Here is a 144,179-nt window from a genome sequence, read left to right as displayed (position 1 = left end):
TAGACGACCCTTTTCATAACAAAAACCGTCATCTTTACATATAATAGACGACTCTTTTAAAAAAAAAACTGTCATCTTTACTTATAATAGACGGCAGTTCTTTAAAAAAAACCGTCATCTTTACATATAATAGACGACAGTTCTTTCAAAACAACCATGTCTTTACCAAAAAAAGGACACTTGATTTTTAAAACACGACGCTTGTCATACCTGCTGTCGTTGTTTTTTGGTCAGATTTTAACTCTGAAGAAAACCTTTTTAATAAGACGACGCTTTTTTATTTGTGTGCGTCGTTATAAAAAAAAATTCAACAGTACCTCCGTTTTTTAGTTGTTTAAGTCACTTATCCACAGCGGTTTTTTGTTACCGTCGTCTTTTTTAAAACAACGACGGTTTTTTGTTCTACCGTCGTCTTTTTCACTTTTTGTATATTGTGAGAATTGCTTTCGTGGAGCTGCCTGCTCGATCTTGGTTGTAAATGTTGAGGTGTTCACTTGGTCCATCTCCTTGCGCAGAGCATCTTCGAAATCTCCTCCAATCTTCAAGTCTTGAAGTCGGCCACTCATTAGCTTCTCGACATATTCTGCCCGCATGTTCTGCGGTTCACATCGATGTCCTCCATGATGTGGGCGTCGTTGGTTTACCTTCTCATTGTCTCTTCAAAGTAGATCTCCTCGATTGTCCTGCATGTGCGGCGTGTTGGTGGACTGAGCTTGCGAGTTACCCTATGCAATATGTTGTCGTGAGTTGGCTCCTCCGGACCGAGCAGGTGAGTGTCTTTCTTCTCGTACTTCATGGCAATGACCGCGAGGCTGATCTCCTTGGGGGCCTAGTCTCACGTGAACGCTTCTATGCGGGCCCAAGTAGGCGTGAACATCGGATCGTGGGCCTAACCTCTCGTGCACGTTGGTCCTTGGACTTAATCTCGATCGGAGACTCGATGGGGCTTGCGGATGCTTGTAACATGCCAACGTGCTGAGCACGCTCTCATCCTTCTCCTTGTTTGCTTGCTCCTGCTCAACTTGTATGGGACCTCTCGAATTGCCGTGAGTGGCTAAGGCACCGTGGATGGCGGAGGAGTGCGCCATTGCATCGCCATGGTGGACATCGTCGGATTTGGCAATGAAGGTTTGTGGCAGCAAGGTTGTCCCAGCCATGAGGTGGACCCGGCCATGGTGGCGTGCAGCAGCTGCGAGGTGGATCCGGCCATGGGGCCATACGGTTGCGATGTGGATCCAGCCATGGTGGCGTGTTGCGGCTCATCGGTTCCAGTCGCGAAGCTTTGCGGCTGAGGTGCAGTTCCAACCATGGAGCCATGAGGAGGAGAGCTTGGATTCATCGTGGATTGCGTCATCGCGACGCCCTTGCTCCTCGTACGCTTGTTTCCAACCTTGGTTGTTTGGAAGGCTTTGGCTGAGTGATTAAAGCGAGGAAACAAATTCCTTTTATTTAAGAGCACACTTTGTGAATAACTAGTGCTCTCATTGAAAGCACCAATTTGTTTATGTAAATTTCCACATGGGGAATATTTGTGGGTTGATTCCTTGACCTTCGATCTTCATTCTCTCTCTTCCTCAATCCATGCGAAATAAATAAAAGTAAATTTACCACACCTGGGGGTTGTTGGCCAAAGTCCCTCCGATGCCTAAGTTAGTTCAATTGGATCTTTGAAAAACTATACGGCAATAGCTAAAATTGATGGAGTTTTCTCTCACGGGGAGTGCCAGGTGGCCGTGGAGAGAGAGAGAGAGAGAGAGAGAGAACTGGCATTTATCTAGGTTTTTGGAATTACCTCAAATGTCTTGTGTGGCTATGTATTTATAGCCTCCTTGTGTGCTAGGGTTTTGGGAGAATAATCCTTATTTGATTAAGATTATTCTTCCCAGAAAGATGATAGGAATTACTCCAAGAGATTTGGTGGAGATTGGTTCCCTGATTTAAGGAGATATTCATATCTTAAATCAAAGATATTTCCCTAATTAAATAGGAATTAATTAGGGTAATTAGTTTGCCCTAAGGAATATTCCTTTTTCATGTGTCGTCTTCTTATTGGCTAGTGAAATATATGTTCCCATAGCTCTGATACCAATTGCATGATTTAAATTTTTGTTTAAGAAGTTCATTTGAATATTAAACATGCATTAAATCAAATTAATCGCAGCGGAAGTCTATGGTGGTTGTTCAAATTAAAAAATAAAAGTTCTTCCAAGTATCTTACGCCATGAACATTGATATTTTTTCATAAATGGAAATTCAAGAGAAAATGATAAGATCTAATTACCCTTGAAGTTATTATATAAACCAATTTGTGTTTGGTCTTCTATTGATGATTTCCTCTTTGTACTCCTCTTTGATCTTCGATCTTTGCTCCTTGATCTTTCTCCTCTATGTGAACCACAAACGTGTATGGTCTCTAAGTCTCCACATCAATGGAACCTTGAGATGAGAGGAAGTATCTTGAGAATACAAGCATGCTAGTGCAAGATTCTCAAGATTAGTTTCAATCTAAACCCTTTGAAAGATGAAAGTGTTTCTCTCTTGAAAATTCTATTTTATCTCTCTTTAATCTCCCAAACCTATTTGCTTGATATTGGATTGTGTTTATGTGTCAATTAGTATATGGAAACAATTTCCATACAATTACTTAAGCATTTTCAGCCAAACCCCAGTTTATGGAAACAATCTCATAATATTTAGGTGTCTTAAGCCCTTGGGCTTCCCGTTAACTATTATCGAAGCCCAAATACGTTTTTACACATAGTAAATCATCTACATCAAATCAATCAAATTGTAGGCGTCAATCCTTGCTTGTTCCAAATCCTCCAACTCTTGACACATAGCCTATTTATAATCCTTTTTGCTTTGGCTGCACTGCTCGGTCACGCGAAGTGACCGAATATTCATTTCCATCGATAGAAGGGTATCGTGACCATAAGTCAAAGCGTATAGTGATGTGCCCGTGGCCTAGCTTTTTGAAGTATGATAAGGCCACAACTTTTCTAGCAAGAGGTCGTGGCAAGCCTTGGGTTTACTGTTGATAATTTTTTTTAGGATGCCTTTGACTGTTTTCTTGCTTGCCTCGGCCTGACCACTAGACTGGGGATAGTACGGCATTGAATGAACCAATTTAATCCCTAAATTTTCAGTATACCTTTGATCGTGGCCGAGATACAAACAGGGCCATTATTAACCGTGACAGTCTCCGGAATCCCAAACCTATGAACAATGTAATGCTCGAAAAAGTCAATGACATGAGCTTTAGAGATTGACTCATAAGACTTCACTTCGACCCACTTGGTGAAATAATCAATGGCCACAAGGATCCAAGCATGCTTGTTAGATGAAGGGGGATGAATTTTGCCAATAATGTCTACGGCCCACCCTCGAAAAGGACATGGCTCGGTGATAGGATGAAAAGCTTCGGCTGATACTCTATGTATATTTGACACTTGATGCATCCCGTTGCAAATTCAATGTAATCTTTCCAAATTGTTGGCCAATAATAGTTGTGTCTTCTGATTAACCACCTCATTTTTATGTCGGACTGATGAGCCCCACAAATCCCTTTGTGATATTCTCCCACAACCGTGCAGCATCTTTGGCACTGAGACAAAATAGTAGCAAGCCATCAGACCCCTTCTGATAGAGGTCATTTTGATAAATTAAGTACCATCGAGCCTAAAATCGTATAGTCTTCTAATGGCAACCTGAAGGATTTTGAAGATATTTGACAATAGGGTATCGCCAGTGGGATGTTGCGTCGATTCAGCTGCACCAAAATGGATCACCTGCATCCTCAACTTGTGATACTCGCAAGTGCACAATTGGTGATTGAATAATCCAATTCAGTTTTCCTACACAAAATAGAAAAACAAGAAAGAAAATAAATAAAACAAGAAAGAAAGAAAAGAAAATAACTCAAGCAGATAAGTTCCCAAGTTCAATTAGATTAACGGATTGATTCTAGCTAAAGTATGATTAAGCCATGGTGTCTGGTCCTAACCTTGTATTCCTAATTCCCTAATTTGATCATCTGTTGTCTAACCTAAACTAAGCATTAGGAATCCATTAAGCATAGAAGAACATTTTAAACAACCAAGTATGTATCTAATCCCTGTTGTCGAATGTCCATACATACTCTTCCTATTCATAGTTCAATTCGAATTAAAGCATGGTGTCTACTCTTAATTCAAACCAAGATAGCTAACATGCAAGCCTAAATGGTGATCAATCATTCAAACTAGCATATTAACTTATAAGCATAATGAATAAGAACAAAAACCATAATTGAAACTTGGAAACTAATTAAACTTGAAACTAAAGAAAAGAATTTACATTACAAAGAAAAATAAATTACAACTAAGAAGCAAAAGGAAAGCTAGAATTGAAAACTAGAAAGAGAAACTAAGAGAATTTGAGGGAGAGAAGGGAGGGGAGCTCTAGAGAAGTGTTTGAGAGCTCCCCCCTTTGGGGGTGTGTTTTGAAGCTTGAAGACTTCTCTATTTATAGGACTAAGAGGGAGGAACATCATGATGAATTCCAACACCACCATTCCTCTTTTAATACAACCCATAACTCTCACTTCATCTTGTCTATGTTAGTGTGGTTGGAATCAATTCCATCCCATACTTCTTTTGCTGCTCTTGAAGCTTTCTTCACATGGGTTTTCAAAGGTGTTCAATTGTGGCTGCCTTTTGCTGCCAACCCATGTGGTTTTTCTTTTGGTTGCTGGAAAAACAAGATTCTTCTGAACCAGGCTTGGTGTAGGAAGGTCTGAGGTTTCAATATGTATCAAATGGGACTCAAATTTGGATATATTATAATAGACACCCATTGGAACAACTTTTATGAAGAATGTATTCCCATCTGAGCAATACAAGTGTACATTTTGGGCCTTGCAAGTTGACTGCCGAAAATAGACTGGAATTGACTTCATTGCAATCAGCTTGTGGGCTTGTTTTGGGCTTGATCTTCCCTCCTACAAAATCTGGAAAAATCTGTATCTTGAAGCTCTTTGAATTATATTTCCAAGCATATGTAGCCCAGCTCAAGGCAAAATCGGAAAGCCCTTCAAATGTGATATTTGGCCCAGTAACGAAGATGCTTCCGAATTTGACCATAAATTGCCAAAACTTGTATAACTTTCTCTAGAAGACTCGGAATCATGAACCGTAAAATTCTCCAGAAACTAGACTTCTGTTCCAATGATGTATGGCTCATTATCTGGTTCTTCTTGACCAAGTACAGTCCAATCCGTGAAGTTGACTGATCTGCAGACACCGTTTTGAGCTAACTTGTCTCCAAAATGCATTTAATGAGTCTCAAGCTTATTACACTGAAACAAACAGAAAATTTATTAAAAGCACAAGTTTAAGTCAAAAACATAATCAAATCATAAGTTAGAAGGGTACAAAATGATATATAAATATGCACCGATCATGGGATTCCCCACTTAGCCACGGTAGGTAGAGTCCTTTTCTCAATTTTGATGACTTAGCTATATTCTCCCTCTGGAAGATTCACGCCGGATGCTATTTAAGCCATTTCATTAGCTTTGTGATTTTCGACACGCGGGACATGCTCAAAGGAGATCCTAGAAAAATCTTCAGCCGCATTAAGGGCCGTGACATAATATGTGGTTAACATATCACTTGTGCAATTATATTCCCATGTTAATTGATTTATGACTAACTGAGAATCATCGTACACCAAAACTCTTATGGCTTTCTTTCAAAATCATCTGATCGATGATTAGTGCCTCATATTTGGCCTGATTGTTGGTAAATCTGAAATTGAGTTGCTAAGTGAATTGCCACCTTTGACCTTGCAGAGACTCGATACTCATGCCCCAGACATAACCTTGGTACTTGATCCATCAAAATATGTGGTCCAATAATTCTTCTCCATGTGCACCATGTCGATCTGGACCTCTTCTTCTTCAGTCATTTCTTGGTATGGGTGGTGAGCTAAAAATTCAGCAAGAGCTTGCCTCTTTATCGATTTCTTAGCCACGTGATGAAATGTAAACTCAGATAAAGCCATGGTCCAATTCCCAATTCGGTCACGGATGATTGTCCATGTAAGCATGTATTTGATCAAATTGGCCTTGGAAATGATCTGGATGATCGAGGGCAGCATGTAGTAGCATAGCTTTGTAGCTGCAAATAAAGCGCCAAGCAGAGTTTCTCTGTTTGGGAATATTTAATCTCAGCCGTATTGAGGATTCACATCGACTTGACAACAACATCGTTAATGTAAACTTCAATTGTTCGGCCAATTAAATCATGAAAAATAAGATTCATCGCTCGTTGGTACATTGCCTCGACATTTTTAAGGCCAAATGGTGTTACTACTCATTCATAAGTTCCAATAGCTCCCAGACATCTAAGGGCTATTTTTTGAACATCCTCTTTGGCGATAATGATTTGATTCTACTTGGCATGGCGTCCATAAAAGATAGGAGCTCATGTGTTGCCGCTCCATCTACCAATAAATCGGACATCGGTATTGAGTATTCATCCTTGGGAGTTGCAAGATTCAAATTCCAATAATCTATGCAAATCCTTAAAGCTCTGGACTTTTTCAAAACTGGTATGATATTGGCGAGCCAATCAACGTATCGAGCAATGCAAATAAAGCCGGCTTTAAGAATCCATTCAATTTCTTCCTTAATCTCTAATTGTACATCGCCGAAAAATCATCATGGTGGTTGTTGGAAGGGTTTGAATCCTTCTTTGATTCTCAACTCATGTTCCACCAAATCCATTGGTAACCCATGCATTTCATGGTAGTCCCAAGCGAAGCAATCTTTATATTCATTGAGCATGCTTACATTTTTGGTGCTCAATTTAGGACTCAAAAGTTTACTAATAAACAAGGGTCGTGGTTCAGCCTCAATCCTTACATTGATCTCCAACAAGTGGTCTTGAACCTCGAGATGGCTGTCCTACATCTTGGCCGATGCCGGATCAAGGTCGTCAATAGTCAAGACATCACCGTCTTTGGTCTCTTGTAAGAACTCGATCAAATTGATTGGTGATTTCGGCAATAATGATTCTTTGGGCCAATGTTCCAATAGTAGCTTCATTAAGTCGGCCACTGCTACTGGCCCTTCATCCTTTGTGGTGGTGTCAGACATTAATAAAAATTGGTTAAGTCGACCAACACATGTCATGCTGAGTCCTTACGGCCATTCTCGACACCTAACTCTAAGATCTCTTTGGCTGATGTTCTCGTTGGTCAGCCATTTGAGTTGTGACCACTTAGGACGACCCAACCAATGTCATCATCATAGATCCTTGCCTGCACGGAATGTGCTTCAATGGCTTTTCTTCAGCCGGATGAATCGATACTTTTTAACCATCCCAAAAGCAAAGCACCCGGAAAAGTGAAGACGGTATGCAACTGGTTTGGTGAATCCAGTCTTGGCTAACCAATATGTTGTAGTCAACACCTGATTCCACAACATAGAAGGCCACTATGCGTATTTGATAGGCCACAGTTATTTTTAAAGGCAATTCTCCGATATCAGTTTTGGATTTGTCACCGACGAAACTGCTCATGACAACGTCGCTCGGTATGAGGTTCTTCTTGGTTTTGTTAAGCTTTTTCATTAATGATAAAGGGAGGACATTGACCGTGGCTCCGCAATCAACAAAAATCCTAAAAATTGGCATGCCTTCCACATGCGCCATGATATACAAGGGCTTGAGGTGACGGTACCTATTAAGCTTGTCCTTGGGGATGATCTCATGGAAGGCTGCTGCCAATAGTTCTTCTCGTGATCTCAGCCTGAAATCTGGACTGTCCTCATGAACATCGCAATCAAAGTGGTTGCCTTGCCGTTCCACAACCAGAAATTTCGACGGTAGGATTAGGGCCATGCTCATGTTCATCACATCAGGCACCGATGGATCCTCTTTGTTAGCCTCATCCTCCTCATCAACATATCTCTCTTGCTCGGTTTGTCTGAAATCTCGGCCAAATTTGCCATCGAACAGATCTATAGTCGGCTCGTCTTCGGTAGGTTCTTTGGTTGGATCTTCCTTGCCATCAACATATCTCTCTTGCTCGGTTTGATGCTCCTCGACCGTGAAGGTTTTCATGGCTGAGACTTTGTTGGTTGACACCTTGACTTTCCCTTTCTGCTTCAGAAGTTGCTTAGCTTCAGTTAGGGAATCCCAAGCCATAAGGTATTCATCCAACCTACTAATTCGAATATTCTCTTCAAAACTCTGACCAAATAAAACATCAGCCAGTGTTACTGAAAAGTACTGGCGCAGGAATGCGAGGTCGTCCTAAGTGAATGAGGCCTTAGCTTCCAACTTCTCCATGTTGGGTTGGTAAGATGGCAACTAGCTAGGTAAAGGGCCTTGGTCGTCGGATTAGAACTTTTAGTAATTAAGATTTTCTCGGCCATTGGAATAGTGAGGGCCAAATCAATGATCTTTTGGCATTCTAGGACCATGCGTAAAGATTAATAGCCGAGTATCTCTTGTGAAATTCCTTGAGGAACGACAACCAAGTAACTGAAAAGGGAGGATCCATTTCATGGTAGACATCGATCGAGTCGTCTTCTAGAGCCTTCTGGACTTGCACCTTCAACTCCTCCTGGTTAATGATGACTCAGTAGGGATTGAGTTGTCTTCTAGAGCTTGGAGTCTTCGGCTCTAGAACTTCAAGTCGAAGTTCTCCTTCCAGTTGATGCCTCGGTAGGGGTCGAGGGTTTCCTAGTCCAAGTCGTTTCCCTCTTGTGTCATTTGGATCTCTCGGCTTGCGCGGATTCGGATCTAGCTTGTTGGACCTACTTTTGCATCCTTCTCAGTTAGGTCTTCGTTAACGATTTTTGGCCTTGCCCCCAACTTTTGTTTTGTACTAGCAGTCATCCTAGACGATTGGTGGCTTGAAAGTTTTGGCTTATCACGGCTCGGCATTCTTTTTCCTACTTAGCCCCTCATCTCCTAGTGGTCGTCATGCCCCCAGCCAATTACTATTGTCAGCCCTGATAAGCTCTTTACATGTGAATAGCTTATCGATGTTGACCTCGGCTACGCTGATCTCTATCTCAGCTTCGTTGACGGCGTTCCGGTCACCCATTTCAGCATATTTCATGACCAAATTCTTGTAATATGTCTCTTTTGTGGTCGTCTTCTTCTGCATTTCTTCTTTCAAAAGGGACTCATACTTACCGACTTTGTCGGTCAAGTCATGCATATCAAGGAACTCAATACCTTGAAATTTCTTGTGGTATTCAAACTCCAAACCTTCTTCCGCCATTTTTTATGAATTCACTTTCATCCAAATTGGTTCGGTATCATTTCCTATTTACTTTGAATCGGTGTAAAAAGTCTTGAGGAGCTTTGTTTGGCAGTTGACTCATTCTTACGAGTTCGGCTACAATGATCTCGCAGTTGGTTTGATAGAAATGCTCATGGAAATTCTTTCCATGTCGGTCACATCCTTGATCGAATTCGACAGAGGGTTAATGAACCATGAAAACGTCGAACCAGTTGAAGAATGGACGAACAGATGGAGTCTTTGGGCGTTAGAATCTATGTCACCGCATTAAGCTATGAAACAACTGATATGCTCGATCGATGAAGTATGACTGTCATTAGAGAATAATGTGAACTTGGGAAAATGGAAATTCCGAGGGAGTGGTGCATGGTCAATCTCAGGCGGATACAGCCTGGTATATCTTGGCTCTTCTGGCAGCCTTTGGGCTAGGCTATCTTTGATCATACGTCGTACATCTTGCAAGCGAAGCCCTGCGGAAGTGGCTTGAGTGTTGCGGGTGGAGGTTGCTGAAGCTGCTCAATCTGCGGTGTTGTCTACTGTGGCATGGGTCCACTAGTTTGGCCGGCTTGTAAGTGTTACTTGGCTGCAAGAATTAGATTGAGCTGTGATTGCGATAAGGCGGTATGGATCGAGTCAAATTGCCATTGCGATCCAGTTGTATGAACCGAGCCGAGTTGCAATTACGGTACGGTCGCATGAACTGGGTGGAGTTGCAATTGTGGTACAATCGTATGGCCTGGGCTAGGCTGCGACTGCGATATGGTCGTATGAACTGGGCCGAGCTGAGGGTACACCCTAGCCGCCAAGTTTGTTGAGCTTGCCCCCAATTGTGGAACATCGATTGGGAATATTGACTGAAGCCTGAATTCGAGGTTTGGTGAACAACACCATGACTGCTACTTTTGCCGTACGAATGCTTGATAACCTTCCCAGTATCTTACTTATGTTGTTCGGTCGGGAAAATTGATGGATATGCTCAGGAAACCTCTCTTGGAGAATACTACATGAGTCGGTGGATATCCTTTCCATTGCGGCCATAAAGGATGCTCTATTTGTTGGTTTGGTTATCCATCAATTCTTCCATCGGTACGACAGAAGATTGAGAGATGAACCTATCCGTTTAGCTGAGAATAACAGGGCCTCTTTGCTCAAATACCGGCGAATACATCACCCTAGAAAATCCCCCTTAGAAAGGCGGGTTGTGACCTTAAAAACTCGGTTGTAGTAGTTGAAATTTCTGAAACGACGGCCGTACTGCTATCAACAGCTTCGGCTTCAAAAGTCACGACTAGTGGAGACTGTTCAGGAATCTCTGGAGGAGGCATGTCACTCATTTTGTTTTTAATTCTCGCTTGAGACCATGTTTCCATAAATCTTGACAACTGTCCCATTGGGCATGCTAAAAATGTTGGCGGTGCAAAATCTCTCCGACCAAGTGTCACCGAGCTAAGCGGATTCACCGAACACTAGGCGTCCTGCTTTGGTTGTGTGTGTGCATGGGCGCGCCATCACGGATTGGCCGTGCAAATGATGATGATGTGGATGGATGGATGGATGGATTGCGCTTGTGTGATCTGACTTCTTCACAAACGATTGTGGCCGAGAAAGGAACAAAATGGTAGAAATGTGCCCTAAGAGACAATACATTTGATGTAATATCCTTAGAATACATTTTCATATATGATATATAAAGGGCAAACTTATTTTGTTATCTTTTATATCGTGTAAAGAAACAAATGCCCACGGTATGCTAAATAAGAGATAAAGTAATCTAAAGAAGATTATATTTGGGAGACCTTTAATCTCTAACTGTAATATCCCAAAATGTTCCTAATCATAGGTTTATCAAATGGGCATTGATAAACCAACACGATTAGCACATATTATGTATGCTCAATAAGGATGATGGTTAGTCTCAAACCATTTGGGTAGTTCACACTAATACAAGTATGTGGGTGCTCATTAGTGAATGAGTACACTGAACGCGATCAACCGTAGTTCTCGTATGGAGTATTTATCTACATGTCAAATGAGAACTCATAGTTGCAATAATGCAAATTAGTCTTTAGACCTGAGGGATCATGGTTGTCCTGTGATACGTTATTGATCTTTGAAGCTCTCAAAGGCAAGCCGTAAAAGATTTGTCTTAAGTGTTATTGGGGTCTCTTAATTCATCATAGGGGCATGTGAATGTTCAATAAGGAATCTCTACCTTCAATAAAGAAGGCGAATGTTTCAAGATGTGATTCAGCAAATCTTTGGCCAAAGTATTTTGAGCTTGGTTTAGAATGTTATTCTTAATCATGTTCTTTTGAATCACATGAGGTTATAAATCATATTAGGGGTTTGACATAGTTAATCCATACCCTAATAATATGATTTGAAACATTGTATAAGAGAAGGATCGTATTGCATTGCAATTCCAACTGAATAGGTTTTTCATCTATTCTGGTTAGCTTGGGTAGCCTTGATATATTGCTATATGTCACTCTTGGCTCGTGGAAGTTCTAGGATTGATTGTGATCTATCCATATAAAGGAAGAATTAAAAAGGGGTTTTAATTATAGTTGATTAGAAAGAGTTCTAATATTTTCCAACCGCCTTGCTAATTAGAACCTAATGAATCGCACACCTTAAACGGTTAACTTTGAGTAATACAAATGAGAATGAGGAAATCAATTTGATTGATTTGATGTGGATGATTTATTACGTGTAAAAACGTATTTGGGCCTTGGTAATAGTTAATAGGAAGCCCAAATGGTTAGATATCAAGCCCAAGGGCTTAAGACACCTAAATATTATGATTTAAGTATCACAAGGCCCAATTGTGGAAGCCCAATGGGGTTTGGCCGAAAATGCTTAAGTAAATGTTTATGGGAATTGGTTCCATAAGCTAATTAACATACAAACACAATCCAACATCAACCAAATAGGTTTGGGAGATCAAAGAGAGATAAAAGAGAGTTTTCAAGAGTGAAACACTTTCATCTTTCAAAGGGTTTAGATTGAAACCAACTTGAGAATCTTGCACTAGCATCCTTGTATTCTCAATATACTTCCTCTCATCTCAAGGTTCCATTGGTGTGGAGACTTAAGAGGCCATATACTTTTGTGGCTCACATGGAGGAGAAAGACCAAAGATCAAAGAGAAGATCAACAAAGAGGAAATCATCAAGAGAAGACCAAACACAAATTGGTTCATATAATTGCTTCAAGGGTAATTAGATCTTATCATTTCTCTTAAATTTTCCATTTATGAAAACATATCAATGTTCGTGGCTTAAGATACTTGGAAGAGGTTTTGTTTTTTAATTTAAACCACAACCATAGACTTTCGCTGCGATTAATTTGATTAAATGCATGTTTAATATTCAAATGAACTTCTTAAAAATGTTTTGAAATCCTACACAAACATCGGCCGTCAAGTTCACGGCCTAAACTACAAGACCATTGGTGATGGTGAAGACGGTCGTTGTGATGGTGCCGAATCTGGTTATTCAACGGCTTGTGGTGCTGAACATGTGATTGGCGATTGGTAGATGATGGGGTCGCCAAATTGGGTAATTTGACGATGGCTGCACCAAACTTGGTCGTTAATTGGGTTTAGACTTCTCCTGAAACGTGATTATCTGGAGAAATTTGGATGCAAAGGGTGGTGCTCAAGATAATCTTTGCAAGAAACAAGAAAAATGTTGTTCATACTTTGATGAATGGATAGGAATGGGGAATGCCCACTTAGGCGGAAGGGATTTTCTAACAATAGTTATCCCATTCCTAAGAAAACATTTTAAGATATTGAAAATACATTACAGGAAAAAGATAAGTTGCTTGTTAGAGGTTTTGTTTGGTGCTGGACCTTCATTCTGTTGTTGGGAGTCTTGTATTTATAGAAGGAGAGCGAGGTAAAGGCAAGGCAGAGAATTCTTGCCATCTCTTTCGATCTTGGGTCATATGGCCCCATGGACTGGTCTTAATGAATGCGCCTTGTCGCACCCTTAAAAGTTACTGATTAGGGCGCTTCCCAAGGTAATGGACACGTTCTTTTGACAACGACGGGCACTTGGAGTTTGACCACAGCTAGAAGTAACCACGACCTTGACCAAGTATTCGGTCTACGGCTGGCTCTGATTGGAGGATGATTTTGAGCTCAGGTAGAAGCCAAGGTAACCACTTCTTTCATTATTGTTTGTCATGGGTCTCACGGACTGATCTTCATAAATGCGCCTTGTCACGATGCACAAAGTCTTCACCATTTTCCTAAAATCCCGTTCCCATAATTCCTTAGTGCGCCACCTGCACATCTCCCAAGATAATGGACACGTCATGACAACAACCTATACTCCTTACTCGACCGTGGCTCAAAATACTATGGTCGTGACCTAAGACCGAACCTTTGGTCTATTGTCATCCTCGATACGTTCTCGCGATTAGGCTGACCTTTCAAATATTGGGCCGATCCTTCATCCATGGGCCGAGGACGGCCGTGGCTGAAGGGGTTCGACCACTGCCCTTTATGGTCTTGGGTTTGGGCCTTCTATATTGGGCCGAAGTCTAGCCAATGGGCTAGCAACATGTCAACAATACTTTTAGGGTCGTGGGCCAAAAATTTCAGGTATAAACAGTGGCGCGACATGTGTGCACCAGGTGAAGGCGAGTGCCTTGAATTTATTTGGCAAGGTAAGTATCAATCAGTAGTTATGGCCTTCCGAATTACAAGTGGTCTCCTGCGTGATGCCGACCTTCATACTTTGGCGACGTGGGACTGTTGTGTTAGGTTACTCTTCCTACTTGGTCTTCGGCAAGTGGTGGTTTTGCTTCATCGTCTGCGGAATGTGCTCAGCCATATATGGTAAAAACAATGTCAATTTGGTTTTCCTCCGATCAAGGAAAGACCTAATCCTAACAAAGGTAGTACTAGTAACAGTCCAAGTCCAATAATAAGAACCTACCATATAATAGAATACTAGGTTCGCCGATTACATGGTTACTAGCCCACATAATCTTTTCCATTGGTATATAGTGGACTTATGAGTCGCACACAAGCCCATATAATAATGATGGAGTCCGAGAGCTGTTACATAGTGAACAACATTATCCAACCATGAATACATTATTTATGTCTATGTTAGTGATACTGTAAACTTGATGCAACAATCAGGGTTCGTGGGAAGGGGGAAGGAAAGGACATATAAACGAGTGAAGGAACTTGCTAGTTCTGTTAATTGGCAGCTACATTGATAAAGACATAAAATATTGTAAGATTTGTCTATGAATTATGATGGAGGCCAATTAGTTTGAGATGAGCAGTAGTTGAGCGTTACGTAATTAGGAAGCTTGATAAATTGATCAGTGAATCAGTGATCGCATATGTAACTTAGAGTGAGAGTCAAAGGTAGAGTTGGCGAGGGAAGGAAATAAATAAAAGCAAAGTCAAAAGGAGTCCCCAAATCTACAGTAGCAGAGAGATATATATATATATATATATATATATATATATATATATATCTATATGAGAGAGTGGTGGTGGGTCAGACAGGACAGGAGAGAGGGAACGACGAGATACAGCTAGCAGACCGTTTGGCGACGTGACCGCCTGATTCCACATGTGCCCAGTTGTTTATATTCACTTCAGTTTTTTCTTTCATTATTATATGGAAAATGATTAGAGGGATCAACTTTGGGCACTAACTTGAGCACCAACTCTCTAATAGAGTTTGGGACCCGTTGTATTGGAGGGCTCCACCTCTATTAGAGAATTGGTGACCAAATTGGTGCCTAAAGTTGGTGCCTCTAGCACCACTCTTATTATATATAACTATTAATTACTTTCACAAGAATTGATAAACTATTGGTCAACATTTTTTAATAATTCAACGTTTCTTGTTTATTGCTCTGGTTTTACTTTTTTTTTTTTCCTTTGTGTAAGTAAATTAATAAAGAAATAGATAAAAGAGAAACAACAATGAAGAAGGTTGTTGAGTTGTGGTTGATATTTTTTTAATCAGAATTAGGAACAGCCATTGGTTAGATCGATGGTTCCAATCTTTACATATTCAGAAGTTCGGATATCCGTAGATCCTCAATCCAGCTCGCGTATTTTCGTCTTTAATGGTGATCTTTTTCTGTCTTGTTTTTTTTTATCCCGCCGTCAGTTTTCTTCTTCTGTCCAATTATTTACAGTTACAGCAGCCAGGAAGATCCCTGAAGGAATCGCTGATTGGCTCAGAGTAAATATGACGTAAGCAGTTTTCTGTGTTATCTAATTAACGGCAAGCAAGCAAGCAAAGAGTTGAGTTTTTAAGCGAGGAGTTGACGCGAGAGAATCGTTACCGTTAGAGAATAGTGTACGAGTTGTGAGTAATAATGACGCAGAAGCAGCAGTTGTGTCGGCGGAGATATTGATAAGACTTTTTTTAATAAGAGGGAAAATTAAGGATGAGAGAGAGAATGTTATTAATTAACTCAGGAACAATAAGAGAGAGAAGAGAGTTTTCACTACTAGAAGAACTAGAGTGAGTGACTGAGTTCTGACTTGACTTGTTCTGAGTTGGGGTTAGTTGGTAATTAGGTTTAAGTTAATTTATTAATTATTTTTTATCTGAATTCTGATGTGAGAGAGTGAGTTGAGTTAAAAAGGAAACAGATGGCTTGTACTTGATCATCTGTGAGCTGATCGGCGTATATTATTATGTTTTGGTAACAAAAACAAAAATTACCGAGCAAGGGAAGTTAAACGAATTGAGCGAGATAAGTGAGAAGCAAAGAATGATAAGAGCGAGAAAAGCCAGAAGAGGAGGTGGAGGAGGAGGAGCAGCAGCAAATCTTCCTTGATATTTCCAAACTGAGTGTGAGAGAGAGAGAGAGCTAAAGAAATTGTAGCAACGCTGTCGGTGGGCATAGTTGCAGATGTGGGAGTAGCTAGCAGCTACAATAAATAAGGATAAGACGGGAGATCGATCTCTAGCTGTCTGAATTCTGAAATGGAGGCGAGTGCTGGTTTAGTTGCCGGCTCTCACAACCGGAATGAGCTTGTCGTCATCCGCCGTGAACGTGATGGGGAATCTGCTGTAATGCTCATTAATTTGCTAACTCTTCATTGCTTTCTTAATTATCTATGTTTACATTTTGGTTGGTAATTTGTGGCTGCTGCTGCTGCCCTTTGTGTTGTTAATTAGTTAATTAATATAGACTGTGTATCAATTGTGAATGAATGAATGAATGAATGAATGAATGAATGAATCTAGTGTAACTGTTGATGTGTTGGTTTTGTAGCCGAAAGCATTACAGGGGCAGATTTGCCAGATTTGTGGAGATGATGTAGGCCTGACTGCAGACGGGGAGCTGTTCGTGGCCTGTAACGAGTGTGCCTTTCCCATTTGCCGCACTTGCTATGAGTATGAGCGCTGCGAGGGAAGCCAAGTCTGTCCTCAGTGCAAGACCCGCTTCAAACGTCTTAAGGGTAACCACTCCAACTAATTATACCAATTTTCTCCTACTACTGCTACTATCTCATAGTTGTTGTAAATTTTAATACTACTACTGAATATATAATTGAATATTTCATATCAGTTAATAATGTTGGAGTTTTTATGGGTGCCAGGGTGTGCCAGGGTGCAGGGTGATGAAGAAGAAGATGGTGTGGATGACTTGGAGCACGAATTCAGTTTTGATGCAACAAGGAGCAGACATGGTATGCAGCAGGCGCTTGCTGCAGACACAATGCTTCACGGCCACATGACCTATGGCCGTGCCTCTGACTCTGATTTCCCTCAAGTCCTTCATCCCATCCCCCAACATCCCCTCCTTACAAATGGTCAAATGGTACTCTCACATTCAATTCAATTCTCACTCAATTGAACAAGATTGCTTTCCTAACTCATCGTTTCCATACTTTCCTTCTTCCATGCGTTGCTTGTTGCTTTAATAATGCTTGTGAGTTGTTGGCGCAGGTTGATGATATCCCTCCTGAACAACATGCTTTGGTCCCTTCTTTCATGGGAACTACTGCCGGAGGCAAAAGGATCCACCCTCTTCCTTTCTCAGATCCTGCCTTTCCAGGTAACCATCTCACTCAGCAGTCTTGCCTTCCTTCACATACTCCAAATCCAATTCTTCTTGGCTACCTGCCCTCTTTATGTTAACTTGAATTTTTGGCATCTATCCTTTTTGCAGTACAAGCCAGATCCATGGATCCTTCCAAAGACCTCGCTGCTTATGGCTATGGTAGTGTTGCTTGGAAGGAAAGGATGGAGAGTTGGAAGCAAAAGCAAGAGAAATTACAGATGATGAAACATGAAAATGGTGGCAAAGATTGGGACTATGATGGGGATGGGAATGGCCCTGATCTACCACTGTAAGTGCTCCTCTGCAGTTTTGCTCCTTTTTTCTGAGGTTGTGAATTGTGTTTAGTCATTGTAGGGCAATTTCTCTACATAGGCCCCTAATGAATGCATATTCAAATACAGAGTGAGAGCTAATATGATTTAAATTTAAAATTAGCCCAATTTCTCTCCTCTAAAGTTAGTTATTAATATTCCCATTTCCTATACCATAATGCTTGAAATATGCAAGGATTGCTGATCACTGGAAATTATTTGTGTCACTCATGGGTCAGAATGGATGAGGCAAGACAGCCCTTGTCAAGAAAATTGCCAATTCCATCGAGCCAAATCAATCCTTACCGAATGATCATCATGATTCGACTTGTTGCTCTTGGATTCTTCTTTCATTATCGGGTCATGCATCCTGTGAATGATGCATATGCACTGTGGCTCATCTCAGTAATTTGTGAGATTTGGTTTGCTGTTTCATGGATTCTTGATCAGTTCCCAAAGTGGCTTCCCATTGACAGGGAAACTTATCTGGACAGATTGTCCCTGAGGCAAGTAATCTGAATACGACTTTCCTTTTGGTCTGCATTTGAGCGCATTTACAGTTCATGCTAATTCTCCATTTTTCAGGTATGAGAAAGAAGGCCAGCCTTCACAACTTTGCCCTGTTGATATTTATGTCAGTACAGTTGATCCGTTGAAGGAGCCTCCTTTGGTGACTGCAAACACTGTTCTTTCCATTCTTGCAGTGGACTACCCTGTCGACAAGGTCTCATGTTATGTTTCAGATGATGGTGCTGCTATGCTGACATTTGAGGCACTGTCTGAAACATCTGAGTTTGCTAAAAAGTGGGTCCCTTTCTGTAAGAAGTTTAGCATAGAACCACGGGCACCTGAATGGTATTTTGCACAAAAGATAGATTATCTTAAAGATAAGGTGCTTCCATCATTTGTGAAGGAACGGAGAGCAATGAAGGTTGGGAGGGTTACTACCAGTTGATACTTCCTTCTTACTCATTGCAGAAAATATTAGTAAATATTCCACTTACTATTGTTTCAGAGAGAATATGAAGAGTTTAAAGTTCGAATCAATGCTTTGGTTGCTAAAGCTCAGAAGGTTCCAGAAGAAGGATGGACGATGCAAGATGGAACTCCGTGGCCTGGAAATAATGTTCGTGATCATCCTGGGATGATTCAGGTTTGTGACATGAGAATTTGATATTGTATTGTACACATATAGTTCCCGTGCATTTTGGCATAAACCAGTTTAGATGCACCTTCTTAGGTTTTTCTTGGCCAAAGTGGAGGACATGACACAGATGGGAAAGAATTACCACGCCTGGTATATGTTTCTAGAGAAAAGAGACCTGGGTTTAACCACCACAAAAAGGCTGGAGCAATGAATGCTTTGGTAGGTTAAATTGAAAAAGAGAGAGAGAGTTCTTTGGAAGTCCATATTCTTAGCAGTCGATAAAATTTTGTGTATTTGTTGTCTCTCTCTTCTTTTTCCTTTGGGAGTCACATTTTCTTGTCATCTTGTATGTCAAACAGGTGAGAGTCTCAGCTGTTCTTACGAATGCACCTTACTTGTTGAACTTGGATTGTGATCACTATATCAATAATAGTAAAGCTCTTAGAGAGTCAATGTGTTTCATGATGGATCCGTTGGTAGGAAAGAGAGTGTGCTATGTCCAGTTCCCACAGAGATTTGATGGTATCGACAGGCATGACCGATATGCCAACCGAAATACGGTGTTCTTCGATGTATGCTTCTATATCCAGTGAGACATCTTTGTTTCTTTTTGCATTCGTTTGTGTTCTATTTCAGATTTAACATGTAAGTCATCATCAATAACAGATTAACATGAAAGGCTTGGATGGAATCCAAGGGCCTATCTACGTCGGGACTGGATGTGTCTTCAGAAGGCAGGCTCTCTATGGTTATGATGCTCCAAAAACAAAGAAGCCACCAACCAGGACATGCAACTGCTTGCCAAAATGGTGCTGTTGTGGATGCTTTTGTTCTGGAAAGAGGAAGAAGGCCAACAAACCTAAGACTGATATGAAGAAAAGGAATTCCAGGAAGGGAGATACAGAGGCTCTGGCACCTGTCTGTGCTCTGGAGGGTATCGAAGAGGGCATTGAAGGTAAACCCTTGCCTTCCATAAAATTGGTCTCAATCTAGCAGCCCTAACTTATGCCAGGCAGGTGATAGAGGTGTAGATGTATGTTTGCTACCTTTGTAGAGATAGGTCTTTTTATAAATGGTAAATACACCAAATTGTTCCTTGTTTCGCAGCAAACTTGTTTGCCTTTTGACTTCAGAAGTCCTTGTCAGGTGTTGAAGTTAAAAATTTGACTCTGATGTCTGAGGAGAAGTTGGAAAAGAAGTTTGGGCAGTCTTCTGTGTTTGTGGCATCCACCTTGCTAGAGGATGGAGGGACACTGAAAAGCACCAGCCCAGCATCTCTGCTTAAAGAAGCCATCCATGTCATTAGCTGTGGCTATGAAGATAAAACAGAATGGGGAAAGGAGGTAAGATGGTGATCCCATTTCTGTGCTTATATCTTGGTATAATTTGTTTGCTTGCTCAATTAAACTTTCCTTCCAATCCAGGTTGGCTGGATATATGGTTCAGTTACAGAGGATATCCTAACAGGCTTTAAAATGCATTGCCATGGGTGGCGATCCATATATTGTATCCCTGCAAGGCCTGCATTTAAAGGGTCTGCTCCCATTAATCTGTCTGATCGTTTGCACCAAGTCCTTCGGTGGGCCCTTGGATCAATCGAAATATTCTTGAGTAGGCATTGCCCTCTTTGGTACGGGTATGGAGGGGGTCTGAAGTGGTTGGAACGTCTGTCTTACATAAATGCTACTGTATATCCATGGACATCCATTCCACTTCTTGCTTATTGCACTCTACCTGCTGTATGTCTGCTAACAGGCAAATTTATCACTCCAGAGGTACATAAAATTTGATGGAGAGTAGTGACTTGCTCTACTTTATGACTCACTTAGCACATGATAGGTATCTAAGATTATTTTTCAAACATTAATTTATATTTTTTACTGCAGCTGAGCAATGTTGCTAGCTTGTGGTTTCTGTCTCTTTTCGTCTGCATCTTTACAACGAGCATATTGGAAATGAGATGGAGTGGCGTTGGCATTGATGAGTGGTGGAGAAATGAGCAGTTTTGGGTGATTGGAGGGGTGTCAGCGCATTTGTTTGCTGTGTTTCAAGGGATTTTAAAGGTTTTAGCTGGTGTTGATACAAACTTTACTGTGACATCAAAAGCAGGGGACGACGCAGATTTCTCGGAGCTTTATGCATTTAAGTGGACGACATTGCTCATCCCACCAACCACACTGCTCATAATAAACTTGATAGGCGTAGTCGCTGGAGTCTCCAATGCTATAAACAATGGGTATGAGTCATGGGGGCCTCTGTTTGGTAAGCTCTTCTTTGCCTTCTGGGTTATTGTTCACCTCTATCCTTTCCTCAAGGGTCTGCTTGGTAGGCAGAACAGAACTCCTACAATCATTATTGTGTGGTCAATACTGCTGGCTTCCATCTTCTCCCTTTTATGGGTTCGGGTTGATCCATTCTTGGCCAAGTCGGATGGCCCAGTCCTGGAGGAATGTGGATTGGACTGCCATTAACACCACATATTGTGTGCCATTCATATACAATCCTTGTGCAACTGGCTGGCGTATGATACAAACAAATTATAAAGTTTTGTTATGTGCCTTTGAGTGAATGTGATCAGTGTTCAGTGTTCAGTGACAGACGGGTCTGCAAGTTGTAGATTAAATACATGCATGGCACGGCACGGCACGGGTCTCTTTTCGAACAGCTCCTTCCCTTCTCGTGTTCGGTTATTGGTTTTGGTTTGGGAAATTCTAAATATCAAGTCCAACTCTGATCCGAGCTGTTGCCTGGCTGGCTGCTGTCTGTAACTACTTCTTTGAGCGCTTTGTCGCGTCGTTATCGGATTGTATATAGAGCTCTTGCTACGGCTCTAGCTTTGGTGCTTGCACCAATACTGTCCACTCCCTTGATATCGATCCTTTGGTATATACCATGCTGGTGTTGTGATTGGTTGCTGTTTTCTTCTTAGTGCACAAGTGGACTCAGGTGTGAAGTGGAAAGTGACTCTTGGAGGAATGTTCTTGTGCTGATGTGCTTCTATTTTTTTGGGAAATTTTGTTCTTGACATAAGATCGGTGGGTCTCTATGTGCAACTATGCTAACTTATGTGGAGGATGTGAATCCCCTCCTTTGTGGCCATATTGGTGCGGTAGGTGTGTTCTCCGGTCCCTTTGTGGCGACGGTGGCTCGGTTTTGTATTTTGTTTTGATTTTGTATGGGGAAGATTTGTTATACTAGGTTGTTCTGGTTCTTAGTTTAATCTTCCCTGTGCTTGTGGTACTTTGTTTCTGCATTGGCATTTTTGGCCTTGTATTCTCTGTTTGTTTCCTTTCCATTTTTGGGGTTTTAATAAACTTTGATTGACCAAAAAAATATATATATACCTTAGATTTAGTGACTTATCCAATCTAATTCAATCCTAGGCACCAAACTGGGCCTTACATCTCTGCCTTCGCATTAATTCTCTACATTTACATCTCCCACGAAGACATCAAATTGATTTTAATTAGTTAACCTAATCCAATTATGACTATGTTTATGGATTTCCTTTTTATGACTCAACTAAACTAACAAGCAAACAAAGAACGATTAAACAAGCAAAGCAAAGTATAAAAAAGGGGGTGGTGGGGGTGGCATATGCCTTAATGGTTTTCAATTGGTCCAAGGGCGGAACCAGAAATTTTTTAACGGGTAGACTCAACGATAGACTAGCTAAAGTTATTAGTTTAAAATTTAATGATTATTTTTTTGGTACTTACAATTTCTATAATCGTTCTAGAAATAAAAGTAAACATTAAATTATATAAACCATGTTAGTTCATAGCTCCATAGACTAATTTTCAATAAGCTTTAACATAAACCAAATATGGTTTAACACCATAGCGGCTCTGTACTTGTTTATGTTCCTCTTATCAATAAAATACTATCACTCTTTATCAAAAATAAAAAATAAATACATATTAAATGCAAATGAAAAACACATATGATCAAAATGAAAATATGTTCAATAACATAACTGAAAGTGAACCTATTTTAATGTGTATTTTTATTGCTGCCCTCCAACTAAATTTATAAATAAATAAAAAAATTGGACTTTTTTGGGCTTTATAAATAAGTTAATATATACTGGGCTAATATTGAAACCAAGTTAAATATATAGGTTTTATATTTTTTTTCCTTAAAAAACCACACTAGGTTGTAGCCCTTAGTGTGGTTCCGCCCATGAATTGGTCTAATTTTTTTCTTGGGAGGAAGATTTATGAATGAAGACTTAAAAAATAGATTGTTTAAATCTTCGAAATAAAATTCATAGTATACAAGGTGCCCCTCAAATAAAATAGTTGTGTTTATGCTATTCCCATTGTAGCTGTGCACAACCCCCTCAAATAATTTATAAAAAACAAAAGGTTGGCAAATAAAATCAAAATAAATGTAATTACAGTGATTTATGATGAACCAGGATTTGAAGAAGAGTCCCAAGGCGTTTGGAGTTACAAGGTGCCCCTAAACCTTGAGAAATTATAGAGTAGTACGGTATCACTACATCAGCTAGTGATACTTCCACTCAAAATATGTCATGTGTTATTTTAGAAAGTAAATAATTATTCTTTTTATAGCTGGACTTTATTTATATATCCACTGAAATAAAATTAGGCAAAAAAGAAAAGAAAAGAAAATGTCCCACCAACCCAACACAACCCAACGCCTACCCCGAACGCCACCCCTATGTCTTCTTCTTTCTCTGCTTGCCATGAACCGTCATTGGTCACAAGTAAGCCAAATCCCCATAGCCCAATAAATTTCCTACTGGTCAATTTTAGCTTTTTTTTGTGACACACCCACCTCTCATTCAAGGGCCGAATCATGAATTTTTCAATGGGTGGGCTAGTTAAAGTTATTACCTTAAAATCTTACAAATCTTTTTTTTACTTCCCGTTTCTATAGTCTTTTTAGAAATAAAAGTATACATTAAATTATAAAAATCACGCTAGTTCATAATTTCATTGACTAATTTTCATTACATTTTTTTTCCTTTTATACAAGCGATATGTGTGGAGAGGGGAATTGGACCTAGGACCTCGAGTGCATGGCTAAATGCTAATTTCCAATAAGGTTTAATATAAAACAAATACATATTAATGAAACCAAACATCATATATTATAAGATGAAAAATATGTTCGACAACATATTGAAAGGGTAACTATTTTAATGTGTATTTTTATTGATGTCTTGCAACTAAACTCATAATAAATCGGACTTGTTTTGACTAGTAATAGTTTAATCCATATTGGGAAATGTTTAAAACAAGTCAAATATATAGGTTTGATTTTTTTATTCCCCAAAACTCCCCCTAGGCTACTGTAGGAGCAAATTTCGTCCCATGAGAATATTCGTTTGAGATTCCTCTTCCTTCGTCACCATCTCCTTCTCCCTGCAAAATAGATCGGAGGGCCTTTGGCCAACACCCCCTGGGTGTGGTCCTTTTACTCCGATCTATTTTGCAGGGAGAAGGAGACAGTGACGAAGGAAGAGGAATCTCAAACGAATATTCTCGTGGGACGAAATTTGCTCATACAAATTGGTGCTCTCAATGAAAGCACCAATTTGTAGGACCAAATTTCCTTCCACGAGAATATTCGATTGAGATTCCTCTTCCTTTGTTGCCGTCTCCTTCTCCCTGCAAAATAGATCGAAGTAAAAGGACCACACCCGGGGGGTGTTGGGCAAAGGCCCTCCGATGCCTAAGTTAGGTTGAGTATTTCAAGGAAAACCGGGTGGCCGGAGCCGTGTGTGGTGGCCGGAGCCTTGTGTAAGGGAGAGAAAGAATATGGTGGCTAGGGTGTGGTCCTTTTACTCCGATCTATTTTGCAGGAGAAGGAGACGGCGACGAAGGAAGAGGAATCTCAATCGAATATTCTCATGGGAGGAAATTTGCTCCCACAGCTACAACCTACCTTAGTAATTAAGGTAGTTCCGCCCATGCTCTTATTACAACCTTCTTCACATCTGATGATAATATATAATTTAGAAGTCAACAAACCAGTGAGACATTCATTAACTAGAAAATAACACTGAAAGGTTGAGAAGGAAATCTGGCTATGATTTAGCAGAGAGAGAGAGAGAGAGAGAGAGGACCAGGGCAGGCAGCACGGGAGTAAGCGACTGAGTTGGGGTGGGCAATTGCTCGTCTCTTGTTATTTTTATTTTGTTATTTTCATAATTTTATTTTACATGGTAAAAATTAGGTTCCAATTCCATCTGTAAAATAAAGTGTGAGTTGTTTAAAAATATGCCACATGACATATTTTTAATAGAAGTATCACTAGCTGACATACTATTTTATAATTTTCCTTAGTGATAAGATTTGCTTACTTAATTCAAATTTGTGGGCCGATTTGTTTGGAAAACATATCAGAGCATAGGCTAGTTGTAAAAGAAAAAAAAGAGTGGGGGTAGGATAAGAAAAATATGAATAAAACCTCCTCAAAAAAATTAGAGATAATTAGGTGGAGTGGCCGAGTGGGTATTGGCAGTTGCAAAAAAAAAAAAAAAAAAAAAAAAAAAAACCAGTTGAGAGTGGAAAGTAGAAAGAAAGAATGTCGAACGCAGTGGCGAATGGGCTGGCAGGAGCTGGCGGTGGCATGATTGCCCAGATTATCACTTATCCCCTCCAAACAGTACTTCTCCTCCTCCATATCTCTCTCTCTCACTCTTAATTACGAGCAATTTTAAAACCAAACCACAGTTGGTTCGTACGCTCTAGTCCCTTTTTGGTCAATTGCAGGTCAATACGCGCCAACAAACCGAGAGAGTTGCCAAGAAATCCTTAGCTAACTCCAAACGCCTTGGGACTCTTGTTCAAATCCTCCAGGTTCATCATAAATCGCTGTAATTACATTTTATTTGTCAACCTTGTTTTTATTTTTATTTTTATTTTTTGTAATGATATTTAGGTAATACGAAGCGACGGTTGGGGAGGACTATACAGCGGCCTTAAGCCTTCTCTGCTTGGGACTGCTGCTTCACAGGTTATTCTTCTTTCTTTTCATTATATCTTTTTTTTTTTCCTCGAAATGATTTGGATAAAGTAAGGGCTATTTGGATTTGGATTTCAACTGTAAGAATTTGAAATTTAGATATATGAAGTCTGCATATTTGAAATTTCCTTATTTGGGTAACATTTTTTAATACAGGAATGTCTTTTCGTTTTTTTTGGTAAAGTTTTTAATGCAGGAATTTCAATTAAGGATTTCAATGAAAACTACATTAATTGGGGGAAAAAAAAAAAAACCATTACAACACTCATTCCATCAATATTGCCATTATCAAAATTTGTTTACTCAAATCCTTGATTCCAAACGGGTTCTAATAGAATCAGAAATATGCCACACTATAGAGGATAATGAATGTTAGTGATAGTTCTTTACATCATTCTGGCAGGGCATCTATTACTATTTTTATCAGGTTTTCAAAAACAAGGCTGAGGCCATTGCAGTTGCCCGGAAAGCAAAAGGACATGGGGATGGTACTGTTGGGATGTTTTCTTGGCTTCTTGTGGCGGCTTTAGCTGGGTAAAACAAAAACAAAACAAAAATTCCTCTCTTGTGCCATTAAAATAGAAAAAAACTATTTGTTTTTCTTCTTTCATAACGACCATTCTTGAAGAAGTTTGGAAGTCTGGGTAAGAGCGTAATTGAGCCAATTTTTTCAATTTTTTATTTATCGTTATGCCTAGCTGGCTTGGCTATCAAATATTTGATTGTTGAACTGGAATTTAGTTTTGAAGGATATAGGTAGGTGACTTATTTCCACTTGGTGGTTTGATAAGTTTCTTTCAAATATTTTACCTTGCAGTTCCCTGAACGTGTTGCTGACAAATCCTATATGGGTTCTTGTGACTCGTATGCAGGTTTGTTTGCATTTTCAATACATGTATGCTAATGTTTTTTAACCACCTTGTTTGCAGTTTTAACTGATTTTGGTTAGACACATGTTGGAATTTGCATTTATGTATACAAAAATCCCACTCAATTGTACTTGAAGAACTCAATGTAGTGTAGAACAAGTAACAAGAATTCAGAAGACAGAAAGAACTAGATAGAACTAGGAGAATCCAGAAGAATAAGATAGAGGATTAGAAATCGGTACTAGAAGAGAAGACACAGAAAAAGATACTCGAGGAGAAAATCTGTTTAATCAATCATTCAAGTCTGCTTCTACTGAATTACAAAGCACATCTCTATAATAACTTAATCTTGCTACAAACAGGAAAGTAATCCTAACCCTACTAGAAGTAAAAAAATGATAAGAACAAGAAAATAACGTAAAATTGGAAACTAAAATAAAATATTGCTAATTTATTATTATATATCACAATGATTTCCTAAAAGAATTTTATATGCGACGTGACATATGTATCTTTAATGTCAGTTTACATATCAAAGATTATAGAAAGAAATCTGTTTGCATTGCATCTGCATTTTGTAATGTATTAGGCCTGTAAAGGGATCAGATATGGGCGGGACTAGCCTATATCTGGTAAACTCCAATAACAAAAAAAAATTGATGGATTATTGTTAATCAAATCCATATCTGGTTTGCTATCGAATACTCAATCTGACAATCTCGAATTCTGTTGACATATTTATTACTAGCTAACCATTATAGCACTTGTTTTTACCAATTGCATGCTTTAATGGTTATCTAAGAAGTTGAGGAATTATTTGATTGTTTGGCTTAGTTTTTTTAATTATTTAATTTGACTTGTAAAATTTTTACGTAAATTAAAAAAAATTAAAAAAAATTAAAAGTTCAAATTATATATACACAAATCTATATAACATATAAAAATCAATTATAGACTATGTCAATTGGGATCAGATTTGCTCTAATTTGTATTTAAGTTGTAAAGTTAATGGTTTGTCGAATTTGGATCATAAATCGGATTGAAAATGCAAATCCATATACTATTAATTGTATTGGATTGGAATCAGATTTGGATTAAAATCCAATGCATTTACAGGTTGATGTAGTTCATCCAGGAAGGGCCTTCTTTGTGGTGGTGTGTGCTGGTTTATGAATAAAGAAACTTCTAGTGCAAAACAATATTTATGTGTCCTACCTCTGTTAGATTTACACGACTTATACCCACTGGCATCTGCATATGTTTTGCTGCAAAACTCAAATAAAAGAAGGGAAAAGTGAGATATTTTGTGAGTAGCTCATGTTATTTGTCATGATAATGCAGGTTTCCCTGGATGTTTAGACTAAAAGACCCACCCTCTTTTTGCTGTTTTTATTTCTCCTATTCTTGTGCATGTGTGTAAATTCTGAACAACCTTTTGCACAATTAAACTGTTTCATGGAATTTTCCCTCCATCACAAATATATCAACGTTACCTTCAGAGCATATGAGGACAATATCTGCCAATTTACATCAAATTCTAATTAGATTGGAATACCTTCACAATATTTGAATGCATTAATAATTATAATGGGATTTTATTTCCAATGTAAGCATATAACTTTGTTTTGCATTTCATCTTTGAAAGAATGACTTTTTTTTTTTTTTTTTTGAAGACACATACGCAAGCTGAGAGAAAAATTATGGAGGAAAGAAAGGAAGCACTCTTAAAGGAAGCTTCTGAAAACTGTTTGACAGGTTCAGAATTGCAAGTTAAATTGGCTGAACTTGATTCAATAAAACCTCATCCCTATGGAACTTGGCAAGCGGTTGGTAAATTCAACTTCTTTTGTCCGGAATATATTTTTCAATAACAAATGACATGTGATTTTTGGTTAGTATTCAGTCAATATCCTTTGCTTTTTGATGCTCGAGTATTTATGTTACGCCCCAAACTGTATAGGTTAAAGGTGTTATTTCTTCTAAGAAATATGTAAACGTTAAAGGTTTATGCGTAATTATCAAGTATGTGAAATTGAAGTTCTCAAACATACAACTTAATAAAAGAGTGGGAAAAAATGCCATAAACTTCAAACAAAAGTCAATAACTTAGCTTAGTCTGGTCAAGCCCTCCTGATTGAGTACACAACAATGCTTTTAGGGCTAACCAACCAAATAACAACCTATGGGTACATATTGACCAAGGATGTTGCCTCCCTAATCCACTTTAGCAGTGATTCTCGTTTACATTACATAGAAACTCATTAAACTAATAATGAACATAAAAGTTAGTAAGCAATTAGAGTATGCTTCAAATTGTTTTTATGTTTCTAATTCTTAGTTATGTCCTTAAGTATTTTTACAAGCTGGGCATGATTATCATTGTATGTTTCTACACATGGTAGCTAAAATAAAATCAAGGCCTAAGAATGTAATTATAAAATCCTAGTCATTCTTATGACCAAGCACTGCCTAAGAAGCTAAGTCTAGGTGTTGCAATGTTCATATTTCACCAATTGTTACAAAAATTGCCAAAGTTCTTTAAGAAATGATTGTTATCAAGCATTAACTTTCAAAAATACATGCCATCATGTTACATTATGTTTTCAGTGGTGCTATACATTTGTTTGCGTACTATTTGTTCCAATGTGCATGACATTGAACGTGCATTATGCTATATTTTGAATGAAATGGAACTAGAGCTTTGACATCGAAACATGCCGTATTCCTTCATAAGTAGTGGGTTTTCGGTGCCACATAATACTTCTGTGAAACATGGGTGAGGGGATGGAGCCTGGTGAGAAACTCTTCTGCTGCGTTATGCTTGACATGGCCGTAACTCGAGGCAATGGTGACAGTTGACATTGATAATGTGTACTAGAAAACAAAATGGTTAACCTAATTGTTTTTCTCTTGTTTTTCTTGTTGCTTCCTGTGTATGCATATGTTTTGGTTAGGTACACGAGGTTTATTCTGAAGCCAAGATTACCGGATTTTGGAAAGGGATTGTCCCAACACTTATAATGGTTAGGTTTTCAATAGTTGAATAAATTCTAGCTGCACAAAGAGTCACTTTCAAACTAATGAGTGATTCGGTTGGTAGGTTTGCAACCCAGCAATACAGTTCATGATTTATGAAAGCTCCTTGAAGCATCTTAGGGCAAAACGTGCTGACAGAAAGCAGGGATCAAAAAATATAACTGCTTTGGAGGTATAAGATCTACTTGGACTGAGTTTTGAAAGCATGGCTTTTCATTTTCTCTAAAAGGTGCTAATAACCTAGCATTGCTAGTCCATATGAAGGGTGCCATTCTTAGGAATATCCAGAATATTGGCCTTACACTATCTTCTCTCTCTCTCTCTACATTATTTTTTGGACAGGTCTTCTTGTTAGGGGCCTTGGCAAAACTAGGCGCAACTATCTCAACCTACCCGTTGTTAGTTGTCAAGGTGAAGTATACTCTGTGCACTTTATAATCCTAAAGACGTTGTGGGAAAAATTAGTTCAACAGTACTGCTAAATCCCACTTCATGTCAGTGAAGTTCATATGGTTATTCATTCGCATTGTGACAAGTCCATGAACACTGTTTCTACTTCTTTATCTCACTCAATAAATGTGCATTAATCTGCGTTTGACCATATGTGAGATTTATCCATCCTAGTCTGCTTTAAATGTCCAATAATCTGTGTCACCTTGAGCCTATGCAGTCAAGGCTGCAAGCAAAGCAGGAGATTGGCAGAAATATTTCACTAAGATACTCAGGTTCGCATTTTATTGATATATCAGACATATCAATCTTTGTTTTGAATTGATTCATTATTTTGAAGATTATGATTATATCTTTCTCATGTCACTTTTCCTTTCTGTGATGAATTTCTGATCTGCATATCCAGCATATATGAGATAAAAGTATGATCATCCTATTGAATGGATAACTGAACGGATGAGAGTTTCACTTGTGTTTTCTCTATTTTGCATGTCAAATATCAATCAATTTTTCAGTACAGAACTATATATGGGTTCTTGGTACCGCAGGTACTGTTGATGCTATAAGGAAGATGATCCAGTATGAAGGATTGCCTGGGTTTTACAAAGGGATGAGCACAAAGATAGCACAGAGTGTTTTTGCAGCTTCTGTACTTTTTATGGTTAAAGAGGAACTCCTCAAGATTTATACGTTGCTGGCAGATAAGTGCAATAAAGTTCTGCTTAGTTCAGCAAAATAAATACTTCAGTGCGAGATGAAATTGTGTCCTTGATCGAAATGTGCATTATTTATAAACCGATGTGCAATATTTACTTTTCAACACACACACACACACGTGTATGCACATTTTATGCATGCATCTTTGTGAATCTATTTTCTGAGAGAGACAAAATATGCTTAGAGTATTAGACTTGTTTCTTACCATTTCCTTTCTAATCTTGTACTTAATTATCGTAATGTTCATCAACCTACGGGGAGATATGGATCTAGAGCCTTATTTATTGTAATGTTCATAAACCTATGGGGGATATGCAGCTTCAGTATTCAAATTATGCATTTCTACAATTTCATTATTCAAGTTTTTATGAAACTTCAATATGTTTTCGTTGTGATTTTCTTACAACTTTATTATGTGTCTATTTAAGTATTTATGCAACTTCATTATTCAGGCTTTAAGAGGTTAATAACAAAGTGTTTATATAGAATTGTATAAACACTATTTTATATTTAGAAATTAATAACAATTATATTTTATTTGGTATGTTATTAATCTTATGTAGCTTCAGAAACAAAATATATGTCAAAATATTTAAAAGAATGGTTAATTACATAAAACCCTCCAAACCATGGGGTCATTTTGAAGTTAATACACATTTCGTAAGACATTTACAACTCCATACTCAAACTCCCAAAAACCCTACAAATTATCCATGTTAGTCAATTTGTTAGTATATGTGTTAAAAGATTATGTGGCAATATAGGCCCCATTTTTTACAGACGTGGACTCCAAATGGACAACACAATTAATAAACAATTCTTGTTATAAACATAAGGAATGTGGATGAACATCATAACATCCATAACACCCGCTATAAGAATAGCTTGCGTATGCACTAATTGTTATGAGCTTGTAATTTATGAGTTGTAAATGTATTTATATAATTGTAAGCTTATAAATAAGAGGTCTTACCAATATGAAACAAACAAGTTTTGATAGAGCAAAATTCTATTGCCATTCTTTTCTTTTCTCTCTATAATTTCCCTCTAATTTTATAACAATTCTTTATTTTTTCAAATTAAAAAAATTATTATAATTAAATCAATTCAAAACAAAAAAATCTCTTGCTGTCTCTCCTCCCATGCCCCCTCAACCCGAGGTACTGAGCAAACAACTACGATGGATGCCCAAATCCTACCGACACTGTCACTTCCATTCAACAATTTCTCAGACCACCTCGGCCCTCCACGTCTCCCTCCCTCACAACTACCCTGACTGCACAAAACAACCAACCCACCCAAACCACTACATGAGTTGCCCAAACTACCACACTTTGGTCCCCCCACAGCGCACCCATGGATCTTGGGAATTGGAGGAGTGGCGTCGTCTTGACTGGAAGTGAAAATGAAATTGTTATTAGCAACCCCACCCAAGTATTCTAATCGGAAAACTGGAAAACTGAGCCGAATTGAGCCTAAGAAAAAGGGCAAAAATCAAGTTGACCAAAAATTAGAGGTGTCGAACGGGACGGATCGGCCCAGCACGGCACAAGCCCAGTCCGTTTAAATGAGGCACGGTACGGCACGAGCACGAATATTAATGGGCCGTGCTCGGCACGGCACGAATACTTGGGCCGGGCCGGGATCAAAAAATAGGTCCAATGGACCGGGCCGGCCCATAGCCCGACATGGGCCGGGCTTGGCCCGAGCCCGCTTCAAGCACGGCACGAGCCCAAGCACGAGCCCAAGCACGGCCCAAGCACGGTCCATTTAGCATTTTTTTTTGGATTAACTACACTTTAGTATTCGAAGGTTTAGTGTCAGTATCGAAATGGGCTCCGAAGTATCAATTTCATTAATTTACACCCTAATGTTTTCAAACTTGTCTAATTTTATCCTTCCGTTAAGTTGACCGTGTGGTCAACTGTTAAATGGTGCATGTGGGGGCCACTTTTTTGTTTAATTGAAATATAATATTATTTAAAAACTATAATTAAATTTAAATAATTAATTATTAAATATTAAAAAACCGAAAAAATCCAGCAACACTCAATCGCTCAGATCTGGAAAAATCTCAACACCTCGCAGCCGCACCTCGCTGTCCCATCTTCTTCTCCTCTCTGTCAGTGTCTCGCCGAACACCGAACCAAACCACACTGAGAAATCGACGCTCCGATCACATCGGTTTCAAGAGCTTCAGTCCAATGTGCGCTCTCAGAAATTGACAAATCGTGGCCTTGGGTTCAATGCTCGGTTGAGGCTCAACGCGGAACCAAACCAGAGCAAGTCCAGGCCTAGTTCAAATGCAGGTCCTTCCTGGGTTTCAGAACACTGCCTCACGAATTTATTGTAATAAATCTCTTTGTGTGACTGAGATTGCACTAGACACATTCATTTTAGTACTTTTTGGTAATTAATTGCATGCAGATGCAGTCCTCAAATTCGGTGGTCGTCGTCGAGGAGAGTGAGGAGTGTGGTGGCCGCTGGCTAGAGCTAGCTAGCCCTCCCGATCTGTTTCAATGGCCTCTTCAGACTCAGTGTAAGAGAGAAGGGTGGATTTGGGCAGTGGCCATGGCGAATCTAGGCATGGTGGAGGAGCTGGGCAGTGTCGTGGGGAGGGGGGAGGAGCTGGGCAGTGTCGCGGGGAGGGGGGAGGAGCTGGGCAGTGAGCTTGGAGAAGGGGAGAGAGAGAGAGAGAGAGAGAGAGAGAAGGCCAGATTCAGATGAATTTGATTACCCTTGTTACCAGAATTTGATTACCTTGAACTTGAAGCTGGAGCAAAATTCCTCAATGTTTGAGCGATTGAGTTTTCCCATAGAGGGAGAAAGCGAGAGAGCGATCGTTTTTTTGTTGTTGGATTTTTTCAGTTTTTTAATATTTAATAATTATTTATTTAAATTTAATTATAGTTTTTAAATAATATTCTACTTTAATTAAACAAAAAAGCGGCCCCCACATGCACCATGTCAGCATTTAACGGTTGATCACACGGTCAAATTTAACGGAAGTATAAAATTGGACAAGTTTGAAAACATTGGGGTGTAAATTGATGAAATTGATACTTTGGAGCCCATTTCGATACTGACACTAAACCTCCGAGTACTAAAATGTAGTTAATCCTTTTTTTTTTCTTCTAAAAAAGTCAAAATGCAATAATTTGACATCTAATGTCATTGTTTATATGTGTTTTTTTTTTAATCATAAACATATATTTGATGTCTTTCATTTTAGGAAAATTACTTGGGTCCTTAATTAATTAAACATTTCAACTACAAATTAATTAAACAACATTGGACTTGATATCTAATCAATATATATGACATATACACTTATCTTATAATCAAAGCAAGACATTTCTTCACATATAAAATAATAAGTTGTTTAAAGATGAAAAGTTCAAGTAGACTTTGTGGAGTTGGACACTTTTTCCCCTCCGCCCCTTCATATTGTTTGGATATTTGATTGATTAATGTTTTCAAATAGTTCATCATTTCTTGCCTCTAATTATATTTTTCATGTTTATAATTTGAATTATCTAGTGGAAAAAAAAAATCAAGTGAAAAAAATTCAAATTAAATGGATTGGTTCTTGGGCCCGAGTATGGCACGAGCACGAGTACGGGCACGGGCACGGCACGAGCCCGGCCCGGCCCGTTTCAATATGGACATGGGCTTTGGGCCGGGCCGGGATCAATGATTTTATTAAATGGGCGGGAACGGCACGGCCCGATAAATTAAATGGGCCGGCCAAGCCCGGCACAAAAATATTAAAAGCACGAATTTAAATGGGACGGGCCGGCCCGGCACGGCCCGTTTGACACCTCTACCAAAAATCACCGAATTGGTTTGGTCCGGTTCTAGTTTTAGTTCTTGTAGTGAAAAAAGGAAACCGGGTGCATATTTTGTAATTTCTAAGCCCATAACTAATCTTTCTCCAAGTCCAACTCCAAATCATCTCTCTTTTCTAGGCCAAATAACCTCCCTTTGCATGAAATTGGGCTATTTATGAGTTTTTATGCCTCAAAATTAAAATTTTAGTTTGGTTTTGTAAAAAAAAAATTTCAAAAACTAAAAAAGAAGAAGAAAGATTCATGTTGAAAATTGGAAACCGAACCGGCTTATGGGCAAATCGGACCATATTGGACTGGATAATTTTTTTTCAAAATAGGATCAAACCAAATCGTGCCCACCTCTCTCTCTCTCTCTCTCTCTCTCTCTCCAGATACAAGCGATAATCTACTTTAAACTATTCTAAAGTACAAGTAGAGGGATTGGAACAACGGTCTCGAGTGGGGAGAACATCAATCCACTCTAGCCAACTTGGCTAAGCTTATGTCTACCCCCGCCCATCTCGTTTGTCTTGGTGCGGAGAGTGGTTATTCTGACTAGCGATGGTTGAAATTGGCGACAATGGTTTTTCTAGACTAGATGTCTAACCAAATGATCTAGATCTGCATGGGATGGAGGCTCTTAGATATGAAACTACGCCACCTCTCTCTCTCTCTCTCTCTCTCTCTCTCTCTCATGTGGGTTGTTCTTTGAGGATTTGGGGATGGCGCTAGGATAGGATGACCTAAGAGTTTCCGGCGGGTGCTGTGGGGAAGATGTTGGCTGTGGGAAGAGGTGGCGCGAACTGGGCTATTATTTTATTATTATTATTATTTTTAATTTTATTGTTTTGTGTTATATTCCACATCAACAAAAAAATGGCCCCTATAAATGCCACATGGGAAATTAATGTATATACTAACAGTTTGTCCAACGATGGGGGTGATTTGTAGGGTTTCTAGGGGTTTGTGTAATAACCCAATCCTAAATTAATACTTAATTATTAATCAAGAAAAAGACAATTTTACCCCCGGGAATATTTTAATAGGTTAAAAAGTTGACTTTTGTTTGGGAAAGAATTTGGAGATTTGAGTACTACCGTTGCGTAGAGCACATCGAGATGAGTCTGTAGACACGTAGTGGGCTCAAATTGGAGTTGTAATGAAGAAGTTACGATAAAAAATAGTCTAGTGGCAAAATCGCAATTTTTCGAAAGGGGATTTAAAAAAAAACCTAATTTCTTCTCTCTCTCTCTCTCTCTCTCTCCCCTGTCATGAGCCCCCTCCCCTTCGAATTTTCTGCACAGCCGATGGCTCCAAGAGCTGCCACCGCCGCCACACGTCGCCATACTTGGCGGCACCGTTCCCAAAAGTACCGCCTCCTCTCCCTCTTCCAGTCCCACCCAATCTCTGCCGCCAACCACCTAATTCTACAAAAATACAGTCGAAATTTACCCATTTTTCCTTCTACTATTTCCGACGTTTTCAGCGACCAAATTTTGCTATTTAGGTATCCTTTCTCATCCTTTCAATGTATTCTAGTTGCTGGTTGTGGTATTTAGGAGAAATTTATGCTTTTTGGTAGTCAAATAAGCGATGGAAGTTTTGGCCGGTTTCGGCCCTTGATTCCAGCCACTTCCGTCGACTTTTTAGGGTAAGTCCAAGAACAAAAGTTGCTCCACTCTATGTGCTCTTTGTGTAGGTATAAGTCTTGACCGGCAGTTTGGAGGTTTTTCAATCGTCGGAAATTATTTTGGGCACCCACGCCCTGCCGATGCGTGGGCCACCTTTTGGTTGGTCTTAGAGTCCTAAATTGATCCTCATGTCGTTCCGAGCACGACGGTATGCTTGGATATGAATTTAGTTATTGTTTGATCGTCGATCGGATATCGCATATTAGGCGTTATCCGAATTTGATATGTTCGGACCATTGGATCGACTTCATTTCCAAATATGTTGATCTAGGCACTTCTAGGATCGTATAGGAATTAGCGGATCAAGAATCGGAGTCCCAGCTCCGATTCAATAATTCAAAGTTTAGGTAAACGATAACCATCCGATCATGAGCAATCTGGCCGTTTGATTCAGACCAAACTTACAGAACAGGTATAGTAAACCTTGTTGAACCCTTAGGAACTCTCGGATCGGAAATGGGAGGTCGTGGTCCCTGCAGGCCTGGTTGACCCAATTTAGAAAGTTTGACCCTTGGTTGACTGTGAGACTTCCAAGATAGTTTCACCTTTGAGAAGTGCTAGACGATCGTATAAACGAGGCTTGACTGTTGTGAATTATTTTGATTATGGTTGGATTTTGAGATTATATGATAGTATTTTATGGTATTCCTGGATGTCGTTCCTAATATTCGAAGATTTTTGCATCATTGGAAGTATGGGATCTCTAGGGGTTATTTACTTTTTATTTATTTATTTATTTATTTATTATTATGATTATTAAAGTATCTGACTGATTGTTATTGAATGATTTAATATTTATGAATCACTATGTAATCGGATTTCGACGTGAATAAATTAATTAAACATCTAAGAACATATATATATATATATATATATATATATATATATGTATTTATTTATTATTATGATTATTAAAGTATCTGACTGAGTGTTATTGAATGATTTAATATTTATGAATCACTATGTAATCGGATTTCGACGTGAATAAATTAATTAAACATCTAAGAACATATATATATACTTTGTGGTTTGAAAGTGACGAATTATGGACACTAGTTCTTAACAGTATGTGGTGTAAATTCGAAGGTAGTTGAGAAACGAATTTTGGAAAGTTGAGAAAAGAATTGATATATGGATTTGTGGAGTATGGGAAATTTTATGATAAGTTTCGTAATTTAGTTTTCAAACCCACCGCGGGAGTACCCCACCCCCCCCAATTGTCTTTGAGACAGTTCTGTCATCTACAACAATGCCCCACGAGTTTCGGGGACGTCTGAACTGTGTGGTGCGAGGAATGTGGCTCAGGTTGACTTTGTGTCTCTGAGGCCTGTGAGGAATGCTGCTCGGGTTGACTTTGTGTTTTCGAGGCCTGCGAGGATGTGTCACATTATGTGACACAAGGAATTGACGATCCATTATTGGAATTGACGGAAAATTGGTGGTATTGACGGATCACGAATGGGGGTACGCCTAGGTGAAGAGTATCTAAGTTTTTAGATGTTTTAAACTATAATTGAGGATATTACATTGGTATTTATGGGCAAAGGTTTTAATATATGATTTCTTGCTTAAGAGACAAGGATTAAGAGTCTTCTAAGTTTTAAGGATTTTGTATAATTAACGATTATTTTCTTAAGTGAAGTTTTTTTGTACTATGTCGTTACTTGACTTTATATCCCCGTTCTTTTCCTCTTTATATTTCTTTCCAATTAGAAAGTTATTTTCCTATCATTATTTTCTTTTCCTTTTCAATTTCTTTTCACATTTGATTTTGCAAAACAGGAGGTAAATTTAAAGTTGAATATGTAACTTGTCAATAAAACAAAAAGGAAGAAGTACGTATTGTAAGATCCCATATCGACCAACGGAGAGGGGGTGATGTGCCTTATATGTACATGCCCGCCTCCATCTAGCACGAGGCCTTTTGGGAGCTCACTGGCTTCGGAGTCATGAGAACTTCGAAGTTAAGCGAGTTGGGGTTAGAACAATCCTAGGATGGGTGATCCACTGGGAAGTTGCTCGTGAGTTCCTAAAAACAAAACCGTGATGGCAGAGAGGGGGGCCCAAAGTGGATAATATCGTGCTACGACGGAGCCGATCCTGGGATGTGACACGTTGGCTTGATCCCTTAGTAAGGGCACATAGGTAGCCTAGGGTTTAACCTAGGTGCAGCCGCAAGATAAACTGTTTGAACAATATTCATATTGTTGTAAGAGTGGAAGTGAATTTTTGGAAGGAGAAAGATTAAACATTACAGCAGCTATCAGAAGATATTGTTACTGGGAGAATGAGACTTCTTTTTCTTTTCTATTTACCTAACTAGAGCTTTTTGGCTTGACTATCAACGTGGTTGTGCCTTCTCTCAACTTCAGAGGTAATTATGGATCATCATGGACTTGTGTCAACGTCCAAGTGCTTCATTTTTCTTACTCATTATTTCTGGCCAATTCCTTAGTCTTCAAGCAACCCTTTTGGAGATTTAAATAAAAATATCCAATTTTACTCTAAATTTGGTTACATTTTCTGTCCACAATTTGACTCTGTGTTTGGTCTCAGAATTTACATTTTGGTAGTGACCTAAAGGAACAAAAGGTAGAGGGGACCAAGGATTTTTTATTCCAAATGAAACAACCTAGAAGGTTCTTGATTGAGGTATATTACATCCAAGTTGAGTAGAGTCATTAATGGTTGTTGACGCCAAAAAGTGGTTTCCTGACTTTGAGGGTCAACTTCGTAAATTTGTGTCTTCGGTAGACTTGATACTTCGGTAGTCTGTGCGATCTGCAATAAAGGCAAATGCACGGTAAGTCCTAGGGCACCGGTGTGGTACCGGCCGAAGGCTCTCCGATGCTTAAGTAAGTTCGGGAATAGAAAGTTTAACTGACAGATCAATAGGCTTGTATGCCGTAAGTTCTGATTACCTCTACTTTGGGATAGTTGGCCTCCTTTTATAGGCCTTGGGAGGTGTGCATTTTGTTGATAATTTCGATGTGGGACTGTGGGCGTCGCTAGGGAGCGCGCCACGTGTCCCTGGAGAGGGCGTTGCCCTAATGGAGAGATCGGTAGGTGGGGTGCCGAGGGTACCTCTGACCAAGTCCAATTTCCTCCACGTGTCTTGCCCTCATTGGTCGTTTATTTTGGGTGTAAACAGGAGTCCCCCAAGTTCTCGAGCGAGATTTCTCGGTTGGGGACTTGTATGTCCTTCGGTAGCTATTCGGTTAGTTTACCGTTCGGTAGTCTGTCAGGGAGGCGCGCTGGGGCCTTGTCCTGGTGCCGATCGACTTCAAAGTTTTATCCGGAAGCTCAAGGGTCGCCACCTCAGGGGTTACCGTTCGGCAGGTCTTAGTATGTTAAAAAGGTTCCGAGGGATGCTTGCCGATGTTTTGTTAACTTGGGCGAGTTTGATTTTCTCATGCGTCTCACGCACAGTGAAGGGTAATGATGGGACAGAATGACGCTTCGTCTTCTGCACCCAGCGTGCTGTCAGAAGTTCCACCCAGCGCACGACACGTGGCGTGTCTAATCATGCGGAGCGGTGCCATTAATGCGCCATTTGGTCTTTCGAGGCGTACCGTTGCGACCTTCGCCCTATAAATAGAGGGAGTCTCTGAGCAAAAGCTCACTTTGCGTTTGTGAGTGAGGCGAGAGCTCTGTCTAGGCGATTTCCGACGAAGGCGAACGGTAACACAGGCGATTTCCGGCGTGAGCAGACGGCAATACAGGCGATTTCCGGCGAAGCAAACGGTACTAGAAGCAATTTGAGCCTGTTACTTCCAACGCACAAGGTACCGTTCGGTAACTTTGCAATTTTCATTTCTTCTTTTCATTGTGCATACGTCCTTCCATGGTTTGAACTAGACTAGAACTTTATGCAAGTGGGATGTGGTTCGGTAGTCTAGTTGCCATAGGTAGAGACGTAGGCATCGGTAGGATAGCTCCATGCATGGCCCTTAGTTTCCTTCCGTTGCTTTTGTAGATGTCTGATAGCGAGTCAGGATTCGATAGCGAGCCCAACGCGTTCGAGAACGAGTCTCCAGATAGGAGAGGGGCTACCGACAGTGAGGAGTCGGGATTTGATACCGATAGCGATAGTGGTTCTGAGGTGGAAGTAGTTGGCGAGAGGGTTAGACCTGCGCCCACCCATGGAATCGGTAAGGGGCTCATGACCAGTCAGCCCCTGCCGTTGGCTGTTGTTTACAGTGATGGTCGGCAGGCTGGGTTGAGCCAGCGTCCCGAACCTCAAGCGGAAGATGCTCGGGTGCCGGAGGCATCTTCCAGTCACCGTGAAGAGGCTTCTACTTCTGGGCGTGAGGAGACTTCCGAGCCAGTTACCCTACCGAGGGTGACAATAGTGAGCAGAGGGAACCAAAGGATACCGATGGGGGTACCGAGGGAGCAGCTCTTTGACGTAGATTACCTACCGCCCAATAAGTTGACCTACCGAGAGCTGGAGAGGATTAGGGCGGAGTATAGGATTCCCAATTCGGTAGGGATGAGGATCCCGAGCCCTACCGAATCCCTGAGCAACCCTGAGGACGGTGAGGTTGCGTTCTTCACCGACGTCCTTCAGCAGGGCGTCAGGCTGCCGTTGCAGCCTCCAGTTCAACGGATCCTGGCCCAGATTGGGTATGCTCCAGGTCAGTTCAATCCGAACTTCTGGGCCGTTCTGATGGGGGTTGTAACGGCATTCGGTCTTGCCGATGAGGAGGGGCCTTCATACGAGCAGTTCTCCCACCTGTACAGTATTACCAAGTCCAAGAGTGCCGACCATGGTGGCTGGGTTCAGGCGAACTGTCTCAAGGCCTCCGAAAGGGGCCACTTTTTGAATGCCGTGCCGACTTCTCAGAAGTCGTGGAGGAATCGGCGAGTGCTGCTTTCCGGCGATTGGGAATCGCCCTCTGGAGTGCCCGTGCGCTTTCACATTCCCACCACCTTTCAGATTGCCGGTAGGTCGCCACCATGCCGATAGGGAGGTCACTCTCTTTCTTTTTGTTGTTCAGAAGACTAACTCATTTTGTTATTTCTGCAGGCAAACTAAAGCAGCCAACGGCAACCCAGTCAGAGCTTCGGCAAATTGATACGGTGAGGCTGAGAGTTCCTGCCGGTGACAGGGAGTACCCACAGTTCCTCTTCACCGAGAACCTTATCAGAGCCGGTCTTGCTAACCCTGCCGAGAGTAAGTGCACTTGAGTTTTCCTTTTTCTCCCTTGTTGTTGTTGTTTTTTTTTGTTTTTTGTTTTGCTAACTCCACCGTTCCTGCAGTGTCAGAGGCCAGGAAGACTGCCGAGGCTAAGAAGCTCTCCGAGACTTCTAAGCAACGCCTCCTGGTGGTTGCCAAGGGGAAGAAACAGAAACGGCAGCCAGAGGCCTCTGCCGAGAGGGTCGCGGAGGCAGTTCCTGAGGAGCAGCCCCGAGGCGAACGGCAAAGGCAACGCCCTGCCGAGCCTACGAGCCGAAGGACGCCTGTCAACGAGCCGGCACCTGCTCCGAACCAGGGTGCCGATGCTACTTCGTCCAAGGCGTCCGGGAAACGGCCCGTGACGGTGGACCTGGATGCCGCTTCGACTCCTAAGCCGGTGCGGCTTGCCGATTCCCAGAGGGCCGTCTTTGCCGCTGAGGAGGAAGGGGGGCCTACCGAGGTAGTCACGCTGGCTTGTCCTTCGAAGACGGTCCAGTTTGCGAACCACATGATCGTGGGTTCGCAGATGGACCTTGCTGAGATCGACGAGCTGCCGAAGAGGGCTCTTCGGGAGGAGGCTGGGCGCGCCTTCCGTCTGCAGGCCACGGTAACCTTCGAACTCCAATCGTGCCTTTGTCAACAGTTTTCTTCCGTTTGATACTGACTTGTGGCTTTGTTTCTCAGGCGTCGATGGACATGTGGCTGTGCATGAGGAGGGCGATTAATGCTGCCGAGCGCGCCAAACGGCTATACGAGGATGGCCGTTCCAAGGTTGCCGACGCAGCCAAGGCCCTCCAGGACCACGCCAACCTCGTGCAGGACATGCACGCTGTCGAACGGCAGATTCAGGCGCACGAGGCGAAGCTTGCCGAGATGCGCGAGGTTCTGGATGGCGCTGAGCAGGCAGCCAGGGATGCCGAAAGAGCGAAGGCGGCGGCGCAGACGGCACTGGAGGCTTCCGAGCGGTCAAAGGCAGCGGAGATAGAGGCTGCCGTTAACGAAGCCATCAGGGGATACCGTTCCTCCTCTGAGTTCACCTCTTTGGTGGATACTGAAGTGGCTTCGGAGATGGGCGGACCTCATCTACCGTTTCAAGCGGTTTAATCCGGGCCAGAAGCTGAACCTGAACTTCGCTGCCGATCCCCCTCCCCTACCGGAAGGCCTCACAGAAGAGATGATTGAGGAATACGAGGGGGAAGATGCCCCTGAGGATGCCGAGGGTCCGGATGCCGAGGATGCCCCTGATGCCACTGTCGACGCCGTGGTTGCGGATACCGAAGACCAGGGAGGTCGTGCTGCCGAGGCTTGAGCTGGGTTTTTGTAATAGTAATTTTTTTTGTATTGTAATTGCCGTTGGCAAAAATTCCGAACATATTAATGCCGAGGGCATTTTTAATTTTTAAAGTAATTTGTCTTTTCAAACTTGTATTTTTGTTGATTTATGCTTGAATTCGTATCCATGCTTGCTACTGCCGTAGGCTAATAACTGTAGGAGTTAGTTTGCTTTGGATTTAACCAAAGTGTCCTTACCTTCGGTATCCAAACCAAAGTAGCGATACTGCCGTTGGCTCAGAACCCAAGTATTACGCGCATTGGTACGAACAAGGTCCAATAGCCTTTCGTCCATAGAGATGCCGTGGGCACGTCTATGATACCGTATAGTTTGTAGTCTGTTCGATGAGAATGCCGTAGGTAATTCTTGGGCATTGTACTGCCGTAGGTTTGTACACTGCATTAACTTGGAAAAAATTGACAAGCTAAGTTGGAATCGGTAGTAAGCGTGTAGTGGTGTAATTCGAATTGCCGTAGGCAACGTTACTGTGGCTCATTTCAGTGAGCCCTACCGAAACAATTTTTCGAACGGATACCGTTAGGGTGTTACGTTCTGAATGTATGGGACTGGATAATCTCGTTTTATTTATATATGCCGTAGGCAAAAATACAAACTCCTCCCTGCCGTTGGCTAGGGGGCTTTATTTAAAATAACTCTTGAGATGGTCCACATTCCACGGCTGACCGAGGGTCTTCCCATCTGTGCCTCTGAGCCTGTAGGTGCCGGATCGAAGGATGCCGATGATTTCATAGGGTCCTTCCCAGGAAGGTCCGAGGGTTCCTTCCGTTGGGTTCTTGGTTGCGAGCGAGACTTTGCGCATAACCCAGTCCCCGATTCTGAAAGAGCGCGGTTTGACCCTTGAGTCGTAGTACCTAGAAACGCGCTGTTTGTATGCTTCATTCCGAAGGTTGGCTACCGCTCGGCGCTCCTCCACCAAATCCAGGCTTAATGTGAGTGCCGCCTCATTGGCCTTCGGTTCGAAGTTTTCCGTTCGGTAAGTAGACTCACCGATCTCAACTGGGACTACGGCCTCTGAGCCGAATGCAAGGCTGAAGGGAGTTTCCCCCGTGGAGGTTCGGTAGGACGTTCGTATGGCCCACAGAGCTTCAGGAAGCTTCTCCGGCCAGGCGCCCTTGGCATGGTTGAGTTGTCGTTTCAAGAGCTTCTTGATGATTTTGTTTACGGCCTCAACCGGGCCGTTCGATTGAGGATGAGCTGGCGAGGCAAAAAACAGGTTGATTTTGAGGCGAGTGCAGAACTGCCTGAAGAGTTCCGAATCGAACTGCTTGCCGTTGTCAGTGATGATGGCGTAGGGAATGCCGAAGCGGCAGCAGATGTTGGTCCAGACAAATTCTTCGACTCTTGCTGCCGTTATGGTAGCTAAGGCCTCGGCCTCAACCCATTTCGTGAAGTAGTCCACGGCAACGATCGCGTACTTGACCTGTCCTTTGCCCTGTGGCATTGGACCGATCAGGTCGAGCCCCCATTGGGCGAACGGCCATGGACTTACGATCGGTGTGAGGGGTTCGGCAGGTAGGTGGGGAATATTGCCGAACCGTTGGCATTTATCGCATTTCTTTACCATTGCTATTGCATCCCGATGCATCGACGGCCAATAGTATCCCTGTCGGAAGGCCTTGTGGGCCAAGGATTTAGAGCCGGAATGATCGCCGCAGACACCACTGTGGATCTCCCGAAGGACATATTCGCCCTGCTCTTCGGTGATACATTTCATGTAGGGGGTCGAGTAGCCACGTTTGTACAGAATGTTGTTGATGACAATATACCTTGTCGATCGGTAACGCAGCTGTCTGGCCTTGGCCTTATCTGCAGGGAGGATACCGTTCGTTAGGTAAGCATGAATAGGCGACATCCATGTGTCGTTGTACTCTATCGCGCAGATCTCGGCAGTGGCTGTGCTCGGAAGTGTCAGTATCTCGACGGGGATCTTTCGACCCACTTTGTCGTTGATTGCCGAAGCCAGCCTAGCGAGGGCGTCGGCATGACTGTTCTCGTTTCTTGGTATCTGCCGAATCTCATATGCCTGGAACTTGTTTAGCAGTTGGTGTGCTGCCGTAAGGTATGCCGTCATGGACGCGTCTTTAGCCGCGAAGTCGGCAGTCACCTGGTTTACTATCAGCTGCGAGTCGCTGTAGATGCTGACCTGAATTGCCCCCATGCTTCTGGCGAGCCGTAGGCCAGCCAAAAGTGCCTCATATTCGGCTTCGTTGTTGGACGTTCGGAAGCCAAACCTGATGGCATATTCAATTTTGGCTCCATCGGGAGCGGTGAGTACCAGACCTGCTCCGCATCCTTGTTGATTTGCCGAACCATCAACATGCAGGATCCAGGAAGGAGTTGTCTGGTCGAGACGACTACCGTTCGGTAGGCCTTCCTGTGGAGGGGTTTTTTCAGTTTCTGAAGTCTCCGAAGGTGTCAGATCAGCGATGAAGTCTGCTACGGCCTGTCCCTTTTCGGCAGGCCTATGTTTGAACTGCACGTCAAATTCTCCCAACTCGATCGCCCATTTTACCAGCCTACCGGATGTTTCTGGTTTTTGAAAAACCTGCCGAAGGGGTTGGTTGGTTAGAACGATGATGGTGTGGGCCTGAAAGTAAGGCCTTAACCGCCGGGCAGAAACGACCAGAGCTAGAGCCAGCTGCTCGAGTGGGGGGTACCGAGACTCTGCCCCTTGAAGGGCCTTACTGACGTAGAAGATCGGCAGCTCTGCTTTCTTTGGGATCTGTATCAGTACTGAGCTGACGGCAGTGCTTGATACGGAGAGATATAGAGAGAGTGTTTCTCCAGGGAGAGGTTTTGATAGTAGCGGCGCTCGGCCCATGTAGTCCTTCAAGTCTTGAAACGCCTTATCGCATTCGGCAGTCCACTGTATATGGTGTTTGCCCCCTTTCAAGGCTTTGAAGAACGGTGCACATTTGTCTGTAGCTTTGGAGATGAAGCGAGTGAGGGCTGCCACTCGTCCGGTAAGGCTCTGGATGTCCTTATGTGTCTTCGGCACCTCCATGTCGATTATGGCCTTGATTTTATCGGGGTTTGCCTCAATACCCCTCTGGCTGATCATGAAACCGAGGAATCTCCTTGAAGATACGCCGAAGTCGCACTTCGTCGGGTTGAGTCTCATTCGGTAATCCTTCAAGATGCCGAACATGAGCGATAGGTTTTCCAGATGCTCCCCTGCCGTTCGGCTCTTTACTAGCATGTCATCCACGTAGACCTCCATGGTGTTGCCGATCTGCTCAGCGAAGATTCGGTTGACCAGTCTCTGATAGGTTGCCCCTGCATTCTTCAAGCCGAACGGCATGACGTTATAGCAATATAGGCCTTTGTCAGTTATGAACGCCGTGTGTTCGCTATCGGTAGGGTTCATGAAGATCTGGTTATATCCGGAGTATGCGTCCATGAAGCTGAGCAGCTCATGACCGGCAGTGGCGTCAACCAGCTGATCGATGCGCGGCAACGGGAAGCTATCCTTCGGACATGCCTTATTGAGGTCGGTGTAGTCTTGGCACATTCGCCATCCGCCCTTTGCCTTCCGAACCATGACTGAGTTCGCCAGCCATTCCGGATATATGGCCTCTCGTATGAAGCCGATGGTCATGAGTTTGTCCACCTCGTTCTTCATGGCTTCATACCGTTCGGTATCGTAGGATCGGCGCTTTTGCCTGATAGGTTTGAATGCCGGCGAGATGCTCAGCTTGTGGCTGATGATGTCAGGTGATATGCCCGGCATGTCGTTGTAGGACCAAGCAAAGACTTCTGAGTTCTGCCGAAGGAACTGGATGAATTCGGCACGGAGGGTGGCATTCAGCATGGTACTGATCCTTACACACCGGTCCGGTTGATTCTCGTCCAGCGCCACCGTTTCGAGATCTTCGGCAGGTTGTGCCGCTGGAGTGGGCGTTTCCTCCCTTGGATCGTCCACTGGTTCATTGCCGTTCGGCAAGTCTGCGACCGTGAAGGTTTCCTTCTGCTTGCGGGGAGCTGCCGATTTCAACGCCGTGGCGTAGCAGTTCCGAGCGCTTAGTTGATTGCCCCTAATTGCCCCCGTGCCGTAGCAGGTTGGGAACTTCAGGAGTAGCATGTGGGGGGATAGGTGGGCCTTTATCGCTGTGAGCGTCGTTCGGCCGATAATAACGTTGTACGCTGTAGGACAGTCTACCACAAGGAACTGGTCGTAGACCATGGTCCTTCGTGGTGCTGTGCCGAAGGTGATTGGCAAGCTGACACTGCCGATTGGCTGGACCAGGTCTCCCGAGAAGCTAAGGAGAGGTGAGAGTTGCCGATTGACTTGGTTGTCATCTATTCCGAGTTCTTTGAACGCGTCGGCGAAGATGACGTTTACCGAACTCCCACTGTCGATTAGGATTCGGCCGACATCGAATTCGGCAATCTCGGCTCGAATGATCATAGGGTCGTTGTGTGGGTAGATGATCCCTTCCTCTTCTTCTTTGGAGAAGGTGATGGGTTCCCACCTGACCTTCGGCATCTTTGTATGCCGGCTGCTTTCAATTCCGAGGACTTGGGGGTACTGTGCCGCCCTGACATACTGCTTTATCGAACGGTTAGATGTTCCAGCGAGGGTTAATCCTCCGATGATCGTGCTGATCATGTTGATCTGCCGATTAGCGTTCGGGACTGGCGCCTGCTGAGGCCTGGCTATGTACTGATCCAGTTTGCCTTCCCGAATTAACCGCTCAACGATTTTTCTCAGGCTTATGCAGTCCTCGGTATTGTGGCTGTTCTGCTGGTGGTATCGACAAAACTTCCCTGTATCCCTACCGTCTTGCCGACTGGGCTTTCGGAATGCTGGCTTCGGGATTATCTCGTTTTCGTTCATGAGCACTGCTTCGTAGGAGGTATTGAGCAGGGTAAACACCTCCGTCCCCTGGTTATGCGCCGTTAGTGGAGCTCGGTAGTTGTCCCTGCCGTACCTACTCTTATTCTTCTTGGAATGCCCCTTTTGGGAGCTCCCGGCGTCTTTGCGTTTGTGGCTTTCGAGGTACCCAGCAGTTTGCGCAGCTGGCGCGAATGGCGATGCCTGTGCCGTTGGCAGATGCTGCATTGATTCGCCTTGCCGAGCCGTGGGCTCGGCCCTCGAGTTAAAATATTCGGCTTTGGCGTGGATTGCCGCTTGTTTCATGAGTTCATCATACGTACGCCAATTGCTGCTGTGCACCAGGTACCGGAAGTGTGAGGACCGTAGGCCACTTTTGAAGGCGCCGTAGGCTGCCCTGTCATCGGTATCTGGACATCTCGAGTATTCATGACTGAATCGTGCGGCATACTCACGTAACGGTTCGTCATCTCTCTGTCGGATGGTATACAGGTCATCGGCAGAGTACAGTCTGTCCGTCTGAATCATGAAGTGGTTCAGGAAGATTTGCTTCAGCCCGTCGAAAGAATCGACCGTCCCCGGTTCCAAACGGTAGAACCAGTTCAGAGCTGCTTCCGTGAGTGAGGAAGGGAACAGGAGGCAAAGGCCTTCATCGGTTAGCCCTCGGCACCCCACTGCCGATTGGAAAGAATGAAGGTGCGTCAGTGGATCCTCCACCCCCGTGTAAGGTGTTATGCGGAGGGGCTGTACGTCCCTATCTTGCCGCGAGTGCCGTATGCGCTCGGTGAAGGGTCCTGGCCGAAGCCTTCCCCAGTCTGGCTCCTGTGAACGAGTTCGATCGTCCTCCATCTTCTGTACCCTTTGAAGGAGGAGGCGAATGACGGGGTCCCTGTCCGGTATGTCCTCGGCCGTCTGGTGTGCCGATCGCTGCTGGGATCTAACAGGATTGGCCTTAGAGAACTTCGTCGGGGTTGCCGAACGGTAGGATGATGACCGGTTTGCGGAAGGGACGTACTCGCGGTCAGACTCTGCCGTGGATTCCAGGACCGGTATCCTTCGTATCGGAGACTTCCTCCCCATGTTCCTCAGTCGGGGATCGTCCAGGCGGGCGTTGATCCTGATCGGCGATTCCTGCCGTTCGGACTGTCGTTCGACTTCTCGTTCCAACAGCCTGTGTCGGCAATCGGAATAGACCTTCTTCGGCACATGGGGCTTATTTTTGGGTGCCGGGACTACCAATTGTTTAGACGGCGCAGGCGTTGCCTTTGCCACCTTCTTGCCCTTCCTCTGCCGACGGGGAGTCTGCAGGCTTTCGGAGGAGATTGTTGTGTTTGTTGCTGGTTCAACAGCAGTTGTGTTTCTTCCACTCTGGTCGAGAGGAGATTGTTGTGTTCTTGCATCCTAGCCATGTCCTGCCGAAGGGACACGACTTGGGCTAAGAGCTCTGCGTTCTCGGCAGCTTGGATCGCAGGGGGATTGGTTGCCGGTGTGTGGGGGGCTGGCGCAGGGCTCACCCCGCTTGGCATGCCGAACGGCATCCCCTCTCGCGGTACGAACGTAGTTTTTTCAGTGGTCCCCATATGTTCGGGATAAAGGGTCGATTTGATCGTTTCCCACAGACGGCGCCAAACTGTTGACGCCAAAAAGTGGTTTCCTGACTTTGAGGGTCAACTTCGTAAATTTGTGTCTTCGGTAGACTTGATACTTCGGTAGTCTGTGCGATCTGCAATAAAGGCAAATGCACGGTAAGTCCTAGGGCACCGGTGTGGTACCGGCCGAAGGCTCTCCGATGCTTAAGTAAGTTCGGGAATAGAAAGTTTAACTGACAGATCAATAGGCTTGTATGCCGTAAGTTCTGATTACCTCTACTTTGGGATAGTTGGCCTCCTTTTATAGGCCTTGGGAGGTGTGCATTTTGTTGATAATTTCGATGTGGGACTGTGGGCGTCGCTAGGGAGCGCGCCACGTGTCCCTGGAGAGGGCGTTGCCCTAATGGAGAGATCGGTAGGTGGGGTGCCGAGGGTACCTCTGACCAAGTCCAATTTCCTCCACGTGTCTTGCCCTCATTGGTCGTTTATTTTGGGTGTAAACAATGGTTAAGTAGTAGTTAAATGGGCCGAAAGATGAAACCTTTTACTTTATTTCAGAAAGAGAATTAGAGGGTTTCATATTGAATCAATTGCCCGTTAATTGTAGAGTCTTTGATGCTGAATTTTGGTGGTATTTAATTATATACTTATAGGTTGAAAGTCTTTGGGGAATGTTCGTTTTACAGGGGAGATTCGGCAGAAGTCAAAATTAAAGTTAATTTTGGTTTTTGTTAGAAGGGCAATTTGGTCAAGAGTGTTCGGCACCTGCCAGGTGTCGGACACACATAGGATTCGGCGTAGATTCCAAGGTGGAATTTGGGTCGGGTCCTGTCAATTTGAGTATGGAGTTGTAAATGTCTTACAAAATGTGTATGAACTTGAAAATGACTCCATGATTTGGAGGGTTTTATGTAATTAACCGTTAAAAGAATCTAATATCAAATGGATGAGCAACAGTTAAGGTTGTCTATTGCCTCTGTTGCTTCAAGTGTAACAACCCGATCCTTAAATAATATTTAACTAATAATTTAATGGAGGAAAAGACTCAGTTACCCTTGGATTATTTTATTAGGTTTTAAGTTGGCTTTTTGACCAAGAAGGAATTTTGGAAATCCACTTGTACCTTTGCGTAGAGCGCGACGAAACGAGTCCGTAGACACGTAATGGACTCGAATCGGACTTGTAACGAGCAAATTACGAGCAAATTACGAAAAAGGGCAAAATAATAATTTTGGGAAAAATCATATTTTTAAATCTGATTCTTCCCTTTCTCTCTCCTCACTCTCTCTTCCTCGCGACACACCCCCCCCCCCCCTCTCTGGTTTTCCAACCGACGCAACCCCTCCTCCCAGCCACCACCATTGACGCCGGCCAGCCCAGATCGGACCGGCGACTCCCCAGCCACCCAACCCGACGTCTTTCCCGACCAGCCGCTGCCCTGGTTTCGTCGGAAAAACCAGAAAATCCTGCCGGTTTTGACAGAATTTCGTCGGCTCCGTTCGTCGTCATCCGGCCACCAAATCGGATGAATTAGGTATGGTTTTTCGACTGATTTTCATGCTCTAGCTGTTGGTTGGGTAGGTTTTCAGAGATTTTGAAGTTTTACTGGTTGATTTACGAGTTGAGTTACTGCCGGTTTTGCGTCCAAAAACAAAAGTGGTTCCAAATAGGGTGTATTACCTAGGCTAGGAGTTTGGGCCGACGGTTTGGAGATTTTCCGGCCACCGGAATTTACTATGCACACCCACGCGCTGCCGGCGCGTGGGCGGTGCGTGGGTCAGGTAACAGGAGCCACTCTTGATCCTAGAATAATCCTCGTGTCCTCACGAGCGCGTAGGATTTCGCGGATCTCAATTCGGATAACGTTTGAACCCCGAACGGATCTCGCATAGTGTGCGATTTCCGGGTTCAATATGTTCGGACCGTTGGATCATAGCCAAACTGGAGTATGTTTATCTAGGTATTTTAAGGATTGTGTAGGATTAAACGGATCATAAATCGGAGTCCCAGATGCTCCGGAAAAGCCAACCCTAGGGCTAGGTTTTTGGAAAATCGTTCGTCAGTCCGATCGGGCGATCGTGAGCAATCCGACCATCCGATCGAGACCAAACTCTCGGGACATGTGTCCTAGGCTTATCGGAACCTCTAGGAACAATCGGATCGAAATTCTGAGGTCGTGGACCCCACGGGGTCCCGAGTTGGCTTTTGGGGACTTTATCGCTTTTGAGTCCTGAGTTATTTCTAAGTCATGCCCTTTGAGAGGGAAGTTAATATGGGCATAGGAATGACCTTTAAAGTGAGGCACGTACTTTTAGGAGCCGGGGGTCAGGGTTTTTAATTTAATATTATATTACTGAGCAGAGTTTTTAATAAAATATTATGATGGTTATACAGGTACCCGGGGACCAAGTGACCCGCAGGAGGGACCTTCAAAGGGTCCAGCTAGCTCAAAGTATCTGTGAGTGGACTTTTTGTTTTATAAATGGTTTATACAATTTATTTTCATTATTTGATCTTGAATAAGTTTTATTCAACTATTAGAGCTACATAGTTTTAACTTCCGCTTTTAAATACTTTAACTCATTTGCTGCCGAGTGGGATATCCTTAAAGGATATAGGAAAAAGGAAATTCTAATTAAATATCAGGATAAATGACGGCAGAGTTTTAAGTTAAACAAGAATTCTTATATTTATTAAATCTTTTTAGAATTTCATATATATTTATATTTTTAGAAACCACCATAGATACCCAAGAGTAATTAAGGTTGCCTTCGATAAACATGTTGCCTTCGGATTTAAATGGTTGCCTTCAGTTATAACGTTGTCTACGGACATCCAGTTGCCTTCGGTTATAATGATGTCGACGGACATCCAGTTGCCTTCGGGTAGGTCAGCATGCTTGACACAGCCCCACGAGTCTCGGGGACGCTCGAACCGTGTGGTGCTAGGAGTGCAGATTAGGTGGGCCCAGTGTTCCCTGAGTCTAGCTAGGATTGCGGACCAGGCCGACCAAGTGTCCCCTGAATTCTGCTAGGATTGCGGCTCGGGTGACTTTGTGTTTCTCGAGGTCTACTAGGACGTGTCACTCTGGTGGCACGAGGATGGAATTGACGGAAACTAAAGGAATTGACGGCAATTAAAGGAATTGACGGATTATAAGGAATTGACGGAATAATAAATGGATACACCTAGGTGGTAGATTTAAAGTTGATTTCAATGCTTTCAAGGATTTAATGTTTTAATCAAGTGTGTTATTGTTTATATATATATATATATATATATATATATATATATATACGTATATTTATATCAGACTTAATGTTTGATTACGTGTATGATTGACTCTATATTTATAGATATAAATATGAATGCATTGATTCTAGTACGAGTATATATTTAAGATATGATTTAGTTTTATTACAGTTTTTACAGAGGGGTTAGTATGTTCATATGCTATTTTCTAAACTTTGTTTTTGGTCCACTCACCCTTTTAATGTTTTGCGCCCCCAGGCAGTAGTTGTGCGTCAGTGCGCCACCACCGGGCCGAGTCCAGCTTCTGACACATCCCTTGATAACGTAGGGCCTTGTATAACTATTTTATACCTGTAATCTAATCTGTATAGAGCTCTGATATTGCCCTAGAACACTTGTCTAACTGTTAGTATGTAAATCTTTTGTATGCTGGCAGTTGGTGTATATTTTTATATGCATGTTTGACAGGTGTAATCTTGGGATTGGTCCATTTCAGGGGAGACTCTGCTGAGTTTTTCGGCAAAAGTCAAACCCCAGTTGTTGTTGAATTTTGACTAGATGGGCAATTAGGTCATTTGTGCTCGGCACTTGCCAGGTGTCGGACACGAACAGGGTTTGGCTCGGATTCCAAAGTGGAATTTGGGTCGGGTCCTGTCATCAAGCCCCACCACAGTTGAATTCCCCTTGACCCGAGGCAAACAAGCAGCTTCGATTTTCGTTCGAAAGGTTAGGGGTTGGACAAACGAAAAGGGCAAAAAATCACTTTTGGTGCTTGTAGTTTGCTACTTTTACTACTTTGTTCCCTGTCGTTTTAATTTGGTCAATTTGGTCAATTTGGTTTTAATTTGAAGCGATTCAAGGACATACCTCAATTTCTGTCAAATTTTTATAACTTCCCTTACTTGTGGAGGGGCAATTCCTTCCATAATTGTTAAAAAATTCATTTAAAAAAAAATAACCAATACAAATATAAGCCCTCCCAAATCAGATGTCCCCATTCACAAATCAGTCATGGGACTCCGACAGCCTCCGATTCAAGTTCACCCTCGGTGGGTCCACACCCTCCCCGTGGGAGGACATTCCAGGGAAGTCGTTGGGTGAAATTTCATCTCAATTAATCCATCATTCCTCTCTCATTCCTCTCTTTCTCTTTCCCCAAACAATAATAACCCTCCCTCCCCACTCTCTCCATTTTCTCGGGAAAAAAAAATAGAAAAGATGCTGGGCATTAGGTATATATTTTTAATATTTAATTCTTAGATTTTTCAAAATTTCAAATTCTTTTTGTTTGATTTTAGAGTTGAGAAGTTTGATAGTATTGTACTTTGAAAATGCAAAACAACATATTTACTACAATTCGTAGTTTGAAGATCATGGATGGGTGTAAAGGAACTCAAGTTTTCGCCATTAATCCTTCGGGAACCACCATCACCACCACCAACAATGGCGGCAGTGATGGTGGTGTAGGGGTTTGGGTGGGCTTGGGTGGTTGGGGTGGTGGTTGGGTTACACACAGGTGGTGGTGTGGGAGCAAATTTCCTCCCACGAGAATATTCGCCTAAAGATTCCTTCGTCTTCTCCGCCTCTCTTTCTCCCTGCAAAACAAATAGCAATACGAGGACCACACCCGGGGGGTGTTGGCCAAAGGCCCTCCGATGCCTAAATTAGTTCAAGAGTTTTGTAAAGAAAACACTAGCTAATTAGGGTACGGAGTTATGTGTGTTTTTCTTGGGATAAACCGGGCGGCCGGAGCCTTATGTAAAAGAGGGAGAGAAAGGAGGTGGCTAGGGTTTCTGAGAGATAATTTCTGCAGAGTTTCAGTAGGAGTTTAGACATACCTCAACCCTTGTGTGTGGCCATCCTTTTATAGAGGTCTCGGGAGCTAGGGTTTCAGAGGAATAATTCCGTAGATGGAAGGGAATTATTCCTCCCCAATTTGGCGAGATTTGGCTAATTAGGGATTTGATTTATTTGATTTAAATCAAATCCCTAATCAGGATAGCAATCAAATCAATACCTAATTTAATTAGGTAACTTCTCCATTAATTGAGAATATTCGTAGGAATCAAATCAATCCTCAACCTAATTAGGTCATATTCTATTTAATTGGGTAACCCCCAATTAAATTGAATAATTCCTAATTAGGTCAAATAATCCCCAAATGGAGGGAATTATTTGACCTAGGTTTACAAATTAATTAGGTTCCCACAAATGCCCCCCAGCTTCTGCATGGCGCGTGGTGGCATGTAGGAGATGTAAATCATCTGTTGGGCTGTCCAGCTGTAACTGGGCTTTCTGCGTGGACCTGGGCTCCTGAGTAGAGGAGGTGTTTGACTTGCCAATTTTATGAACTCCAATTTTGGGAAGGATTTGCGATTCCTTGTAGGTCAAGGAATTTTTTATCCTTATAAATGTAGGGCTCCTCCAATTTATCCTTCATATCAGAAATCCATCCCTTCAACTTCGTTAGTGAGAGAGAGATAGCCTTGAGGAATTATTCCAGCATACTTGAGTCCTTGTCCTCGTTGCATATCCAAGGTAATTAGCATGGAAAATTTTTTGTGTCTTTGACTTCTGGAAGCTTGGACCGTGCCTTAATGGAGCTGCAAGGGGTGCGTGATTGGCTTGGAGGGTGGCACGAGGCTGCTTGGAGGTTTGGAAGGAGCGTGGAAGGGCTGGCTGGTACAAGCCTGCGTGCGCTAGGCTTGAAGTGGAGGCAGGAGGGCGCCAGGCCTGGTGTGCGAGGTGGGCTCGAGTTGGGGCGATAAGGCGCTGGGCCTTGCGCTGAAGTTGGCGCGCGCTGGGCCTTCGCATGCGGAGCGGGCCTTGCTGGACACGCGTTGGGCTGGAGGTGCAAGGTGGGCCGCGACGACTGCTGGGCTGCATGCTGGAGCGCCTTGGGCCTGCGCTGGAGAACTTGAGGGGCTGCACCCTTTCAGCTTGGGCTGGTCCAAGCAGCCTGAATTATTATATTATTTTTTTATTTGCTGCTGCTGCTGTTTTTTTGTATTCTAACTTGTAGAATTTTCTTTTCTTCTTGCAGTTGCCCGTTGATCATGTCTTCTGGAGATGATGGCAAAGTTCCAAGCTCTGAAGCGCCTCTGTATTTGTGGGGAGGCTCCTTAGTGCACAACAAGAGGTTTGTGGCTAACCTGCACCGTGTGACGACTGAAGCTCAGTTCCAAAAGTGGCGGGCTGCTTACGCTTCTGCCATTCCAGATGACGTGCAGGTCAAACTAGTGAAGTCTCGGGCTGACAACACGCCTCGTGCGGATGCGAGCGACCCAACTGCTAGGATCATCACCTTCCGTCCTTTTTATTTTTCCTTGGGCTTCACCTTCCCATTGTCAAGGCTTTTCAAGGAGGTGTTCTGCGCCATGGAGTGTGCTCCAAGTCAGTGTACCCCGAATGTCTACCGGGCGATAAAGTGTTTCGAGAACCTGAGTCGTTTCTTCACGCTGGAGCTGACAGTGCGGGAATTCTTCTATTTTTTTCAAGTGAGGCGTTTCGAGGACTATGCCCAAGTTCGCATCTACAAGGCCAAGCTGTTCGACAGTCTGAGTCAGGGAGATCATGCGTGGCATGATGATGTGTTGGAAGTCAGCGGACGGTGGGAGGGCGATGTCGGTGACAGCCCACTTGTCCCCATCACCTACTGCAACGGTATGCCCTTTTGTGATTCTTGATCTGCTCTTTATTTGAGTTTCTTGAAGTATGGCTGACTAACTCCTGTCTTCTGCTTGTAGCGAGTAGCATCAGCAAGCAACTGAAGCTTGGACCTGACATGGCTAAGGTTCGTTGTGCTTTGAGCATTCCCCCCAAGTTTCGTGAGTGGCGCTGGCTGTTGAGCGAGTACCGGGAGGAAGACGGTGGGCTGCCCCCTGCCAAGGATGTCGAGAGATGGAAAGAGAGCGGTCCTGACCCTGATGATCTGCTTGTCGGACAAGAAGAGTGCTCTGCCGAATCCCTTTCAAAAAGGAAGGTTGCTGCTACGTCCTCAAGACATGAAGCTACTTCTTTACGGGCGAAGGATGATGCGTCTCTTTTGAGGAAGAAGCCAAGGCTCCCTTCTGCTGAGAAGACTCAAGCAAGGTCTGCTCCATCGTCATCCACCAGGGCCACACATCCCGCGAGCGCAGATGGTAGGAAAGTTGGTGAAAATCATGATCTGCTTCGTGAGGTAGTTCGTGCCCGATCCCGTTCTACCGAGCGTCAGAGTGATGCAGATATCCCTCTTCGAAGTTCAAGTCGTCCGCATCAGTCGAAGGATGGGGATCGAAGCGGGAGATCTGATCGTGACCCAGTTGTTCAAGTCGTCTACATCATTGACCTCTTTGCAGGCGAGGTTGGCGGAGGCTAAGAAGATGAGAGAGTCGTATGCCCGGGCCAAAGGTTCTTCTTCAGTATCGGCAGTTGATCTCAAGGTGAACAAGTCTAGTCCTGCAAGGGATGCACGTGTGTCTGATCTGCTCAAGACGAACTTCTTGTCAAACCCGTCCTCCTGTGCTGAGTTGGTTGATCATATCCGTCAGGCTGGTGATCTAGGCATCTTTTCGAGTCTTTCCTTGGAAAATCAGAGGGGAGCGGCATTTCACCTAATTCAAAAGGGACTGATTTTTGCTGCTCAGACTGTTCGGAACTCATCTGATGTTTCCCCCTCTTCTGTCCAGCTCAGCGAGCTGGAGAAGAAGAATGTTGAACTTGCCAGTAAGCTTTCTGCCGAGCAGGCCCGTTGTGAGAAGAAGTCGTCTGACTTGAGGGCGATGATATCGGAGTTGAAAAGCTCTCTTGCTGAGAAGGTTTCCGAGACGTCTGATTTGAGGGCGACGATATCGGAGCTGAAATGCTCTCTTGCTGAGAAGGATTCCGAGCTCAGCTCTTCTACTGCTGATTTGGTTAGCCGAAAAGATGCCTTCTTTCGTCTTGAGCGCAAGAATGCAGACATCTCCCATAGCTATGAAAAGCTCATGGCTAGGTGTTGTGTTGATACAGCTGCATCAAAATGGATTCAGTTGCATCCTCAACTTGTGATACTCGCAAGTGCACGAACCGTTGGTAGTTTAGCGTATGTAAGTGCGAGGTCGATTCCACAGGGATTGGTGATTGAATGATCCAATTTAGTTTCCCTACACAAAACAGAAATGAAAAAGAAAGGAAATAAATAAAACAAGGAAGAAAGAAATAACTAACTCAAGCAGATAAGTTCCCAAGTTCAATTAGATTAACGGATTGATTCTAGCTAAAGTATGATTAAGCCATGGTGTTTGGTCATAACCTTGTGTTCCTAATTCCCTAATTTGATCATTTGTTGTCTAACCTAAAATTAAGCATTAGGAACCCATTAAGCATAGAAGAACAATTTAAACAACCAAGTATGTATCTAATCCCTGTTGTCGAATGTCCATACATACTCTTCCTATTCATAGTTCAATTCGAATTAAAGCATGGTGTATACTCTTAATTCAAACCAAGATAGCTAACATGCAAGCCTAAATGGTGATCAATCATTCAAACTAGCATATTAACTTATAAGCATAATGAATAAGAACATGAACCATAATTGAAACTTGGAAACTAATCAAACTTGAAACTAAAGAAAAGAATTTACATAACAATGAAAATTAAGTAGAACTTGGAAAAACTTAAGGAGAATTTCAGCACAAAGATCTCATTATAACAATTGAAAACTAGAAAGAGAAACTAAGAGAATTTGAGGGAGAGAAGGGAAGGGAGCTCTAGAGAAGTGTTTGAGAGCTCCCCCCCTTGGGGTGTGTTTACAAGCTTAGAGAACTTCTCTATTTATAGGCCTAGGGGAAGTGAAAATCTGAATTCAATATGACTAATACATACAACACTTGTATTATAAAATCTGAATTGGTTGATGCACTTCACCAATAAATCCCACCAGCAGCCCTAGCTCATCTTCATGTCACCATGACCAAGCTTCCAACCAGAAACAATAGCTCATCCTGAGGTCAACATGACCAGCAACTTCAAGGGCTTACAAATTGGGCTAGGCTGAATCAAATGAAGACTTTAAGATGTCCATTGTGAAGTTCAGAATGTGTATGATCCAACCACACAAGTATTGGCCCAATCCAAGCTCGGAGGAGGAAGTTAAGGCCGAAACAAATTGCTAACTCGTTTTTGCTCGCTGACAAAATCCATCCTGAGCATGGTTCTGTGTTTGCTAGGTACCACACTCCAGATTTATCCAATGGGGCTGAATTTTGGATATGTTATAGTACACACCCATTGGAACAACTTTCATGAAGAATTCGGCCTCATCCGAGTTGTGTAGGTTGCTGAAACAAAGCTTGCAATATGACCTACGGAACTGGACTGGCAGGGGGCTGTAGCCAAAATGAGTTTGTCTTTAAGCACTTCTTCCCTTTATCCAAATCAGGCTTTAACATGCATGGATTGCATCATTTCCTATCCAAAGCCATCATTGTTACCTAAAGCTGAAAGATAAACACAAAAAGGATTAAAAGCATGTTCGGTTCATTTTTACACATGATTTTTCATGTTATTCACCCACTATTTTGAGTTAGTTCTTGACATTTTATAGCTTTTTACTTCCTTTTTGTGTTTTGTTAGATTTTACCTTGGTTGGAATGAAAATGAGCTAAAAGTGCATTATTGGTTATAAACTTTGTTTTTGTTCATTTTCGTAGGTCAACTTCTTGGCCTGGGATCAACATGCTCTGGTGCTCGGATGAGGTCATGATCTTCATGAGACTTGTTCCAATGGATGTTAACTACAACATATCCAAATTTGAACTCCATTGGACAAGTATTGCCTATCCAACCCATCCAGCGTGTTACCACAGCTCTGGAAATCCGGATTTGGCCAGCTTTTACCTCCATTGTGTCATCTTGATTATTCTTGTTACCATAACACTTGGTAACAAGAATTTACCTTAGTAGATGAGATATTTTCTGAAGCATTTGGCATCTTTGTGAGGACAAGGCTTCATCATTTGCAAGGGGACAAGAAGACAATGGGTGAAGACTTTGCATTAGAATACTAAAAGTAAAAGCTGGAAAGGAGGAGAGAGGGAAGCACAAGGAAGTGCAATCTGATATTGGAGAGGCTTTTCAACGGGGGTATTGGATCCATTACATCATTCTACACATGGAGAGCAGATTTTGGAGAGCTTGGAGCTAGGAGAAAGCCAAGGTGCAACCAAGCAAAGTGGAGAAGAAAGCTTCCACCATTGATGACCTTGAAGCTTTCAACATTTTCTCAAAATCTGTAAACTCTTTCTAATTTTATTTTGAGTTTGTATTTGGAATAAGTATGAGCAACTAAACTCCATAGCTAGGGCTTAGGTTGAAGCCCTAAACATGATTACCTTATTGTTTTGATGCTTGAGTGTATGAATTTCTAGATATTGTTGATGAATTCCAATTCACCAAATTAATCTATCCTTGATGTGTGTTTTTCCTTGGTTGGCCATCTTTGAAAGCATGCTTCTTGAGATTGTTGGGATTATGTGTATCTTCATGTTCTCCTAAGCAATAAATGGATGAAGTAAGAATCATCCATGTGAATTGGTTTCTTGAATACCTAATGTAAACACCATGCTATTAGGATTCTTATGATGTTCATATTCTCTTTGAACTTAATGGGTTTTCCTTGTAATTGAATCGAAGTACGAACCACACCTAGGTTCGGTTATGAGGAGGGCACGAGTATTGTAGCACGAACCATGCACTTTACTTATATTAGAGAGAATCAATGCGTCTTGAGCCACGACCCATGGTCTTGATTGCGAACATCTTCATCAACACGTTTAGAGTTCATCACTTGAGTATTCATGAACTTGGGTAGAATTGTTTAGGGTGGATTCCGAAACCCTAGTGTTTGTTACATTTTAATTCCAATCTTGATAATTCATCTCTGCCATTCTCATTTAAATTCAAAGTCCATTTACTTTCATGCAATAGAAATAGGTCACTTGAACCAAACCAAAAAAACCCCCCCCAATGTGTGTGTGAGTTGTGTGTTTGATACGTTGTGTGTCTTGTTTGCTGAATTCTGTTTATTTTCGTAATTGTTTTGGACTTTTGGTCTGCTTTGTGTTCTTCATTTTTGTGTGCTGAATCCAACCGTATAAAGAACGTGAAATTTGGATAAATGGTTGGAAAGTTATAGGCAAAACACTGGACAGAGGTCGAAACTGGAAAAACAGAGAAACGAATCTGCTCAAAAACACAGGTGATAAAGTGGTGATAAAATGGCGATAGAAAATGCTGTTTGTGTTTTTGTTTAGTTTTCTTGTGTTGTTTCATTTCTTTTACACTTCTTTACTCATTTTTAGTTTCAAATTTGCATTTGTGCATTTGTGGTGTGTCAATTAAGTGTTCTTTACGTACTCAAATTAGAACTTATAGGAAGCCGACAAGTTCTTCGTGGGATCGACCCCGTACTTACATAATCTATACTTCTATAGATTCGTGCACTTGCGGGTATTTTTAATTGGTTGTTTGCACATTAATTTGTGTCCTCTTAGGAATGCAACAAAGCACAAGTTTAACTCAAAAACATAACCAAATCATAAGCTAGAAGGGTACAAAATGATATACAATTATGAACCGATCAAATACCCCCAAACCTAGATTTTGCTAGTCCTCGAGCAAAACAACACAAAACAAAGTTAAAAACAAAACAAGAAGTTAACTAGACCACTTTCGTAGGTAACTCGATTGCATTGAGCGTATGCAACAAGCCTTTAAACCTCTAGGCATCCCTAGTAGGAGGAGTTGTGTCTCCTGAGGGTTTAACAGAAACGATACCCACAAACGTTTTACTAACTCTACAAAACAAAGTGGTTAGAAAACTTATTAGATTTGTTAGTCTTTAAGCAAAATAAAAGAAACACAAAAACCAAAACAAAAATAATTAAAAAAACAAAACAAAAATATAAATATAAATAAATAAATAAAAACTCAAAACCATCATTCCGAACATTTTCTGAAGAGAAATGACTCATGCACATGACTCAAAAGTTTTAACAATAAAAACTCAATTTTAGACATTATTTACAAGGTGGCAAAGTTCAAAACACAACATGCTCAAAGTGTATAGTGTGATAGCCAAATGCAACAAATTCTCCAATCTTAGTTTCCACATAATTTCAAAAATCATACAAAGCACAAATTCAACTTCAAATCTCACCAAAATTGTCCTCTCACAAATGAATCACTCGGAAGAGGGCTACAATGCAACACTCAGTTATAAACATGAGATTAGAGTTAAACCATAAGGGACTTAACTCGCAATAGAAAGATGAAGAACTTGCATTAATATGATCTCAAGAAGGATGCCAAACACTTAAAAGTAGAAAAATAAATGCAATTCAACCACATGACATTTAAGATCAATTTAGGTCTTTAGCATAGGTTGTAATGGGGCCAAGGGTGTAAGGTGAGTAAGAAATGAAGGGTATGGATAAAACAAAGTCCAAGAAACTCAAAATATAAGAGCATAAAACAATTGTTTACAAGACTTCGAATCATCACGATTAGATTTTTTCTTTTACACGATCAAAACTCCTTATACCTTCATTTACAATTATTCATACTCCTTTCCTTGAATTCAGATTTTCACTTCCCCTAGGCCTATAAATAGGGATGTTCTCTAAGCTTGTAAACACACCCCAAGGGGGGAAGCTCTCAAACACTTCTCTAGAGCTCCCCTCCCTTCTCTCCCTCAAATTCTCTTAGTTTTGCTTTCTAGTTCTCAATTCTAGCTTTCTTTAATGTTTTCTTAGTTGTAATTTATTTTTCTTGTAATGTACATTCTTTCTTAAGTATAAAAAAAAAAAAAAAATTTTAAAAAAAAAATATAAAAAAATAAAAAAAATAAAAAAATAAAAAAAAATAATTAAAAACAAAAAACAAAAAAAATTTAAAATAAATTTAAAATAAAATAAAATAAAAAATAAAAAAATTTAAAATAAAAAAAAAACGTTAACCTTCCAACCAGACAGAAATTTTAAACTTCATAGACATGACTCAACAAGGAACAAAACAAGCACTAAGGAAGTTCTAAACATTATTCAAGTGCTACCACAATCTCACAAAAATCATGCTCAAGGTGTGTGTGTGTGAAGTAGCCATGAAGATACAACTCATGCTTCTCAAACAACGATATAAATTCTTGCAAGAATGAACACAAGTTTGCCAAGCTAAACCAAAATCAATAGGACTTTACTCATGGATGTTATGTTCTTTGTTTTTGTTTCTATTTTGTGTAGGGAAACTAAATTGGATCATTCAATCACCAATCCCTGTGGAATCGACCTCGCACTTACATATGCTATACTACCAACGGTTCGTGCACTTGCGAGTATCACAAGTTGAGGATGCAGCTTAATCCATTTTGGTGGAGCTAAATCTACGCAACAAGTTTTTGGCGCCGTTGCCGGGGATCGGTGATTGAATGATCCAATTTAGTTTCCCTATACAAAATAGAAACAAAAACAAAGAACATAAAACAAGGAAGAAAGAAATAAGTAACTCAAGCAAATAAGTTCCCAAGTTCAATTTAGATTAATGGATTGATTCTAGCTAAAGTATGATTAAGCCATGGTGTGTGGTCATAACCTTGTGTTCCTAATTCCCTAATTTGATCATTTGTTGTCTAACCTAAAATTAAGCATTAGGAACCCATTAAGCATAGAAGAACATTTTAAACAACCAAGTATGTATCTAATCCCTGTTGTCAAATGTCCATACATACTCTTCCTATTCATAGTTCAATTCGAATTAAAGCATGGTGTATACTCTTAATTCAAACCAAGATAGCTAACATGCAAGCCTAAATGGTGATTAATCATTCAAACTAGCATATTAACTTATAAGCATAATGAATAAGAACAAAAACCATAATTGAAACTTGGAAACTAATTAAACTTGAAAACTTAAGAAAAGAATTTACATAACAAAGAAAAATAAATTACAACTAAGAAAACATTAAAGAAAGCTAGAATTGAGAACTAGAAAGCAAAACTAAGAGAATTTGAGGGAGAGAAGGGAGGGGAGCTCTAGAGAAGTGTTTGAGAGCTCCCCCCCTTGGGGTGTATTTACAAGCTTAGAGAACATCCTTATTTATAGGCCTAGGGGAAGTGAAAATCTGAATTCAATATGGCTAATGCATACAACACTTGTATTATAAAATCTTGAATTGGTTGATGCACTTGTATTAGAAAATTTGAATTGGTTGATGCACTTGTATTAGAAAATCAGAATTGGTTGATGCACTTCACCAATAAATCCCACCAGCAGCCCTAGCTCATCTTCATGTCACCATGACCAAGCTTCCAACCAGAAACAATAGCTCATCCTGAGGTCAGCATGACCAGCAACTTCAAGGGCTTACAAATTGGGCTTCTCTTAAGCAAATGACGACTTTAAGCACTCCAAATTGAAGTTCAGAATGTGTCTGATCCAACCACACAAGTATTGGCCCAATCCAAGCTCGGATGAAGAAGTTAAGGCCAAAACAAATTGCTAACTCGTTTTTGCTCGCGGACAAAATCCATCCTAAGCATGGTTCTGTGTTTGCTAGGTAACAAACTCCATATTTATCCAATGGGGCTGAATTTTGGATATGTTATAGTATACACCCATTGGAACAACCTTCATGAAGAATGTTGCCTCATCCGAGCTATGTAGGTTGCTGAAACAAAGCTTGCAATATGACCTACGAAACTGGACTGGCAGGGGGCTGTAGCCAAAATGAGTTTGTCTTTAAGCTCTTCATCGATTCATCCAAATTAGGCCTTAACATGCTTGAATTGCATGAATTATGCTCTCTTGCTCTTTTTGCCTACAAAACACACAAAGAGAGGCAAATAACATAGAAATCTAGGAAACTAAGCAAAAGAAGTAAGTAAATTTGGGCATGTATATGTATGAAATTATGAGCTTAACAGAGGTGAAGTGAGGTAAGTCTTCAAATTCTGAAAAGCTACTTCGCACTCCTCATCCCACTTGTCTCTTTGTCCTTTTTTCAAAGTTTTGAAAAATGGTCTGCACTTGTCGGTAGATCTCGAGAGGAATCGGTTGAGGGTTGCTGCTCTGCCCGTCAGACTTTGTATTTCCTTCATTGTGGAAGGTGACTTCATCTCGAGAATGGCCTTGATTTGTCGTGGGTGTGCCTCGATACCTCGTTGCGTGACTAGGTATCCCAAGAATCGACCGGAGGATACACCAAACGTGCATTTACTTGGTTTCAACTTCATGCGGTACTGGCGTAGCAAGCTGAATGCCTCGGTGAGGTTTTTGATGTGATCTACACGTTTTGGGGCTTTGACCAGCATGTCGTCCACGTAGACTTCCATAGTCTTGCCAATCTGCTCCTTGAAGATTTTATTCACGAGCCTTTGGTATGTTGCTCCGGCGTTCTTTAGCCCAAAGGGCATGACCTTGTAGCAGTAGGTCCCTCTCTCGATGATGAAAGAGGTTTTCGCCTTGTCATCCTCGTGCATCATGATTTGATTGTAGCCGGAGTAGGCGTCCATGAAACTGAGCAGCTGATTGCCGGAGGTGGAATCTACGAGTTGGTCAATTCTCGGCAATGAGAAGTTGTCTTTTGGACATGCCTTGTTGAGGTCAGTGTAGTCGATGCAAACTCTCCATTTGCCCTTTTCTTGTTTCGCTACTAGAACAACGTTGGCCAACCACTCCGAGTAGGAGACCTCTTCAATGAAGCCGGCTGCTAGAAGTTTGTCGATCTCGGCTTCAATGATTGCGACCCGCTCTGGGGCGAAGTTGCGTCTCTTTTGTGCCACTGGCTTGCTGGCAGGGTTGACGTGGAGGCGATGGCAGATGATGTTTGGGTCGATGCCTAGCATGTCTGACGGCGACCATGCGAACATGTCCTTGTTGTTCTGGAGGAAGGTGGTCAGCTCCGCCTTCTCATCTGGGCTTAGGCGCGAGCCGATCCGCGCTTTTCTGTCTGGCTGGTCAGGATCCAAGGGTATTAGCTCGACGTCCTCTTCGGGTTTCCATCCTTCTTTAGGGGAGACCTCCGGACGGATTTCCTCGACTTGGTCCTGATGCTTTGATTGCTATAAGGGGATAGCTATCCCCTTCCCCTTCTGGCTTGCTCGGTTGCTAGGAACGGGGTCTGGCTGTTCTGCTCCCTCCAGGTCTACTTGATTCACAGGGAGGAACTGTGTTGACTTGCTTTTCTTCAGCCCTTGAGCTGAGCATTTCCTCGCCATTGCCTGGTCGCTGTTGATCTGGCCGACACCGCCCCCAGGAATTGGGTAGCGGATTTTCTGATGAGTGGCGGAGGTGATGGCGTTGATCTTACCAATTCATGGTCTGCCCAGGATGCCATTGTAGGGTGAGACTTCGTCAATGATCATGAATGTTTGTGAGCTGATTACAGGTGGGGAGTAGACGTCGAGATCTATGGTGCCCACGGTAACCGTCGTTGCGTCATTGAAGCCAGTCAGCGACCTGGCTAATTTGTTGATCTTTGCTTCCAAGCCCATCTGTTGGATGACAGTCAACTGCAGGATATTGGCTGCGCTGCCTTCGTCTATATGGATTCGGTCGACCATGGTCTGAGCGATTTGAACGCTGACGACAAGGGCGTCGTTGTGTGGCATGTCGAGGCCTATCAAATCTTTCTTCTGGAAGCCGATCACTGGGTCGTCTTCCGCCAGTGGAAGGTCGGTCGAGACTTGGGAGACCATCGTGGCCTGCTTGATCTTCCTCTTCTTCTCTTTGCTGGTCAGCCCATACTCTTCGGAGTCGGCTAGGATCGTGTTAATCCTTATGACTTTCTGAGGTGGCTCCTTGGCGATGTCGCGATCCTCAATCCGCTGGATGGCCTGCTTCGCAATGAATTCCCTGCAGTGTCCTTCTCTCACGAGTTCTTCAAGGTGCGTTTTCCAAGCAAAGCAGTTGTTTGTGGTGTGCCCGTGCGCCCCATGGAAGGCGCAGTATTTACTGGTATCCCTTTTGTCCGGATCTCCCTTCAAGGATGGCGGCCTTCTTACCCAAGGTTTGTCTTTCACTTGGGCCAAGATCTGGTTTATGGGGATGGAGTACTTAGTGTAGTTCTCTCCTACCGTAGCGCCCTCCTTTGGGTATGACCTGCGCTTGTCCTTGTTTCTGTTGCTGAACCCGTCATTCTTTTGGCCTGCCCTCTTGGTTGGTTGATCTTCCTGCTTAGTAGACTTCTTTGCGGCGATTCGATCGTCATCCCAGAGCGCATAACGTTCCGCGGTTGCGAAGACCTCTGCCAGAGTCTGGCTGGGAGCGATAGTCAGCTCGCGGTATAAGTCGTGTTCAGCTAGAAGGCCTTTCTTGAAAGCAGAGGACGTGATCCGGTCGTCACATCCTACGATGTTGGCCTTTTCTGCTTTGAATCTCTTGATGTAATCTCGAAGGGATTCGTCGGACTTCCTGCGTAGGTTGAACAGGTGGTCGGGGTTCTTCTTGATTGTCCGGTAAGACGTGTATTCTTTCGCGAAGACGTATGCCAACTCCTTGAAGCTGCTGATCTACCCAGATGGTAGGGTGTGGAACCAGTCCTAAGCTGCTCCTCGCAGGGTCATCACAAACACCTTGCACATTAACACGTCGTCGGCTTTGTGGAGGATCATGACACTTTTGAAGTGTTTTAGGTGGCTCTCGGGATCGGAGTCTCCCTTGAAGGGTGTAAACGAAGGCGTCGAGAACCGCTTCGGGGGAGCTGCCTGCTCAATTTCGACGGTGAAAGGTGTGGAGTTCGCTTGATCCATCTCCTTGCGTAGGGCATCTTCGAAGTTCCCGCCGGTTTCCAAGTCTCGTAGTTGGTCACTCACAAGCTTCTTGATGTCCTCTGCACGCATTGCTGGATGGACACGTCGGCGACCCTCGCGATTTGGACGACGCTGATTGACCTCCTCATTGATCCGCAAGGTTCGAGCTTCTTGGATGTGTTGCCTAGGCGGCATGTTGGTGGACTGCGCTTGCGAGTGATTCTCCGTAGCTTGTCGACGAGAATCGGTCCTTCGAGAGTGAGCAGCGGAGCGCCTTTCCTCGCGGTTCTCACCGTGAAGGTTGTCAGGTTGACCTCCTTGGGAGCCTAGCCTTTGAAGAATGTTCCTCAACGAGTGAACAGCAGAACGCCTTTCTTCACGATCCTCATTGCGATGGTCGTCAGGCTGATCTCTCTGGGAGCCTAGCCCTCGAGGAGCACTCTGTTGTTAATAATATGTTAACTCGCAATTGTACGGGGCAATTAGTAGTATAGCAAGACAAGTACGAGGTCGTACCCACGAAGACTGAGAAGTTCAAATTAGTTATGTACTTTAGATTACCAAATTCAAGAAGTTAGGAAGTTAAATCTAAAACAGAATTTAAAGCAAGAGTGAGTTTGAAAACAAATGCAGCAAGATTAAAATGAACTTTGAAGTGAGAATGCTTGTGATTATAGAAAGAAATGAACAAACTGAAATTGCAACGGAAAGCAAGTAAACAAAAGTAACAAAGGGTGGTTTTGAAAGTTAAAACACAGGTTTGGAGACTAGGGCATTCAATTCACCATAACAATTCAATTCTGGGTTATAAAGATTCAAGTAACAAGTCTAATTCAGATTCAAAGATTGATTCTAGCTAAAGTATGATTAGGCTATGGTGTTTGGTCCTAACCTTGTGTTCCTAATTCCCTAATTTGATCATTTGTTGTCTAACCTAAAATTAAGCATTAGGAACCCATTAAGAATAGAAGAACATTTTAAACAACCAAGTATGTATCTAATCCCTGTTGTCGAATGTCCATACATACTCTTCCTATTCATAGTTCAATTCGAATTAAAGCATGGTGTATACTCTTAATTCAAACCAAGATAGTTAACAAACAAGTTCTAATGGTGATCAATCATTCAAACAAGCATGTTAACTTATAAGCATAATGAATAAGAACATGAATCATGAATCAAACTTGAAACTCCAAACTTATAAACCCAGAATATTCATGTTAGGTTACATCGAAGCCCTAGTTATGGATTTAGCTACTCATAATGGAAAAGAGACTTGAACAGAAATGAGAAAACATAATGAATGCAATAAGAGTAGAAAAACCCTTTTTCTGAAGTTCTTGTGGTGTCCAAGGCTTCTCCAAGTGCTTCTCCACTTCTAATGCTTCTCCAAGAGCTTCCCCACTTCTAGAAAGATGTATGAAGGATATGGAGGTGATTTGGGATGAGTTTGAGTGAGTGGTGATGGCTAAGGAAGATGAAATTCGTAGGGAAATGGAAGAGAAGTTTGCTGGAGTTGTTTTGGTGATTGTTGGAGTGTTTGGGATTGTGAGAGTGTTTGAGGATGGTTGGAGTGAATTGTGGGGGTTGTGAATCTCAGGATTTGTTGTGTCTTGAATGTGGAATGGATGTGGTATTTATACGGAGAGGGGAGTGATAAATCTGAATTCAATATGGCTAATGCATACAACACTTGCATTTATAAAAGATGAATTGGTTGATGCACTTCACTAATGCATACAACACTTGCATTATAAAATCTGAATTGGTTGATGCACTTCAGCAATAAATCCCACCAGCAGCCCTAGCTCATCTTCATGTCACCATGACTAAGCTTCCAACCAGCTACAATAGCTCATGCCTAGCTCACCATGACCAAGCTTCCAACCAGCTCATCCTGAGGTCAGCATGACCAGCAACTTCAAGGGCTTACAACTTGGGCTAGGCTGAATCAAATGAAGACTTTAAGATGTCCATTGTGAAGTTCAGAATGTGTATGATCCAACCACACAAGTATTGGCCCAATCCAAGCTCGGAGGAGGAAGTTAAGGCCGAAACAAATTGCTAACTCGTTTTTGCTCGCTGACAAAATCCATCCTGAGCATGGTTCTGTGTTTGCTAGGTGACGGACTCCAGATTTATCCAATGGGGCTGAATTTTGGATATGTTATAGTACACACCCATTGGAACAACTTTCATGAAGAATGTTGCCTCATACGAGCTATGTAGGTTGCTGAAACAAAGCTTGCAATATGACCTACGGAACTGGACTGGCAGGGGGCTGTAGCCAAAATGAGTTTGTCTTTAAGCTCTTTTTCTCTTCATCCAAATTAGGCCTTAACATGCATGAATTGCATGAATTATGCTCTCTTGCTCTTTTGGCCTACAAAACACACAAAGGGAGGCAAATAACTCAAAATTATAAGAAACTAAGCAAAAGAAGTAAGTAAATTGGGCATGTATATGTATGAAATTATGAGCTTAACACACTCCTCTGCGGGCCTAGGCGGTCGCGGACGTGGAGTCGTGGGCCCTGCCTTCCTCGCACGTTGCTCTGAGTGTGGCTAGCGGATGCTTGTGACATGTTGGCGAGCTGATCACGTTGTTGTCCCTCTCCTTGTCTGCTCATGCCTGCGTGACCTGCTCGGCGCCCGTCGATCTGCCTGTTGGCGCAGTCGTCCATCCTTCTCTCTTCGCCCAAGGTCCGAGGCCAAGGTTTTGAGCTAGATTGATTTGGTTGAGAAGCTGCCTCATCAAATTGCTTTGGTCGTCCATTCTTAGAGCTAGCTGGTCAACTCTTAAATTGAGGTCTGCTTAACTTCGTGGATCGGGAGAAGAGAAGTGTGTGTAGCCCAACTGCATACGGGCTAGGGTTTCATTGGAGGTGTACGCGGGAGCGTGCGTCGAGCGCGGAGGCAATGGAGGGAATGGATGGAGTTGCTCCAAGATCGGGCCTAAGTCGGCAGTGGTGACGAGTCCACTTTGATGGGAGGTTCCACCATGCTCGGCGGTGGTGCCATGAGGATGGCTAAATCCGGCCAAGGGGCCTTGGGTGGCTGCGGTGACCGGCGCGGTGGTGAGAGGTGATGGCGCCACCATGTCGATCGCGGGATCATGGGTGGAGTGGCTTTGGGCCGTCGCGGATTGAGCCATGGCGGTGGCCTTGCCTCTCGTCATCTTGCTTCCAACCATGGTTGTTTGGAAGGCTTCGGTGGATTGGAAAATAGGAGGAACGGATTCCTTGAGCACGCGTTGAGTATAACTCGTGCTCTCAATGAAAGCACCAATTTGTGGGAGCAAATTTCCTCCCACGGGAATATTCCCCTTAAGATTCCTTCGTCTTCTCTGCCTCTCTTTCTCCCTGCAAAACAAATAGCAATAAGAGGACCACACCCAGGGGGTGTTGGCCAAAGGCCCTCCGATGCCTAAATTAGTTCAAGAGTTTTGTAAAGAAAACACTAGCTAATTAGGGTACGGAGTTATGTGTGTTTTTCTTGGGATAAACCGGGCGGCCGGAGCCTTATGTAAAAGAGTGAGAGAAAAGAGGTGGCTAGGGTTTTTGAGAGATAATTTCTGCAGAGTTTCAGTAGGAGTTTAGACGTACCTCAACCCTTGTGTGTGGCCATCCTTTTATAGAGGTCTCGGGAGCTAGGATTTCAGAGGAATAATTCCGTAGATGGAAGGGAATTATTCCTCCCCAATTTGGCGAGATTTGGCTAATTAGGGATTTGATTTATTTGATTTAAATCAAATCCCTAATCAGGATAGCAATCAAATCAATACCTAATTTAATTAGGTAACTCCTCTATTAATTGAGAATATTCGTAGGAATCAAATCAATCATCAACCTAATTAGGTCATATTCTATTTAATTGGCTAAACCCCAATTAAATTGAATAATTCCTAATTAGGTCAAATAATCCCCAAATGGAGGGAATTATTTGACCTAGGTTTACAAATTAATTAGGTTCCCACAGGTGGCTGGTTGGGGTTTGCGGGGGCTCTTGGTGTGCGTTGGGGTTGGGAGGAGAAGGGGTGTGAAAAGTTTTATTTTTATTTTAAAACTATTATTTTTTATTGTTTATATTTGTATCCTTTATTTTTAAAAGGAATGCATTTTTTAATAATTTGTTGACTAAATTGCCCCTCCACAAATAACGGAAGTCAAAAAAATTAGACTGAAAATGAGGATTGTCCTTGAATTGCTTCAAATTGAAACCGCAAGGACAAAATTGACCAAATTAAAACGACATGGACCAAAAGTGATAAAAGTGGCAAACTACAGGTATCAAAAGTGATTTTTGCCAACTAAAAAATGTTCTCCAAGGTTATCATCCGAAGGATTATAATGATATCAGCCCAAATAAAAATAAAACCCCAAAATATAATAAATTTCCATAAAACAGGAAAAAGAAAAAGAAAAAAAGAGGAACTGTTCATATGCTATCGGGCATATGATGATAAATGAATGGACCTCTGGGGTGCGTATACGCTTGTGTAAGAAATTGTAAAGCAACAGTTTATTTACATGGTAAGAATTATGTTTAGAAGCTTCTATACCATCTCTGCTCTGGAACCCCTAGAGATTCCACTGGCCGTTCTCTGCGTGTTTCAACATAGGCAAAAACACATGTAAAATCAATTTAAACCACATAATGGTGACAAAATGGTAAATATCATGCCTTTCCTATACTTTTCCTTCCTTAGGTCTGAGATAATCTGGTATACATATATTTGCGTACCCTAAAATCTTATAATGGTCACAAAGTCGAAGCAGAAGCTGTTGTTGGCACCCGGAGAACTTGTTGAAGCAACCTTGCCGCAAGGCGTTGTGTGATCCCACCAATGACACGCTCCCCTAGGTTGCGTGCCTCAGGTTGTTGAAGGACCTGATTGAGTACGATATCACTTAAAATGTTAACGAACAAGTTGAGTCTTTTAGGTCTAATTCAATGACAACGTACAATGTGTCAATCAATTCGAAAGACTGAAAAAGGCTAACTGATGAAGGCTAAGAATGGGGTGGTGTAAGATGAAGGATATAATCATCAAGGGTCAAACAGAAAATCTGACCTCAAAGACGGAGTTGCAAAAAGGTTGGCAGAAAATGTTAACGTCAATAATTTCATTTGAGAAACATTAAAAGTTAAAGAGCCTGCATCCTCTCTATAACATTTGAAATCTACATTAAAAAGGCCTTTGTTTCTGTACTAATTAACTTTGGCAATAAGCAAATCATCTATATCTTTTACTGAACAAAACTATTTTACTATGTAACATGTTCCAGTGTTTGAAGGATAATGCGTAAAAAAGACTTTCTTAACCCAAATAGTATCTGAATTATTTGACCCGTTTTTCTTCAATGTCTAAACTCATGCAGCTATGATAGATTAAGTTTAAGCTAAGGAAGCAAGACAACCAACACAACAGCTTCTCGACCAAGAGCTAGAAAGAACTTAGATAACTAGAAAACAAACATGGTTCTTACTTGTAAAATGGGCTGCAAAAGGGCTGGATCAAAACTCTCAGAGGACCTCAGAAGTCCCCAAATCCTGAATACTTGATCTCGGAGCTCTATCATGCTTTCTTGTTCTGCAATGCTCATTACGAGTGGTCCAGTAGCATTGCCATTAACAACCAAAGCCCTCATAAAATTAGGCAAAGAATTGTATGTGTCAATAACAGTGCCCCAAATAAAAGCTTCAGTGACACGTACAGCCTCCTTAATAACTAAAGTTCGGAGCTCTTCACCATCTGAACCCAATAATAACTTCAACACAGGCTGTAAAGCATCTTTTGCTGAGAAATCTCTATCTTTCTTTCCCTGAATGAGCAGGTTTTCAAGTCGGTTCCACCTGCAGTCAACAGAAGTAAACAAATTCTCAAGTAGTTCAGCACACCATATTATATCAATCACCAATCAACTATAAGTATAAAGATGGAAACAGTGTGCATGCCTAAACTTCCCATCCTTGAAAAGCAACTCAATCAGAGCATCTCTGAGATATGGGTTTGGATCAGTGAGAAGCCTTTTAGCAAAATACGGGTATGAAGCAGCCAGCACCTTGAAATTAGGATCAGCATAAAGAGCTAGACCTTCTAGTACAGTAAGTGACCTTAATATCAAAGCATAATAAGCTGGGACTGCAAGAAAATTGAAAAGCCAAACTATCAGACTCAATCAGAGAACAGGGTAGAAAACCACATCACTTTTACATTTGTATGACTGACTACACAGTTTCAATACTGACTAGAATAAAAGTTGAGAAATCCAAAAGGAGCGAATATTTAAACTTATCCGGAGGAAGGAATACTGTTAATAAGAGAAATCACATAGATTTTAAAAAAGAAAAGAGAAAAAAGGGACAATGAGCAATCTTGGATAAGAAGAATGATAAACCAAACACACCAGAATGACAAGACGCAACCCAAGACATTCATTTAGAACTTTGAACTAAAAAATTCCCACCCCATCAGATAAGCCTGCTGTAGTTGTATTGATGTATTGCAAAATTATAGCGTTGGGTTTTAAGGTCCATCAACTCACCATTGAATGGATATTGATACAACACAGCACCTAGACCATCCACCAGTGTTTTGAAATTAAGTTCACTCACAGTTGAATTAAGTGCATCATCAAAGAAGTCACGAAGTGCTGGTACAATTGGAGAAACATCTACATCAGGTGACAAGAAATCTAGGGCATAGTAATCACGAGCCATAGCTTCATAATCCCGATTAACCATGTGAACAACATGGCCAATGATAGCAAATCTAGCTTCCTCTGGTGTCTCACTCATCATTCCAAAATCAAGAAAAGCAAGCTTCCCTTCAGGTGTTGCCAAGAGATTACCAGGATGAGGATCTGCATGAAAATATCCATACTCAAGTAGCTGTCTGAGGCTGCACTGTATCCCAGTGTTCACGAGATCCAATACTTTCAGGCCTTGTCTCTCAATGGCATCTTGCTCATTTAATTTGACTCCATCAACCCACTCCATTGTCAACACTTTGCCGCTGGTATAATCCCAGAAAATGTCTGGGACCAAAACTTCTTCTTTGTCAGCATACAATTTCTTAAACCTCCTTGCATTCTGTCCCTCCTGCAGGCACCTGTCAAAATTAACATGCAAACCCAAAAGAATCTTACACAAAATATGAAGCTGCAGTTTTTATACTCAGCACGGTTTAGAAAACAGTACACCACACTAAAGTAGAATGTTTCAAAACAGAAGCCACAGTTACACCATGCATTGTCTTGTCAAGAGCGAAGAATTGTCAACAGAAAATGACTAGTAACAGAGGCAAGAATGTCAGTAACTGGGATTTGAGATAAAAGTAAGTTGATGAGAAGACTAACTTGCACATAGTTGAGCTCTTGATAAACTCTGCGTGCAAATTCGTCAATAAGGGCCACAACATCAGTGGTTATCACGTCAACATACTTATTTATGAAAAATCCTAGACCTCTTATGAGATAGAAGTCAAGTCCTATAGCTTCTTCAATGCCTGGGCGTTGCACCTTTACAGCAACAACCTGCCCAGAATACTTCAGTTGAGCTTTGTAGACTTGACCTAAACTAGCTGCTGCAATTGGAGATGGAGATATGGATGAGAAAACGGAGTCAAGGGGTAGTTCCAACTCCCTTTCAATGCAGGAAAATGCTTCTGTATCTGGGAATGTTGGCAACGCATCCTGTTTGGTTGTAAGGGAAGCGAAAGTTGTTTTAGCATCTTAGCAATACACACACACATGAACAAAATCAGCTCAATCCTATTTCAAATTTTCTACAAAACAAAATCATTATTTTTATTTATTTATAAAACTAACTCATGAACCGTTGAAAGTTGAAACATAAAACAGTAGATTATAAATAAATACATACCTGAAGCTCAGAGAGCTCCTCCAAGTACTCAGGGGGACAGACGTCAGGCCTTGTGGACAAGCCCTGACCTAATTTCACAAAAGTAGGCCCCAAACGGGTGAAAATTCTCCTCAGCTCCGCGGCACGGAGTCTTTTATTCTGATTGAGCACGCCATTCCTTTGGTCCACCAACAGCTTCAACCCAAATGAACCCAGCGCTATCAAAATTTTAAGAGTCCTCCGAATGACCTTTTTTTATTATTATTTTATAACCATACAAATCCATCAGAATTGGACGAGCAAACGATCAACACATGAACACACACAGACCCATCAACAAAAAACCAAACAAATTGGAAACCGAGTGTCATGTCATGCACCTTGACTGGGCGAGACCCGTACTTGCCGACAAGAAGTTGGGGGCTGTAAACGGAGGCATTTGCGGAACGTGCCATGGCCCTTGCTTCGGCCTGAAGATCGTCCGTTCGATCCCCGCCTTGATATATCTGCACCTTCACAGACCCATCATCAACATCTCTGACTCTGAGCGTAGGTGCTGCTCTGGCTTCTGCCTCCACCAGAACTGACCGCGCTGGTCTTACTCTTAGTCTGATGCTGTCCCTTTTGCAATAAGGAAAACTACCCTTTGCCCTCGATGTCCGCCACCACAAAGTTAACGGCTGACCAACGGCAACGACGACGACCATAGCTCTACTTCCAATCTAGATTCAGATTAATTGCAGCAAGACGCACACATGCTAGGCCAGTCCTTAAAAACTTCAGGAGTTTCTATCTAATTAGCTTTTATTGTAATTTCTCAATTTTTTTTTTTCTCTCTAATTATTGTTACTGTATTGTTTCGTGGCTCCCCAGCCAGATATCATGGTTTCGTTGTCAAATACCAGCCACACCCATGGCCTCGCGTGGCGTATTTCGCACCATTATCACTCGCCTTTTGCATATGCCAAAAAAAAAAAAAAAAGTTATACAAATGTCCAAAATATATATATATATTTTTTGGTCATTAGTTAGGAAGGAGGAGGAAGCCTTATATTAGGTTGTCTCAAGATTGTCTTTTACGTGAATTGAACACAGATGCACTTGGGGGAGGGGAGAGTTTGGCCCACTTTTCCACCATAGTGATGTCCGATATGCCCCGGTATGGCCTAAAATGGAACCACTACTGAGACGGCTACGGTCGCCAATTGGCGCTTTCGATCTTGGTTGGTTCCAGACGGTTTTGGTTGGATACCGCCACCATCAATTTTGAATTTTTTTTAGCTGCAGAGGTGTTAAGCTCATAATTTCATACATATACATGCCCTATTTACTTACTTCTTTTGCTTAGTTTCTTAGATTTCTAAGTTATTTGCCTCCCTTTGTGTGTTTTGTAGGCAAATAGAGTAAGAGAGCATAATTCATGCAATTCAAGCATGTTAAAGCCTAATTTGGATGAATGGATGAAGAGCTTAAAAGACAAACTCATTTTGGCTACAGCCCCCTGCCAGTCCAGTTCCGTAGGTCATATTACAAGCTTTGTTTCAGCAACCTACACAGCTCGGATGAGGCCACATTCTTCATGAAAGTTGTTCCAATTGGTGTGTACTATAACATATCCAAACTTCAGCCCCATTGGATAAATCTGGAGTCCGTTACCTAGCAAACACAGAACCATGCTCAGGATGGATCTTATCAGCGCGGAAAATGAGTTAGCAATTTGTTTCGGCCTTAACTTCTTCCTCCGACCTTGGATTGGCCCAAATAACATATGGCTAGAAAGAAGACATTCTGAACTTCAATTTCGAGTGCTTAAAGTCCTAATTTGATTAAGAGAAGCCCAAGTTGTAAGCCCTTGAAGTTGCTGGTCATGCTGACCTCAGCATGTGCTGGTTGGATGCTTGGTCATGGTGAGCTAGGTATGAGCTATCATTTCTGGTTGGAAGCTTGGTCATGGTGACATGAAGATGAGCTAGGGCTGCTGGTGGGATCTATTGGTGAAGTGCATCAACCAATTCAAGATTTTCTAATACAAGTGCATCACCCAATTTAGATTTTCTAATACAAGTGCATCAACCATTTCAGATTTTATAAAACAAGTGTTGTATGCATTAGCCATATTGAATTCAGATTTTCACTTCCCCTAGGCCTATAAATAGGGAAGTTCTCTAAGCTTGTAAACACACCCCAAGGGGGGGAGCTCTCAAACACTTCTCTAGAGCTCCCTTCCCTTCTCTCCCTCAAATTCTCTTAGTTTCTCTTTCTAGTTTTCAATTGTTATAATGAGATCTTTTTGCTGAAATTTTCTCTTTAAGTCTTTCCAAGTTCTACTTTAATTTTCATTGTTATGTAAATTCTTTTCTTTAGTTTCAAGTTTGATTAGTTTCCAAGTTTCAATTATGGTTCATGTTCTTATTCATTATGCTTATAAGTTAATATGCTAGTTTGAATGATTGATCACCATTTAGGCTTGCATGTTAGCTATCTTGGTTTGAATTAAGAGTATACACCATGCTTTAATTCGAATTGAACTATGAATAGGAAGAGTATGTATGGACATTCGACAACAGGGATTAGATACATGCTTGGTTGTTTAAATTGTTCTTCTATGCTTAATGGGTTCCTAATGCTTAATTTTAGGTTAGACAACAAATGATCAAATTAGGGAATTAGGAACACAAGGTTATGACCAAACACCATGGCTTAATCATACTTTAGCTAGAATCAATCCGTTAATCTAATTGAACTTGGGAACTTATCTACTTGAGTTAGTTATTTTCTTTCTTTCTTGTTTTATTTATTTCCCTTCTTTTTCATTTCTGTTTTGTGTAGGGAAAATGAATTGAATCATTCAATCACCAATCCTCGTGGGATCGACCTCGCACTTACATACGCTAAACTACCAACGGTTCGTGCACTTGCGAGTATCACAAGTTGAGGATGCAGCTTAATCCATTTTGGTGCAGCTGAATCTACGCAACAAGAGGCGAGAGAGAGAGAGAGATGGCGGCTGGGGGAGGGGGGGATTGAAGAAATGAAAATGTGAAACCCTAAATGAAATATAACAAAATAAAACTTTACTTTTTTAAAAGTATTGCTAGATATGCTCAAAATTTTATTCTTCTATAATATGGAGGTATTTATAAATAAGTATTAACCTTAAATATATAGGAAATAAATCTAAATTAGAATAGGAAATAAATCTCAATTACAATAGGACTAAATAAACTGGTAAGTAACAAAAAACCTAACTAAGCAACATTCCCCCATCATATGTATATTGTATCTTAAAATGTTCCTGTCATAGGATCACCAATTGGACAATAGTAATCCGCAAACACTAGTACACACTATGTCTACTCAATTGGGAGGATGACTAGTCTCAAGTCATTCATGTAGAGACACTGAGACAAGTGTGTAGGTGCTCAATAGAGTTGGAGTTCACTAAACACGATCTAACTAAGAATTCTTGTATGGAAGTTTTACTCACAAGCGACAAACAAGTAATTCTAAGTTGTGATAATGCAAATTAGTTCTCAGACCTAAGACATCATAGTTGCTTTTTGTATGAGTTGTTTGTCTTTGAGAGCACTATACAATCACATCAAAATATGTGACTTAAAGGTGCTTGTTGTCCACTCGAAGGTGTTGTTTTAAATTTATAATACTCACAAGCGCACGAATTGACTGTAGAATAGTTGTGTGTAAGTGCGAGGTCATTCTCACCAGAAGTGTGGAAATGATGGAAAACTAATCCAACCCAAATTAATTCAATTTCTAATCTAGTTGATTTGTTGGTTGAAAAGAAAATTAAATAAAGCATAAAAATTGAAAATGCAAATAAACTAGAATAAGAATTAAATGATTGAGAAAAATCACTAAGGTTTTAGATTCCACACCATTATTCCATAAAACTCTAATTATTCATCTAACAATTCCCATGGAGTAGCAATCTAGAAATCATTTGTGGGAATATATATTTCACAGGCCAATAAGAAAACGACACGTGGAAAAGGAATATTCCTTATGTCAAACTAATTACCCTAATTAATTCCTATTTAATTAGGGAAATTATCTTTGATTTCAGATAGGAATATCTCCCTAAATCAAGGAACCAATTTCTTGTTGTAATTCCTATCATCTTTTTGGGAAAGAATAATCCTAACCGAATAAGGATTATTCTCCCAAAACCCTAGCACACAAAGAGACTATAAATACATAGCCACACAAGACATTTGAGGTAACGTTTTCTCACCCGAAACAACCCTCTCTCTCTCCTTGTCGTCGCCACTCTCTCTCCCCTCTCTCCCACACAGCTAAGCGTAGCCACACAAGGCTAAGGCCACCCGGCTCTCCATGTGAGAGAAAACTTCATCCATTTTAGCTATTGCCGTATCTTTTCTCAAAGATCCAATTGAACTAACTTAGGCATTAGAGGGCCTTTGGCCAACACCCCCCCGAGTGTGGTCTATTTACTCCTGTCTATTTCACAGGAATCAAGGAAGAGAGAGAAGGAAGAGAGAATGTCGAGGAATCAACCCGCGAATATTCTCCCGTTAGAAATTTGCACAAACAAATTGGTGCTTTCATTGAGAGTGCGAGATATACTCAATGCGTGCTCTTGAATCAAAGGAACCCGTTTTCTCATTTTCATCACTCAACCAAAGCCGTCCAATTTCTTTGACCAATTGATTTCGGATCGAGCCCAAAACTTGGGCAACATTATAATATGGTGGGAGGAGTCATTCGGTGAGTTTCTAGTGAAATCAAATCACTAAAACTATGTAATGTTCCAACCACTCCATTTACGGAACGAACTTCCTATGAACTTGAAGTGTCCAATTTCTTTGACTAATTGATTCGGATTGAGCCCAAAACTGGGCAACATTATAATATGGTGGGAGGAGTCATTGGGTGAGTTTTTAGTGAAATCCAATCACTAAAACTATGCAATCACTACTACAAAAATCGAAATAGATGACAGGAATCCACCGTCGTCTAGAAGATTTTCAAACCGTCGTGAAATCGACCACCATCTTTTGATATATAACACAACGACCGCTAATACCCGACGTCGTTAAACCATTCAACGTCAAAAAATATTACAAACCGACGTCTAATTACTATATATATCGTAAAATGAAACCTTCGACAAAATTTGACGACGGTTTTATTAAAACTCAGACATCTAAAGAGTGTTACATGTCAAAATCAGAACAAGCACCGACGTACAGATAATTATCCACGTCCCTAATTGAAGGAATACCGACTTGTATAACCTAGAAACCGTTGTGGTTAACCTATACTACGTTAAATAAATAAACAAACCGCCATCTAACTTGTAAAAGACGACGCATACACAAAAAAAAAAAGGATGTTTAAAGCATATTACATGTCAATAATCACACAGGCACCGACGTACAGATAATTATCCACGTCCCTAATTGAAGGAATACAGATTTGTATAACCTAGAAACTGTTGTGGTTAGCTTATACTACATTAAATAAATAAACAAACCGACGTTTAACTTGTAAAAGACGACGCATACACAAAAGAACGGACGTTTAAAGCATATTACATGTTAATAATCAGACAGGCACTGACGTACAGATAATTATCCACGTCCCTAATTGAAGGAATAAAGATTTGTATAAACTGAAACCGTTGTGGTTAAAATATACTACTTTAAATAAATAAGCAAACCGACGTTTAACTTGTAAAAGACGACGTATATACAAAAGAACGGACGTTTAAATCATATTACATGTCAATAATTACACAGGCACCGACGTACAGATAATTATCCATGTCCCTAATTGAAGGAATAAAGATTTGTACAAACTAGAAACCGTCGTGGTTAAAGTATACTATGTTAAATAAATAAACAAACCGACGTTTAACTTGTAAAAGATGACGTATATACAAAAGAACGGACGTTTAAATCATATTACATGTCAATAATCATACAGGCACCAATGTAAAATGATTTAACCATGACACACATGTGGAAAAATCGTCGCTTATATGATTATCCACGTCGGAATGTAGGAGAACAACGCCTTTTTAAAAATATTCCACGTCCATCTCTTGCGAGAATCGTCGTTTAAATTGTACAAAGAAGTCCATTGGACAGAGTTAGACGATGCTTTTTCTACAAAGTGGACGTCTGAATAGTTTAAAATGACACAATATTACTGAATACCGCCGTAAAAAATCCTACCCACGACTACTTTTGTTAAAGGCTAACGTTAAAAATTATATTGAAGGCGTGGACAGGAAAAGAAACACTACAAGAAAAAAGTCCTTTCACAACGCGCAATGTGCGTTGTGAAAACATATTGACAACATGCGGCGCACATTGTTGAAGCCGATGTCGTTAAAAGGTGTAGGGCTTTCGACAACACGCGTTGAACGTCGTCATTTATTTTGGCGCTCGTTGTGAACAACATTAACCACAACACGCGCACGTTGTAGGAGCGATTGACAACAACGTGCCGAGCGTGTTGTCTTATAATATTATGACAACATGTCTGTGCTCGTTGTTGTTTATGTTTTGACAACAAGCAATGCGCGTTGTTATATCAAATATATATGTTTTTTTTAAATAATTATCAAAATTACCTGATAAAAGTATAATTTATCTATAAATAGAAGCTCTATGATAAACATAAATATTTCCTTACTTCACATTCATAAGGCATCCCAGAATACAAAGCTTTCATTCAAAAGATAAATAAGGAGTTCCATATACATATTACAAAGTTATATTCATCCCAATATACTCATCGATGGTGAATGTAGCTGGAAACCACTGATTGAAGCTCATCAGCATCCTGAAAACCCCATTGCCTGTTGTAATTTGTTTGCATGCCAAAAGAAGACATGGAATGAGAAGTGCCCTCTTCGAAGCTGCCATATGAGACATTTTCTTCTGGGATATTCACTAAATTTTCTTCTGGGATATTTGAATTCATAATTCCATTCTCATAATTCCAACTTTGAGCTGCTTGATTAGGGTTTGAGCCATTGACAAAGCTTTGAGCTGCTTGATCCTTGAGGAAAGCTAACTGTGCTTGTAAGTTGACCACCTGAAAAGTTCAAACCAAAAGCATATACTCATCAGTTACTTCAACATACAATCTGAACAGAAACCCAATCTGAACATACAAAGGGTACTAAATGATTAACCTGCTGTTGGAGAGCAAAAATATGTGAAACACATCCATATATGGGATCTTGAATCCTGGCTTGAGCTTCATATGATATCGACATTGCGGCCTTGCATCGATCGCTCAACGGAAGGTGAACTAAAAGCCTCGACACATTGCTTGCGCCAAAAACCTTGTGGATGGCAGAAAAATCAACATCTCCCTCTTCATAGCAGAAATGAGGCGCAAAAATACACCCCGTCACACATTTTCTTCTCAAGAACTTGCAGGCTCCACAGGGAGAACCACAACCAGCCATGGTTTTGATGATCTTTTTTAATTGGGAGGGTTTTATATACGTTTTATGTTGGTGATTTTTGTTTTTGTTTTTACCGCATTATTGGTGATTTTTGCCCCGCATTATCCGCATTATTGTTTAGGGTTTTTGTTTTTGTTTTTACCGCATTATTGGTGATTTTTGCCCCGCATTATCCGCATTATGGTTTAGGGTTTTTGTAATATAATATTGCCCCGCATTATCCGCATTATTGGTGATTTTTTTTTTGTTTTTACCGCATTAATGTCGTCTTATAATATTGCCCCGCATTATCCGCATTATTGGTGATTTTTGTTTTTGTTTTTACCGCATTAATGGTGATTTTTGTTTTTGTTTTTACCGAACCTTGGATCCTACCTAACAAATAATAATAAACCATGGTAGCCATTATCAAACACATCATTCCCACTTTTTCCAGTTGCTGAGTTGGTTTTGGTTTTGTCACTTTCACCGTATTCAATTTCAGATTTACTTGTGTTTTGATCAATTGTTTAAACTTAAAGCAAGCTGGAAGGTGAAGAAAAATTGGGATCCTACCTAACAAATAATAATAAACCATGGCAATCAGAACCATCAAACGCATGTAAAGAATCATGCCATCCCTCTTAACATAAAGCAATACAAGGCATCAGTGCATTGCAACAAAGTCTGGAAAACCAAGTAACTAAACCAATCAGCAAATTTAGCATTCATAAGCAAAGCTAAACTAAATAGTAATCCCAGTTTGCAGCAATAAATTCATGTTAAGGACAGGGAAAATAAAAGTAACATCGTCTACAAAGACAGGGAAAATAAAAGTAACATAGATGGGTACCAAGAATAGGCATGTGGATCTGGCCAAAACCTTGCAGGCACTAAATTGCTTGCCTGAGTACATGTATAAAGACATATATGGCTGATTCCTTAAAAACCAAAATTAGATGCAAATTTTAAACCTTTCTACATTGTAAGTCCAAATTTCCTAAAGCAAAGACCTAAAATTGCTTACCTGGCCTTTGCTCCTTCAACTTTGTGAAGGTTTGGGAGAGACTGACGGTTTGGAATCTGATTCCAAATATACAAGAATTGAACCCAGATGTACAAGATCTACAAGATAAATTCATATGGAAGAAGAAAGAAGAAAAAGGGATTTGAAAAAAAAAATAGAACCAGAAATAACGTAGGGAGAAGAAGAGAGGGATAGGGAAAAAAAAAAAAGAGGTAGAAGAAAAGAGAGAGAGAGAGAAGAAGAACAAGAAAAAAGAGAAAGAGAAAGAAAAGAAAGAAAAAGAGAAAGAAAGAAAAAGAGAAAGAAGAGAGAGACTGTCGGCGGTACAGGGAGAAGAGAAAAGAAGAAGAAAAAAGAGAGAAGAAAAAGAGAGAGAGAAATAGAAAGAGAAAGAAAGAGAGAGAGGATGCGCATGCGCATGCGGGGCTTTTTCCCGCAAAAAATTTCACTCTCTTTTCCGCCAATATTTTATTTATTTAATAAATTAATATAATTTTGACAACACGCTTCGTGCGTTGTAGAACTTAAAACTACTACAACATGCAAGGCCGCGTTGTGAAAATAGCTCTATTCTATATTTTGACAACACGCTATACACGCACGTTGTTATAAATTGTATAATACAACATGCTGCTTCTGCGGGTTGTTAAAAATATTGTTCCACAACGCATATGAATGCACGTTGTTGATTACATGTTGTCATAAGTTATTTTTCTTGTAGTGAAAAGACGTGTATTATATTTTCAACGTCGGTTTTTGTAAAATAAAGGACGTGGTTAATTCCTTCACTATGTCATGAGGATCCAATTGTATGACGTTGTAATTTCTTACCACATCGGTTTCTAATATATGTTGACGTGGTTGGGGTTTTAAAAGTCGCTTGTGTAATCCTCCTTGACATATGTATTCTCTGAGACGTCAGATGTTTTAGACAAACCAACGTGCAGAAAATCTGTCACGGCAGTTAATGGAACAGAGATGCCTTTATTTTGTCCTTTAGACGACGGTAGGTTTTAATCGTGGAAGTAGTGTTTAACAAATTCGTCGGTTGGAGTACTCCAACGTCGTGTTATAGGGAAATATACGTCGTGCGTTGTTTTGTAGGCCGTCGTTGATGTTTATTACTACCTGCCGCTTGTAATTTAATTTTTAATAAACCGACGTGTTTTCATTTTCAGATGGCGGTTTTTATTTCTTTACGGTCTTTTGCATTTTCTTTCCACAACGTTTGTAAAAATATGACGTTGGTTTTATTTTAGACGTTTGTTTTTCCAATTTTTTAACTGGACCGTCGTATTTCGCACCTTTAATCCAGTATTTTAAAATTTTGATTTGTCGTGCCCAAAACCTGCATAATGAAAATGTGATCAGAATTAAAATGATATACATAGTTATTAATTAATGTCATACAATTAACTACATAACTAATGTCATACATTACAACAATCAATCAATCCATATATCTTCACACCCATCTCTAATATTTTCACTCCCAAACTCACCCACTAGGTCATCAAATGTGTCAACATTTGGTATCCCTCTAGTAAATGGCTCACACTCAATTGTAATATCACCTAGCACATCATCACCAATAACATCATTATATTCTCTATTAGGCATTGATAACACTACTGACCAACCACGATGCATTGGGTCGTCAACATAAAATACTTGTTTGACTTGAGAAGCCATAACAAATTGGTCATTCCTATGTCCAATTTTACTCAGATCTACAAGGGTAAATCCAAGTTCGTCGAGTACAAGGCCCGAAGTATTATCTATCCAATCACACCTCAAGATTGGGATTCTAAACGTTTGGTAGTCAAGGTCCCAAATTTCTTGAATAACACCATAAAAACCCATATTAGAGACAATATGGTTTTTATCCTTGGCACTAGCAACTTGCATAATATGTGCAAGTAAATAAACTCCACTATTTTGGACAGTTCGCATATCATCTTGTGCCTTGGTGTTAAATTTAACACCATTAATAAGATAGCTCCTATATGATGGCACTGCCATGCTTGGACCAGCTGCTAGCCACCTCAAATTTTTTGATACGCCATTATTCTCTTCCCCATTAAGTTCACTTTGAACATGCAAATTAATCATATCTCTTAATTCTATCTAACATAGAAAGAAAGAAAATTAAAAGTTCACTATGTCATTCAATAACATATATACCTTAAAGTGTAGCCATTGAATGAAAGTGCTATTGTGCTTATCTTGCAGCCACTTTGTTCTCTTTCTAAATTTTGGATAAGTAGTCTTGATGTGGATCATATGTTTCCTATATTGACAAGAAAAAATCAAGCATTACGGTCCCTTGTATATAAGATAAGCATAAGGAATAATAATATTTAAAATGGCTACTTAAATAATAAAACTCATACTTACTCAATATAAGGTAGGACTTCCTCCGTATTCTCCAAGACATATAGATGTGCCTGGTTCAACAAGTCCCGATCAACTAAGCTCACTGTGCAACCTGATAAAGGCTTTGAAACTCCCATCTTCTGGCTTAATGGCACTCCAACTGTACTAACATTAGATAAATGCTCGGTGCAAAACTCTACAGCTTCTTCAGCTATATACCGCTCAGCAATGCAACCTTCGGGACGAGTCCGGTTCTGAACATACCCTTTTAGCACTTTCATATATCTTTCAAACGGATACATCCATCTAAAATATACTAGCCCACATAGACGAACTTCTCTGACAAGATGTACTACTAGATGAACCATGATATCAAAGAATGAAGGGGGAAAGTACTTCTCAAGCCAACACAAAGTAACTACTACATCTTCTTCCAACTTATCTAGCTTGGAAACATCTACCGTCTTTGCACATATAGCATTGAAGAAGAAGCACAATCGAGTTATTGCATACCTTGCAGGCTTCTCCAAAACAGAGCGTATTGCCACAGGGAGCAATTGTTGCATCAAGGTATGACAATCAAGAGATTTAAGGCCAAGAAATCTTGAATCTTTTAAATATACAAGATTTTTTATATTTGAAGAATAACCTTTAGGGACCTTCATACCATAGAAAGAATTGCAAACTGCTCTCTTCTTTGCTCTTGACAAATTCCAAGGCTGTAGAGGCAAAAGAGTATGTCTTTCTCCATACTCGAGTTACAAATCAGTTTTGACCTCCATGTTCAATAAATCTAACCGAGCAGCAATCCCATCTTTATTTTTTCCAGGGATCTCTAGCAATGTACTAATGATACTATCGCAAACATTCTTCTCAATGTGCATAATATCTAGGACATGCCTCATAGGAAGGTATTTCCAATACTCGAGATCAAAGAATTTTGATTTCTTCTTCCAACAAACTATGTCACCATTATTCTCACCAACACTTCCCCCATTTTTCGAACCCCATATGTAATTAATAACTTCAATCATATGCAGCACTTCTTTTTCGGTTAATGGCTTGGGAGGCGTGCCATTTTCAGGTTTCCCATTAAAAGTTGCACACTGCCTTCGATACAGATGATTGATTGGCAACCATTTTCTATGCCCAATGTAACATATTTTGTGGCCATTTTTCAACATGTGACTAGGTGTATCATCGCCACATATTGGACAAGCTTTATATCCTTTAACGACACAACCAGATAAGTTCCCATAGGCAGGAAAATCATTAATTGTCCACAGTAATACACCTCTGAGTGTAAAGTATTCTCCTATGTGTGCATCATACACTCCTCTAATCCCATCCCACAGAGATTTTAAATCATCAATCAAAGGCTCTAAGTAGACGTCTATATCATTTCCGGGCTGTTTAGGACCGGAAATTAATAAGGTCAACATCATGAACTTCCGTTTCATGCATAGCCATGGTGGGAGATTATATGAAACTAAGATAACTGGCCAACAATTGTATCTGCTACTTAAAGAACTATTGGGATTGAATCCATCAGATGAGAAAGCCAATCTCAAGTTTCTCGACTCTTTACCAAACTCAGGCCATTTATCATCAACAAGTTTCCAAGACGGGGAATCTGCTGGATGAGACATATGACCGTCAACTGATTTTCTAGCAGCATGCCAAGTCAAACTCTTAGCTGTCTTATGTGATTGAAACATTCTTTTAAACCTTGGAATTGGAGGAAAATACCACACCACCTTCGTTGGCACACCCTCTTTCAAGATTGAATCTTTGCCTTCCTTCCACCTTGAGATACCAAAAGTAGGACAATTAGTTGAATCTTCATAATCCTTCCTATACAAGATGCAGTCATTGGGACATGCATGGATTTTCTCATAAATCATCCCTAAAGCAGACAAAGTCTTTTTTGCCTTGTTCATAGAGGAATGTAGTGTATTTCCTTCTGGAAGCAAATCTCCTTGAAGTATCAATAATTCTGTAAAACAAACATCACTCATTCCATGTTTTGCTTTCAAATTATATAACTTCACCAAAGCCGATAACTTCATATACTTACTGCAACCAGGGTACAAGGGTTGATCTCCATCCCCAATTACATTGGCAAACTCATAAGGATAAGATCCAAATCGCCTAAATCATTATCATCCCCTAATTCTTCAGAAACAAAACTGAACCTACTTTGTTCATCTTCTTCCACATTTCTACTAGCATTAGTAGTCCATTCCTAAGGTTATCCGTGCCATGTCCAAATCTTATAGTTTTGGTCATTCCATTAAAGTATAAGTGTTTCCTTATAATTCCAACCTGAAACAGTCGAATATTCCCACATTTAATACATGGACAACGAATATGAGTTGTATTTCCAAGATTTTCTACAGTAAAATTCAAAAATCCTTCCACCCCTAACTCATATGCCTTGGATTTTCTATCCGCATGCATCCATGACTTATCCATCTCACACACTATAAAATCATATATATAATAAAGTGAAAAGAGTAGCAATGAAACACTACTATATTCACATAGAAGAGAATAAATTGAAAATAAAAAGTAAAACAAGAATCAGACGACGGTTTTTACAAAATAATCGTCGTGTAATAGAAATTCAGACGACGACATCTCTAGTTATTGTCGTCATTAAGCTACCCAAACCCAGAAATTTGTATTGCTTTTTGAAGAACAAAGTTCTAGGTTTTAGTAGCCTAAAGACGACGGTTAATGGAGAAACAGTCGTCTTTAGGTTACCAAATGCAAACTAAAATTCAGATGACGGGAGTAAATGAACAGCCGACGCATAATAAAAATTTTGACGACGGTTTGATCCATCAACCGTCATTGTGGTTTACAAAAAACCGCAGTCTAAATCTCCCATCCCCATTCTTTTTCCAAGAACCCATGGCCAAACAAACATAAAAGAACCCAAACAGAGAGTTATTATTACAAGAATGCAAACACTAAAACATAAAAGAACCCAAATATAGCTCCCAATTAAGAACCCATAGCTCCCAAAACATATATTAAGAAACGAAAGCTACCAAAACCAACAAAAACATTTATGGATTTAAGAAGCCATGCAATATCATTAAATAAAGAGATTAGGGTTTGTACTTACATGGATATTGAGTGAGAGCTGAGAGAATATAACAAATGCTTGAGAGAGAGCTCGGAGAATATACTCAATGCTTTGAGAGAGAGCGAAAACTTTAAGACAAATTTATGTTGAAGAGAGCGAACGAAATATTTTAGGGTTAAAGGGAAATTCTGAAAATTTTAGATCACAGTCAAAAATTCAAAGGACCGCGTTTTTCAAAGACGACGGTAAATACATCGATATCGACGTTTAATGTTCACTTACGACGACGGTTTAAGGAAACAGCTGACGTTGTAAAATGAAACTACGTTGACAAATAAAGGAAACGACGTAGTAAATTATTTTTACGTCACTCCTTAAAAAACCGATGTCTTAAATATTAAATAATTAGATGGGGTTTGGGTTTCCTAGGATTCGAACGTGCGTAATTAACCAAAAACAGCGAGAGAAAACCAGCGTCGTTTCAATAAACCCTAAACCCTAAACCCTAAATTTTACAATAATTATAAAAAAGTACACAAGTAAGAGAAAAATGAACCGAAAATTGCTACGGACTCCTTTCAACAATGCCTTCTATATTAGTAGGCTAAAATTTGGATTTCATAATTTTGAATTTATGGCCACCAATGAATCACATAAACCTTAGGGTTATGTTATGAAAAGTATAAGGACTATCGTGCTTTATCTCTAAATTTTTTTGACTTTTTTTATCACTTGTAATTTTGAAAACTAAAATTACATTTTTCAAGCCTTTAGGGGCAAGACATTGTCTCAATGAGTGCATAGAATTTGTCGATTCATTTTTCAATTTTTTTTGAATATATTATGAATATTAGTAATTAAATACAATAAAAAAATATTTTTAAGATTACATTTTTTAAAGCTTTAGGGGAGAGACAATCTTTCAATGAGTGCATGGTAGTTGTCAGTTTATTTTTTGGAATTAGTTTTGAATTTATTATGAATATTAGGAATTAAATAAAATATAAAAGTCATATTAAAATGAAATGACAAATGACATAACCGACGTTGGATCCCTTTACAACGACGTTAAACAACACAAAACGTCGTCCTAGATCATATGAGATGTCGAAAAGCAAAACCGATGTGGTTTGTACGTTACTACGTCATCTTGTTCTTAATAACCGATGTGGGTTATATTTACAATGTCTTTTCTAAAGTTGTTGCCACCGTTGTTTACGTATACAACGTCAAATTTTGTAAGCTAACCACCGTTGTATGTCTTTAAGACGTCAATATGTTTGTACTAACGGATGTAGTATATCGGTACAAAATTTTTCTGTACAAGATGAAGGTAAATATAAACTGTCGTGTTTCTTCCTGTTACATGGCGTTTTTAAGAATTGCCGTCGATGTTATATTTCCCGTTTGTAGGGGCCTTTTCCTTCCGGCAGCAAATGGGTTGGGCTGCTGCAAAGAGTGATCTGAGGCAAATGTCCCCTTTATGTCTGAGTTCGAAGATTAAGCCCCAAAGACGTCTCGAAAGGGTGATGATGCCTTAGGAAACTCTTTGGCTATCTTTACCAACGAAAGTAACAACAAATTGCAAGTAAATCTTCTAGCTTGGCATGAGAGAGCTATGGCATGAGAGCAAAATTATCATGAGTTTAGCACTTTAGGAGAGAGACCTGTGGGTTACTATGAAGGTCAGAGGTTCTAATAGAAGGGAAGAGAGGTTCTAAGGAAGCTTGGTGGAGAGTTTTGGATGATTTTCGCAGTTTCCGGCAGCTTGACAGTGACTCTGTCAAAGCTTTTGTCAATCTGCTAAGATGGGGGAAATAAAGGAAAATTATCAAGGATAGCACGACAATGGCTGAGTTTGCAAGTGAGAGAGAAAGCTTGCTCTCTGAAGGTTGTGGGTTGTGTTGGGTAGAAGGGGTCTTATTTATAGCAGCTGGGAATGGATCTTCTCCAAGAAACCCTAATGGTTTCTTCCTAATCTAACTAAGCTTTCCTCTTCCTTTCTTCTCCTCTTTCTTGACTTTCCTCATGGTGGCAGAAATTAGTGCTGCCCAATCCCACAAAATCAGAGACTCTTGGGAGCTCCAGGCTTCTTCCGGCGGCTGCCTCAGAGGAGAACTTCCATTTTCACCCATTTTCTTTCTCCTCTTTCTTCCTCTTTCCATGGCCAAATCTGATGAAGGAAAGAAAGTGGGTGCGCCTGCTCATTTAAGGGATGGCATCCTCCCTTGCATGCCAAAATCCCTTGGTTTCTTGAATTCTTGCACTTGGAACTTGTTCCTTGGCCTCCCAGCAGCCACTCACGTGTAGATTTCCAAAGTTCCTTCGTGGTTTTGTCTCCAAGCTGAGTGCCAAGGCTTATGCTGGTTTTTATCCTAATTATGTTGGCTTTTAAGACAACCACATGATCTATCCAATGGATGAGATGGCTTCATCAAATGTTGGGCTTTCTAGTTTGTTCTAATTGGATCAATGGGCTATTTTGGTTAGTTTATTCTAATTGGATCAATGGGCTATTTTGGTTGAAGCAATGGTCCATCTCCTTTCTCGTGCTTACCCACATTTGGGCCTAAGAAATGGGCTTGAGTCCCGAGTCTCCCAAGCGACCCGGAACTTCCACTTCTCGGTCCATCAATGGGCCTCATGACAATTTATTACCATCCATACCACAACCCACTCAAGCAAGCCCCGGGCATTTGAGTGGCTTAGGCCCACTTAAGCTTGTTGTGGAATAATAATTTCCCGCTTGGCATGCTCTTAAGTATGACGCTTGATAGGATAATTGACATGAATTTGCAGTGCTAAATGCATCCTTATAATTTTAACCTCAGTTTCTATCGTAATAGAGTTTTATGTGGCATGGCATGCAAGATACGGCTCGTGCATGGCAGACTTCTGTGCACTTCAAATTGAGTCTTTTTCCAATAATATATCGTCCTGGGCCAGGAATTTATTCGGGCCCAATCGTGGATTTTTTGGGCCTCAACATTAGCCCCCTTAATTATAAGGGCCATGGGCAGGTGCTGGAATGGGCCTGATAATTAAACCCAACCCGAAAAAATCAGGTTTGTAATCATAAGAAGCTTATTTTCTTTCCCACGTGCAAAAATGACGGCGTGCCTCGAAACCCAACGGTTGCTTGCAGTTTCCCAATGCCAACTGCTCTCTTCCCCTTTTTTTTGCCATTATTTTATTCCATATATCCCCTTTTTGTATTTCTTCTTCTCTTTATTTCCTCGTTCCTCGCACCAGACCGAAAGAAACCTCCTTTGTTACTTTTTCCTTCGTTCTTCTTCGCTCTCCTTCGTTTTCCCACGAACTCAGCTCGAGTAAGAGAGCAAAATCAGATGGAGACCACCCGATTCCAGCCGCAGGGAAAGAGCCCAAGTCAGACTCAACTTTGCCACTCCTCCCTCGTTCGAAGAGGTCCATTCGCCGCCGCTGGAAGAGGTTTCGTTGTGCGGATGTTTCTTCAAAAACCCCCGATTTCTCTCCCTTTTCTGCCATATCTGAGGTTATTCTTTGGGGTATTAACAAGGTATGCTCTTTTTTTTTTTTGCTTCTTCTTAGATTTATTGGGGAATTTCGTTGGTTTCTTCGCACCCACATGTATTCCCTTCGGTTTTGGTAGTCAAGCACCCAAACCCTATCCGACCTATTTTGTTATTGCAGTGACATAGGTTTTTACGGCGTGGGTGCTAGCAAGGGTTCACACCGATCTTCTGGGATTCTCTTCTCCCTGGTTTGCCCTTTCACGAGCTGCTGGAAGGGCGCCGAATTTCGTTGGTGAGTTCCTTCCTTCCTTATTCTTGTTTCTTCATTCCCTTTTCCATCTTTCTTATCTTGTGTTGATCTCCTTTGCGTTTATGGGATAGTTGAAATTTGAATGACATGCTCCCTTCTCTTTTTGGTGCAGGTGGCTACGTTTCTAATACAAGCAGGGGCAGGTGCTGGAAGCTTTGCTTCATATTTCTTGCTGCTGGAATCTCTGAGTGCCTTGGCTCCCCAACTTAAGCACCTAGCCTCCCGTATCAGTCTCTTGGTGAGTAATTCTGCCAATTTAAGTGTCTTAAGAATAAGTATAGACTGGTGCTTGGCCTAGGCTTACTCTCTTTGCGAACACCTGCTTTTTTGATGGTGTATGTATATACATATATATATTTTCTGTCGTTGCTGCTGGAAATAGAGATTGATGGAAGGCATGTCTTGTGATGCTTGTTTCCTTCTGAGAGAGGCTTTACTTGTCACACATGTTGATCACAAAGTGATACCTTTGCTTGTCACGAGCTTGAATTTTAATTTGCATGTTTACTTAGACAAACTCAACCTGCCATGCTTGGCGCATATTTAGCATGTGCTAAATTTTTATTTTATTTTTTAAAATTTCCCCCTTTCTTTTCGTGCAGGGATTCAAGCTTTGTCATGGCATCTACTGATTCTTCCTCCATCATTAGGGATCATCTCTATTCCATAGATGACAAGCTAAAAAGGGGTAGGCCCTGATCGGTTCATAATTGTATATCATTTTGTACCCTTCTAGCTTATGATTTGGTTATGTTTTTGAGTTAAACTTGTGCTTTTAATCCTTTTTGTGTTTATCTTTCAGCTTTAGGTAACAATGATGGCTTTGGATATGAAATGATGTAATCCATGTATGTTAAAGCCTGATTTGGATAAAGGGATGAAGAGCTTAAAAGACAAACTCATTTTGGCTACAGCCCCCTGCCAGTCCAGTTCCGTAGGTCATATTGCAAGCTTTGTTTCAGCAACCTACACAGCTCGGATGAGGCAGCATTCTTCATGAAAGTTGTTCCAATGGGTGTGTACTATAACATATCCAAAATTCAGCTCCATTGGATAAATCTGGAGTCCGTTACCTAGCAAACACAGAACCATGCTCAGGATGGATCTTATCAGCGCGGAAAATGAGTTAGAAATTTGTTTCGGCCTTAACTTCTTCCTCCGACCTTGGATTGGCCCAAATAACATATGGATGGAAAGAAGACATTCTGAACTTCAATTTCGAGTGCTTAAAGTCCTAATTTGATTAAGAGAAGCCCAAGTTGTAAGCCCTTGAAGTTGCTGGTCATGCTGACCTCAGCATGTGCTGGTTGGATGCTTGGTCATGGTGAGCTAGGTATGAGCTATCATTTCTGGTTGGAAGCTTGGTCATGGTGACATGAAGATGAGCTAGGGCTGCTGGTGGGATCTATTGGTGAAGTGCATCAACCAATTCAGATTTTATAATGCAAGTGTTGTATGCATTAGCCATATTGAATTCAGATTTATCACTCCCCTCTCCCTATAAATACCACATCCATTCCACATTCAAGACACAACAAATCCTAGGATTCACAACCCCACAATTCACTCCAACCATCCTCAAACACTCTCAAAATCCCAAACACTCCAACAATCACCAAAACAACTCCAGCAAACCTCTCTTCCATTTCCCTACGAATTTCATCTTCCTTAGCCATCACCACTCACTCAAACTCATCCCAAATCACCTCCATATCCTTCATCATCTTTCGAGAAGTGGGGAAGCTCTTGGAGAAGCATTAGAAGTGGAGAAGCACTTGGAGAAGCCTTGGACACCACAAGAACTTCAGAAAAAGGGTTTTTCTACTCTTATTGCATTCATTATGTTTTCTCATTTCTGTTCAAGTCTCTTTTCCATTATGAGTAGCTAAATCCATAACTAGGGCTTCGATGTAACCTAACATGAATATTCTGGGTTTATAAGTTTGGAGTTTCAAGTTTGATTCATGATTCATGTTCTTATTCATTATGCTTATAAGTTAACATGCTTGTTTGAATGATTGATCACCATTAGAACTTGTTTGTTAACTATCTTGGTTTGAATTAAGAGTATACACCATGCTTTAATTCGAATTGAACTATGAATAGGAAGAGTATGTATGGACATTCGACAACAGGGATTAGATACATACTTGGTTGTTTAAAATGTTCTTCTATGCTTAATGGGTTCCTAATGCTTAATTTTAGGTTAGACAACAAATGATCAAATTAGGGAATTAGGAACACAAGGTTAGGACCAAACACCATGGCCTAATCATACTTTAGCTAGAATCAATCTTTGAATCTGAATTAGACTTGTTACTTGAATCTTTATAACCCAGAATTGAATTGTTATGGTGATTCGAATGCCCTAGTCTCAAAATCTGTTTTCCAACTCTTAAAACCACTCTTTGTTACATTTGTTTACTTGTTTTTGTTTGAAATTTCATTTTGCTTCTTTTGTTCAACAATCACAACCACTCTTGTTTTAAATTCTGTTTTAGACATAACCTCCTACTTTCTTGAATTTGGGAATCTAAGTACATAACTAGTTTTAACTTCTCAGTCTTCGTGGGTACGACCTCGTACTTGTCTTGCTATACTACTAATTGCCCCGTACAATTGCGAGTTAACATAATATTAACAACAGGCCCCCTCCCTTACTCAAAGGTACTGGTGAAGACACAGTCATATATGGAGAACCAGCCCCGGAAGTAACTCCTGTGATTGATCCTGCTTCCATATCGAGGTGCTGTATAGAGAGGGGTTTGTTTCCGGCAGTCCCTCTATTTTTTCAGTATCCGTGCGGCACCAGCAAGGGCTGGTCAGAATGGGTAGATCGAGAACTAAGGGACCCATCTACTAGTGATATCTTGAGCCGGGCAGGGGTGCTGGACGATATCTTTCTTTCTAAAGCATGGGACATCCACGTTGAGGCCAAAATGCTCCGACATGTAGTGAGGCGATGGAGTACCGAGACACACACCTTTGTCTGTTCATGGGGGGAGTTTACTCCCACACTTGAGGACGTAGCTAATATTCTTCACCTCCCACTTTGCGGCAGCCAAGACCCTTTCCATATCACACTGACTCATGAAGATAAACTTAAGCTTGAGGCTTTACGAAAGGGTGCCCCAACTTCTACTAGCACCTCTCTGCGCTTCAGCAACTGGATACAGTTTTTTGGGGATGCTAACAGGAATGAGCCATGCCGCCTCGCAGCGTTTATATCTTTATGGCTTGGCAGATTCCTCTTTTGTGATTTTTCCCAAGATTGCCTGCATGCGCGAGTGTGTCCTTTGGCGCTGGCGGTAGCACACAGTGATATGATTCCACTAGCCCCCATGTTCTTGGGGCATCTATACCATTTGCTTGATCAGGTTCAGTTTCTTGAGAAAGGGGCAGCGGGAACCATGGCCGTGGAAACTTTATTGAACTCTAGCTTTCTCCAAGTATTTCTATGGGAACGGTTCAAAGGGATAGAAGTATCTCCGCATCCTTATTCCAAGGCCAAGGAATCTGCTGATTTTGATGGTGGTTGGTATGTGCCGTTGAAACTTCCTCTGATCTGCCGATGGTTCCGACCTATGCAGAGGAAGGGCCAAAATTTTCTAGAGCTGCTGGACAATGTTGAGAGCTTCATCTTCCGCCCCTATTGTGCCTTGTCGGAAGGATTTAGCCATGTGCCTCTTTAAGCTGACTCTGATGATTTGATTGAGGCTCTAACAACTACGGCACGGGGTTGTCGACTACGAAGAAAGGCGTTGTTGAGTGCCGCACGCTTTCCTTTGCCGACACTGGGTGATGACCATTTGGAAACTTCTGTGTATTATTCAGCTCACCGAGTCAGACGACAGCTTGGATTCGATCAAGGTGTGCCTTCCGATCCTAGTCATGGGAATCCTTTTTCATTGCACAAGGTTTTTTGGACCGAGGGCAATGTACCGGAAGATGGAAACCTCTTTGCTCTTGCTTTGGCCGACAAGGGGTGCGTCGGTGGCCTCTCGAAAGCATACCGAAATTACTGGAATCGCTGCTTTGCCTCATTTAGCCGGTTCCATGCCGCTCATTGTGACAGGTTGCTACCCACCGTGGTTTATCATGCTCGTCTAGTATCCGAAGAGAAGGCAATTTCTTTGAGTGAAAAGCGAAATCTGCCCTTTACCTCTAGAAGTGGGGAAATTATTGGTGATTTCTCCAAGCTAAAACAGAAATTAGAGAAGCCCAGCTCTCACAGTGCCGGAAGAAGTACTGCACATGGGAAGCGGAAGTGAGAGGGAAGCCATAGTGTTGAGAAGAAGAGGCATGCTGCAAAAAGCCCAAAAAAGTTTATTCCTAAGGTAGCGGCAAGCGGTCCCCCCAGCTCCAAAAGGAATGCCCCCACAGTGCCCTTGCTGCGACAGCAACTTGTGGCCTCTGTCAGCAGCAAACAAGTCGACAAGACGCCGGAAGCTCCGCCTTCTCGCAGTAAGTGCCACTTACTAATTACTCGTGTTTGTGTGTTCCTTTCATATATATGCATGTTTTTTCTTTTTTCTTTTTTTTTGGCTGGTTCTGGACTTGCTTTCTTCCTTTTGTTTTACAGGTACTTCCCAAGCCCGAGGCAAGGGCGAGAAAGCCCCCATGGTTCCGAGACGCCGGAGCATGCGTATACTTCAAACACAATTTGCTGGCACTCACCGAGGCAAAGGCGCATACTCAGGATCTGATGTAGTAGTGGTAGCTGATGATGATGATGATGATGATGGAAGCAACGAAGATGATGCTGTAGGAACTGGGATTAGCACCCACGAGCAAGGGAGTACTCACAGCACGAATGGCACGGACGAGGACCTTGACGAGGACCAGTATTACAGCTGTGATGAGGGCACCTACCCGGATGCTGATACTTACTCAGAGGAGCCGGATACCTCAGATATGCCTCCCGGACTTGCTAGCAGCCCCGAGCGACGCATGAATCTTGAATTGGTATCGGAGATCTTTCTTGTTTGTTGCATTTGCATATACGTGTTGCGTGTTGCCTGCTTCAACTCACAATTCGTGCCCTGTCACATATATATATATATATATATATATTTGCAGGTGGTCCTTACTGTTATGGACACGACATATCCTTCTTCGGAGGTTGGCCCTAGTCTTCCTACCGTTGACACTATGCAGACTGCCGACGAGGTACCCACCCCTTGTTCTCCATTTTCTATGTTCCGGTTTAGCCTCTTCTTGGGTCTCTCATCACTTAGGCTTGCTTTTCTTTCTTTTCTTAGGTTGAGGGCGCTCCACAAGGCGCGGAAGGCGTACCCTTTACTCCTCCGACTGATGCTGCTGCCATTGTTACTTCGCATCTTCCAGCGGCAACGATTCCTACTTTGGCCCTCCTCGACACAGCTGCTAGCACCACTCCAGACCTTCCAGCAGCATCAATTCTTGCTTCATCCCTCCTCGATATAGCTGCTAGCACCACTCCAGACCCTCCAGCAGCATCAATTCCTGCTTCAGCCCTCCTTGACATAGCTGCTAGCACCACTCCAGACCTTCCAGCAGCATCGATTCCTGCTTCAGTCCTCCTTGACATAGCTGCTAGCACCACTCCAGACCTTCCAGCATTGTCAATTCCTGGTGACGTCCTTGATGTGGGCCATCCAATTGGCAGTACTTCCACAAAAGTTTCTGTTGTAGAGTGCTCATCGGAAAAAAGCATGTCTTGGCAAGATTGGGAGACTTCCTTTATGGCGTTCAAAGCCTTCTTTGATGGCGGTGTCAAGATTCTTTGGTCCATCGACGAACTCCTCCCTCTCTGTTACAGGTTCGATGGGTATGCGACATTCCAAGGTGCCTTCGTGTATCCAGAAATAATTGGAGTCTTGAGAAGATTCATGGACAAGTACGGATGCTTTGCAGAGGTCACGGGTATTACTTCATCCTTCTCCAGGAGCGCCGCCTTCCGGGCTTTGGGTTTGGTACTTCACGGGATGGACACCATGGAGCTTTTGGACATCACAGATCACCGACTCCTTTGCTGGCGAGACGCCATCTACGAGGCTATGACCCTAGGATTCCATGTGGATTTTCTCCTCAACTTGGTGAGGAATTTGGCGCGAGCCGTATTTGGGGCGCGAACTCTTCATGGCATGGGGCTGATGCCAGGTTCGGATGAAGTGAAGATTGCGGCTGATGCCTTGAACCTTAGGCGGCAAGAATTGGAGACTCAATGTCGGGAATTACATGATCTTCTTCTTGCGAGAGGCGTCTTTGTCGATGGTGCAGAGTGTGTGACAGAAGTAGCAGCCAGGTTGTCTCATAGGGCATCCTCCGTCCTTTTTGGACATTCTCTATAGTTTCATGGTATGTTACACTTCCGATTCCCTATCCCCTCGTCTTTCTTCTTGTTGCCATCTCATCCCCTTCACTGCTAGGCTGCTTCTTCCAGCATCATCCAGTTTTGACACACGCTCTTACTGCTCCTTTTCCTCTTGCTTGCAGGTTATTTTCCTTGGGGTCCACCGGCCTGGTGCACAATTCCCGTCCTTTTTGTTTCAATAGGATGCATGAACCTTCAGCGTGTATAACCTCGATATCTTTCTTTTTGTTATGACTGTGTACCTTTTGGATAATCTAACGACTATGTCGTTATAATTTTGCAATGTAATTCTGAACCGCTGGGGCTTGTAACAATTTCTGAATACTTGAAACATATTGTAGTCCCCGTATTTCATATATATGCTGCTTGGTTGGGAAAATCTGTCCTTATGAAACCCCTCCTTTTTTTTTGAGATTTTCTGACAGGTTGGGTATCTTAAAAAAAACAAGGCATATGATGCCAAAATTTTGGTGGGAGCTGAATTCCTAAATTTCCTTTGCATGGCTTGTCTAATTATTAGGCCTGAAAAACACCTTCTTGTCATGCCTTGAAAGGGCCAGACTAGTGTGCATGGTTTTTACCAAAATTCCAGATGTTTTGCATTGCTTATTGAGGGGGTACAATGATTCCGTTGTTCCAGCACCCCAAGAATTGCATGCTCCTTTTTTTTGTAATAGCTTGGCATATGTCATTTTGCTTAGGCGTGATGCTTGTTGATGATTTGGGACCCCATCCAAGTGGCTTTGCTTGGCATGTTTTACTGCTAAGTGGCATGTATATTTTTTTTCATTATTATTATTATTATATACGTATATATATATATAGTATTTGATGCAAGGTAAGTTTGGTGATACATAAAGGAAAATAATAGTTCAGAGGCAGATTTTCTTTTTCAAAATACTCCTTCATCTTCATTGCAAAGCTCATGCTACCATAATGGTGCATCATACAAGAGTTTTTAAAAATACCAAGTGAGGGCATAGAAGGAGTTCATATTCGAAATGAAAAGAAATGCAATAATGAAAGTGCAGACTATAAAATCGACTTAGCAGTAGTAAGGTTTGAGCCACTTCCAGTTGATGGGATCCGTTAGCATGCCTTCTTTGACAGAGATCAAGCGATAATAGCCGCTGCTGTAAACTTCTTTGATTGCAAATGGTCCTTCCCATTGCGGGGCAAACTTGGAAGGTCCCGATACTTGTCTCCTCACATGCTCGAAGACTTTTAGCACGAGGTCTCCTTGCTTGAAGGCTTGCGGCTTGACTGCTCTGTTGTAAGCTTGGGCAATGGTTCTGTGGTAAAGTGCTGTTCTTCTTTTGGCTTCCACTCTTTTCTCATCCAAAGCCTCGATATCTAACAAGCGCCACTCCGAGCATGTCTTTGCATCCCATTCAAGGTCATTAACAGCTGATACTCTAGCAGTGGGGATAGTGATTTCGATGGGAGATATGGCATCGAAACCGTACATAAGCGAATAGGGCGAGAAACCCGTGGCGCTCCTTGGAGAGGTGCGGTAAGCCCATAAAGCATCCGGCAGGTGGACACTCCAGCCTCCTTCATACTCATACACCATCTTGCTTAGGATTCTCAACAAAGTTTTATTTGTGGCTTCCGCTTGGCCATTTCCCTGCGGGTAGTATGGTGTGGAACGACGATGCTTGATGCCATAGCCGCTAAATGTCGAGCTTACTTGCTTGTTAACAAATGGGGTACCATTGTTGGTGACGATCTTGTATGGGATTCCGAATCTGCAGACGATGTATTCACGGATGAAATTTGCAACGGCAGCCCCCGTGGCCTTTCGAAGAGGAATTGCTTCAACCCACTTTGTGAAATACTCAATGGCTGTGAGGATCCATATATAACCATCAGAAGGCGGGTGGATAGTTCCGATCAGGTCAAGCCCCCAAGTGTGAAAAGGCCAAGGAGTACGCATGTCCTGCAATAACGTGGGAGGCTTGTGACTTAGATTGGCATGAACTTGGCATGTATGACACTTCTTCACGAAATTGTATGCATCATTCTTCATGGTGGGCCAATAATACCCGACGTTCAGCAGCTGCCGATAGAGTCTTTTCATCCCTTGGTGTTCACCACATTCTCCAGCATGAATTTCCTGCATCACTTGCTGCGCTTCATATTCTCCTAAGCATTTCAAAGGTTCACCATTAAACCCTTTGTGATAGAGAGTGGATCCATCTATGAAGTATCTCTTCTGCGTCTTTTTGAGCTTGTGGGCATGCTTAGTGTTGCTTGGTAGAATTCCTTCAATAAAGAATGCCAAGTATGGCATCTTCCAATCTTTCGCAAATGAAATGGTGAATGACTCTTCGGTGGAGGGTATTGTTGCACAATTGGGACAATTGGTTTGAACTTCAGCTGCTTGTATCTTCATTTCTGGCCAATAATAACCCTTGCGTTGTAGGCGTCGGTATAGGCTGATTATTGGCTCCAAATTGCAAGTGGCTTCATGTACCTCTCAAAGTCTTCTTTGTGCCTCTGTCAGTCCTATGCAGCGGGTCAGAATACCTCCCGGCAGGCGTCTGTAGAGTTCGCTAAAGATAACCACATAGTCCTTCAAGTCCTTGATGTTGCTTCATTCGCTCAACTTTTCTTTTACTGATTTTCTCCAATCTTTTTCTTCCAGCGGCTCCTCTTGAGCCATTGCTTCAACTGCTGGAACATCTCTCTTTACTACGGTGATGTTGGGTTGCTCTTGGATAAATGAGAGCTTTGACCTCAACGTAGCCAAGGCATCTGCATACCTATTAGTTACTCCAGGGATATGTTTCAGCAGCACCTTCTAGAAAGAACTGACAAGCTTTTCAGCAGATGTGCGATATGGTTCTAATGTTGCTTCTTTCACAGCAAAGCTTCCTTGTAACTAACTTAGCACCATATTTGAATCGCCAATGATTTTAATCCTTTCTATGCCCATTTCCTTTGCTGTAGATAATCCCATAATGAACGCCTCATACTCCGCCACATTATTTGTGCATGGGAAATTTAGTTTTAACGAGAGGGCCGTGGCTTGCCCTCCGGGGTTGATGAGTGATAAGTCCATATTTTACATATATTTTATGCCTCCTTTACTTATTTATTTGTTAATTTTCTTGGATTAAATTGTTGGGTTTAATGTATTTTGTGAGAATTTTGTAGTTGATCCCTAATATACAACAAGGATTAATTGGAGACAAAGAAGATGTTTCATAGAAGGCAGTCAACCGGTCAAAGCTTAAAGGAGGAAGTTTGGTCAAATCCTTGTGGAATTTGGAGAAGCAATCAAAGAGATATTGGGAAAGATATTGGGAAACCTACTTTTGGTAGTATTTGATTGTAACTAGGTTTAGGATTTGTGTATTATATATAGCTAGGGATGGCCTCATAGAGGGGATCCATACTTTCACTACCCGAAAATACCCAATTCTTGCAAAAGAGAAGTCCTGCTGCCGCCAGCCACCTTGGAGCTTTTTGGGAGTTTTCGAGTTCATCTTCATGTCTACCATCAACCACTCTGTGATTCTCAATAAGTTTATCATGTTCTAATTTCCTTTTTGCTAGGGCTACGATGTAGCCTAGCCATGAATACCTTATTTATGTGTTTATGTTAATTTGATATTATTTTCCATGTTAAGTATCTTTTACCGTTCTTAATGCTTTAAGTGCTTGATCACCACTTAATTGATTTGATGCTTGAGTTGACGATAGGAATATCCAACTTAGGATTTTGCTTCTAGTAATTGATACCATAGGTTACTTGAGTGAACTGGAAGGTTAATCGAGGCTTGTGTGATTTCCATAAATTTCCATAGAACTTAACGGGTTTTTACTTCTTAGTTCTTCATCTAGACATAGAGTGGGACGGTTGTAGGAACACTTTTGGTATAGACAGGTATGTCATATTGAATAATTAAGGGAAATTTATCATTAACATGGATAATAATTAGGATTAACTGGCTACAGGAATACGGTAGAATTGGCTATGGTGAAGTCGGAACCCTAGTGCTCATACCATCAGTGTTTGCCGAATTTTATTATTGTTTATGTTAGTTAATTCTTGTTAATTGCTTACGTAATTCAAATCAAAGTCTCACCATTCGAATATCCAGATAAAGTTTAGGATTAATCATAATCAGTACTCAGTTAATTAGTCTTAGTCTCTGCGGAACGATACTGACTTACCACTACACTATTTTGCTACGATTTCGTGCTCTACAATTTCGTTAACAATGAGTACCACACCTGCTCCTCCACCATTTGACGTAGAAGAACCATCAAAGTAGAGGGTCAAGTTTTGACAGAAAGAGAGTCGGGTACATTGCCCAGCCAAACGGAAGTAAACCTGAAGAATGTGGAGCAAGCTAAGGCTATTACATTGCGGAACGGACGACCAATCAAGACAGCCGTTGATTTGGACCAAGAGCACGCTACAGAGCTTCCTGCCGCAAGCAAGGAGCAACAGAAGAAAGTTCTAGCAGCTGCCATTGTTTTTCCAGCAGCGGCCAATGCTGTTCCAGTAGCTGCCAAACAAGATGGTTCAATTGGACAACTGAGAGCCACATCCTATGTCCCTGAAATTCCATTCCCGCAACGTTTAAAGAGCAAGAAAATTGAAGAGCAATTTGAGAAATTTTTGCACATTCTTAAGAAATTGGAGATCAATATTCCTTTCATTGATGCACTGGAACAAATGCCCACATATGCCAAGTTCATGAAAGATATCATAACTTCAATGAAGAAATTGGGGAACAACCCCACAGTAAAGTTGTCCAAGAGATGTAGCGCCATCTTGCAAGGCCACAAACTGCCAGAGAAAAAGAAAGATCCAGGGTGTTTCGATATACCTTGCACAATTGGTTCTATTTATTTTGATAAAGCGCTGTGTGATTTAGGTTCTAGCATTAATTTAATGCCCTTATCTATTGCTAGAAAAATGGGTTTGGGGGAGGAAATTAAATCTACTTCGGTTTCTTTGCAGATGGCGGATAGATCAATTACACTACCCAAAGGCTTGATCGAAGATGTGATTGTTAAGGTTGATACCCTTGTCTTTCCCGCAGATTTTCTTGTCATAGATATGGAAACCAATGGCCATACACCAATCATCTTGGGCTGGCCATTCTTACTCACTGGGAGGACCCTAATTGACGTTGAACAAGGTCTTGTGGTTTTAAGGGTAGCAGACAAGAGTGTGGCAATCAATGTGTATAAAGCTTTACTCTATCCAGAAAGTGAAGAAACATGCATACTGATGGATACATTGGAAAGAGATATATCCTCCCACTTTGAAAAAGAACATCCATGTGATCCATTAGAGGCTTGTTTAGTCCACAACAATAACAAGGAGATGGCAAATCAGGAAATTATTGAGATGGCACAATACTTGGATGCATAAAAGCCAAAAATTAAAGATAAGTGGCCGGAATTCGAACCACTCGATGAAGCACCCCCTAAGCTGCAACCAAGCACCATTGCTGCCCCCTCCTTGGTCTTAAAGCCTCTCCATCACATCTAAGGTACGCTTTCTTAGGTGAAAATAATACTCTTCCTGTCATTATTGCTGCTAATTTGAACACTGCAGAGGAAGAGAAACTGTTAAAAATTTTGCGACAGCACAAAGCTGCCATAGGATGGACAATTGCAGATATCAAGGGAATTAGCCCTTCCAAGTGTATGCACCGCATTTTATTGGAGGACAGTTTCAGACCTTCCATTGAGCATCAACGTCGACTCAATCCAAACACGAAGGACGTTGTCCGAACTGAGGTACTTAAATTACTAGATGCCGGTATTATTTATCCTATATCATATAGTAGTTGGGTGAGCCTTGTGCAGGTTGTGCCAAAAAAAGGTGGGATCACTGTTGTCAAAAATGAAAACAATGAGATGGTGCCGACCCGCACTACAACTGGATGGAGAGTTTGCATCGACTACAGAAAATTAAATTCAGCAACCCGTAAAGATCACTTCCCGCTTCCATTCATAGATCAAATGTTGGAGAGATTAGCTAAGCATTCGCACTACTGCTTTTTGGATGGGTATTCTGGGTATAATCAAATACCAATAGCTCCTGAAGATCAAGAGAAGACCACATTCACATGCCCGTTTGGCACCTTTTCGTACCGACGTATGCCATTTGGCCTATGCAATGCACCGGCCACTTTTCAACGGTGTATGATGAGCATTTTTTCCGACATGGTGGAACGTTTTATTGAGGTATTCATGGACGACTTCTCTATCTTTGGCTCTTCCTTTGATTCATGTCTACATAACTTGGCCTTAGTTTTGCAAAGATGTGAAGAAACCAATTTAGTTTTAAATTGGGAAAAATGCCATTTTATGGTACAAGAGGGAATTGTTTTGGGGCATCAAATTTCAGCAAGAGGTATAGAAGTTGACAAAGCGAAAATTGACACCATTGCTAAGTTGCCACCGCCCACCACAGTCAAGGGCATTCGAAGTTTCTTGGGTCATGCCGGATTTTACCGTCGATTTGTTCAAGATTTTTCCAAAATTACAAAGCCCCTTTGTAATTTATTGCTCAAGGATTCCGCATTTAATTTTACTTCAGAATGTTTGGAGGCTTTCAGTACTTTGAAGAAGAAGCTTACCTCAGCACCCATCATAGTTGCACCGGATTGGGAATTGCCATTTGAAATTATGTGTGATGCTAGTGACTATGCAGTTGGCGCAGTTTTGGGTCAAAGAAAAAATAAATTACTCCATGTAATTTCTTATGCCAGTCGAACATTGAACGATGCCCAGTTAAATTACTCCACCACAGAAAAAGAATTGTTTGCCGTAGTGTTTGCATTGGATAAATTCCGCTCTTATTTGATTGGGTCTAAAGTGATTGTTTATTCCAATCATGCTGCTCTGAAATATTTGCTTTCTAAGAAAGAGGCCAAACCCAAGTTGATCCGTTGGATACTCTTGCTACAAGAATTCGATCTTGAAATTCGTGACAAGAAAGGAACGGAAAATGTCGTCGCCGACCACCTATCACGGCTGGTCCAAGAGGAAAATGGAACTATTGCCGCTGTCCCCATTCTAGAAACATTCCCCGATGAACAACTTCTCATCATCCAAACCATTGATGCTCCATGGTATGCTGATTTTGTGAATTATTTGGTCAGTAACATCGTTCCATATGATTCTTCCCCCCCTCAAAAAAAGAAATTTCTTTCCATGGTGAAACATTATTTTTGGGACGACCCCTACTTGTGGAAACATTGCTCGGATCAAGTCATTAGAAGATGTGTACCCGAGAATGAGATGGACAATATTTTGCGGCATTGTCACTCGCTTGCATGTGGAGGGCATTTCGGAGGCACCAAAACTGCAGCAAAAGTTCTCCAATCGGGTTTCATTTGGCCGACTTTATTCAAGGATGCCCATACCTTCGTATCATCGTGCGATCGTTGCCAACGTACGGGTAATATTTCTAGTCGAAATCAAATGCCATTACATAATATTCTTGAGGTCGAATTATTTGATGTTTGGGGTATAGATTTTATAGATTATTATAAATAAACCCAATCCTAGACATGTATTTATAAAAAAACCCACGCACTATTTAAACATAGAAACACACCCAAAATCAACCCCAAAATCAACAGTTGTATATTTTTTGGGTGTATTTATAAATGGGTTTTGAGTGTGTGTAATGATGGGTTTTGGGTGTGTTTATAAAGTGTTTTAGATGTTGGGTTTTTTTATAATTTCAGCCCCCATTTTGGGTGTTTTAGTGAAACTCCCTAGATTTTATGGGACCTTTTCCGGCATCTATGGCAAATAAATATATCTTGGTTGCGGTGGATTATGTGTCCAAATGGGTGGAGGCCGTGGCTCTACCTACTAATGATGCTAAGGTGGTGGTGAAATTTCTCCGCAAACATATTTTTACTCGCTTTGGAACTCCACGGGCCATTATTAGTGATGGTGGTACGCACTTTTGCAACCGACAATTCAATTCCCTTTTGGCCGAATATGGAATTACACATAAGGTCTCTACACCTTATCATCCACAAACAAGTGGGCAAGTTGAAATTTCCAATCGAGAATTAAAAAAGATCTTGGAGAAGACCGTTGGAACTTCACGAAAAGATTGGTCCCTAGGGTTAGAAGATGCACTTTGGGCATATCGTACGGCATTTAAAACTCCTATTGGAATGTCACCATATCGACTAGTTTTTGGAAAAGCATGTCACTTACCAGTGGAGTTAGAGCATAAAGCCTATTGGGCAATCAAGACCTTGAATTTTAACATGGGTGCTGCGGGTGAGAAGAGGATGCTGCAATTAAATGAGATGGATGAATTTCGCAACGAAGCATATGAGAATGCAAGGATTTGTAAGGAGCGAACAAAAGCATGGCATGACAAACACATAGTGCGCAAGGAGTTTCACGCTGGTCAAAAAGTCCTTCTCTTCAATTCGCGCCTCAAGCTCTACCCCGGCAAGCTTCGCTCCCGATGGTCCGGCCCATTTACAGTTGTTCAAGTTTTTCCTTATGGTGCCGTTGAGATTCGTAATGAAGCCACAACTACTATGTTCACAGTCAATGGTCAACGCTTGAAGCCGTACTTGGAAGCCGACCCCATTCCACCCCCAACTCAAATCCCTTTCCGAGACACCGAGTGATCATCTTCAAAAAGTCGGGCCGAGGACTATAAACCAAGCGCTTGTTGGGAGGCAACCCAACTAGGTACTTTCGTTCCGTGTTCTTAATTTTTGTGTTTTCTCTTTATTTTCCATCCTTCTATGCCTTTACTAATTATTACATGCATTTACTTTCCACATTGAGGACAATGCTTAGTTTAGGTTTGGGGGTGTGGAATTTTGTTGTTTTTGTTGTTATTTGAGTTTTGAGTCATAAAGTAAGAAAAGAAAGAAAAGAAAAAAAAAATAGATTTTATGTTCCAAAGAAAGGAATTTGTGTTTCAAAGAACGTTTTTTTGATTGGTTCGAACCCCATGATGGTTGCAACATGTTACAGATGTGTTACAAGAGTTGTTTTGGTCCTTAGATGACTTTAAAACCCAGAAAATAGCAAAAGAGGTTATTATGTTCTTATTTTGGTCAAAATTAAATTTTCTGCATCTTTTCTTTTTTGATGTTTTTCAGGGGAATTCGAAGCCACTAACATGTTTAGAATGGTTATTATGATGATTTGAAACAGGTTTGGGGGTCTCAAGTGGTTTATATGACGTTTTAGGAAGATTTGAAGCTAAAAAAGTGGCCTAAAACCCAAAAAAGGCTAGCTGCAATCTACCCAGAATAAGAAGATTTTTCGTCCCTAATTGACTTTTCTGCGACGGTGTTCATCAGATTTTTCGTCGCTAAAGGGTTTCTGCGACGGTGTTCATCATATTTTTCTTCGCTAAAGGTCAATTTTCCAGAATTTTTTTTATTTCATTCCAAATCATTTCAAATCCATTCCATTTGCAATCAGAGATTTCTAGGAGCTATTCCAAGTGTGTCCTCTTCCTTTTGATGAAATTTTTTTATTCTTAAGCAATTAGGACTCATAAATTCATGCATATTTGTTTTCAAACACACAAAGTTCCTTTAACTTTTGAAAAAATAAAAATTTGTTGAAGCTTTTACTTTCTCTTACGAATAGTGATGTATATGTGATGTTTGATCATATTTCTTTAACTAGAGTGTTGCCATGAAAGTTTATGCATCATAATTAGAGCACTTCACATAGCCATGCTTCAAGTATTTTGAGTGACAAGGTAGCTATACTTGGATGATTGTGGAGAAATAGTGGAGACTACCATTGTGAGATACTTGAGACAAATTGCTATTCATTGAGAGAGTATTTGGGACTATTCTTATCCACTATTTTATTTCTTTCAATTTAGATTGATCTCAATTAGACTTTTGAATTGAATACTAAGAACTAATCTCTATTTGTATGAATCATCTTATGCTTTTACTTTTGAGTTGGATGGACCTTGAGAGATGATGTTAGGCTATGCATGTTCTAACCACTAAATAAAGCCTCATGTCCTACCCATTGTGTGTGCCATCAACCTTTTGAAGCCAAACACTTAGCATTTTCTTTCATCACCCAAAATATTTCCTTATTTTTTTTACCCTATTTTTAGCCATACCCTATAACTTGGGATATGCTATGGCACATTAAGACAAGGATGAAGGTTAAGCTCTACATCAACAAAAGAGGTGGCGTGTACCGAGGAAATATGTGCTTAAAGTTGAAGAAAAAGAAAAAGAAAAAGAAAATAGAAAAAAAAAAAAGAAAAAAAAAAGTGAAGCATATCAAAAATCCTGGACGCCTTTGTGAAGTAAATTTGAAGAGCCAAGCCTTATAGCGCGATAAATGCCTTGGTATGTCTCAAGTTCTAGTTTTCCTATCCTTTCTTTCAAAACCCATAACCTAGCCCTTTATTACAACCATAGTAAAGACCTAATGGATCTTTGGGGACTTCCTACTCGAAAATGGAGGTATGTACTTCATCTATGATTCTTAGTATTTGATTTCCTTTCCATGAGATCTATTTTCAGAAATTGCCTTTTATTCATTTGGATGCATATGTGTCTTACATTTTGAGTTCTTCACCTAAATTCATTCACATATGCGGGGTAAGAGTGCAACCCTAGGTTCTGTGAGAAAATTGAGAGTTATCCAGTGAGGCCTAGAGTCAAGGTGAATTTGTACACACACCGAGTGTGGTTATCTTTAAGTTCGAATGCTTGGAGTATTGGCTTTACACTTTACACTATGGTGCATTTTATTTGTAGTGGCATAACTTTAGTTTTTGAATTGTGATTGACATTCATTGGTTATTATTAGTTTGTTGGAAGTATTGCTTTAACAAATTTGTTTTGCAAGGAGCGTTTGTGGGTATCGTGACTGGTAAACCCTCAGGAGACACAACTCCTCCTACTAGGGACACCTAGAGGTTTAAAGGCTTGTGGCACATGCTAAGTGCCATCGAGGTTACCTGCGAAAGTGGTTTAGTTTAGGTTGTTTGTTTTAATTATTCTTTTTACTTTTTGTTTTGCTCGAGGACTAGCAAAAGATAGGTTTGGGGGTATTTGATAAGTCCATATTTTACATATATTTTATGCCTCCTTTACTTATTTATTTGTTAATTTTCTTGGATTAAATTGTTGGGTTTAATGTATTTTGTGAGAATTTTGTAGTTGATCCCTAATATACAACAAGGATTAATTGGAGACAAAGAAGGTGTTTCATAGAAGAAAGTCAACCGGTCAAAGCTTAAAGGAGGAAGTTTGGTCAAATCCTTGTGGAATTTGGAGAAGCAATCAAAGAGATATTGGAAAAGATATTGGGAAACCTACTTTTGGTAGTATTTGATTGTAACTAGGTTTAGGATTTGTGTATTATATATAGCTAGGGCTGGCCTCATAGAGGGGATCCATACTTTCACTACCCGAAAATACCCAATTCTTGCAAAAGAGAAGTCCTGCTGCTGCCAGCCACCTTGGAGCTTTTTGGGAGTTTTCGAGTTCATCTTCATGTCTACCATCAACCACTCTATGATTCTCAATAAGTTTATCATGTTCTAATTTCCTTTTTGCTAGGGCTACGATGTAGCCTAGCCATGAATACCTTATTTCTGGGTTTATTTTAATTTGATATTATTTTCCATGTTAAGTATCTTTTACCGTTCTTAATGCTTTAAGTGCTTGATCACCACTTAATTGATTTGATGCTTGAGTTGATGATAGGAATATCCAACTTAGGATTTTGCTTCTAGTAATTGATACCACAGGTTACTTGAGTGAACTGGAAGGTTAATCGAGGCTTGTGTGATTTCCATAAATTTCCATAGAACTTAACGGGTTTCTACTTCTTAGTTCTTCATCTAGACATAGAGTGGGACGGTTGTAGGAACACTTTTGGTATAGACAGGTATGTCATATTGAATAATTAAGGGAAATTTATCATTAACATGGATAATAATTAGGATTAACTGGCTACAGGAATACGGTAGAATTGGCTATGGTGAAGTCGGAACCCTAGTGCTCATACCATCAGTGTTTGCCGAATTTTATTATTGTTTATGTTAGTTAATTCTTGTTAATTGCTTATGTAATTCAAATCAAAGTCTCACCATTCGAATATCCAGATAAAGTTTAGGATTAATCATAAGCAGTACTCAGTTAATTAGTCTTAGTCTCTGCGGAACGATACTCACTTCTACACTATTTTGCTACGATTTCGTGCTCTACAATTTCGTTAACAATGAGTACCACACCTGCTCCTCCACCATTTGACGTAGAAGAACCATCAAAGTAGAGGGTCCATGGTTCCTCCTCTGTAACGACAGCCACCGTTTCCGGCAGCTCTCCCAGAACCTCCTCCGAAAGAATCGATCCTTCTTCTTCAGGAAATAGAGCAAGCATGTCAATCACGGCTTGTCCCTTGATGGCCCTAGGAGTTGTACATGTGATATCAAATTCGGACAGCTGCAATAGCCATCGTGCAAGACGTCCGGATAGCACTGGTCTTGTGAGCAAGTACCTTACGGGGTCAGACTTCACTATGAGTTGTAGCTTATGAGCGAGAAAGCAGTGACGCAAGAGCTGCGCAGCATAGACAAGGGCCAGGCATAAGAGCTCAGTCTTTGGATATCTTGTTTCAGCTCCCCTTAATTGCCTACTCACATAGTAAATAGGGCTTTCTTCTCCACCATGGTTGTCTTGAGCTAGTAAGGCCCCAACTGCTGCATTTGTTGCAGCTAGATAAATCTTGAGAGGAAGTCTCGGAATGGGTGCTCTCATGGTGGGCAGCTTAGTAATTATTTGTTGCACTTGCCGATAGGCCTCTTGGCATTCCTTGCTCCATTCGTATGGCCTGCCCTTCTTGAGTAAGGGAGCAAAAACACTCATAGTGGCAGCAAGACCTGGGATGAAGCGCCAAATGTAGGATAATCTCCCCATGAAACTTTTCAACTCCTCTGGATTTCTTGGAGGCGCGAGGGAATTTATAGCTCTTGTCTTTTCTGGATCTACATCTATGCCACGCTGATGTACTTGGAACCCCACGAATTTTCCGGATGACACCTCGAATGCGCACTTTTTGGGGTTCATCTTTAACCCATACAGCCGACACCTTTCCAGCACCTTCCTCAGCACCTCTCGATGGCCTTCTCTAGTTTTTGATTTCACCACAAGATCATCCACATAGTCTTCCACCTCTTTTCCCATCATATCGTGAAACACCGCTGTCATGGCTCTTTGGTAGGTGGCACTGGCATTTTTAAGACCGAATGGCATGACCGTGTAATAAAAATTCTCATATGGTGTTCGGAAGGCTGTCTTCTCAGCATCTTTGGGTGACATTTTAATATGATTGTAGCCGCTAAACCCGTCCATGAATGACAGCAAGTCTTGACCCGAAGTTGAATCAATTAGGATATCCATGTTGGGCAGCGGGAATTCATCCTTTGGGCAAGCTCGGTTGAGGTCTTGATAGTCCGTGCATATTCTAATCACTCCGGTCTTCTTTTTCACGGGAACGATATTTGCTAGCCATGTTGGGTGCTTGATTGGCCTGATGGATCCAGCAGCTAACAACTTTTCAATTTCTACCTTGATTTGCTTTTCAATTTTCGGATGAAAATTCCTCCTTGGCTGCACAACAGGTTTCGTACCAAGCTCAATATTCAATGTATGGCTTACCAAGTTTGGATTTAAACCGGGCATCTCTTCGTAACTCCAAGCGAATACATCTCTGAATTCTCTTAACAAAGACACCAAGGCCTCCTTCTCTTCATTTGTTCAATGAATGCTGATGGAAATGGGCTTTGGGGAAGAGGGGTCGTCACTCAAATTGATTGCTTCCAGTTGCTCAGCTACCGCTGTCGATCCATCTTGCATGTGTCTAGGCGTTGTCATTGGCTTCTGGAAAGCACAAGACGTGGATGTCCTGTCATCTGGACCCCTATGGCTGTTTGTTTGCATGGCTTCTCCTCCATACTCAGGGCTTTCCCGTAGGACACGGTCGAGCCCCCAATCCCGTCATAAGCGGTACACGGTGCGTCCATCTGGCAGCGTCACTTTCGAGCATTGGGGATGATCGTAGGCATGGTTGTTGGCTTCCGAGTGTCTCTTTCTTTCTCGCTCAACGATGGTGATGAGTTCTTCATTGCTTAAATCACAAATTTCAGTCCATGAGGGTAGGTAGATTCCGAAATCCTTAGATGAGCTGCTTCCAGCGCTTGTACACTCAATGTAAAATTCTGCCTCGGAGTAGTGGGCTTCGTCTTTGTTGAACGGCGCTTGATTCCCAGGTATGCGAAGTGGCCTTAACCCAATCCTTCCCTTCACGCATTGATGGTAAGTAGAGACCACAAGTTTATGCTTGTTGAGCCATGGCCTTCCAAGTAAAGCATGATAAGCCACATCTACATCTACCAAGTAAAACTTGGTAAGCGACCTGATTGGCCCCACCTTCAAGTTTACTTGCACGTGCCCAACCGTGATCTCACTTTTGTTCCCAAAACCGCTAATGCTTATTTGAGATTGCACTATTTTGGACAATGGAATACCAGCTGCCGTAAGCACAGACAGAGGTAATATGTTGACAGAGGAACCTGTATCCACCAAACCTCTTCTTATAAACACATCGTTGATTTGCCCCTCCAAGTAAAGCGGTCTTCTATGATCCTGATATGGAACTTCCATGTCCTCATCCGTGAAAGCGATAGCATTGTCATTTCCCAAGAATGGCCTTTGTGGTTGAGCGGCGAAGCAATGAGGATTCGACTCCGCAGAGATGTTCATGAGAGCTATGGCAGCTACTTCCCTTGCTTAAGGCCTAAAGCCAAGTTGGTCAAAGAGTGACTTGAACTTTGGATTCCTTTGGAGGACTTGTGAGGCTGTGGGCCCCTGCTTCAGACAGAGATAATGTTCCATCACACTCATTTTGGCCTCCGTAAGGTTGTGAAACGTTACAGCAGCTGTTTCCTGCTGTAGAGATGAAGCCCCCAAGTAGCATTCTTCCGGCACGTCCATCGAAAAGACTTCATTGCTTGTGCTATCATTCCATCCATAAGCAAATGGCCATGGGGTATTATAACTTGAAGGTTTTGAATATTTGCATCAGTAAGCCTTCTCCATATTTCCGCAAGGTTCCCACATAGCCTTCGGTGGCTTCGGGTCATTCTTCCAGGGGTTGCACAACTCATCGTCGTCGAGCAAATCATTAGAGCATGTGATGACAACATCTATCTCTTTTCCCCTTCATTTTGGCAAGGGGTCTTCATCGATGGTTTGCTTCCTAGAGGGAAGCTCAAGAACTCCTTCATGTATTTTAGCATGTAAAATCCTCCTTAAGCTTTGACAAGCTGTGGTTGGATGTCCCACAAATTGGTGATAAAGACAGTACCAAGGATCATTTTTCTCCTCTCGGGTGGGGATTTTGTAAGGTCTGAGAGGCTTGATTGCACCATCAGCTGGTTTGACTCGAGAATGGCATGGAACTCTTCGTCTTTGCAAGGTAATGGTGGGTATGTCTCCCTATCTTTTCGCTTGCATGAGTTGTAGTCACCCGATGATTTATCGTCCACAGCCAATGTCTGATGCGCCTCCTTCTTCTCACTCCTCCAGCTTCTCTGTCCAGCTGGTTTGACAGACATACTTGTCTTCCTTATTGCTTCCAGCAGTCGAGAAAATTGACTGATGCCAATGTTTTCCAAATAGACTCTATAATCTGCCACGATATTACTAATGCAAATTTCGACCAGCGCCTCCTCATCCTTCTCATCATAGCAGTCCAAAGCTAGGTCCCGGAACCTGCGTACAAAGTCCACAGGATCCTCCCCATGTATTTGGCGAGTGTTGTTGAGTTGAGTGGTTGTAACTCTCTCCTCATGCTGGAAATACTTTTTGCAGAACCTACTAACGAAATCCTCCCACGAACGAACAGAGCCTGGTGCTAGTGTCGTATACCATGTATAAGCACGGTCGGTAAGGCTCTTTGAGAACTCGCGGAGCCGGAGATTATGGTTGCCAGCATGTGGTCTCAAGGCATCAAGGAAACAGTTGACATGCTCCTTCGGGCTCCCTTTCCTCCCATTGAAGAGGACAAAGCTTGGTGTTTCATAGCCCTTAGGATATGACTGCTGGAGCAAGCTTGATGGATACGGCGTTTGAGGAATATACTTCCAATCCTCTTGGCTTCTACTCAGCTCTTTTTCCAGTATAGCAATGACATCTTCTTGGGTGACAAAAGATGGTCCCTTTTGTTCAGACTCCTTTCCAGCAGCAGCAGACTCCTCTTGTGGGTGTTTCTCATTTTCTTCGCTTGGCTTAGAGACCGAACTTTTCAGCTCCTTAATCGTGTCTGCCATCTCCTTCTGAGTTTCTCCCATGGCATGGATGGCAGCGATGAGGTCTGAGAGGGTGAAAGCTCCCTCACTTGCACGCCCTTCTTCTCTAGAGGAGGTATTTTGCCTTGATTCTGAATCACCATGGTCTGGCCCATCTTGAGAAGTCATGTTGTTGCTTCTAGTCTTCTTCTTTGGAGGCATTGGTTCAGATATTGGCTTAATCCCCAGCAAAGTCACCAATTTATGTAGGGGCCTTTTCCTTCCGGCAGCAAATGGGTTGGGCTGCTGCAAAGAGTGATGGCATCCTCCCTTGCATGCCAACATCCCTTGGTTTCTTGAATTCTTGCACTTGGAACTTGTTCCTTAGCCTCCCAGCAGCCACTCACGTGTAGATTTCCAAAGTTCCTTCATGGTTTTGTCTCCAAGTTGAGTGCCAAGGCTTATGCTGGTTTTTATCCTAATTATGTTGGCTTTTAAGACAACCACATGATCTATCCGATGGATGAGATGGCTTCATCAAATGTTGGACTTTCTACTTTGTTCTAATTGGATAAATGGGCTATTTTGGTTAGTTTATTCTAATTGGATCAATGGGCTATTTTGGTTGAAGCAATGGTCCATCTCCTCTCTCATGCTTACCCACATTTGGGCCTAAGAAATGGGCTTGAGTCTTGGGTCTCCCAAGCGACCCAGAACTTCCACTTCTCGGTCCATCAATGGGCCTCATGACAATTTATTACCATCCATACCACAACCCACTCAAGTAAGCCCCGGGCATTTGAGTGGCTTGGGCCCACTTAAGCTGCTTGTGGAATAATAATTTCCCGCTTGGCATGCTCTTAAGTATGACGCTTGATAGGATAATTGGCGTGAATTTGCAGTGCTAAATGCATCCTTATAATTTTAACCTCAGTTTCTATCGTAATAGATTTTTATGCGGCATGGCATGTAGGATACGGCTCGTGCTTGGCAGACTTCTGTGCACTTCAAATTGAGTCTTTTTCCAATAATATATCGTCTTGGGCCAAGAATTTATTGGGGCCCAACCGTGGATTTTTTGGGCCTCAACACCGTTATAATAAGACAGCGATTGTATACACATATGAGACGTGTAAATGAGAATAAGACGTCGGTTTTTGGGAATTAAATTAAGTTTTTATGAATTACTGTCATTTTAATTCATTTAAGATGTCGGTTTAAAGAAAATACTGACATAGTAAATTCTTTCAAACGTCGGTAATAAATTACCGTCGTTGTATTTTAATTATAACGATGGTATTATAAAAACCCATCGTATAATTCAAATGCACAGATAAAAAAAATCTTAAATTGGAATAAATCAACTTACGTATTCACTATATTTCTCATGTCGTCGTCAATAGAGTGGTTTGGCAATGAATCCCTGTAATAGATAGTCTCCTTAGCTGGTCTCACAATTAACAACACCCAATGACCCCTGCACATAATGATCCATATAGGTTAAATAGTACAAAGAAAAATATTACAAGGAAAATAGGTTAAATAGTTAAGGGGACTAACCCTGGATTATAAGGCACCAAGAAAAATTGATCCCCATTTGCATTTTTTAGGCAGTTTGACAGTTGTTTTGTTTGATAAGATAAAGATCCAGATTGAGCACTGACCTGTCTAGGGTCGACGAGGCCAACAAGGTTTACCATATTTGCCATTTTTAAATAGTCAAATAGGTACCTAAATATATGAAATTCAATTAAATGAGATTTTAATTTAAAAGAAAGGGAAGTGTAAAAAAAAACGGATTTCTAGAATTACCTCATGTATATTGCAATCCCGTGGCTACAATCTCAACCATGGAAGTAAACTGTAAAATATCTTCACACAAGAGGAAGGTATCATGCTCAGTGCCAAACACTTCCTCTGGAATGTGAACTTTCACGGTCTCGTTAGTGTAGGGGTCTTTTTGTTCCAGCAGCCTGACGAATGGGCTTGGCAATAAGAGGTGGAGTGTCTAGAGTAAATTCTAGCGTGCTTGACAAAGCTTGGTCATGCTCTGGAATGGTGTGTTTTTCTGGGTAGAGGAAACTCTCTTTTATAGGCATTCAGAACCCTAATTCCATCAATCACCCATTCCCACTTTTCCTTTGCTTCTTTCCATTCGCTCTCTTTTGGTGAAATTTCTCCAACCAGCGTGTATGGGTCACAGGCTCTTTGGGGTTCCAGAGGTTTTTTTTGAGCGGCTGGACTTCCCCATGGGGGGTGAGGCGTCACCTGCTTTCCTTCTTGGTTTTCAAAATGGAGCTTACAAAGGAAAAGAGAATGGGTGGATTCATTTGTCCAAGGGATACTCCTTTCACCTATATGGATTTCCTTTGGTCCCTACTATGGCTCCTCGTTGACCGCCTTGGAGTTCAGACGAGGGTCGAACATGATGCCAGATTTTTACAAAGCATTGGGCTGGGCTTCGTGTATAGTATTGGGTTATTGGCATGCTACTTCCAGCATCCAATGGGTTTTTGTCAAGCTGCTGGAAATAGCCCATTTGTTTTATTTTGGGTATTTTACTGATGTGGGTTTGTCTAAGTGTTGTAGCAGGCTAGATATTCTCCTAAGGCACTAATTTTCTCCCTCTCTCATGCCAACCCATGTGTTTAGGCCCGAGGAACGGGCTTGAGTTTTAATGCTCCCAAGTGGCTTAAAACTTCCGTTCTTCGAACCCTCAATGGGCCCTGTGATTGCTCGTTCCCGTCCATACCACAACCTTCTCAGCAAGCCTCGGGTAATTACGTGGCTTGGGCCCACTTAAGCTTGTAGCATGGCTTGGTATTAGGGTGGCGGTCCTTTACATGGCATTGCGTGTTTATTTATCGTGCTTGTGCTTGAGTTTTATTGTGCCATAATAAGCCATGATCGGACCAAATAGCATCGGATAGGTTGGTGAGCGTGAATTTATAAAGTCGGTGCATTTTTGGCCCTTTTGCGCATGCTTGCTTGGCGTGACACATGACCCATGGCTTATGTAGGTGCGTCCTACAATTTCTCTTTATGTCCCAATTGGGCTTGTTTTGCAATTAATTATTTGTGCTAGGCCAAGAATAAGCCTTGGCCTAACCCTTGGATTTTTGGGCCTCAACATTAGCCCCCTTGATTATTGGGGCCATGAGCATATATTGAGATGGGCCAAATAATCAAACCCAACCCAAAACAAAAAATCGAATCCACATTAGGTGACATGACCTTCTCGTTTCCCGCATGTGTGCTGCCATGATTATCTTCCAGCAATCTTTTACGTTCCCCAGGTAAGCGCTTCCATCCAAGTCTGTTTTATTTTATTCATCTTTTATTTCTTTTTCTTTTTTTCTCCTCTTCGTCCTTGATTTCTCTCTTTCGTGTGTGCGCGACCAAGACCTCTTACTTTCTTCTCTCGATTTTGCTAGTTCTTCATCACCCCCAGGCTTAGAGAACCTTTGAAACAAGAAATCGCTGAGAGGCACCCTCCATAACCGCTAGTTGATTAGGCACAGAGAAACCGTTCGCAACCACTGGGAGGGGCCACCATTCTCCTTTTAGAAACCCCAAATTTCTTGAACTTCTACTTCAATTTGTCAAAGGCCAGGCTTAGCAAGGTCACTTCGCAGAGCATGGAGTAACTCGGAGAGAAGATTGCAAGGCAGTTCCCCTTTTCCCTCAATTTCAACAAGCTGCTGGAAAAAAACACAATCGAGGGCACTGGTAAGCCTCGTTCCTTTATTTCCTCTCTTGTTTCTTCATCCTTTCACAGCATACGTATACGTTTATGCATATGCATACACATACACATATATAGATGTACACATGAGGGCATTCACGCATATAAATAATTCTGAGAATCCTTCACGAAAAGAGTGTTTCCCCTCCTTTTTTTTCTTTTTTTTTTCTTTCGCTGCCTGTTCGTTTGATTTTTATACCCAAGCTTGAATTTTGGATATGCACCGCTGATCAGAGATTTTAGGCACCCTCCGAGTGCCAATTTGTCCTTGTCGAACACGAAATCTCTAGATGATGTCAACGCAAGGTAGAAAAAGCATAAACATGCACTATGTCGAATGATCAATCCATGGCCCCTTTAAATGATTAACTCCTGTAGTTTTTTTTTTCGAACTTGCATCAAATAGCTTCTTTTTCTTTTTCTTTTTTTTTTTTTTTGGATGAAACTGCACAAATGCATTGGCTTGATCCTTCTGCAAGTATGGCATTGACATGAAATTGTAAGAATGATGGAGATGTGCATATGCGTGCGTGTGTTTTTTCTGCCCCTTGTTTTTGCTACAGTGAGAATCTGAGTCTTTAGGCCAGCAATCGTGGAGGTGCCGGAACTTATGTATTTTGTTCCTTCCCCCCTTTTTTTTGCAGAGTGACTCAGTGGGTTCTACTATGGCATCCGCCAATCTCCCACCAATCATGATGGATCAGCTCTATTCCTTGGATGACGATCTTAAAGCAGGAGGGCCCCTTTTGCTACTTGAAGAAGCTCGTGAGAATCCTGTCGTTGGTGATGAGCCATTGCCTGAAACTGCTCCCGTAATTGATCCTGCTTCCATATCCAGGTGCTGCATCGAGAAAGGCTTGTTTCCGGCCGTCCCCTTATTCTTTCAGTATCCTTGCAGCATCAGTAAAAGTTGGTCAGAATGGGTTGATTGCGAGCTGCTGGACCCATCTACTTGTGATATTTTAGGCATGGCACAGGTTCTTGACGCCATTTTCCTTTCCAAATTGTGGGACATTCACGTCGAAGCAAAAATGCTCCGCCATGTGGTTAGGAGGTGGGGTACCGCTACCCACACCTTTGTATGTCCATGGGGGGAATTTACCCCTACTCTTGAGGACATGGAAAATATCTCTCGCCGCCCTATTTGTGGGGACCGGAGCCCTTTTGATATTGCTCCCCCGGAGGAGATGGACAAGCTTGCAGTCCTACGAAAAGGTGCCCGACCTCTCCTAGCACTTCGCTTTGATTCAGCAACTGGGTACAACATTTTGGTGATGCGAATAGGCAGGTGCCTTGTCGGCTAGCTGCATTTATATCACTGTGGCTTGGACGGTTCGTGCTTTGTGACTTTTCTCAGGACTGCTTGCATGAGCGAGTATTTCCCTTGGCTTTGGCTATTGCTCACGGTGACTCGATCCCCTTAGCCCCCATGTTCCTAGGGCACTTATACAGGCTGCTTGATCAGTGCCAAATTTTGGAGAAAAACACAGCGGGAACCATGGGTGTAGAGACTCTCATGAATTCTAGCTTTTTATAGGTGTTTTTGTGGGAACATCTCAAGGGACTGGATGTATGCCCACTCCCCTACTCGCGTGCTCTGCAGCTTGCTGATTTGGGCAATGGTTCCTTCATGCCGGATGGTCTCCCCTTAGTCTGCAGGTGGTTTAAGCGAATGTAGAGAAAAGGCCAAAACTTTTTAGAGTTACTGGATAATATTAAAAACTTCACCTTCCGCCCCTACGACACTTCAGCAGAGACCTTTACTTTTGTGCCCTTTTATGCTGATGTTGGTGACACTATTGAGGTTCCAGCAGTGATGTCTCAAGGTTGCCGTTTCAGAAGGTATTCCCTATTGAACGCTGCCTGCCTCCCACTACCCACTCTAGGCGATAGGTGCTCAGAAATCTCCGTAGTCTATTCGCCCCACCGGGTCAGACGGCAACTCGGACTTGACCAGGGCGTGCCAACCAGTTCCAACCACAGTGACCTCTTCCTGCTTCACAGGGTCTTTTGGAGTAATGACAACGTGCTGGATGGCATTAGGCCCCTTATCTTAGCCGGCAAGAGGAGGGTTGGTGGCTTCTCGCCGGGCTATCAAGCCTATTGGAACCGCTGCCTTGCTTCCCTTCATGAATTCCAGTCCTCCCATTGCGACATATTACCTCCTTCCATTGCTCGCCATGCCGGTCTACTGTCGAAAGAGAAGGCAATTCCGCTAAGCCAGAAACGCAACCTGACTTTTATTTCTAAAAGTGGTGACATCATCGGGGAGTTTCCCAAGATGAGACAAAGACCGGGAATGCAGAGTCCTTGCAGTTCGGGAAAGGGCACGACACCAGTGTCGGGTAAACAAGAGCGGGAGGAGAAGCAAAGCACAAGGAAGAAGCAAACTGGTAGCAAATAGAAACGGTTCCTTCCGAAGGTAGCATCGAGCAGCCCCCCTTGAGCTAGAGAGACAACTCCCCTAGGACGTCCACAACGTTTAGAGCCTGCTGCATTCGGGAGCCAGGGCCATGCTGGCAAGGTGCCGGAAACCACCCCCCTTTGTAGTAAGCATTGACTATTTTCTACTGCCTGAATTGTCTTCTCTCCTATTATTTATTTATCTTATTATATATATATATATATATATATATATATATATTTATTCTGTTTCTCTTTTTTTTCCTTAAGAAAAAATGGGCATCACTCCAAAGAGGAAGAGAAGTGATATAGCTCCTGTGAGTCTCGACATGACTTCAAAACACCGTAGCATGCGTATCCTGCAGGCAAGGTTTACTGGGGCCCACATGAGCAATAGTGGGGCTTCCAGAGCTGAGGCTGTGGTGACCATTGATAGTGATGATGATGATGGCATCGAGGTTGAGACTAGTGTCCCGGAAGGAGAGAGTGTTCGTGATATTGGCAGCACGCATGAGGATCTTGGTGGGGATAATTACGGTGATTATGATGATGACACACTCGCACACTCTAGTGCTTATTCAGAAACACATGGCGTCTCGGATGACTCCCCTGAACCCGCCGGCAGCAGTGCATGCCATCTTAGCATTGTACCAGTACTTGGCATATCCTGCATCCTGTTCTCTTTCTATTTTTCTTGTACCGTGAGCTGCCTATTCACCATTCATCCTTAATTTGCAGGTTGCCGATATCACTGAGGGCTCGAACCTTACTGCTGCCATTTTCGACTCCGCACAAGGTGCCCAAGGGGTATTCCTTGTTCCTTTCCCTAGTTCTCGCCTGCACTTGCTTAGTTGCCCTCCTCTTCTCTTTTTCTTTTGCTTTTCTTCGGATACATATGACCTAATTCGTTGACTGACTCGTATGCACACTTGTATATATATATATATATATATATATATATATATTCAGGTTAGCCATGTTACTCGTAACATGGAAATTGTGCTTGTGGTGCCTTCTTTCTCGGGCACATTCGATACACTAGTTGAAGTAGCCCTTGCCGAGCCATCCCCGACCATGGTATCAGCAAGTCCTCAGGGCAAAGCATCTGTGTCTCAGTCTACAAGTCCGCTGCTGCCTATCATTCAGCACTTTCTTCGAAGGGACCTTGATCCCATCATTTCACCAACTCTTCCGGCAGCTCTCCGGAGTAAAACTTTTACCTTTCATGGGACATTGCCCACCTCATCCCACATTCAACCACTTCTCCGGATACCATACCAGAACCCTAATTCCATCAATCACCCATTCTCACTTTTCCTTTGCTTCTTTCCATTCACTCTCTTTTGGTGAAATTTCTCCAACCAGCGTGTATGGGTCACAGGCTCTTTGGGGTTCCAAGGTTTTTTTTGAGCGGCTGGACCTCCCTATGGGGGGTGAGGCGCCACCTGCTTTCCTTCTTGGTTTTCAAAATGGAGCTTACAGAGGAAAAGAGAATGGGTGGATTCATTTGTCCAAGGGATACTCCTTTCACCTATATGGATTTCCTTTGGTCCCTACTATGGCTCCTCATTGACCATCTTGGAGTTCTGACGAGGGTGGAACATGATGCCAGATTTTTACAAAGCGCTGGGCTGGGCTTCGTGTACAGTATTGGGTTATTGGCATGCTACTTCCAGCATCCAATGGGTTTTCATCAAGCTGCTGGAAATAGCCCATTTGTTTTATTTTGGGTATTTTACTAATGTGGGTTTGTCTAAGTGTTGCAGCAGGCTAGATATTCTCCTAAGGCACTAATTTTCTCCCTCTCTCATGCCAACCCATGTGTTCAGGCCCAAGGAACGGGCTTGAGTTTTAATGCTCCCAAGTGGCTTAAAACTTCCGTTCTTCGAACCCTCAATGGGCCCTGTGATTTCTCGTTCCCGTCCATATCACAACCTTCTCAGCAAGCCCCGGGTAATTACATGACTTGGGCCCACTTAAGCTTGTAGCATGGCTTGGTATTAGAGTGGCGGTCCTTTACATGGTATTGCGTGTTTATTTATCGTGCTCGTGCTTGAGTTTTATTGTGCCATAATAAGCCATGATCGGACCAACTAGCATCGGATAGGTTGGTGAGTGTGAATTTATAAAGTCAGTGCATTTTTGGCCTTTTTGCGCATGCTTGCTTAGCGTAACACATGACCCATGGCTTATGTAGGTGCGTCCTACAATTTCTCTTTATATCCCGATCGGGTTTCTTTTGCGATTAATTATTTGTGCTGGGCCAAGAATAAGCCTGGGCCCTTGGATTTTTGGGCCTCAACAGTTAGCAGGCTTCAACTTAGTCTAGACAAATTGGCATAGGGCTAACAGAGGAGGTGGCATGTCTAGCTTTGAGAGATCCTGTTACAAGAAATAAATAAAGAAATATAAGTTAGTTTGTATATCAAGTAAAATAAATGACTCGAACTAAACCAACCAAACCGACGTGGTATATAATATAAACGACGATTTCTAGAACATACTGACGGAGTAAAAGTTATAGAAAACGGTAAAGACATAACCGTCGTTGTGTAAAACAGATTAACAAGCCATTCCCAACTCTTCACAACCAACTCAATATAATATTCTTAGAAAGCAAAAGCGGTTACAAAATATCTCATAAACATTGAATAATCCAATATCACCCAGACATATACCTATATAATTCTCATAATAATAATAAATAATTAAGTAACAAGATAAACTTCTAATATCATACCACTCAAGAATATCCTAAAACACTATAACATAAACTAATAATTCAAACATAATCAAAATAGTTCACAGACAGTCATTCTAGCACTACTCGAAGGGCAATACTATCTCGGAAGACTCACGGTCAACCGAGCGTCAACCGGGCCCACAGGGCCCACAACCTCCGATTTTCGATCCATTAGTTCCTACAGGTTCAACAAGGTTTACTATATTTGCCCTAAAAGTTTGGTCCGAATCAAACGGTCGGATCACTCAGTATCGCACGATTGGACGGTTAACATTTATCTAAACTTGAAATTATTGAACCGGAGTATCCGGGACTCCGATTCTCAATCCGCGAATCCCTATACGATCTTTGAAGTACCTAGATCAGCATATTTGAAAACCAAAACGATCCAACTATCCGAACATGTCGAACCCGGATAACGCCTGATATGCGATATCCGATCGACGATCAAACGATATCCAAAATCATTTTCGAGCTTACCATCGTGCTTGAGGCCGAAAAGTGGCCCACGCGCCGCCAGCGCATAGGTGTCCAAAGCAATTCCAGTGATTGGAAAATCTCCAAACTTCCGGTCAAGACTTATACCTACATGATCACCACATAGAGTGGAGCAACTTTTGTTCTTGGACCTACCCCCAAAAGTCAACTGAAGTGGCCGGAATCGGAGGTCAAAAATCGGTAGATTTTCAATCGCTTATTTACCCTCCAAAACTCAGAAATTTCTCCTATCCAACACAACCAGCAGCTAGAGTATCTCGAGAGGTTGAGAAAGCATACTTGGATTGACGGAAATGGTGGCCGGAAGTGAGAGAACGAGCTCCCAAAAAATTTCAGAAAAACTGTCGGAACCGGCCTGTTTTGTGGCTGTTTCCGGTGATAGTAGTGGCGGATTGAGGTTGAGGAGGGGCAGGGCTGATAGAGGAAAGTGAGGTGGTTCGTTCGGGACCGGTCTTGCCTGAAACGATGGCCGGAGTTGGGAGAGATCGCTGTCTGAAGTTGGCTAGTTGTGGTCGTCCCAAGAGAGAAGAAAATCTGGGTTTTTAAAAACTGAACTTCGAAATATTTACGGTTATGCCATTGAGTTTCTGTAGATTACTTCTTCGTTACAACTCCGATGTGAGCCCACTACATGTCTACGGACTCATCTCGACATGCTTTAGGACAAAATCGTCGTGTTTAGGTGTCATGAGAGTAATGGACCAATGAACTTAATCAAACCAGCGAAAGATTTCGTTATTTTGAACCGAATCTTGTTTCCAGACTTGTTCTTTCAAAACCCTCTTCAAATGAAATTGAAAAAAATGAAAAGGGATTGAGAAAAATCCTTAGGCGTGCAAAGAAAGATTCCTTCGACGTCAACTTTGGTGATTTGGGGACGAAGACGATGATGATGACGAGATTCAGACAATGATGATTACGAAGTCGCTTTTGGGAACTGAGAGGGAAACTGAGATATTTTATTGGTGAGAGATAACGTAAAACTTTAGGTCAGGCGACAAAAAAGTTTATATATTTTCCTAGAGTTTAATAACACGACAGTTTTGGGAAAAACAGCCCTAGCATGTAGTTAAAAAGATGGAAACTAAGTAGGAACCGACGTGGTTATTAATAAAGCCAAACGACTTTTGGAATTCTGAAACCGACATGGTTATTTAAGTTTTACACGACAAAAGTTTACTTTTGATGCCCTGATTTTATATGTTATGATGGCGCTTGTTTATCTAGAGCCGTCGTTATGATCACAAGTCAACGACCTTTAATTTTAGGAAACCGACGTGGTTATTTAAAGTCAACGACTCCTTCTTTTAGTAGACCATCGTGGTTAAATCAAAGTCAACGACTTCTTTTGGTATTCCGAAAATGACGTGGTTCTCTGGGCAATACACGTCAAAAGTTTACTTTGGAAGAAGTGATATTATAAGTTACCACGTCGTCATTTTATGCAGAACCGACGTTGTTTGTTTTTAAAGTCGTTGGCCTTAGTTTACGAAAATGACGTGGATTATTTTAATTAGACGTCACTACGTGTAATAGAACTGATGTGGATATTGAAGATTATTTGTATAAATATGATTTTTTCACTCGTTCTTTAACTTTCAGTTTTCAATTAGGGTTCTAACTTCTTCTTGCCCTTGGCTCTGTCTCACCTCTTTGGAGGCAATAGTTTGGATGTTGATGTGTGTTCGCATTTGTGTATCTGAAAGACACAAACACGCACACATCATCAACTTCTAAAAAATTGTCTTTCTGAAAGCAATTGTTTTGGATGTTAATGTCTGGCTGCTGTCGTCAAATTTTAGAGGCAATTTTTTTGGATTTTGAAGTGTATGTGCCTTTGTGTATCTCAAAGACACAAAGACACATACATCGTCAAGTTCTAAAAAATTGTCTCTCTCACATTGGTGATTCGATTATGATGAGGAACAGAACTCCCAATGGTAAGATTTGATTCTAATTTTCTTGTTAAGATGGTTTTCGATATAAACCATCGTGGTTTTTACAATTCTTGTCATTCTGTTGATCGACCGTCGTAGGCTAAAAAAAAACCCATAAATAAATATGAAAAAGCAATAAAAATTAAGACGTCAGTTTACAGATAAGGTCACACGTATAAAGCAAATAAATACGGTGGTATTTTTAAGTTCACGACGTGGTAAACATGGGCGGAACCAAGGCAACGGCTGCCCTTGGCTCTAGCCCAAGGACAGTTTGGGAAAAAACAAATTAAATATATATATAGTCTAATATTTTAACTATAATATATATATATATATATATATATATATATATATAATCTCAACACCAATATGCACAGTAAGAGGTCTTCCACATTTGTATTTGGTGTTAAAGTTTGTCCTAACAACAATTTAAAAAAATTTCTATTAATTTGTCTCCAAGAGTGAAGCATTTTTCTAAATAAAATTCACCTTTTCGTGAATAATATGGCTCTAATTTTTTTTCCTTGTGTTTACAATTTGTTTGTACCTGATAAATCACGGTCGTGCGCGACCGAAGGGGTTTTCCCCCTCGGCCTCAGCACCTGTTCGCAATCCAAAACGCAGTGCTTTTACCTTCCTCAAAACAAAAGAAAAGTTGCGAGGGCATAGTCATCTCGGCCTTGCAAACACGGTATCGTCAGGCCGAGGCCGAGGGATGAAGGGGACACGGCCGAAGATATTATGAGTCAAATCATCACATAGCAGCAGGGTCTCACGCTTCATTTAATGAAGTAACGCCTCTGACTAGCAAACTCACTAGCCGCAAAAAGGGCATTTAATGCACGAGGGAAGAAGGGAAGTGACTAAAGTCAGGATTTGGTGACAGATATCAGAGTGGTTAGGCGCCAACATGCTCACAAACATTCTTACAAATTGAGGTCAGATCGCCAACCACCAAACAAGGGCATTAAAACACCAAACCAAAGCCTCCCACGGAGCAAATTATATTTTCCTGTAATGCATTTTCAATATCTTTATTTGCTTTCCTTGGAGTAGTGTTAGTTTGTAAAGAAAATCCGTTCATCAATATATCATACGACCCTTGATTTTCAAGGTGCCGGAGCACCATTTCTGTTACTCTTTCATTCACCCCATATATCATACGATCGTCGCTCACTGAGCAACGCGATGGAGCAACACCCAAAACCCACCATCCACACCACCACTAAACGGCCTTGTAGCTCAGGCTGTGAACATGACGGCCGAGATCAGTTCCTCTCTCGGCCACAATTATTTGATTAGAAGTCGAATTCAAACAGGCGCACCACTAAACCATTTTATCCAAACCACATCTCGACGCACGGTAGACCGTGCTGGCACGCCCGCGCACAACCACACCGCGTGTTAACGCACGTCTCCTCAGCCCGGAGCTCCAGGCCGTGAAATTTGCGCAGCCAACACTTTTGGCACGCCCGGTGGGATTCTTGTCAAAAACTCATGGTGGAAACTAGGGCACAGGCAAAGCTCAAAAACAAAGCAGTCGAAATGACTTCTAAGACTCCTGAGTCCACCTCACCAATCACTGTCACCGAGACCGAACACGCGGTCAGAATCTCGGCCAGCGTCCCAGTGACGACGGATTGCACGGCCGGGTCCATATAAGAGCAAGCCGTGGTGGAAGATCTCATGTCTAAGCAGGCCCACAGGATAGAGACATCCTTTATGACCGCAATGGACAGATTTTCCTTGGAACTACGGACGCTTTTCCAAGAGAGGATGCCGGCGACCTCGCCCGCAACACCTCCTAGAGCCGGACAGAGAAGCCAAGAGCGCGAAAGGATCGAGCATTCGATGTCGCCGACGAATAGCTGGGGGTAGTCCCAGCCCACATGGGCGCATCCCAGACCAACCTACCCGGCAAAAACAGCATACGGCCCACTCCACGCTCTGGTCGTATCCCTGGGGCAGACTAATCCCACGCATTCCGCGATCCGGCAACTCGGCCCAGTTCACACCGTGGCTGTCCAGACCCATCCTGGCCCAAGCAACGCGACCGATGCTCTATCGCAACAGTACGGTCAGAACAATCCGACCGTTTCACCACCGTTGCAGGCGTCGTTATTCCCTTTGGGCTCCCACCTTCATTTCGGTTCGGCCATTCCGACGGCAGCATACACGCACCCTGGCCAAACCCATGGCGCTAATCTAGCGCCAACCAGCTCGGTCGTACCAGCCGAGCCCTCTGTTCAACTGGCCCAGCAGATAAGGCCACAGAACGATGTGCAGCAGGTCCCGCGGCCGTGTGTGGCCCAGCAAGAAGCGCCCCCTCAAGGGCTCCGATTCGAAGATGTCCGGCGAATGATCGAGGACGGCCTAGCTCAGAGGCGACCGGAGGCGCCAAGGTATACAAAGCCATACCCGCCAGAAATTGACCGAACCCCTCTTCCCCTGAACTATCGATTGCTAGAATTCATGCTGTTCTCCGGGGATGGGTAGACCTCCTCCATTGAACACATAGGCTGCTTCACGGCCCAGTGTGGAGAGGCCGATTCGGACGCACAAAAGCTCCGTTTATTTGTTCACATGGTTCATAAACCTTTCGCCGAATTCGGTAAGGGATTGGTCTGATATGGAAAGGATATTCCACAAGCATTTCTATCAGACCAACCGAGAAATAAAGGTCGCCAAGCTGGCAAGGATGAGCCAGGCGTCAGACGAATCACCTCGCGATGAACAGCAGCGGTTCAAAACATGCAGGAACTGGTGCCGGACAAACCTACCAGAGAGGGAATTTGTCAAGATGGCCGAAGAGGGATTGGAATTTGAGTACCGGAAAAAATTCCAGGGGATCGAATTCCGAGACATGCATGACTTAATCAACAAGGTGGACAGGTACGCGTCCTTGTTGAGGGAAGCGATGCAGAAGAAGACGGCTTCGAAAGGGACTTACTGCCGGAATCCCATTGTCAGCTACGCCGAAGCAGACGGCTCCGCGGAGGCCGAGAGTGACGAAGTAGAAATGAGTTCAGCCGAAGTCAGCATAGACAAACCGTTCGTTTGCAAAGGACTTATCAAGGCCGACAATAGCCGCACAAAAATTCCCGACGCCAAGTTTGCGACTCGAGAAACGAAGGCCTACACTTTTGACTTGACGAAGGCCGAGGCTATCTTTGACCTACTATTGGCCGAGAAAAAGGTCAAATTGTCATTCGGCCATAAAATTCCGAAGCTCGACGACCTCAAAGGAAAGACGTTTTGCAAATACCACAGTTCTTGGTCTCACAACACCAACAACTGCGTTGTCCTGCGAGACGTCATCCAGAAGTTGATAGACGAAAAGAAGCTCCAGTTCCCAGAAAAGGTGACCATGCAGGTTGACTCCAAGCCATTCCCTCCGCCTGTCATCAACATGGTCGACGCCCAACTCCGAGCTGAATATAGGGAAATTCGTCAGTCGGCGAAGGAAAAGGAACCGTCGGCCGAACCAGAGCCGGTGCTTTGCGAGCGATGCAAGTGTGAGGTCGGCCAGCCCAGGCTACAGGAGAACAAAAGGAAGGCCACCGAGCCATCTCAAACGATCGCGAAGAAATTCGGCGGCCAGAACGATCGTTGGCATGCCAGCAGGGCTATTTTCGATCGACTGGGGGCACAAACCCCCAGTATCTCAGTAGGCTACGAGGACGAGGCCGCCCTTAGGCCAGTAAAAACTTTCAAACCGCCGGTCGTGCGGGATGACCGTTGGTATCATGCACGACCTGGGGGCAGGGCCAAACCACTGACAAAAACCCAGCTGAGGAGGATGCAGAGGCAAGTCCAGCAAGCCCGGATACAGACAACCCAGGCCGAGGGTTCCAAGCGCCAGAAGAAAATGGCGACTGCAGACAGGGCACCATCTGTACAAAGTGTCCCCTTTACGGAAAGAACGGCCAGCATCAAGCCTCCAAGGACGTGGCGCCCTAGGCAGGGCGAGAACCCCCGTAGAACGGCAGCCGTTTCGGTCCAGCCAAAGGCCGTGCCCCTGGAGAAGACAGATGAGGGCATCATCGACGTCTACAGCGAAAGGGATCCCTCTTTCTCGGCCAACGGTTTGTCCTTTCTCATGGAATTCCATAAAGACTATTCGGCCACTGACCTATACGGTATGACCCCTGAGAACCGTGAAATCGTAGAGTTGGCCCTCAAAAACGCGAACGCAGAGGGGCTCCTCATTACCAACGGATCCGACTCTGCCATTAAGGCCGTGTACCAGGCAAACAGAGAAGCCAGAGCGAGAGGGATGCTAGGTTACTAGCCCGGCCTAGCAGGATTGAAGGCTAAGGCCCCGTTTAGCAAGGGCGACTTAGAATATCTCCGCCGAACATCAAAGAGAAGGAACTCCCGGAGCCGTTCAATAACGGTCTTGGAATCCTCGTCAGGCGCAGCAACGTGTCAAAAGCCCAGAGGTCGTCTCTTCCTCTGACAAAGCGAAGCGACGCCCTGGGCAATGATGGCCTGCGCGACGTGCTTGAGGCATTAAATGCGCGGAATGCGCCGACTGGCCTGCGCATTTAATGCCCCAGTTGTCAATTACTTCAGAAAGGAATGCAAAGGGTCCATCCCTTGGAATCCATTCGGCCCCTACCCATGCCGAGGCCGAAGAATCCAGGGATGTGGGGGCAATGTTTGTGCCTGAGAAATCTCGGCCATGAGCTGGCCGAAGAAGCCCCTTCTCTCGGCCCTGGCACTTGTTTGCAGAAGCTGAAACGCAGCGTTTCGCCAGGGTATTTCGCCTTCCTAAAAATAAAAGAAGGAAATTCTAAGGCATGATCATCTCGGCCTCAAGCATAGGCCGAGGCCGAGGCCGAACAAATTTGCGGCCAAGGCTTTAAAGGCAAATCATCACGTGACAGCAGGGTCCCAGGCTTCATTTAATGAAGTAGTGCCTGTTTAATGCAGCAAAACCCATTGGCCACAAAGTAGCATTTAATGCATGAGGAAAGGTGGGAAGTGACTGAAGTCAGGATTTGGTGATGAAGATCAGAGTGATTAGACATGGACATTCTCACAAGAATTCTGACAGCTTGAGATGTTGGTTCACCAGCTATCCAGGCCATAAATGCGTCTCCACGGCCAAAGGTTCAGAACCCACGATCGAGAGCGGCGGCCGAGATTCACCGGGATTTCTGGAGTCTCACCACCATACTTCACGATCCCAAATGTCGATTGGACTGCCCACTTGCGCTAATCAGACTCCACTATGCGTAAATTCAGCCTCGATTACTCATCCAGGGACTCTTCCTATAAATACAAGACTCGAGCTACATTCAAAGGGTTCAACACCAAAACAAGCCTCCCACGGAGCAACTTATTTTTTCCTGTAATGCACTTTCAATATCTTTACTTGCTTTCCTAGGAGTAGTGTTAGATTGTAAGCAGAATCCATTCATCAATATGTCTGCGGCGCAAATCTCACGGCCTGGAGTTCCGGGCCGAGGGGATGTGCATTAACACGGGGTTTCCTGCTTTTGGGTGCGGTGCGGTTGTGCGCGGGCGTTCCAGCACGGTTTACCGTGCGTTTGATGTTTCGATGAGTTTTGGACGGATGGATGGTGCGCCTGTTTGATCTGTCTTCCTAGTCAAACGATTGTAGCCGAGAGAGGAACTGGTCTCGGCTGTTAGGTTCACGGCCTGAACTACAAGGCCGTCGAGTGATGGTGTTGGTGGTGGATTTTGGGCGGTGCTCCGGCGCGCTGCTCAGGGAGCGACGGTCGTATGATATATGGGGTGAGTGAACGAACAACAAGGATGGTGCTCCGGCGCCTTGAAAATCAAGGGTCGTATGATATATTGATGAATGGATTCTGCTTACAATCTAACACTACTCCTAGGAAAGCAAGTAAAGATATTGAAAGTGCATTGCGGGAAAAAATAAGTTGCTCCGTGGGAGACTTGTTTTGGTGTTGAACCCTTTGAATGTAGCTCGAGTCTTGTATTTATAGGAAGAGTCCCTGGATGAGTAATCGAGGCTGAATTTACGCATAGTGGAGTCTGATTAGCGCAAGTGGGCAGTCTAATCGACATTTGGGATCGTGAAGTATGGTGGTGAGACTCCAGAAATCCCGGTGAATCTCGGCCGCCACTCTCGATCGTGGGTTCTGAACCTCTGGCCGTGGAGACGCATTTATGGCCTGGATAGCTGGTGAACCAACATCTCAAGCTGTCAGAATTCTTGTGAGAATGTCCACGTCTAATCACTCTGATCTTCATCACCAAATCCTGACTTCAATCACTTCCCACCTTTCCTCATGCATTAAATGCTACTTTGTGGCCAATGGGTTTTGCTGCATTAAACAGGCACTACTTCATTAAATGAAGCCTGGGACCTTGCTGTCACGTGATGATTTGCCTTTAAAGCCTTGGCCGCAAATTTGTTCGGCCTCGGCCTCGGCCTATGCTTGAGGCCGAGATGATCATGCCTTAGCATTTCCTTCTTTTATTTTTAGGAAGGCGAAATACCCTGGCGAAACGCTGCGTTTTAGCTTCTGCAAACAAGTGCCAGGGCCGAGAGAAGGGGCTCCTTCGGCCAGCTCATGGCCGAGATTTATCAGGCACAAACACAATATATCATACGACCCTTGATTTTCAAGGCGCCGGAGCACCATCCTTGTTGTTCGTTCACTCACCCCATATATCACACGACCGTCGCTCCCTGAGCAGCGCGCCGGAGCACCGCCCAAAATCCACCACCAACACCATCACTCGACGGCCTTGTAGTTCAGGCCGTGAACCTAACAGCCGAGATCAGTTCCTCTCTCGGCTACAATCGTTTGACTAGGAAGACGGATCAAACAGGCGCACCATCCATCCATCCAAAACTCATCGAAACATCAAACGCACGGTAAACCGTGCTGGCACGCCCGCGCACAACCGTACCGCACCCAAAAGCAGGAAACCCCGTGTTAACGCACATCCCCTCGGCCCGGAACTCCAGGCCGTGAGATTTGCGCCGTAGACAATACCTCTTGGGACTAGTTCATTTTAATTTTCCTATGACGACGATTTTCTATATAAACCATCATGATTTTTCTCGGTTCTTGTCATTTTGTTGATCTATTGTTGTGTACATACGACGTGGATAGTAAGAAATAGACGTCGGCAAGTTATGACGTGAGAATCTTATTTTAACGTCGCTATAACTAAAAAAACCGACGTTGTTATTGAATAAATAACCGTCGTGGTTTTATACAATTAGACGGCAGTATTTATATAAGGGCCGCTGTGGTTTTTGAAGATTTTTTGTATAAATTTGACGCTTTCTTTCAGTTTCAGTTTTCATTTAGGGTTCCAACTTCTTCTGACCTCTCTGGAGGCTCGTCTTCTCTCTCACAAACACACATACATTGTCACTCTCTCTCACATCTCTGGGGGTAATAATTTGGATGTTAACGATCTATGTGTCTTGGTGTATCTCAAAGACACCAAAACACACACATCGTTAACTTTCAAAACATTGTCTTTCTCAAAGTTTGCCGTTGTCAGTTCAATTTTGGTTTCGTTTAGAGGCAAATGTTTTGGATTTTGATGCATATGTGTCTTTGTGTATCTCAAAGACACAAAGACACATTCATCATCAATATTTAAAATATTGTCTTTCTCACTTTGGTGGTTCGATTATGATCAGGATCCAAAGATCTCACTGGTAAGATTTCATATCTCGTGGGATCTCTTTTTAATTTTCCTATGACGACAGTTTTCTATATACTACTACAAAAAGGGCAAAAGACGACCAGGAAACAACGACGGTAGACCAAAAAACCGTTGTTGTTTTTTAAAAGATGACGGTGTTTGTACCTGATAAATCACGGTCGTGCGCGACCGAAGGGGTTTTCCCCATCGGCCTCAGCACTTATTCGCAATCCAAAATGCAGCGCTTTTACCTTTCTCAAAACAAAGGAAAATTTGCGAGGGCATAGTCATCTCAGCCTTGCAAACACGGTATCGTCAGGCCGAGGCCGAGGGACGAAGGGGACACGGCTGAAGATATTAGGAGTCAAATCGTTACATAGCAGCAAGGTCCCACGCTTCATTTAATGAAGTAACGGCTCTAACTAGCAAACCCACTAGCCGCAAAAAGGGCATTTAATGCATGAAGGAAGAAGGGAAGTGACTAAAGTCAGGATTTGGTGACAGAAATCAAAGTGGTTAGGCACCAACATGCTCACAAACATTCTTACAAATTGAGGTCAGATCGCCAACCACCAAACAAGGGCATTAAATGCGTCCCCACGGCCAGAAGCGCAGAACCCACGATCAGGGCAGCGGCCGAGATTTACCAGGATTCATGGAGTCACACCACCATGCTTCACGATCCCAAATGTCGATTGGACTACCCACTTGCTCTTATCAGGCTCCACCATGCAGATTTTTAGCCTCGATTACTCCTCCAGGAGCTCCTCCTATAAATACCAAGTTCAAGCTACATTCAAGGGGTTCAAGCACCAAACCAAAGCCTCCCACGGAGCAAATTATATTTTCCTGTAATGCACTTTCAATATATTTATTTGCTTTTCTAGGAGTAGTGTTAGTTTGTAAGGAAAATCCGTTCATCAATATATCATACGACCCTTGATTTTCAAGGCGTCGGAGCACCATCTCTGTTACTCTTTCATTCACCCCATATATCATACGACCGTCGCTCACTGAGCAACGCGCCGGAGCAATGCCCAAAACCCACCATCTACACCACCACTAAACGGCATTGTAGCTCAGGCCATGAACCTGACGGCCGAGATCAGCTCCTCTCTCAGCCACAATCGTTTGATTAGAAGTCGAATTCAAACAGGCGCACCACTAAACCATTTTATCCAAACCACATCTCGACGCACGGTAGACCGTGCTGGCACGCCCGCGCACAACCGCACCGCATCCAAAAGAAGGAAGCCACGTGTTAACGCACGTCTCCTCGGCCCGGAGCTCCAGGCCGTGAGATTTGCGCAGCCAACAGACGGTAATAGACCCGTCATAGAAACATATCTTAAACACCTAAAAAACTGGTATATGCATAGATACTTTTAAACCACGACGCACCAAATTAAAAAATCGTCGTCTTGTCATTCCGTGCACATTTTTTACCATTATACGTCTATCATTATCTATAAACCGTCGTCTTAATTTTAATTGGTTTTTAAGATTTATTTATTAGATTTTTTTTCCTATGGCGGTAGATAACCCACGACGGTTTATATAGGAAACTGTCGTCACTTTCAAATTAGAGTGAAGTCTTACCAGAATGAACTCTATTCCTCATCATAATCGAACCAACACACAAAGGCAATGTTTTAGAAATGGATGATGTGTGCGTCTTTGTGTCTTTGAGATACACAAAGGCACACACACATCCACATCCAAACTGAAAAATTAAAGCGAGGTAAGACAGAGAGGTGAGACAGAGAGGTGATGTGCCTCCAGAGAGGTGAGACAGAGCCAAGGGCAAGAAGAAGTTGAAACCCTAATTGAAAAATGAAGACGAAAGAAAGACAGAAAAACCCATATTTATAAACAAATCTTATATACCACGTCGGTTATATTAAATTATCGACGTTATATGAAACCATAAACGTCATTTAAACATAAAATAAGGTCGTATAAATAAATTAACAACAACGCTATATTAAAAACGACGTTGTCATTTCTTGGAAAACTAATTTATTGTGTAATTAAAAAAGTTACACGTCGGTATGCGTAATTAAAACGACGTGGTATATATTTTTCACGTCGTTATTATTGAGTATAAGGTCGTTGGGTAAATTTGAAAATGACGTGATTCATCTTTTTGAAGAAAAATGCGTCGTGTAATTAGATATAAAAATGGCGGTTCCTTAAAACTATGCGTCGTGGAAAGTAATGTTATAGGGCGTTGTTAACCTATAGCGTCGTATAATGTTGCATACTAGGGCGCATCCTATTAATAGCGTTGTTTTATGAAACGGTCTGTTAATATTTTAAACTTTTCGCCTTCCTGAGAAAAACTTTCAAGCTTCTCTCATTTTAAACTTTTCGTCTCCGAGAGAAAACTTTTCATCTTCCTCTCCTCTTCGTCTTCGTCTCTGAACTGAAACACCAAACTCCAGGAGAAAGCTTTCATTGCACGCAGAGGGTAAGCATTTGTGGAAGGATTTTTGTTCCTGTTTTGCATGCGCATATCGTTTTCATTTTTTTAAATCTTTTTACATTTTTTCTTTCCAAGGTTGATAAAATTTGCAGACAAAGACGGAAAGTTTCCAAGTTTGAACACTACTCTGATTCTTTTACTTCAACTAAATAAGACAACGGTGGCTTGTTATTTACGTGGTTAGATTTATAGACCACGACGGTTCGTCAGTCATCCTAGCGTCGTGTGAAAGTGTTCTTCGTTGTTTTTTAAAATGATCTTCTTTTTTTGTATTTGATTTTTTAGGATATATTCATCGCAGGTTTGATTTCTCTGAACAATGGTTTTTGTTTTGAAAATCTTTTTAATTATTTTTCTGTTGAAAATATTATACGTTTTTCCTAATTTGTTTTTCTGTGGTATAGACGACGGTATATTATTATTTTAGTCGTTTTAATTTCAATACCACGTCGAATGTTTATTATTAACGTCGTTGTACTATTTAATCCTCTGTTTTTTTGTAATTATATCATAAGACGTCGGTTGTTTATTATTAACGTCGTTGTAATAAATAATCACGTCAGTGGTTAATTACCGTCGTGAAAATTTATTATTACTTCGATTGTTTTGTTCTTACGTCGTTTGAAATATTATAAAACGTCGGATTTTATAGATAACCGTCGTGTTTTTTCTTAATTTGACTAAAATATTTTCACTTGCAGGTTTGATTTGTCTGTAACCATGGTTTCTCAATCCCAAAGTAAGGACTCTGGCTTGAAAAAAAAATTGAGGTAAGGAGCTTACAGTTGTAAATCCTCAAGCCAAGTCCTCGAAGAAGATGAAGTTTGTTTCATCTGCTGAGACAGAACCAGCAGGCAGCACGACAACATTTTCTGAGGAGCCAAAGTCAGGTCGGGGTATAAGCACAATGCCCTGTGTTGTGAAGAGAAAATTTCAGAAAATCAAGCCTGTTGTTGAGTACAATAAAAAGGGGAAAGCATATGGCCCTGCACATAGTGAGATGCAGTCCTACATTAGTGTGTTGGCACCCTCCAGAGTCCCACTTATGGACAAGAAATGGGTTCAAATATCCAAGGATATAACAGAGCAGATTTGGGAAACCGTTGACATGGCTTTTGTGGTTGGTCAAGGGGGCAAGAAAATGGTGTTATCTTCTGCTGCCAAGAAATGGAAGGATTTCAAGTCTACACTAACGAGGGTTCATATCCTTCCATTCATCAAGGAGAAGGAGATATTAAGGCAACCCCCTGAAATATACAAATTCATAGAGAAAGCTGACGGGGATGCCTTTGTAGCTTCAAGGTTATCTGAAAAATTTGTGGGTGTGCATTTTGAACAATCACAGAGGAGGGAGAAACTTGAGTACAATCATCGATTGTCTCGAAAAGGATATACTGGTTTGGAGGATCACTTGGAGGAAATCATGCCCGGGGTAGATATTCATCGATCTACCTTATGGAAGAAAGCTAGAGAAGACAAACATGGTAACATCCCGGATCCAAAGGCTGCAGAGAAAGCAAAATTAATTGTAAGCCTACTCACTCTGTTTTAAATTTTTATTAAACTGTATTGCAGTGATAAGTCTTATTACGTCTTCTGTTACAATTTTACGTCGTGTGATAAATATTACTACGTCGAAATTTTTTAAAACACGTCATGTGATAACCTTTATATTTATTTTGTGCAGCCGTCATTGGGTCTTGATCATTGTGAGAGCAAAGAAGGAGACCGTCTATTTTCTGGATCCACTACCTGGAAATCGAGTTGTGGATGAGGACGGGAAAAACATATTGAACAGTGCTTTAAAAATGTATAATTCACACATAGGCAGAGTAGGCCGTAAAGCACCTCTTTAGAAAACTCTGCCCGGCACTCCAAAGCAACCAAGCAGTGTAGAATTCGGGTATTATGTCATGCGCTTTATGAGAGACATCATCTTGGATCCTTCCCTGGAATTTGAGAAGATGGTAAGAAGAAAATTTTCAAATTTATTTTATGTGGTTTTTTGTATTACAACGACGGTAAATTAAAAATACCGTCGTTGAATATATATACTACGTCGGTAAATGAAAAATAGCATCGTCTGTTAGAATAATCATTGTTTATGGATTGCAGTTTGCGAAAGGAAAGGATCAAGCGTCATACCCCCAAGAAGCCATTCAAGAAGTTAGGAAAGAATGGGCAGAGTTTGTTTGTGTTCATATGGAGTAGAGGATTTTAAAATACTTAAACATTTTTATAAAATGTACAAATTTTGTTATAATTAGATAAGTTTCTGTACAAAGTTTTTGTGCAAATTTTATGTACAATGTACATTCTTTTTTTCCCTATGAATTTAAAATAGGGTTTCATTATTTAAAAAGGAAATTGCGTGACCGACGTGTAATAAATCTTGCAACGACATAATTATATCAAACACCGTCGTCTTTATATCTATTTAATTCAAAATATTCATAATAAATTTAAAATATATTCAAAAAAATGCACCGTCAACCTCCCTGTAAATTTGTTGAGGTTTTCATGTTGTGAAAAACCCAAGATCATGTTGAACAAAATTTGTTGAGTTTTTCATGTTGTGAAAAACCCAAGGGCACTTTCTAAACCATCGTTTCTTTAAAAGGACGTTGTACACACATAACAACGTCATAGTTTTTTAAAAAGAGACGTAAAAGATTATTAAAACGACGCTTTGGGTTTTATAAACGACGTTGTTTAATTGAAATTAGACGGCGAGAAGTTAAGAGTTTAAGTCGTGGAATATTGTTTGTAAGTCGTTTTACGTGTAAAAATGGCCATGGTTTTGTCTTTAAACGACGTCTTTTTTAAAAGTAAGTCGTTTATTACGGTTTACAACGTCGTTAATTTCTTAACGTCGACGTGGTTTGTGGGTTTTATTAATAATATTTTATTCTATTTAATTCGAAATATTCATAATAAATTTAAAATATATCCAAAAAATGCACCATCAACCTCCCTGTAAATTTGTTGACGTTTTCATGTTGTGAAAAACCCAAGATCATGCTGAATCAAATTTGTTGAGTTTTTCATGTTGTGAAAAACCCAGGGGCACTTTCTAAACCGTCGTTTCTTTAAAAGGACGTTGTACACACATAACAACGTCATAGTTTTTTAAAAAGAGACGTAAAAGATTTTTAAAACGACGGTTCGGGTTTTATAAACGACGTTGTTTAATTGAAATTAGACGGCGAGAAGTTAAGAGTTTAAGTCGTGCAATATTGTTTGTACGTCATTTTATGTTTAAAATTGGCCATGGTTTTGTCTTTAAACGACGTCTTTTTTAAAAGTAAGTCGTTTATTATGGTTTACAACGTCGTTAATTTCTTAACGCCGACGTGGTTTGTGGGTTTTATTAATAATATTTTATTTTATTTAAGTCGAAATATTCATAATAAATTTAAAATATATCCAAAAAATGCCCCGTCAACCTCCCTGTAAATTTGTTGAGGTTTTCATGTTGTGAAAAACCCAAGATCTTGCTGAACCAAATTTGTTGAGTTTTTCCTGTTGTGAAAAACCCAAGGGCACTTTCTAAACCGTCGTTTCTTTAAAAGGACGTTGTACACACATAACAACGTCATAGTTTTTAAAAAGACACGTAAAAGATTATTAAAACGACGTTGTTTAATCGAAATTAGACGGCGAGAAGTTAAGAGTTTAAGTCGTGGAGTATTGTCTGTACGTCGTTTTATGTGTAAAAATGGCCATAATTTTGTCTTTAAACGACGTCTTTTTTAAAAGTAAGTCGTTTATTATGGTTTACAACGTCGTTAATTTCTTAACGCCGACATGGTTTGTCGGTTTTATTAATAATATTTTATTCTATTTAATTCGAAATATTCATAATAAATTTAAAATATATTCAAAAAATTCACCGTCAACCTCCCTGTAAATTTGTTGAGGTTTTCATGTTGTGAAAAACCCACGATCATGCTGAACCAAATTTGTTGAGTTTTTCATGTTGTGAAAAACCCAAGGGCACTTTCTAAACCGTCGTTTCTTTAAAAGGACGTTGTACACACATAACAACGTCATAGTTTTTAAAAAGAGACGTAAAAGATTATTAAAACGACGTTGTTTAATCGAAATTAGACGGCGAGAAGTTAAGAGTTTAAGTCGTGGAATATTGTTTGTACGTCGTTTTATGTGTAAAAATGGCCATGATTTTGTCTTTAAACGACGTCTTTTTTAAAAGTAAGTCATTTATTATGGTTTACAACTTCGTTAATTTCTTAACGCCGACGTGGTTTGTGGGTTTTGTTAATAATATTTTATTCTATTTAATTCGAAATATTCATAATAAATTTAAAATATATTCAAAAAATTCACTGTCAACCTCCCTGTAAATTTGTTGAGGTTTTCATGTTGTGAAAAACCAAAGATCATGCTGAACCAAATTTGTTGAGTTTTTCATGTTGTGAAAAACCCAAGGGCACTTTCTAAACCGTCGTTTCTTTAAAAGGACGTTTTACACACATAACAACGTCATAGTTTGTAAAAAGAGACGTAAAAGATTATTAAAACGACGTTGTTTAATCGAAATTAGACGGCGAGAAGTTAAGAGTTTAAGTTGTGGTATATTGTTTGTACGTCGTTTTATGTGTAAAAATGGCAATGATTTTGTCTTTAAACGACGTCTTTTTTAAAGTAAGTCGTTTATTATGGTTTACAACGTCGTTAATTTCTTAACGCCGACGTGGTTTGTGGGTTTTATTAATAATATTTTATTCTATTTAAGTCGAAATATTCATAATAAATTTAAAATATATCCAAAAAATGCACCGTCAACCTCCCTTTAAAGTTGTTGAGGTTTTCATGTTGTGAAAAACCCAAGATCATGCTGAACCAAATTTGTTGAGTTTTTCCTGTTGTTAAAAACCCAAGGGCACTTTCTAAACCGTCGTTTCTTTAAAAGGACGGTGTACACACATAACAACGTCATAGTTTTTTAAAAAGAGACATAAAAGATTATTAAAACGACGCTTTGGGTTTTCTAAACGACGTTGTTTAATTGAAATTAGACGGCGAGAAGTTAAGAGTTTAAGCCGTGGAATATTGTTTGTACGTTGTTTTATGTGTAAAAATGGCCATGGTTTTGTCTTTGTTGAGGCCCAAAAAATCAAGGGTTGGGCCCAAATAAATCCCCGGCCTAATGCGACACCTTATTAAGAAGAAACCCGATGCGGAGCATGCGAAATTCTTCATGCACGCTTGCACGAGCCACAAACACGTGCCATGCCAAATAAATATGCAATTTATCACGCTAGGAATTAAAATGAGTCTATAAAAGGCATTGGCTCTACAAGCTCATGCTAATTATTTTGTCAAGCATTATGTCTCTTTTCAAAGATGACAAAATTCAAGCACGCCAAGCGACATGCCATGCAAAGCAGGAAATCATTATTTCACACATAGCCACGCTACAAGCTTAAGTGGGCCCAAGCCACGCAAATGCTCGGGGCTTGCTTGAGTGGGTTGTGGTATGGATGGTAACGAGCTTTCATGGGGCCCATTGATGAGCCAAGAAATGGAAGTTTTGGGCTACTTGGGAGCCCCAAAACTCAAGCCTATTTCTTGAGCCCAAACACATGGGTTAGCATGAGAGAGGAGAGAATATGACCCAATGCCTTAGGAGAACATCCCATAGGCTGCTGTAGCATTTAGGAAAATCCATGACAGTTAGAATGCCCAAAAACGGATAAGCCACTTCCAGCAGCTGGACGAAAGCGTGCGGGCCGCTGGAAAGGAGAACATCGATAACCCCAACACTGTACATACAAGCCCAGCCCAGTACCTTATAAAATAACTAGCATTGTCATAAGTCTCAGACCCAAGTCAAATAGCAAGCCACTGCAAAAACCAACGGAGATTCATAGGAATACCCATCGGACAAAGAACTTCCTCCATCTCTCTTTTCCTCTGCAAGCTCCATCTTGAAAACCCACAAGGAAAGCAGGTGGCGCCTCACCCTTATGGGGGAGGTCCAGCTGCGTCAAAACCTTGGAACCACAAAGGGCTCCTTACCCATGCACTTTGGATAGGAAAATTGCATCAAATAGGATCAAGTGGGAAGAAGCAACGAAAAAGGGAGGAAGAGGTTAGATAAAATTAGGGTTCTTTGTAGCTATAAAAGAGAGCCTTAGCTACCCAGAAAACCAACCCATTCTTCAGAGAGCAAGCTTCCTCTCTCACTTGCAAACCCAGTTTCAGAGCTTGACCAAGCTTTGTCAAGCAACCTGAAATTTACTCAAGCCACCCAATCCTTTTCCTCCGTGGTCTTCTTCTTTTCCTGAGATAAAAAACCTTCCTAATCTTCCTCTGCCCCAGTCTTAATTTCTGTCCTCTGTAAGAAACTCATGCTTTTCTCTCTCTCAAATTGCTAAACTTGTGAAAGCTTAGCTCCCATGCCACAAGCTCCTCATGCCAAGCCATTCCATTGCTAATTTGTCACGTTTATTTGGTTCATTGGTGAAGGGAACCAAGGTGTTTTCAAAGGGTTTTCACAAACCCTTTCAAAACTCTCTTGGAACCTGGTCTTCGAACTCAGAAACAGGGGCAACCTCCTCAGCTCATCCTTTACAGCAGCCCAAGCCCATTCGTTTGGCTGCTAGAAGAAAAAGACCCCAACATACATGGCGACTCTGCTGGGGACCAGGCTGCCATCTTCACCAATGCCTCCAAAGAAGAAGACCAGAAGCAATAAACCAGAGAAAATGAAGAGATAAGAGCATTCTCTCTTCCTTTCTTTGTTTTTTCCTTTTGTTGACTATCTACTTTGCAAAACAAACATGATATAGATTACTCACATGCTCCATTTGTTTGTGTGTTAGATCTCCATTCTCAAGCAAAACAAGATCTTGCAAGAACGCCCTGGAAGCTTTGGAAAATGCATTATTCATGCCATTGAGCAAACTACACATGCAAACCCCAAAATACTTGGGGGCTTCATGCCAAGCAAATTTTTTCAAAAAAGAAAAGAAAAGAAAGAGCCAAACACAAGCCAAGCATCTGATAAAGA

General features: G+C 41.7%; 5 protein-coding genes and 1 pseudogene across 7 annotated transcripts; 3 read left to right on the top strand and 3 right to left on the bottom strand.

Moving 5' to 3' along the window:
* The first annotated feature begins 15,791 nt into the window (after positions 1–15,791).
* On the top strand, positions 15,792–22,179 carry LOC110756193 (putative cellulose synthase A catalytic subunit 3 [UDP-forming]). The gene is made up of 14 exons (XM_021957593.2): positions 15,792–16,364; positions 16,570–16,756; positions 16,898–17,118; positions 17,247–17,355; positions 17,470–17,650; positions 17,912–18,178; positions 18,258–18,603; positions 18,688–18,825; positions 18,913–19,038; positions 19,179–19,391; positions 19,486–19,774; positions 19,966–20,162; positions 20,244–20,594; positions 20,706–22,179. Exons 1-14 carry the CDS (start codon positions 16,278–16,280, stop codon positions 21,288–21,290), a joined length of 3,297 nt encoding a protein of 1,098 aa, XP_021813285.1. The 5' UTR covers positions 15,792–16,277; the 3' UTR covers positions 21,291–22,179.
* A 3,074-nt stretch (positions 22,180–25,253) lies between these two features.
* LOC110756199 (peroxisomal nicotinamide adenine dinucleotide carrier) lies at positions 25,254–31,194 on the top strand. Its single transcript, XM_021957606.2, has 11 exons — positions 25,254–25,458; positions 25,566–25,652; positions 25,735–25,809; positions 26,222–26,352; positions 26,636–26,690; positions 28,361–28,513; positions 29,642–29,710; positions 29,788–29,895; positions 30,066–30,134; positions 30,394–30,448; positions 30,722–31,194. Exons 1-11 carry the CDS (start codon positions 25,378–25,380, stop codon positions 30,910–30,912), a joined length of 1,074 nt encoding a protein of 357 aa, XP_021813298.1. The 5' UTR covers positions 25,254–25,377; the 3' UTR covers positions 30,913–31,194.
* Positions 31,195–71,760: 40,566 nt separating this feature from the next.
* Positions 71,761–76,105, bottom strand: LOC110756198 (Protein kinase superfamily protein). Of its 3 annotated transcripts, XM_021957604.2 has the most exons (8): positions 75,636–76,105; positions 75,277–75,504; positions 74,751–75,086; positions 73,938–74,493; positions 73,348–73,534; positions 72,879–73,245; positions 72,133–72,279; positions 71,761–71,992 (listed from the first exon to the last, which is right to left on the bottom strand). In XM_021957604.2, exons 1-7 carry the CDS (start codon positions 75,960–75,962, stop codon positions 72,151–72,153), a joined length of 2,130 nt encoding a protein of 709 aa, XP_021813296.1. In that variant the 5' UTR covers positions 75,963–76,105; the 3' UTR covers positions 71,761–71,992; positions 72,133–72,150. The 3 variants fall into 3 exon arrangements, with proteins under 3 accessions (XP_021813296.1, XP_088109602.1, XP_021813297.1); XM_088253476.1 differs by having other exon boundaries at positions 71,761–72,279; XM_021957605.2 differs by lacking the exon at positions 74,751–75,086 and having other exon boundaries at positions 71,761–72,279.
* Positions 76,106–81,915: 5,810 nt separating this feature from the next.
* Positions 81,916–84,175, bottom strand: LOC110756194 (LOB domain-containing protein 29-like). Its single transcript, XM_088252870.1, has 2 exons — positions 82,442–84,175; positions 81,916–82,341 (listed from the first exon to the last, which is right to left on the bottom strand). The coding sequence occupies exons 1-2, from the start codon at positions 82,718–82,720 to the stop codon at positions 82,036–82,038; spliced, it is 585 nt and encodes a 194-aa protein (XP_088108996.1). The 5' UTR covers positions 82,721–84,175; the 3' UTR covers positions 81,916–82,035.
* Positions 83,367–87,136, bottom strand: LOC148294184 (uncharacterized; annotated as a pseudogene).
* A 15,421-nt stretch (positions 87,137–102,557) lies between these two features.
* Positions 102,558–104,750, top strand: LOC110756196 (uncharacterized). The gene is made up of 3 exons (XM_021957600.2): positions 102,558–102,678; positions 103,193–103,247; positions 103,622–104,750. The coding sequence occupies exons 1-3, from the start codon at positions 102,558–102,560 to the stop codon at positions 104,748–104,750; spliced, it is 1,305 nt and encodes a 434-aa protein (XP_021813292.2).
* Positions 104,751–144,179: the final 39,429 nt, after the last annotated feature.

The sequence above is a fragment of the Prunus avium genome, chromosome 5, assembly GCF_965620075.1.
Source record: "Prunus avium chromosome 5, drPruAviu1.hap1.1, whole genome shotgun sequence".
Classification (NCBI taxonomy): Eukaryota; Viridiplantae; Streptophyta; class Magnoliopsida; order Rosales; family Rosaceae; genus Prunus; species Prunus avium.
The sequence above is the reverse complement of the archived record's forward strand: the minus strand, read 5'-3'. Positions and strand labels throughout refer to the sequence as shown.

Bases quoted from the DNA above. Each gene is read 5' to 3' on its own strand.
- LOC110756193 (XM_021957593.2), top strand. From the start codon at position 16,278: ATGGAGGCGAGTGCTGGTTTAGTTGCCGGCTCTCACAACCGGAATGAG. The intron at 18,826-18,912 runs GTTTGTGACATG...GCACCTTCTTAG, and splicing joins ATCATCCTGGGATGATTCAG to GTTTTTCTTGGCCAAAGTGG. The intron at 19,039-19,178 runs GTAGGTTAAATT...TATGTCAAACAG, and splicing joins CTGGAGCAATGAATGCTTTG to GTGAGAGTCTCAGCTGTTCT.
- LOC110756198 (XM_088253476.1), bottom strand. From the start codon at position 75,962: ATGGTCGTCGTCGTTGCCGTTGGTCAGCCGTTAACTTTGTGGTGGCGG. The intron at 75,087-75,276 runs GTATGTATTTAT...ACAACCAAACAG, and splicing joins AGGAGCTCTCTGAGCTTCAG to GATGCGTTGCCAACATTCCC. The intron at 72,280-72,878 runs GTAAGAACCATG...GTACTCAATCAG, and splicing joins TTTTGCAGCCCATTTTACAA to GTCCTTCAACAACCTGAGGC.
- LOC110756196 (XM_021957600.2), top strand. From the start codon at position 102,558: ATGTTTCATAGAAGGCAGTCAACCGGTCAAAGCTTAAAGGAGGAAGTT. The intron at 102,679-103,192 runs GTAGTATTTGAT...TTTACTTCTTAG, and splicing joins TATTGGGAAACCTACTTTTG to TTCTTCATCTAGACATAGAG. The intron at 103,248-103,621 runs GTATGTCATATT...CATTTGACGTAG, and splicing joins AACACTTTTGGTATAGACAG to AAGAACCATCAAAGTAGAGG.
- LOC110756199 (XM_021957606.2), top strand. From the start codon at position 25,378: ATGTCGAACGCAGTGGCGAATGGGCTGGCAGGAGCTGGCGGTGGCATG. The intron at 25,653-25,734 runs GTTCATCATAAA...AATGATATTTAG, and splicing joins CTCTTGTTCAAATCCTCCAG to GTAATACGAAGCGACGGTTG. The intron at 30,135-30,393 runs GTGAAGTATACT...GAGCCTATGCAG, and splicing joins ACCCGTTGTTAGTTGTCAAG to TCAAGGCTGCAAGCAAAGCA.
- LOC110756194 (XM_088252870.1), bottom strand. From the start codon at position 82,720: ATGGCTGGTTGTGGTTCTCCCTGTGGAGCCTGCAAGTTCTTGAGAAGA. The intron at 82,342-82,441 runs GTTAATCATTTA...TGAACTTTTCAG, and splicing joins TTTTTGCTCTCCAACAGCAG to GTGGTCAACTTACAAGCACA.